This window comes from Gracilinanus agilis, chromosome 1, assembly GCF_016433145.1.
Source record: "Gracilinanus agilis isolate LMUSP501 chromosome 1, AgileGrace, whole genome shotgun sequence".
Lineage (NCBI taxonomy): Eukaryota > Metazoa > Chordata > Mammalia > Didelphimorphia > Didelphidae > Gracilinanus > Gracilinanus agilis.
In genome coordinates, this window is record NC_058130.1 from 537,590,281 (window position 1) to 537,734,459 (window position 144,179).

Below are 144,179 nucleotides of genomic sequence, written 5' to 3' on the forward strand. Positions count from 1 at the left end.
AACCTTGACATATTTTGCTTAGTGAAGAAACTTACTTTACAAACCAATATTTTATCTAGGAGAATCAAAATTCTCCATATAGTGTTATTATTTCTTTGAAAGGTAGGTATGATTCAAAATCTATATTATATAAATGTTAGGGCAATTAACAGATATAGGGATACTAAGGTTTATATTTTAAATGAAGCCTTATTAGGTTTCAATTGAATGGTCAATTCCAGATAAAAATATTAGAATGGAAAAAAGGTCAAAGATAAGAAATTTTGTCATTAAATGGAAAAAAGTATAGGTACTTTTCCAAGTGGCACAATCCATTTAATAAAGTGAGGGGCAACAGAAGAATGTAAGCTCAACTTCATTTTTTATGTCTTCTTAATACCTTTTTTAAAAAAACCAATATTGCCACTTCCTAATAAACCTAATTCCACAGAGCCTTCCCTTCTAATAAAGAAAAAGCTATACAAAAGAAGCCAACACATTGACTGTGTCAGGAAATGTATGTAGCACTTCATATTGATAATCTATCACCTAGAATCATGATTTATGATGCAGGTTGATGAACAGAAATAAAAAAGCTAGATAGAGAAAGAAAAGGTACCAGACATTTCTATAGCAGCCTTTTCTAAGAGCTGGGACCAACACACCAACTCACTCTGGATTCCCAGGAAAAATATCCCCATTTCCTTCTGGTGCTCCAATTTCTATTCTTCATGACATCTTTTTTCCAAAGCCCCTCTAATTGTAGGACTCTGATCTCACTCTGGGCAAAAGGCAAGCCTTCTGAACTCCAGAAGTCCAGAGATATTTAGAATTACCTAGGAGTGTGTATGTCCACCTTTCTCAATCTCACTATCTTAAGAGGCTTGTTTACAGATAAACAAAATGCTTTACCTCCATTCTTATTCATCTGGAGGAGCTTCAATTTTAAGATTAAACCTTTCTCCCTTTAAAATTGGGTCTTGGGGTGTCAAGGAAAGGGGTAAAGGCTAGCATTAAATTTCCACAGGTTGAAGTATATCCCTGGGAGGAAGGGAATCTCCACCTTTACTCAGGGAAAGCCCCTTTCCCCTCCTCCAGTCATAACTCTGTTCTATAGCAATTCAATTAAATTCTTTATATACTATGTTGTACTCTAGAAGTTTAAAGACACAATCTAAACTTTCTGAACTTAGGAAGCTTCCATTCTAATGAAAGTATACATAGTGGAAAAAAAGGAATGATAAGGTGGTGTCAGGGAAAGATAATTGAACTTTTGGAGGAGAAATACCTGGAGGTAGATTGACTAATTAGGAAAATATTATTATAATAGTAACACAAGGTGAGTGGTGATGAGTCAGAATTAAGGCAGAACAATGTCCATAGAGGCAGCTAAGTGAATGAATCCAAATTAAAAAAAATACAAAATTCTCAGTCTGTCATTTAAAGACTCTCTTTCTTTCTAAGGTTGATGGGGGAGGTGGTTCTCAGCATCTTCAGACTTCAGCTTCCTAATTAGGAATTTGGATTTTGGTGAGATTCACTTTCAGATTTGAATTCCTGATCTGGAGGCACTAGGATTAGGATTTAGGGCATATTGGCTAGGTGATATTTTCTACTTCCTTTTTACATTTCTTTTTTGCTATACTTATATTATATTAAAATATTAAGAGCTTAAGTTAATTTTATAAATGGTGACCACAACTCTTTTAATTCTTATATTTAGTTAAATTAATTCTAAATCTTACATTGAAAAATAAATCCTTTCCAGAGAACTAGGTAAGGCAATTCATTCTTGCAAAGAATAATGATTTAATGTGTACATGGATCCATGTTACTGCGTAATTAGAATTTTCTCCCCAGAACTCTCTTTCCCAGCATCCCATTTGCGCATTTACAATAGTAAATAGGTACTAATGTAGGAAAGATATAAGTTTTGTGTGAGCCCTCCTCTTGCTCTCATCTTCCAAGCTGTGGAGAAGAGCTTGGCTGAAAAGTTTACTCATATGGTCATACCTAAGCTTTGTACTTCTATTTTTTATTTCTTCCACTTCAAATGATTACTAATAAATCTTATAAAATATAATACTTTGAGTTATTGATATTAAATTTAAAATTTTTTGGCAACCAGAAGTTTGGAGTTTAGGAACTTTACTCCTATCTTAATTAAAGACAGATTAGCTTTAAAAGCCTCTGTCCCCCTTACTGTTCTTCCTCCTCCTCCCACTGCCTCTGCTGCTGCCTCCCTCACTAACTGTCTGGGGGTCCTTGCCAGCCATTTTCTGTGTGGAGGGTGAGGTATAAATCTCCCTTTCCCTTACATTGCTAATACCTGAGTGCTTGCTGCTGTCTTGGAAGTCTGGGTATTTCTCTTAGGCAACAATTAGCCTCCTAAAATCTTTTACCTGAAGGCACACTTCCACCCTCTTAACTCTACTCACATAGCTGGAGAGAGCAATCAAGGGGAGCAGCAGTCCCCTACCCATGTGAAGGTGGAAGCAAGCAGCTCCCTGGCATTTTACCCCTGGGGGGAGGGGAAGAAAGGTTACTCTTTCAAACCTCTTTAACTTTACTCAGTACATATTAGGGTAATGCCACCTCCAAACAGAAAGTAGAATTGCTTCAAATTTAATGATTTAATTTAAAAGCATGGCCCACTCTATGAAAGAGCAGTGCATTGCCACAGTTTTAGAATGTCTTTTCTTACTACATTTCCTGGGTGTACTTGTCCTTGCTGTTAGCTTGAGTTATCTCAAGATTCAGAAGAGAGATTTATCCTTCTTACTATCTAAGCATGCCCAGCCTCTGCAACACATCCAATATGGGGTTCGTCCACACTCTGCTCAGTGTGGAAATCCCCCTCATTATGGCAGACCCCAGAGGCATGATCAAAGGAATCTAGATGGATGATGATACTCAGGAGGGGAAGGATCCTCAAGGAAACTGGAGGTGTATTTTAAGCCTTTTCAAACTCCATTGCCTTACTGATGTTAACTGTTCAAGATTTTTCCCCTCCCAATAGTGAAGAAGTCTCTGTAATGCAGCTATCAGAATTGGAGAAAAGGACTCTTGGATTCATTGCTCACATATAAAATGAGCACTTTCTATAGACACTGAATAATTGTATCCTGTAATGCAATTTTTTTTTTTTTAATTTTTACTCCTCCTATGATTGGACTAGAGATATAAATCCATAGACAAGTTGGACACTATTTTGACTGACAGATTGTCATGGAATTAGTATTAATGCTTTTTTTGATTTTGAAGAATAAGTTTAAAATAACCATTAGCCCTAATATCAATGCATACCCAAAAGGTTTAGACTATAGAAATATGGCATTAATTGTTAAATATTATGAGACTTTGACTAATAATTATTTCATTTCAGAAGAAGGAATCACAAAAGAGCCACTGTACAGTGCTGAGAATCACAAGGTCAAGGAGACCAAACAATCCTGGTGGCATTGATGCGTTATCTGTGCCAAGACAGAGGACTTGTCAGCACTGACACATGTAGCCATTTTCAATGACACACAGCCACATGCCTGAGGGACATATGAGAAAGAATGCTATCCACATTCAGAGGAAGAACTGTGGAAGTAGAAACACAGAAGAAAAACAACTCCTTGAACACATGGGCTGATGGGGATATTATTAGGGATGTAGACGTGGGGGGGGGAGTTTGGGGAAGAGGGAAAAGAACATGAATTATGTAACCATGGAAAAATATTCTAAAAGAAAAAAAATTAAAAGAAAAAACATAAAATGTAAAGGAAAAAGGTCTAGCAACATTAGATTTTAAACTGTATTATAACCCAGTGGAAGCAACTGTTTGACAACATCATATTCAGGATTTCCCTGTGTCAGATTTCTGACAAAGTACCTCAGTTTAGCTGCCATTTTGGCTCCCCTCTCCCTGAGAGTGAAGGGAGTGATACTTCTCTTTTGCTTCACAATCTAGTCTCTTTTCTCTCTTTTTACTATGGCAATGTTCTGTAGTCTTGGCTGCCAATGGGTAAGTGCTACATTGTTACAATTGTCCTACAGGCTTACAGGACATAAATCACTTTAATTGGGCCTTGATTCAAGGACCTGTTATGGACTTATTCTTCCTTACTCAGAATTTTTACACATGAGACCTTGATATTTTATGTTTCATCCAGAAATTACTTTTTTCTCTTTTATTTTATTTATTTTTAATGTTTTTGATTTTTTTTTGACAATTGATTCATATACCTCATAACTCAGCCATGTATCCTGGGGTGATCCGTGTGTTGGTCAACACCCTCCTAAGGGGGGATTATATTATTGTCATAAAATTCTAGATTTATAAAATTTTTTCTTGTTTGAGAGTAATTTTAGGATAAGAAACTTGCTACCTCTCCAAATCAAGAAAATGAACTGTTTGGAGAAGATACCATAAAAGAAGCCTGCAGAAACCATACACTGCACCAAAAGATCCAGAATGAACTTTGGGATGTAGTGAATTGAACTGAATGTTGTTGAACACATTCATTTTGAATGTAAACTCTTATGCCAAAGGGGATGGTCCCCTAATTGGCTTTTTGTCAATGTGCCTGGCAATCATTGGTTTTGTTCTCTTTCTCTTTTATTTCCCTCTTATCCCCAAATTATTGTAATTTCCCCTTAGAAAGTGCAATATTGTATGTACCTTCAGTTAAAGATCTTTAGAGATATAAGTTGGTTATGTGTAATGATTCATTGGGGAAACAAGGCATGTAAATTTGGGAGATTTCTATGTGCTTGTTTCCCAATGGAATCACAGAGGGGATTATGTAATTAGAATTTTCTCCCCAGAACTCTCTTTCCCAGCATCCCATTTGTGTATCTATGTAATATACTAATCTAGGGAAGATATGTTTTGCGTGAGCCCTCCTCCCTCTCTTCTTCCCGGAATTCGGCTGTGGAGGATGTGGAGAGAGCTTGGCAGGAAAGTTTACTCATATGGTCATATCTAAGCTTTGTACTTTTATTTTTTATTTCTTCTACTTCAAGTGATTACTAATAAGTCTTATAAAATATAATACTTTGAGTTATTGATATTAATTTAAATTTAATATTACTCTTCTTATAACTTGCAATCTATAGAAAACAAAATTCAAAATGACTTGTCAAATGCCATTGAGACACTGAGCAAAAATATTTTGAAGAATTTTACCTGAGGGATTTTGCTCTGAGTCCAATTAAAAATACTCAGTCAAAAAGAACAAAACCATTCCACCAGACCCTGAGGAATTCATGGCACCCCAGGAATAAAACCCCCTAAATCATTTGACAAAAGTCTATACAATTATTTTAATTGATTGGGAAAGATCCATGTTAAGGATATCCTTTAAAAAAAATAGCCAAGTCTCAATTATCTGCATATAGGTATATTTATAATGTAATATGATGGTGTAAATTAGCTTTAGAGGATTTAAAATTTTGGAATTGCTTCTGCCATAAAAGCACCTTTTAACCAGAAGTCAAAAGACTTAGAACTGACTAAATCACTAATTCTCCTTTGGACAAACACTTCTTTGGGCAAATCACTTTCTGGGTTTTCATTTCTTTAACTGTGAAATGAGGGAACTGGGCTAGATTCTCTCTCTTATTTCTTCTCATCCTAAAGCTCAATGGTTTACAATAATATTATCAACCCACTGACATGAATTTTTATGGGACCAGAGCTATGATTTCACTGGCATAGAGAACTACTGTAGGAAATTTTTTATACCAATGAAGACAGACTATGATTTTTAAACTCTGGCAGAGAACCATGTTAACCCAGGTGTAGCTAAATGGAATTAGAGGAAATCACAAAACTATGCTGACTATCAAATAAATTAATGCCATTCCATTCTCAACTCTTCGTTGTTTTATGACTGCTCTCTTTTTGTTTTCCTCCTGTGTGACCATCCCTACTCATCTTTCTTTTATAGATTTTCTGTCCTATCATACCTGCAAATTGTGAGAGTTCTCAAAGGTTCTGTCTTCAGCTTTCTTCTTTCTTCTGTCTAAACTCTTATATGTGGGGATTTTATCCTTTGGGTCCAATTCTCTTGAAAAATGATTCCAAGATCTTTGTCCCAAGGCCTAGTCTCTTTTCCAAAGTCTAATTCCATATCATTCTTATTCCACTTACATATCCAATCATTTGTAAAATCTAATAATATTTTGTCTATAGCATATATATGTGAGTGTGTGTATATTTTTTCCACCTAATTTAGGACTCATTTTTTTATCTGAACTATTTTAATAGTCTTCTAACTGGAATCACTGCTTCAAGTTCTGCCTACACCATTCTGTCCTTCACACAGCTGCCAAAGTGATTTATTTAAATAGCTTTGACCATGCCATTCCTCTACTCACTAAACTTCAATAGCTCCCTATTATTTCCAGGATTAAATATAAACCTGTCTCTTTTATTTAAAGTTTTTTACAATCTGCCCTCCCCCCCCCCTTTTTTTTAACACTCCTGGCTTCTTACTCATTATATATCCATTTAACAACAGATTTTCTGAGTTCTTCCAAAGCCTGTGTCTAATTCGCTGGTGTTTCTGCATTTTTGCTTGCTGTTCCTTGGTCCTTCTCTGCTCCATTTGTTCTTGGTTCATTACCTAAATAGAAGCTGTGGATTGTAATTTCTTTTATCTTTTTCTGTCGTTTACTTATATTTTTTCCTTCTTTCCCCTCTGTCATTGGCTGTAATCTTGCTCCTCTGATTATTTGCTGGATCTGTGGGTTTGGGCTTGTCTGTTCTGAAGGAGCTTCTTCTCTGCTCTGCTGATTGACTAGATTAGATTGATGGAGTGTTTTTTTTTAATGTTTATTTAGAATATTTTTCCAATGTTACATGATTCATGATCCAACCTTCCCCCAACCATTTCTTTTCCCTCTCCCAAAGCCAATAAGCAGTTCCACTGGATTATAATACAGTTTAAAATCTAATGCTGCTAGACCTTTTTCCTTTACATTTTTAATTTTTAATTTTTTTCTTTTTTTTCTTTTAATTTTTTCTTTTTCAGAATATTTTTTCCATGGTTACATAATTCATGTTCTTTTCCCTCTTCCCCAAACTCCCCCCCCACGTCTACATCCCTAATAATATCCCCATCAGCCCATGTGTTCAAGCAGTTGTTTTTCTTCTGTGTTTCTACTTCTACAGTTCTTCCTCTGAATGTGGATAGAATTCTTTCTCATATGTCCCTCAGGCATGTGGCTGCGTATCATTAAAAATGGCTACATGTGTCAGTACTGACACGAGTGTCATAGGTTTGCCATTATTGTACTAGATTAATCTGAGAGGATATGCCCTGAGACCAAAACCTCAAGAAGCAGAGGCCCAAGATATGGAGAGTGGTGGCTGGGACCAGGCTGTCCTCCTGTCTGTGCCTCTCCTCTAGCTGCCTCCCTGCTGACTGTGGTCAGCACTGTGAGGCATTCCCTCCAGCCTGGAGCCCTCACCCCAAGATTCCAGCAACCCCAGGACATTCAGCATAGTAGTTGGGGAGGGATCCTGGGACCTTCCTTCTTCCTTTTCCTTAAACCCAAGATTCAGGCTTCTTTGCATACATTCTAAGTTGAATTGAGCAGTAGGGTCCCTCAGCTCTGTCCTGTTGTTAAATTTGGTTTTCTGGCCCCTGGAAACACTTTATTTTTTATTGGTGTGGAAGGGTTTTCACAGAGGACTTGATTTTTGCGGCTTCTAATCTGCCATCTTGACTCTGCCAACAGCTGGCCTTTGGAAAAAACAAAAACAAAAAAACCAAACAAAGGAACAAAAGGCATTGTTTAATTTGCATAATTCACATTTTTAAACATTACTTTCTTAAGTCTGCACACTCAACAAAACAATAGATCAAGTCTGGATTTACAACATTTATTGATTTTTGAGGCACAAATGCTCAAATTCCAAATTTAATAATCAGATCTCAAGAGTTTGCTTGAATTGGCTCTAGCCCACCCCTGATACACTCTGCATTTCAGTCAGATTGATTTACTTGCTGTGCCTTAACATAGACTTTATATTGCCTGTGATACATGACTAGAATTCTTGCTTCTATCATTTAGAATCTTTGGTTTCCTTAAGGGTGAACTCTTCTTTCCTGATCTTCTGTGGTTGCTAGATACTTCTTCTCTAAGGCTACTTTCTATCTACTTCATATGTATCTTGTACATATTTATTTATGCCCATGTTTATCCATTATATACATATACATGTATACATTTATATACTTGTTGTTTTAGTCATTAGATTGTGAACTCCCTGAGGACAGAGACTATTTTTGTTTTTTCTTTGTATCTCCAGCATTTAGCATAATGTCTGGTACTTAGTAAGTGCTTAACAATGAATGTTCATTGGTTGGTTGGTTAGAGAATTGCCTTGAAGAATAAATAGTGATGTAATTATTAATTTGTATGGAATAGTCAGTCAGTCAATATGCATCTAAGTGCCTACTATATACCACATATTGTGTTAAATGCCACAGAAACAAAAAGAGCCACAAGATAATCCCTGCTTTCAAGGAGTTCATGGTCTAATAGAGCAACTCACAATTTAAATTTCTAAAATAAAATATTAATCATTTGGAAATTTTCTATTACTTTGGATCATATACACCTAAGTTCCTATCTATTACTATGAATAATCAAGAATTTATTCCACATAAAAGATGAAATGTATTGTCTACTAAATACACATTGGAATGAGTTTGGGAACATAATTAGACGTGATACCTGCCCCTGTGAAATGGATTAGAGAAAAATCACAGCACTAACATATAGAGGAATGAGGAGGAAAGAATGGGATAGTATATAAAAGAAGGAGAATAAGATTTGGAATGAAAGAACTTGAGTTGGAATCCCAGGTTTACAAATGGGTAACTTTGGTCAATTAATTTAACCTCTCTGGGCCTTGATATCCTCAAAATAAAGAATTCTTTAAAGTCCTTTGTAGCTCTAGATTTATGATACAATGTCTGGTGCAAGGACTTCCCTGAAAAGAGAAAATTTGTGGTGGGTTTTAAAGTATTTTTGCTTTCTTTGTCATTCAGTGGTGTCAGACTCTTTGTGACCCTATTTGAGGTTTTGTTGGCAATGATACTGGAGTGGCTTACCATTTCCATATCTATTTCAGTTTATAGATGCGGAAAAGGAGGCAAATAGGGTTAAATAACTTGTTCATGATCATATAGCTAGCAAGTTTCTAAGAAGGGATTTGAACTGATGAAGTTTTCCTCATTCCCCCCCCCCCCCCTTATTCCCAGTCTAGTGTTTCTACTGCACCACCTAGCTTTAAAGTATGGGTAGGAATTTCAAACATAGAGGGTACAAAATGTAAACAAAGGCCTAGAAATAGAGGTTTTAAATCTGGTGGGAACATAGAGTACTCAGAGTAGAATAAGAATATGAGATAAAACTAGAAAGATAGGCTGAAAACAATAGAGTGGAAGGCTTTGAATACAAGATAAAAAAAAAGTTTTAACTGTACTTAATAGGAAAGTTGGGACTTGCTGATGACTTTTGAGGGGAGTAGTGACATGACCAAATCTATATAGAAACAAGATTCATTTGGTGAGGATATGGAGAAAGGAAGAGGGGTCTTTTGGAGGCAGGAAGATCTATTACTATGGTCTAGAGATGTGGCATCAATGGTAGTAAAGAGGAAAGGGTACATGCAAAAGAGATATAAAAGAAATAGAAGTAATGTATATGCTTTTTAATTGTCGTGTTATTATTATAAAATTGTCAAACATCAACAAATATGAAAATGTCACAGTACTAGGTGAGAAGCTAGCAAGGTACTTAGAGAACTCCAAGTCTCTTACTTAGAGAGCTCCACCCTTTTAACTCAATCCCAAACTTGTGAATCCTATGATTAGAGTTTACACCTTTAGAAACTCAATCAGCCAGGAATCTGAACCCTTTTGATGAGTATTCACCCCTCCAGAAGATGAGAAGTGGTTCTAGACAATCTGGAAATTGTGACTGATCCCTGTGAAGAGGGGCAGAGACAAAAAGTCACCATAAAAACCATGAATCTTTTTGGCTTTAGTCAGTCTTGTAGAGATTGTCTCTTGACTGGAGAGAGTCTTCAAGGGAGCTTCACTGGAGACTGTGGCTTGGATTGTGGGAGCTTGGCTTTAACTTGGACTCTGATTCTTGGACTACTTCTTTGGGTGAGTGAAAGGCTGACTCCTTTCCTATAGACTAGCTTCCATCTTGGAGGAAGCTGAGTGGTTACTCACTACCAGCCTTCCTGGTTGAGAGTTTACAAATCTCTGCCTGGAATAAGAGGATAGATAACCTTTCTAATCCCCTCACATTTCTTTTCTTTATTGTTTCTTCTCTATTTGTACATAAATTTCTGACTCAAGGTATAATTATTGGCAACCACATAATTTCATAAAATTATTGTCTAACCATTAAATTTATTGTTTTTTTTTTTTTTTAATACTTTTTTTTTTTATAACCCTTAACTTCTGTGTATTGACTTATAGGTGGAAGAGTGGTAAGGGTAGGCAATGGGGGTCAAGTGACTTGCCCAGGGTCACACAGCTGGGAAGTGTCTGAGGCCAGATTTGAACCTAGGACCTCCCGTCTCTAGGCCTGGCTCTCCATCCACTGAGCTACCCAGCTGCCCCCTAACCATTAAATTTAACCCTTACATTTCAATTACCAATATCCCACCTCTCCCTCCAGAGCTCATCTTCTATTAAAAATAAACAAAATAATATAAAATAAAAAGCCTTGTTACAAATAAGTAAAACCATGCAAAGTAAATTCACACATTGTCTTTGTCTGAAATTTCATGTCTCATTCTGTACCTCTAGTCCAATTGTTTCCTATTTATTTTGTGTATAGCTTGCTTTGTATGTTTTTGTTTGCTTGTTGTCTTTCTTACTGGAATGTGAGTAGAGACTTTGATATTGTACATAGCCCACTTCTGGATTTTTTTCTAGGCCCTGAAAACACTATTCCCTCTTACTTTTGTTCCTACTGTATTGATAGCTCCTTTTAATTTATTTTTTAAACCCTTACCTTCCATCTTGGAATCAATATTGTGTATTGGTTCTAAGGGAGAAGAGCAGTAGGGGCTAGGCAATAGGGGTTAAGTGACTTGCCTGGGAGAGAGGGGGGCAAATTTGAACCTAGGACCTCCCTTCTCTAGGCCTGGCTCTTAATCCACTGAGCCACCTACCTACCACTCCTCCTTAACCCCCCCCCCCCCCAAGTTCTTTCTTAATATCTTTTTTCAGGGCATGGCCACTAACAATGTCTTATCCTGGGCCCTCTTCCCTTCTTTCCATATTATCTTATTTGGTGATCTCATCATCTCTTATGGGTTGATTTATCATCAGAATGAAGATGATGTCCCAATCCATCCTTTACCTCTCTCCTCAGTTGTAGTCTCAAATCACCATCTGTCTTTTGGGTATCTCAAACTGGAGGCCCCATTGACATCTCAAACTCAACGTGTCTTACACAGAACTTATTATCTTTCTTCTCAAATCATTCCCTCTTCCCAATTTCTTTATTATTTACTTGTTAATGGTATCACTATCCTTCTGATCACCTACACTTGATGTTATCTTTGTTATCTTATGTTTATTTTATCTTCTGTATACCTTATGTTATCTTTGACTCTTTCCTTGATGAAATATTTCTGATTTTTACATGTAAAACTTTTAAGTTTTGAAACTAGTGTTAACAAAGAGAGAAATTCACTTGGTTCCCTTTCCAGTAACCTCAGTATGTTTGACTTGTGTAGTGACACTTTATTGCCAAAGTTCAACAAGCTGTAAGAAGAATTATACTTCAAAAATGATCAATATGGAATATGGACTAAAAAATTATCAATATGGAATATGGATCAATATGGAAGTATGTTTTGCATGTTAATACATATATAACCCAGATTGAATTGCTTGCCAGCTTTGGGCAGGGGGAGGGAGGGAGACAAATTGATCATATAATTTCCAAAAATTTAGGTGGAAATTTGTTATTACATGTAATTGGTAAAATAAAACATTTTTATAATTAAAAAAGGAGAAGAATTATACTTTTGGAGATTTTCAAACATGGACTAGAAAGTTATTTTTCAGAAAACTTCCCTTAAAAGTTCATTCCAGTGGTCACTGAGGTAGCTAAAGCCAGTGTTGTGGAACATTTAGACAATATAGATCAGTTTGGGTTAAAAGGACCAAGGAGAGATAACTTCCTCCTTTAAAAAAAAAAAAGAAGTTTTTGTTTCTTTTTATTTGATCTCTTTTTTGAAACCCCGTTAAAACTAGCTTTCCTATGAACTTCCATTGAGGTGAGGATGGTGGTGGGTTTCTTTACCTACTCATCTATTCTTCAATTTTCCATTGGCAGCATCAGCAACTTCATGCTCATGGTAGTAAAAACAAGTACTTGTCTGGGAGAGGCTAAGAAAGGATTACAAGTCCTTGACTGCTTCTTCTATTTTGTGTTTATTTTCCTGAGTTAAGGTCAAACAGTAATTCTGTGAAATGCATATTTCTAGTCCTATTAATAACCTCCTGAGTTTGAGAAGATAGAAGGTTATTGCCCAGCCAGAAGTGATTTCCACACCACCTTTTTGGAGAAGAGCACCACCACCAGGAATATTGTGCAACTGAAAGAACTGAAGAATTTGGAAGTATAAATTTGAAGTGAATGTGAAATACCTGATTAGAAGTCCTTCAGTTATCTTTACCTTCCTAGGAGATTATAATGGCAATGATGAGTTAATTTTCTTTTTAACATCTGTAAATGTGTGTGTATGAGTCCAGCACTAAGCACAAATACCTGGCACATAGTAGGTACTTAATAAATGTTTTTTAATGCAACTATTGACTTTTGCATTTTAAATATTTCTTTTTGGTAAAGGAAATAAATTACTTATATCTGATATATATATTTCTAAACCTTAATATCTTTTTTATATATGTCCTTCTATATTAAATTTTTTAATTTGTTACAGGGCTAGGCAGTGGGGGTTAAGTGACTTGCCCAGGGTCACACAGCTAGGAAGTGTCTGAAGCCAGATTTGAACCTAGGACCTCCTGTCTCTAGGCCTGGCTCTCAATCCACTAAGCCATCCAGCTGCCCTCATATCTGATATATTTTATGTTCATTGGGATCTTTGTTAATAATCTTTATAGAGGAGACCCTGGACAGGAAGTATAATACCCGAACTTTAGGAGTTTTCATGGAGCTCCAGGGTGGAGACATAATGAACCAGAAAGTACAAGAAAAACTTGATTCATTCCCTTTCTCTGGGATCAAACTTCCCAGGGTTTGAATAAAATCCACCTGAGCTCTTGGTGGGAGAGGGAAATTTCTGGGCTGTACTTGAATTGTGAAATCCACCTGCTAGCATCCCAGTCTTTCCAAATCAGGTTTGATTTAGGTTGTTTGCTTTGCAGATCCTTTCTCTTTTGTTCATTTTACTCATGCTCCCTTGTTCTCCCTGTGAAATCTCAATCTATTGTTTAGGTCTAAGACAGTGATGGCAAACCTATGGCAAGAGTGTCAAAGATGACATGCAAAGTGCTCTCTGTGGACACTTGGCCATCCTCCTTCCCCTCCCCCCCACCAGTTTGTTACTAGAAAGTCAGAGGGACTTGGGAGGAAGTGTTCCTTTCCCCCTCTCCACAGTACCTGACAACATTTTTTCATATCTCCCACCCCTCTGACCAGCAGCCCAATGCCAGTGCTTCCACCCTTCCGTGTGTGTGTGTGTGTGTGTGTGTGTGCAGGGGAGGGGGAGGGGCAGGGGGTGTCCAGCACACCATCTCTAAAAGATTCAGCATCACTGGTCTAGGAGATGTATAAAAGAATCTCCAGCTTTCATGAAAGAATTCAAAGTAAAGGTGCTGTCCTGGTCATGTTAGAAAGGAGGAAGTAGTAATTGCAAAGAACCAAGAACAGGTCATGTCAAAAGAACATAATTTCCTTTTTTGACAAGATTATTAAACTGATAGATGAGGGGAATGCTGTAAATATGAGTTTACCTTCTTTTTAACAAAGCCTTAATATCTCATGCTTTCTTGTGGAGGGAATGGAAAGATGTCAACCATGATAATACCATTAGATGAATTTAGAATTGGTTGTATGATTGGACTCAAAGAGTAGTTGGCAAATTGTTCAGTATCAATGTGAAAGTCTTAAGTTGAGTATTTTCCCAGGCATATGTTTTTGGCTCTGTACTATTTTATCTTTGTCATGTTAATCAAATTTGCAGATGAAACAAAACTGGCAAGGACTATTAACAGACTGGTTGACAGAGTCAGAATCTTCAAACTCTTGATCTGGTTCTACTACCTGTTGTTTTGATGATTAGCTTAGGATACAGCAGGCACTTAAATGCTAAGAGGCTGATTTGCTAGAGAGACAACCCCAAAGTTGCTAATACTCAAGAACTTCCCTTTGCAAAAGAACTCTCAGGGAACTTAGCATTTTTCAGGAAAATGGGTCCCAAACGTTTCAGTTGGAGAGATATCACTGAGAATTGTGTTCAGAAATTCGTCAATGCTAGATTTGTATTTCAAGAGTAATTGCCTCTCTTTGTGATGTTCCTTTCCAGCAATTCTGGTTCAGGTTCTAAGGAAGGTCAGTAATACTGTGGAAAACCCTTTGTTTTCAAGTTAGGAGTCCTGGAACAATGATTTATTAATCGTGTGTCTTTGGGAAAGTCATTTAATCATTATTGAGTACCAGTTACCATATATTTTAAATTAGAACATAATTTTGTCATCAGGTGCTATAAGTGCATCATAAACCTTAAAGCACTATAGAAATTTGAACTTAATGTTTTAAGGGTTAACAATCAAGAAGTTAAACGTTTATCAGTCAACTAGCAGCTATTAAGGACTCATGTGGCAGTCACAACTGGGGTTACAGAAAAAGGCAAATAAAGGATCTGGAAGGAGCTTACATTCTAATGGGAAAGTCAACATGCAAACAACTATGTATATACAAGATATATATACAGATAAGATGCAAGATTTATGAATGATCTTGGGATAATATTACATAGATTTGAGTTGTAAGTGAACATTTATAGAAAAGGGCATTCCATCTGTAAAAGTGGTCCTCCAAATGTTAATGTTTTCTCCCCCTTTTTTCCCTTTGTCAGACAAAGTCTTGCAGGTTCCTGCATACAACCGAAGAAAATGATTTGCTGGTTAGGCTAGGATTTTCCGAAGAGATAAACCGCTAAATTCAACCCTGTCCAGCCATTTCCAGAGAAGTTCGGAACTAACTTTCCTCTTCCGATTAAGTGATTTGGACTTTAAGAGGAGCCAGTGTCGTGTGACCTTATTTGAAACATGAAGGTCTAAACTAGGAAAGGTTCCAGGTTTCTCTTCCAAAAAGCTAGAGCATCGAGCTATTGCAGTGGTTCTTGGAGAAATGTCTCCTGCTGCTTGGGGCCATTGTATGCTTGTGTTTTCTCTGCCTGTGAGACTCCCTGCTCCCTCCCCAGGTCCAGCTTTGTGTGTGTCCATGTAGAAGAAATACAGTCCAACAGAAAGAGCTCTGAGGTCGGGACACATTTTCTAAGTTTCTCTATTTACTTCGGACAGTTAATCCGCTTTCATCTCTTCCCCATCTTTTCTCCCTTCTCTCGGTTTAGCAGATGCTCTTGGAGTTTGTAGAAACTCCCATCGCGCGCTCGCCCGCCCCTGGTGCTTTTCTCCGTCCTGCCCGGTAGAGTAGTGAGCCTGGGACACTACTTCCAAACGGGGGTGGGGAGTGGGGGAACTGGTGAAGAAGAGGAATGAGTTCTCATCCCTTCAGAAGAAGACAACTCAAGGGATGCTCCAGAGGACTAGAAAGAGAGTAGCGCCCGGTGGAAGGGGCGGGTCCGTTTCGGCCTCTCGCATTTCCTGTGACTCTGGCAGCAGCGACCTCCCCCCCCCCCTTCCCCTCCGGCTGGAAGCAGGAGGCCCGACCATTTCCTGAATCGCTGGAGCGTAGGGAGGGCAACAGCGGGACTGTACCATTATGACAAGGTGTGAGGGGGGAAGCGCTGGAGAACTAAGGAACTTCGGATCATTCTCAATGACGACGAGATTACGAATCGCTGCCCTAGCTCCAACTAGGGATTTGGCCTGGGTCGGGGATTGTCTAAAGAGAGGTCTCTTGGTGGGCAGCACTTTCCGGCCGCGCGCCCGCCTCTACGCGGTTCCCCCCTCTCCGTGTCTCGCGGTGGTTCTACCCGAGAGGCAGGCTTCTCTACCCCAGTTTGCTGTTCATCCCGGAGCGCCCGGGACTTGCTGGATCTCGGGGACGGAAGCGAGAGTCCGATATGTCGGTGGCGTTCGCAGCTCCGAGGCAGCGGGGCAAGGGAGAGATCACCCCTGCGGCAATTCAGAAGGTGAAGCAGAGCTTGGGGGAGCTGGACTGTGTTTATGTGGGGGAAGGGAATGAAGAGCACCCTTCCCCCCCTGCGGGGGCGGGCCTGACTGGGAAGCGATTCTGTCTGTATGTGCGCGCGCGTGGGGGAGAAGCGGTGCCACGGGCTGTGGCCTAGTGAGTGCTGGAGTGGGGAGACAACGCCGGTTTCTCCGACGGACTTTCCTCGCGCTCACTTTTCCCACAAGCACAAAAGCTCCGTAAAGCACCGCCTGATTTCTCTGGGGATGGGGCGGCGGCTGGTTTGAGAGAACCATTGGGAGGATTGGGGGGAGCGGCGGGCATGCGCTCCCCCGAGCTCTAGGAAAACTCGAGGAGGAGGGGTAAAGAGGGGGACGGACGCGGACAAGTCTCTCGGGAGTTCGTGGCCTTCGCGCCCCCCACATGTCGCTTCTGGAGTTACTTTTGTGACGCCCCGCCCCCTCCTCGCCGCGCAGGCTCTGTGCGGAGCGGGCGCACGGGTGGGGGCGGGGAGCGGCTGCGCGGCGCTCGCCTCCCCTTGGCGCTCTCCGCCCCGGGGTCCCGGAGTCCCCGGGATGACTGGAAGAGGGGAGGCGTCTGGGAGGGTTGCGAGGCGGGGGAGGGACCGAGATGGGGGCTGGGTGGTAATGGGTGGAGAGAAAGCGAGAAAGCCCTTGGGATGATTTTAATCTCCATCCTCTTCCCTCCTCTCCCACTGGACTCCGATCTTTGCCTGCGGTGGGATGATTTTTGCCTGCGGTGGGATGCGGTACAGTCGGGGACACTAAGGTTCCCCTTCCTATTGTCCATTCGCCTTTAACTGGCCTCGAAGAGAGCAGCTCTGGCAGTCCCAGCATTTTCAGTTTGAGGGAATTGGAGTTTTGGAACTTTTAAAAACTTAGTTGTTAAGCGATTTTTGTTGCTTGTCAGACATTTGGGGTTTTTTAATTAAAAAAAAATTTAACTTTGAAAAAAAGGCATCTCGAGATATCCCTGTATCACAACACCAGGGCAGAATTGATCTCCCAATAAATAATGTTAATATTGCTGTTAACTGTCTTTTTTCCCCTTTTTTTTATGTCAAATTAATGTTCTCAGATAGCTTTAAGGTTTGTCTGGGTGTTTGCTTTCTGAACTTAATGTCGGGACTGTGTTTTGATGATGTAATTTTTTATTTTGTAACATTAGGGGGATTTCCAGCCTCTAAGACTTTAAGTATAAAGAGTAAGTATTTGGAATGGGAGAATCTGGATGTGAATTCTGCCTTGGCCATTTACTTTCTTTGTGATCTAGGTCAGATAATTTCATTTTTTGGGACTTAAGGTTCCTCATCTCTTTAAAAAAAACAAAAAAAAATGAGCTAAATTTCTAAAGTACTTTCTAAACACATTTACATGGGTTTTAATATGTATTTCTTGGTTCTCATAAAAACCCTGTAGGCTCTATTTTTATTTTTACCAATAGTTTAGTAAACTGGGTCTTAGAGAAGTTAAGATGAAGGTCACACAGCCAGTAAATGTTAAGACATAGTGATTTTTCTTAACATGATACTAGAACTAGTTTAACTCTTCCTCAGGATCTTCCTTTTCCTCTTGTTACTATCTTTTCCTCTTCTACTCTTCTGCCCCTCAAGATTCATAGGATTTTGAGTTGATCAGATTATTAAACACTTATTACGAAGCCAGGGATTGGGCTAAATAGAAAACTGCCAAAAGAGGTAAAAAGAGTCCTTGCATTCAAGGAGTTCACAGTCTGTTGGGAGAGACAACATGCAAACAAACAACTATATCTACAAATCACCTACAGGATAAGGCGGAAATAATCATAGAAGGAAGGCACTAGAATTAAGGGGAAATCAGAAAAAACTTCTTGTAAAAGGTAGGATTTTAGTACAAACCTAGAAGGAATTTTAGAAAGCTTATCTAGTTCAACCACCTTCACTTCATTTAAAAAAAACATGTTCATTGGATCATAGAGCTTAGAGTACTCACTTGTTCAACATTTTAGTTTTTAAGATGAAGTATCTGAGATACTGAAAGATAAATTGCCTTAATCATATTCACCCAGGTAGGAAAGACAGAGCTTGGAGATAACTGAAGCTGTGGGAAATTAGCTTGACCATGGTTATGAAGATTTTGTATTATGTAAATGGAGTAATTGAGCCTTGAGAAATGATAGTAGACTTTATTTCTATTGACTATAAAATTTAAACTTTTATATTACAAATAGTAAAATAAGGTAGCTGTGCTTCTTTCTTTCTTTTCTTTTTTTTTTTTTTAATTTTTTAAACCCTTAACTTCTGTGTATTGGCTCCTAGGTGGAAGAATGGTAAGGGTGGGCAATGGGGGTCAAGTGACTTGCCCAGGGTCACACAGCTGGGAAGTGTTGGAGGTGGGACTTGAACCTAGGACCTCCTGTCTCTAGGCCTGACTCTCAATCCACTGAGCTACCCAGCTGCCCGGTGCTTATTTCTTAAAGGCCTATTCTTGGTGATAGAAGCACTAAATTGGATTCAAGACCTGCCTCTGACAAATAATAGTGACAAATAAGTAACTTTGGGGAAAGTCACTTAACCTTTCAGTTTCACTAGGCAGCTAAGTCCATAAATTATAGATCTATACTTCAGATTTACTTCCACCATTCAATAAAAATAATACGATGAAGGTTGTTAGCTTCTAGAGAGGATCACCAAGGTGTTCTCAGTCTCTGTCATTAGAATCTTTAAAAATAACAGCTACATCTTCAAGAGATTATATAGGTATGCCTTTTTTTTTAAAGCTTTAGATTATTTTAGATTATTCCATGAGGTTTCTTAAAACCTTAATACCAATTCTTTAACATGTATTGAGCAGCCTTCTGTTGGCAATGAGCTACAGTCTAATAGAGCTAAATGTTAAACCTTTGCTACTATCTTGACTACGCTTCTATCAGGCTGTCATGAGGTCAACCCAGGACCCTGAACCCAAGAGCCCCAGGAACAGTAGTGTTACCCAGAACACCCTCCTAACTCCCATAGACATCATCATTGAAAGCAACCGTCCCTGTGGAAAAGGGGCCAACCTTCAGTTTTAGTACCAACTATGACAGTATCTTAGGACAGTATCCCAAGATCTTAGGAAATGGAATTGCTCCTCAGTCAGTTCATTCTAATAAACATTAAATGCCTACTATGTGCCAGGTATAGTGCTAAGCACTGGAGATACAAGTAATAAAAAGAAAAACAGCCCCTGTCCTCAAGGAGCTTACAGTCTAGGGCAGGGGTAGGTGGGTAGGGGAGAGACAATACTCAAAAGGAAGTAAGAAAATAGGGTAAGAGGAGACCAGGATTTCCCAGTGCTAGGGCAGACTTGTTCCATGGAGTTAAAATTAGGAACAGTTGAAAATGCAGAATGGAGTGAGAAAGTTCAGTTTCTGCTCTCTATAAAGGAAGGCTTTGGGAGAAGTTTGGTTCTCCTTCAGCCTCCAGTATTAGAGAGGAGGCAGAGGGAGGTAGAGGCCATTAAGGCTAGAGTTAATGTGATGATGAGATTAGAGGTGATGAACTTAACTTGGGAAGGGCATCTTCTGTGGAGTTTGAAGCCAGCTGGAGCAGCAGATGCAGAGTAGAGTGAGCTCATCACCAGCTCTGCTTCTTGTCTTGCCCAACACCCATTTTTGAGGGGAGTAGTTTTCTTGTGGAGAAGTGGCTCATTTTTGACACTGCCACCAATAATGACCAGTTGCTGTCAATGGGAGCAATTAGGCAGCAAGTTGGGGCAGTTGATAAAGCACTGATCAGAAAATCAGAAAAGCCTGAATTCAAATTGAACTTTAGACACCAGCTATGTGACCCTGACAAGCCATGTAACCTTCGTCTGCCTCAGTTTCCTCTTCTGTAAAAATTGAGATAATAGCACATACTACCCAGGGTTGTTTTGAGTATCAAGTGAGATATTTGCAAATTTTAAAAACACAATATAAGTGATACCTGTTATTAATGGTCTTGCTTTGAGCCTAGTTCCTGTGGTCATCTGGCAAGGAAACAGCTACTGTGTGGTGATTGGGCTAGCTATGCTGCTGATCAACTGCCACCTATAGCTATGGAAGCCTAGCTGAAGGAGCAAGGCATACTAAAGGAGAGACCTGAAGCAGTATGTGCTGGGCAAGTCAAACTAGTCATTCCACTAACCTCATACACTATCACCTCCCTTCAGACTTTGATGGAGATTGCTCTAAGCCTGGGGGTTGGCAACCTTTTTGGCCGTGAGAGCCATAAATGCCACATTTTTTAAAATGTAATTTCGTGAGAGCTGTACAGTACTCACAGTGTGCGTTCCTGTAACAGCACCTGAAAAAAAAATTGACTTTATGGCTCCTGCAGAAAGAACCATATCTGGCCCTCAAAAGAGCCAGATATGGCTCCAGAGTCATGCCCTGCTGACCCCTGCTCTAGACTCTGAATTTAAGAGTCCTGGAAATAGCAGTGCCCCAAGACCACCAACCTAACCCCCAGGCTATCATTGAGGGGAGGAATAATCCCTGAGAAGGTAGGGACCTTTCCCTCACTACCAACACTGATCAATAAAATACTGTTGGACAGGTAAGCTCAAGAGTGAATGTTTCCATCTCGGATTCCATTATCCTGGAAATCTGACATCTGTGGAGTTGAGACCTGGTAATTGTTTCTATGGCAACCTCCTCAACAATTATAAGCTACTGAAAACCCAGAAAAAAAAGTTCTCAACCCCAGTGGCTTTGGCTTCAGCAAATGGTTCAGCATCAGAAAAAAATATTAGTGGAAATTGCGTTAAAAAAGACATAGTGCTGACTCCTTTGTTCCTGCACACTTAAGAACCACAGGGTTTTTCAATTGGACTTGAAACTGGAACCTCCTATGTCTTGTTTTTACATGATCTTGAGAACAGGGATGGTCTGTGATTTTGTATTTATATCTCCAGTGCTTGTACAAAGGCACTTAAATGTTTTTTTCTTTCATTTCTTAAGACATGTACTTAAATTTTAGAGCATGATAAGGATATGGGAAAGTGTTCAGTGTGTTAAAAGAATAAGAGAAAATTGAGTGATGAGCTAAGTTGATCAGGATAGGCAGTTTTTTAGTTGAACTTTGAACCTTGATAGGGCAGGATTTCATAGATGTAGTTTGTTGGAAACAGTATTTTGGGCATAAGTATTGTGTGCTGTGGAGAGGTGGGATAAAATTGTTGGGAAAGTTTGTTTTGGATTTAGTGATTATCTGAAGAGGAATAGTGAGAACTAAGGATGGAAAGCCTTAAGTGATATCTATATTATAGAGAACTTCAAATGCCAGATAAGGAATTTGGACTTTTATTTAGTAAGTAATGGAGAATTTGAATTTTTTGGTCAAAATAGTGATTGGAACTGAATTATTGGGGAAAATTCTAATACTATTTTCAGTAACCCTTGGCAATCCACCTTTGATTGAGTAGATAAATCTTATGGAGTTGCCCAATGATTGACTGAGGTCACACTTCAAGTCCTCATTTACCACTTTGCCTGACTTCCTCTATATATTTACTATACTTACTATATTGCATTTACTATGATAATGACAATTTATATTTTTTCTCCTAGTAAGAAATATAAATGAGAATAAAATGTCACAGTTAATGATTTATTTAATGTTATAAAATTCACAAAGTGCTTTAGTGAACAAGTATCTTGTTTGAGACTCACAAGAATCCCCTGAGGCAGGTACTAACTCTTGAGGAGGAAAATAAGGATAGGAGAGTTTTAAGGGACAGGGCCATCCATAGTAGTCCTACAGGTAGTAAATAGAGTTCCATCCTAAGTATTTCTTATTCCCATCCCTAGCAATCTATTTATATAGACAAGCTGCCTCTCATAATAGTAATTTTGATACTCTTTAAGAAATCAATACCTTTTAACATACCTGTAAATTTCCACTTATTCTCATAGCAATATATCATTAGTAACTTGCCTGGAGCCACTCAGAGAGATAGGGTCTTTATCAGGGTCCCATCAAGATCAATACAGATGGCAAAGCCCTGTGCTGATTCTTGTGGCCTGAAAATTTACCTAGTCTGACCCCTCTCTGTGATTCCCTTCTGATCAACACTTTTTATTATTGAAAGTATTATTATCTAGATTTTTAGGATAGCTTCAAGTCCTATAGAAAGCCCCTAAGTACCCTATAGTATTTAATGAGTTAATAGTCCTTTCCCTCAGCAGAAAATAGCTGCTTGTATCTTTTTCTTTCTGCTCCAAACATCTCAAGGACGTTGCATGGCAGGTCCCACGCCAAGCTGTACCCTACAATCTTAAAGGCTCATTTAACATACCTTTTGAAGTATGGGAAGCTTTTACTAAAATAAAACTTTAGACCAGTGATTCCCAAAGTGGGCGCCACTGCCCCCTGGTGGGTGCTGCAGCGATCTAGGGGGGAGCAGTGATGGCCACAGGTGCATTTCTTTCGTATTAATTGCTATTAAAATAAAAAAAAATTAATTTCCAGGGTGTGCTAAGTAATATTTTTTCTAGAAAGGGGGTGGTAGGCCAAAAAAGTTTGGGAACCACTGCTTTAGATAAAGTAAGGCTCATTCTTTAACCTTGAGCACTGTCTCGTCCAAGCACATGAGAAAAAATTTGTGTTATATGCCAACTGTAATGCAATTCTTATAACTTTGAGTTCTATACATCTTTGATTTAAAATGTACTTTGTAGAAAAAAATGCTCTTGGAAAAAATGTATAGAATAAAGTATAAGCTTGGGGGATATTGGAACAGTCATGAGCTAACTTGTTAGACTGACGGTTCCCAGTTTCTGCTTTGTTCTTTCTCACTTAAACCGTACACCTTTCCAGACCCCTGGAGCTGCTGGCTGGCTTCCAGCAGTAATTAAATCATGAAGTTGAATATAACTTTTTATGTTTAAAAGTAAATCATGTTTTAAAATGTTTTAAAACCAGGAATGCTTTGAATAGTTGTAACTTACGTGAGATGATATAGTATTGAATTTTGTGTTCAACTGTTTTTGTGTTTGTTTTATTTATAGTTTCTTGGTTTATAGTTTATTGTTTTATTGTCAAGTCTATAATTACTGATGGGCATTCAAGAATTAAACATTACTGAAAAATGTAAATTTAAAAGAATTAAGAGGAAAAATGTAAATTAAAAAAATTAATTTAGATCTAATAGAGGAAACAGTGATAACTTAAACTTAACTACTTTTCTTTCCCAAATAAAAGAAGACTCTACCAGGGGCAACCCCACTCCTCCAAGTTAACTAAATAGATGATTATATCATGTGTTTTAGAAATCTTTGATAGCAATTAGATGTAGTGGAAAAGGCTGTGGTCTTGGAGTCAGGAAGATTTTTGGTTCAAATGCCTCCTTTGACAATTGCTACCTTGGAGACCCCATGACCAAGTCATTCAGCTACTCTGATTTTTATCTGTAAAGTGGGTAAAATAATACCTGTAGTCTCCACTTCATTGGGTGGTTTTGTGGCTTTGCTTTTGATCTGGATCTGTGATTACATTGGTATAGAGAACTCTCATTGAAGAAATTGTTTCTACCAATGCACATCTGAAACTGTTTTTTGCATGTTACACACTTAAGAGTTGGTTCACCAAGAGAGTAAATGGCTTGCTCAGATAGAGACAGAGCTCTGTTTAAAGGCTTTGGAATTCCCTTTCACCTTTAGTTCACCAGGATTAATGATAAAGATCTAGTGAGATTTTACATGTGAAATGCTTATAGAAACTTTGAAAGTACTGACCTAAAAAAATGTCAACCAGTATTATAAGAGATGTGGTATGAGATATACTGAATAGAGAGCTAGACTTGAGTTAGGAAGTGCTGGGTTTAAGTCTGGCCTTTGGGATGCTATGACTCTGGGCAAATCACTTTTATTCCTCAGTGTCCTTGATAACTATCATTGTAAGTTATAGAGAAGGTACCTATCTTCATTGGTAGAGCAAGTTCCTTTCAGGAAGAACTTTCTATACCTATGAAATTCAAGACCATTCCAAAACAATTTTTATTTGTATTAAAAAAATCCATTTCCATAGGGGGATATTTTCATTTAAAAACTCAAAATATATAATTTTATGTAGAAAGAGACATAGGTAATTAATTTTTAAAAAGCTACATAAACTGTTGAATTTTAAGATGTTGCTGTTTCTTCCTTTACTTTTGATTATGATGCTTTTATGATAATGTGCAATAGCTATTTTGGGATTTTATCATGGGGTCCTCAGTCAGTCTTTAAAAAAAAAGTAGCATTTATCAATATTGCAGGTTTTTGAGCTTATGATGTTTTTATACAATGCTTTAAGTTTGACAAACTTTTTCAAATTTTATTTCAGATGTTGGATGAAAATAACCATCTTATTCAATGTATAATGGATTATCAGAATAAAGGAAAGACTACAGAATGCTCTCAGTAAGATTGATCTGAAACTTTTTTTTGGTATTGATTTTTTTCATTTTTATAAAAAGTGAAATGTACTGTTTGATGGGCTTAAATATTTTTTAGGACTTCCTACTCTGCTATACAAAAAAATGACACAGCAAATAACATCATTCATAGAAAAACTAGATCTCTTTGTTGGGAAATTGTTACATCCCAAACTATTGCTGAAGAAATATGGGTAATTTATAAAATAATTACATATTAGACTGAAGGACATTTATATGGATCAAACTATCTAGATACCTTTAAGGTGATGATTTAAATATCTTCTCTAAATTTGTATAATAACTGAATATCTGCAAGGAAGAATATAAATGGAATTGAAATGTTTAAAGGGAATATTGAATACTTGTTCTCCCTGTTTATCAGGACAGATATATGCTTCAGGAACTGCTTGTTGGTGTACCATAACAAGCCAGGTGTTCCTAACATATCTGGCTTCTTCTGCCCTTGGACTTCTCTTGTTTTTCTTATCTCTTCTGGATTTTCTTTTGCTTTCTTATAGTAAGATATTTTTTTTTACAACACTAGTTGGCCTGTTCTATCAAGTAGTGTGGTCCATTGGAAAGAAACAGTTTTATTGGATTTGAAGTCAGAGAAAATGGGTTTGAATCCCAGCTATTCCTGCCTTTGTGATTTTGCTAGATTTTGTGAAAACACTAGAATAAGTGATCTCTTAAGGTCCTTTCTAATTCTAAATTTATGATCCCGTAATTCCCAAACTCAACAATTTGATTATTGGGTCCTTGTACCTTCAATCCATAAGCTATTCAAGTCTGTTTTAGCCAATTTAGGAATTTATTTTATAGAGTGAGTAAGTTTAGAAAACAATGATCTAGAAAAATTAAGTGGCATTTGTTACCTGTAATCTGTCTTCAAAACCAGGCTTTAGATAGAAGAAAGGTTTTGTGTTTGTGAAGGGACACTATTGTAGAGGAGATAGATGACTTAGAAATAAGGTAGGAAAGAATCACAGGGCTGAAGCTAACTTTCTGTTTTCACATAATGAAATGACCTTACTACTTATCAAGTCTAACCCTTCTCCCTGTTCAAGTAATCCCATTCCATCTTTTCTTCTCTAATAGATTGCTCTCTTTGTCATCCCCACACTTTTCACTTTTATTTTTAGGCTCTCTTTCTTTACTGGTTCATTTCCAAACATGCCTATGTCTCCCCATCCTGAAAAAACTCTCACTTGACTGTTCTATAATTGTTACTAATTATCCTATATTTCGTTTTCCTTTTGTAACTAAAGTTCTCAAGAAGGCTGACTACAATGGTTGCCTCCACTTTCTTTCTCTTTTCTTAATCCAGTCTGGTTTTCACCCGTATCATTCCATTGAAACGGTTCTCTCCAAAATTACTAATGATCTCTCTCTTAGGGGGCAGTTAGATGGTTAGAGTACCAGGCCTGGAGTCAGGAAGATCATCTTCATAAGTTCAAATCTGGCCTTAGACACTTAATAGCTGTGTGACCCTGGGCAAGTCACTTGACTGCCTCATTTTCCTCATCTGTAAAGTGAGCTGGAGATGGAAATGGCAAACCACACCATTATCTTTGCTAAGAAGATCCCAAATGGCATCACAAAGAGTTGAACAGGACTCAAAAATGATTAAATGGTGACAACAAACAACTTAGTTACCAAATCCAATGTCCTTTTTCCAATTTTCATTCTCCTTGACCTCTGCAGCTTTTTGTTACTATTGATCACTTTCCAACCCTTTACTCTCTTCGTCTTGGCTTTCAGGACAGACTTCTTACCTGTCTGACCACTCCTCTTTCTCCTTTTTGGGATCCCCCTCCAGACCACATTTTCTAACCGTCTGTCCCCCATGGTTTTGTCCTATTCACTCTTATCTATACTATTTCACTTCCATTCTCATCAGCTCTCTTGGATTTAATTATTATCTTTATATTGATGATGCTTAAATCTATCTTTCTTGCCCCAGTCTCTCTGCTGACCTCCAGTCTTGCATCTCTAGCTGCCTCTCAGACATCTTGAACTGGATATCCAGTAGACATCTTGCACTTAATGTGTCTAAAACAGAACTTAATATTGTTCCATCAAGCCCTGTCTCCCCCTCTTATCTTCTGTATTGTTTTTCTTTTGTTTTCAAAGAGGACCAGTGACCTCATGGAGTGATATCTTGACTTGTGCATGAATTGGATTTAAGAGAGGCAGAGTTGCACAAAGTTGTCAGCCTCATTCTCTGGTCCAGTCATCCAAGTTCAGTGATGAAGTTAAAATCAGGATGACTGGTGATGATGGCCTGGGATACAGTGGATGACCTTGGCATCTTTTGATGTCTGATCAGGTTTTAAGGGTTCCACAGTGCTGTCTTTGTGGACTTCTTTTCCACCTGTTCTACCAGGAGAAATCTTTGCATACTTGGAGTAGAAACCCCTAACTCTCCCATGAAGTTTGTAGTCTATTTTTCGTTACCTTAAACCTGATTTAACCTGAGGTGGTTTACTGTGGTGTGGCCACTGTGCATGTATGGCTTCTTGGAGCCACAGGTTAGAGGTGAGCCAGATGGTCACCACAGGTGGATAAGCAGCTCTGAGGAGGGTTTGGCAAGCCTTCACACCATAGGTCTGTGTTGGACAAACCTGTGGCACATGGGCTGGAGGGGTTGCTCTCCTCCCCCTCTTCATGTGAGCCTGAGGACATTTCTCTCATCTGCCCAGCAGCCCAATGGGAGAGCTTTCTCCCTTCCCTGTCTGAGGTAAGGTGGAGGTGGGGTGGCATGAGGGTTGCAGTTTGGGCACTTGGTCTCTAAAAGGTTCACCATCTCTGCCATAGGTGCTTGTCCTTCTTGAACATCTATATATTCCCAACACCTTTCCCTATTATGATAGAGGGCAACACCATCCTAGTCCTTCAGGCTTCAAACTTAGGATTCATCCTGGACTTCCCACTATCTCTAATCTCCCCATACCCAAGCTATTGCCAGGACCTGTTGATTTCACCTTTGTAACCTCTCAAATACACCCTTTTTAGCCCCCACTCTAGTGCAGATCCTCATCACCTCACCCCTTGTTTAGTGTAGTAGCCTGCTGGTGGAGCTACCTGACTCAAGTCTCTTCCCACTCTAATCCATCTTCTATTTAACCATTAATGTTCCCAAGATACAGGTTTCATTATGTTATGTCCCCTCTCCCCACCCTACCAATTCCAGTATCTCCCTTTGCTTCCAGATCAACAAAATGCTCTGTTTGACATTCAAAACCCTTTATAACTTAGCTCCCTCCTACCTTTCCAGTCTCCTGCTATTCCCTGAAGTGGTTCTCTTCAATTTAGAGTCATTGTTCTCCCGGTTATCCTATGAACAAGAATTTTCTCTGACCCCAATACCTGAGAGGCTTTTCTTCCTCACCTCTTGACAACTGACCTCTGTGGCTTCCCTTATCCCAACTAAAATCCCACCTACTACAAGAAGACTTTACTAACTCCTAATTCCAATGTCTTCCCTCTGGTAATTCACTCCTATTTATCCTGTTTATTGTTTGATTTGTATCAAACTTAGCACAATGCCTGGCACATAGTAGATACTTAAAAATGTTTGTTTAATTGATTGGCATACTTTCTTAGTTTTGGGAGAGGTAAAGAATATGAAGAGAGAAAAATCAAGAAATGAAAAACATCATCAAACTGTTAAGTCTATATAAATTTCCCAGACTGCAATCCAAACTTTTGGTAATGTACAAAATGGCAGATTTTTTTTTGTTGCTCTCCTTTTTGAGAAGAGCATTGGACTATGAGTTAATTTCTTTTCTTAGTACTGCTATACTACTTAAATGCCCTTAGCCAAGTCTTTTTCTATTTAGGCCTCAGCTTTCTTAATCTTCAAAATAGATAGGTTGGGGTTGATAATCTTTAAGGTCCCTTCTAGGTCAAATATACTATGATTTTGTGAGCATCCTGACTCAGGAAAAATCCTGATGGAAGACTGCTGTGTAGAAGGTTTTCACATTACAGAAATTGGTATTCACATTTAGGGTTTTCACATTACAGAAATTGGTATTGGAAATTGTTACCAAACACTTCTAATATTTCTTCCCCCAGAAACTATTGTATCTTATGTTTGGCTGTGGATGTATGAAGACTTCCCTTGTTTGCTGTAACTCTTAAATATGGTGGCAACATAAAATTATTTCTAAGCAGTCAGCCATGTGTTGACATGTTTCTACTTTGAAGAATTTCCTCTGCTCTTCTACATCTCTGCCCATATCTACCTGAGAGGGCAGTGTTGTTATTACTGTGATAGATATATTTGGTCTTCTATATCTACCTATATTCAGCAGTTGCCAGTTTCAGGAAACTACAGGTTTTAGAAACCACAGCATATCTTGTTTTTTAATAGGACTGTTGTGAAATTTGAAATATTCTCATTGCAAACTTTATTTCAATGTAAATTTTAAAAAAATCATTAGAAAAGTTGTCAGATGCATACTTGTATTGCTTTATAAAACCTATAGCATATTTCCCACAACTCAGAGATGTAGGTTTATTTTTAAAATGAAAGCAGCTCTTTAATAGTTTTAAATTAATTTTGTAGCTACATTAGAAAACTGAGTGATAATTACTTATCCAAGTCAGTTGAAGTAGTAGATTTTTATGAAATCTTTGGGATATGAGTTGTTTCTAGTACAATAAGTTAATGTTTTACTTTTTTAAAACAAGAAGCTCGGGCTCTATTATTTACTTTCAATAGATGCATATAATTATTTTTAACAAAGTAGGTATATAGATTTTTAAATTCTCAATTTGATCTTCAGTCTTAATTCAGGAGATCTCTAATTCCTATCCCATTTGATTCTTGTCCTTGCTCTCCCAATAAATTGTGAAGAGGAGGGTGGGAAGCCTACTCATTGTGTTGGAGATGTTTCTTGATTTAATCTGACGCTGCAAGACTGCCAGGGATACTTGTGTAGCACTATGGCCCTTACTCCATCAAATGCCCCCAACCCATCTTCCTGCCACATAATCCCTTGAAGGCACCTTCTGTTATTCTTCTTAGTACCTTCTGATTATATCTAGTAACCAGCTTCCAGTCATCATACACCCTTTCATTGTCCTCTTTGTGATACTTATCTTTAGTTTGCTTCCAAGTGTCAAGCTTGTTGCCTGAGTGCCTAGGGAACCAGATTAAAATGTAATTGGGAAATGTTTAACAAAATAAATATAGAGTAAAGTGTAGATAATATTAATCTGTGGTTTTCTAAATCTGTATGTACCCAGCAGGGATTCTTTACTTGAGTTTTATAGTACTTCTGAGGCATTACAGGTGAGTATCACATACACAGGACAGTGAAAAGCTCATTTTTAGAAGTTAACAGTAGATGCAAATTTTATTAAAAAAAAATTAAATAGACTTTGTGTTAGTGCTATGTGAGAAACTTAAAATATTAGTTAATGGATTTTTAATTCCTCCTTCACCTTCCTGCCTGATTGACATGAGGCAGGGAAAAAAAACCATGATTTTTTCAATTCCCAGTGATTTCTTAATTTAGAATGAATTCTTTCACATTCATGCAGTATTCAAGTACAGTTTTAAAAACTATTACTTCATTAGTGATTTAATATTTCAAAAATTCTCAACAATACACATTTTGGTTTAAAATTTTTTAGTTATATCATTTTTTATACACTTTCATTTCTGAATATACCCCTCTTCCCCAATTTGCAAGTCATTTCATAACAAAGAATAGAAAAAGGAGAAAAAACATCGGCAAAACTAACCAGCATATCACTTGAATCAGGTGATATATATGTATACACACAAAAAAACACACACATGCTGTGTTAGCATGTGCTGTTTTACACTTGGAATCCTCTTCCTGTATAAAGGAGGAGGTTCATTTTTTCATTTCTTCTTTTCCTTCATTTCTTGTCCTAAGTCAAAATAATTTTAATTTCATTGTTAAATTTTGCTTTTTTGTTGTGTCCTTGTTTTATATATTTTAATCATTCCACATTTTGTTTTTCTGGCTCTGCTTTAGTTTTATTAGTTAATGCATCTCAGAAGTGTAAGGAATTAAAATTAAGGGTTTGACTAAAATATATGAAAATTATAAATAGTATGGTGGTCACTGATTTAAAATATTATAGCTCATGTCAAAATAACTTTAAGTAGTTTTTATTTACAAAATAGGTCGAGAGAGTGAAAGTTGAGAAATACAAAAAGAGGATAGAGAAGATAAGAAGATATTTAGCCTATCACACTAAATATTGCTCTGGTGTTCGACTCAGCCTGGCATGACTTGTTAACCCTTGACCTCGACCGGAATTAATCTCTTTCCAGAAGTCAGGAAAGGAAAGCCAGCTATTCGCTCACCCAAGTTCCCTACAAGAGGTAGTTCGAGCTGAAGGCAACCTCTAACCCCAGAAACTCAGGGCTTTTATATTGACTTCTTGTCCCTTCCCCTCTTTACAGGGGCCAATCACAGCTTTCAAATTGTCTAGCACTGCCCAGGGGGGCAGTGTCTTGCCATCTACTTCTCATTCTCTGGAGGTATAAATCTTATCAAAAGGTTTCACAATTTCCTGACTGATTGAGTTGTTACCCACTTTAGCAAATGACTTGGCAAACACTCTTACTTAGTAACTGGTGAGGTACTAAATAGGGGTACTTAAGTTATTGTTAACCAAGTATTAACTCAAAATAGACAAAGAGAATAAAGAATTACCTTTTACAGAAGTCTAAATAATCATCATTTTTTTATAATGCTGTAATATTCAATTCACGTGCCACTTTAAAAAAATTTTTAGATTTTCCTAATATATAGGTAACTACTTTTCTTCCCTTTCTTTTCTTTTCTTTCATTTTTTTAAAACAGAAGAATGTCATGGTTAGGCTTGTGCCTAAAGAAAATTATTTTGGCAGTTGTGTAAAGAATATAGTAAAGTGGAGGAGGAATAGGAAAGCACTTGATACTAATAGGAAGCTATTTTTTTTTTAAACCCCTACCTTCCATCTTAGAGTCAGTACTGTGTATTGGCTCCAAGGCAGAAGAGTGGTAAGGGTAGGCAATGGGGGTCAAGTGACTTGCCTAGGGTCACACAGCAGCTGGGAAGTGTCTGAGGCCGGATTTGAACCTAGGACCTCCTGTCTCTAGGCCTGACTCTCACTCCACTGAGCTACCCAGCTGCCCCATGGTGCTTGACTTTTAATAAAGTTAATTGCTCTCAGCATATGAAGAGTGTTATGAGTACAGTTGCTTGGGCTCTGGCATCAAAAGACTTGGGTTCATATACTGCTTCTGATGGTTACTTCTGTGACCATCAGCATCATCAGTCAGCTCCATTTTTCTCATCCATAAAATTGAGTGAATTAGACTAGATTGTTTCTGTGGTTTCTTAAAACTCTGGACTTATGATTCCACAATTTTTTTTCCTTCTCCTGTTTGTCCATATAATAGTATTTTACAATCCAATACTATTATCTAATATTCTATATGAAGAAGAACACAAGGTTGTAAATTAGTTGTGGTGTAACTTTTTATATAATAACCAGTATAGAAGAGGGGAAATATATTTTTTCTTTAGGAGAGAAGAAAGGACATGAATGTAGTGAAACAGACCCCTGAAAGGAACAAGTTGTGACAGAATTTAGATTCACTTTTCCACTCCTGTTTTTGGAAAGCATTTTTTTAGTGCAACTTTTATATTGGGAAGCATACTGAAACTGAATTTAAAGGATTTGTTTTGACTTATTAGGAATTTTTTTTCAGTAGGCATTTTAGTTTGCTTAGTAATGAATTCTTAATTTGAAGTATACCTAAGTTGGGCTAGCCCTGGATTCACTTTCATATCTTTTGTGAGGGACTAACCAAATGTATACTATCAATGACCTAAATGAAAATGTAGGGATAATGATTGTAGTGAGCTTTAAAATTTTTTTAATACTTTTTAGTATACATAAGTTTTATCTTTTTATGTTGATACTATATGTCTACTGGAATAAGAATAGACCAAGAGTGATTCCAATTTATTGTGTCTGCTAAGACCCAATGGATTTGCTGATTACAAGGGCCTAAATAGATCTTTGTTGTTTCTTCATTCTTAAGAAGAGATTATACAGTTTTTCTACTTTCTTGCATTGTAGCAAAACCTTGAGTTTATATTTATATTTCAGACTCCTTTGTGATCTGAAAATGATAGGGTAAAATGATACTTAACTTTCACTGTAGTCCTTTTCTAGGTTCCTATGGAAATCAGTCATTGCAGTGAAATAGGCATAGATAAGATATTTTTCAGATTTTGCATAAAAGTTTGAAAAAACCATTTGGGGATTCCATAGCTTTTTTTTGATATTCTTAATTAATGACTTTCATCTAGAATTCTAGACTTGATTAAAATACATTGTTCAAATACCTAAGTAAATGGAAAAGAATTTCAGTTTTTAATTTTGGTATTTGGTTTATTTTTTAATAGGTATCAACAGATGTTACATACAAATTTGGTTTACCTTGCTACGATAGCAGACTCCAATCAAAATATGCAGTCTCTTTTACCAGCAGTAAGTACCTTCCCTGGTTTAAATTAGGCCCTATTCATAAATGGTTTTGTTTTCCTTCTAAAAAATAAATTATAAATGAATCAGCATATTAAATGGATTTATCTTTCCATCTAAATTGGAAATCTTATTTTGGTTAGTGGCCAGATTTAGTGGATAAATAGGTAATCCATTTGAATATTTCCTTTTTCTTTATCATTTCCCAACCTCCTTTTTTCTTCTATTTAACATTTAACATATAACATTTCTTTAACTGGGAAACTCTTGAATTTTGCATATCTTTAGTTGAAAAACTACTGTGAACTTTTAAGAATTGAACAGTTCTCATTCAAATTTCTATAGAGATCTATTTGACAGATAAATTAACTCAAAGAGGTTAAAGGAGGGTTGATACTGTAACACTTTAATTAAACTCTAATCAGAGAAAACTGAAACTTAGAAACAATAATTGTTTTTGCTATCTTTGAAGAATTACTGGAATTTTGTAGGTTTGGATCAATCTAAGCCTGCTTTTAAAAAGCATTTTTTTTGTAATGCTTTGCAGAATGTTGTTCTGATATTTTAAAAACCTGCTCATATGGTAGATTATAGACCATTTTTCTTCCTCATTGGCGACTTTATTCATTTGTGTTATAAGTGTTGGTCTTGGAAGTCAGGAAGATTTGAGTTTGAATCCTGCCTCAAATACTTACTGGCTGTAAGACTGGGCAAATCTCTTAATCTCTGGCAGACTCAAGTTTACTTTTCTGTAAAATGTAGGGGTAGCTGGGTGGCTTAGTAGATTGAGAGCCAGGCCTAGAGTTGGGAGGTCCTAGGTTCAAATTTGGCCTCTTGACACTTTTTAGCTGTGTGACCCTTGGCAAGTCACTTAACCCACTTTGCCTAGCCATTACAATTCTTCTTAGAACCAATACACAGTATTGATCCTAAGGCAGGTAAAAAAAAAATGTAAAGTGCTTTGCAAACCTTTAAAATGTTTATTGTTGTCCAGCCATTTTTTAGTTGTGTCCAACTTTTCATGGTCATATTTGAGATTTTCTTGGCAAAGATTCTAGAGTGGTTTGCCATTTCCTTCCTAGCTCATTTTAATAGATAAGAATACTGAGGCACCCAAAGAGCCCAATTTTTGGGACAAAAATCCACTCTTTGAAAAAAACTGTTGGGAAATTTGGAAAACAATATGAGAGAGATTAGGCTTAGATAAGCATCTCACACCCTACACCAAGGTAAATTCAGAATGGGTGAATGACTTGAATATAAAGAGGGAAACTATAAATAAGTTAAGAACACAGAATAGTATACTTGTCAGATCTCTGGGAAAGGAAAGATTTTAAAAGAAAGATTTTAAAACCAAGCAAGAGTTAGAGAAAATTACAAAATGTAAAATAAATTATTTTGATTATATAAAACTAAAAAGCTTTTGTACAAATCAAAACAATGTAGCCAAGATCAGAAGGGAAACAACAAACTGGGAAAAAATCTTTATAACAAAAAACTCTGACAGGGGTCTAAATACTCAAATATATAAGGAGTTAAATCAATTGTATAAAAAAATCAAGCTATTCACCAATTGATAAATGGGCAAGAGACATGAATAGGCAATTTTCAGGTAAAGAAATCAAAAGCACATGAGAAAGTGTTCTAAATCTCTAATAATTAGAGAAATGCAAATCAAAACAACTCTGAGGTATCACCTCATACCTGACAGAATGGCTAAAATGAAAGAAGGGGAGAGTAATGAATGTTGGAGGGGATGTGGCAAAATTGGGACATTAATGCATTGCTGGTGGAGCTGTGAACTGATCTAACCATTCTGGATGGCAATTTGGATCTATGCTCAAAGGGCTATAAAAGAATGCCTGCCCTTTGATCCAGCCATACCATTGTTGGGATTGTACCCCAAAGAGATCATAGATAAACAGACTTGCAGGAAAATATTTAAAGCTGTGCTTTTTGTGGTGGCAAAAAACTGGAAAAGTATGCCCTTCAATTGGGGAATGGCTGAACAAATTGTGGTATATGCTGGTGATGGAATACTATTGTGCTCAAAGGAATAATGAACTGGAGGAATTCCATGTGAATTGGAAAGACCTCCAGGAATTGATGCAGAGTGAAAGGAGCAGAGCCAGAAGAGCACTGTACACAGAGACTGATATACTGTGGTAAAATAGAATGTAATGGACTTCTGTACTAGCAACAGTGCAATGACCCAGGACAATTCTGAGGGATTTATGGAAAAGAACGCTACCCACATTCAGAGGAAGGACTGCAGGAGAGGAAACAGAAGAAAATCAACTGCTTGAATACATGGGTTGATGAGGACATGATTGGATATCGAAAGTACCACACCAATGCAACTATCAACAATTTGGAAATGGGTCTTGATTAATGACACATGTTAAAACCAGTGGAAATGCATATCAGCCAGGGGAGGGGGAAGGTCGGGTGGTGAAGGGGAAAGTAAGAACATAAATCATGTAACAATGTTAACTTTTCTAAAATATAAATATTAATAAATGTTTAAAAAAAAAAGAATACTGAGGCAAACAAGGCAAAGTGACGTGCCCAGTCACACAACTGAGAAGTGTCTGAGGCAGAATTTGAACTCTTGTAAGAGGAGTCTTCCTGAATCCAGGTCTGATACTCTGTCCAATGTTAATCTTATTTTATTACTGTGTAATTGGAATTTTGTATCTTTGAACTACATTACCCAGCATCTCTTTCCTCTTTCGTCCCCACAGTTGCACGCTTCTTCCTTCGGGCTCTTCCTTGCTCCCTCGACCCCCAATCTGGGGTCCTCCTCTTTGCTCAGGCTATCACTATCCTTTTCTTCAAGTTATTGTTAATAAATTCTTATAAAAATATAATGCTTGAAGTATTTGGATGTTAATTTGTAATCTTACATTATTGTGGGGTACTTCTCTAAAAAAATTTAATTAATTAATTACATTAAAATATTTTTCCACGGTTCCATGATTCATATTTTTTCCCCTTCCCCCTCCTGGTGCTGACAAGCAATTCACTGGGTTTTACATGTGTCATTGTTCCAAACCTATTTCCATATTATTAATTTACAATAGAGTGATCATTTAAAGTCAACATCTCCCATTATATCCCCATTGAACCATGTGTTCAATCATATGTTTTTCTTCCGGGTTTCTACTCCCACAGTTCTTTCTCTGGATGTGGATAGTGTTCTTTCTCTTGAGTCCCTCAGAATTGTTCTGGGTCATTGCATTGCTGCTAGTACAGAAGTCCCTTACATTTGATTGTGCCACAGTGTATCAGTCTCTGTGTAAAATGTTCTCCTGGTTCTGCTCCTTTCGCTCTGCATCAATTCCTGGAGGTCTTTCCAGTTCACATTTACACCCTACTTTATTAATTTATCTATAACACATGGAATTCCTCCAGTTCATTATAACTTTCAGTACAAGAGTATTCCATCACCATCAGATATCACAATTTGTTCAGCCATTCCCAATTGATGGACATCTCCCCCCCCCCCCCTTTTCCAAATTTTTGCCATGGGGTGCTCTTTCTAATGGCAATATGTAAGACACATCATTATCTTTTCATCCTGAGAGACTCTTGTCCATTTCCTTCAATAAATTCTCTTTCTTTTGTTAGAGGTGATATAAGGGAGAGTCTATCCTGAGGGACCTTTTTAGTTATCTTTAACATTTCCTGGCTACTAGGGCAACATATAGGCTATCCATCTGCCACCTATTTCTTGTTATTGCTTTATGACTGGCCAATGGCTCCTGTATGGTGATGACTGCTAAATCATTTGTCATCCTGATGGTAGTTTTTTGATGCTTGAATTCTTTAATTCTAGCTGCTTACAGTATTTTTTTTTTGACCTGCAAGCTCTGCATTTTGGCTTTAATGTTCATGAAAGTTTCCATTTTAGTATCTTATAGGAGATGACTAATGAATTCTTTCTTTTTCCCCTTCGACCTCTGATTCGAGAAAATCTGGGCAGTTTTTTTTTTTTTAAGTTTCTTGAAATATGATATTTAGGCCCTTTTTTGCTTATTGTATTTAGGTAGTCCAAAGATTCTTAAATTTTTTTCCTTCATCTGTTTTTCAGGTTGTTTTTGCTATGAGATAGGTTATTTTTTTTTTCAGGTTTCTGACTTTGTTTTAATATATCTTGTTGCCCTATGGAGTCACTGGCTTCTGTAAGATCCATTCTAATTTTAGGGAGTTTGTTGCTTTGGCTGAGGTTGGAACCTCTTGTACCAAGCTGTCAATTTCTTTTCCAATTTTTTTCTTCCATAACCTTTTTTTTTCCTCTCAAATGCTTTCGTTTCATTTATAACAAATATTTTACATTCTTTTTTAAAAATTCTTCATCTCTTTCAGGAATTGAATTGAGTGTACTGGATCTGTTTTCTTTTGCGGCTTGTAGATATTTGGAGTAATTTTTTTCTTTTGGATTTGTGTTTCCTATATCGCTGTCAGTTATAGCTTTTTATGGTTGTATTCTTTTGTGTTTGCTCATTCTTACAATTTTTCTCCTTACTTTATAGACTTGCTTTTATGGCTATACTCTGCACACTTCTGGAGAGAAGATCCAGAATGGTCCTGTTGTTGTTTTCTTTGGATGTTGAGTATAGTATTATTCTAGCCTCTCTGGGATATCTTCTACATCTCAGTTTGGGGACCTGTAAACAGATCCCCCAAAGTGGTCTGATCCAGGGCAAGGTCTGATTGCTGCCCTTCTTTTTTTACCTCTGCATATTCTTGACCTGGTTTCGAGTCTGAGCAAGAATAGGGGATACTGGACTCAGACTCTTTCAGCCACCTGGAAAGCTCTGCTGGTTCAGAGTAATGGTCTTTAGGCTCCCTTCTGCTTTGGGATGCTTGCCTTGGTCATTCCTCTGTAGACTTCACACTATTAGAAGCTGAAATGAAGACCTGTTTTGCTCCTGGAGTCTGTCTTCTACTCACTTCTGAACTTGTTTCTTTCTAGGCACCCTACCCGGTGTCTTGGATGGCTCCTTACTTCAGTGCCACCTGAGGGTGCACATCTCCTTTATTCTCTCTTGGTCTGTGACCTGGAAATAGGCACTGGATGACAAGGCAGTTGGAACTTACTACTACACTCTACTTGATGTGGCACAGCCTCTGCAATTCATTTCTATAGACTGCATTTTTAGGATAATGTAATTTTAAATTTACTTAAAAAATTCTTACATTATTCTAGGAACTATAATTATTATTGTGGGCAGACTGCTGTTTTGGGGTCATTCCTTTCAGGTTTTTGTGTCTTGATTGTTGCTGGTTTTATAACAATCCATTATTTTTTGTTTATTCTTTTTTAGTGTTGAGGCCTCTGCTGTGAGGGTCCTTTTAGTTGCTTTCCCCTCTTTCCTGGGATCACATTGTGAGTTAGGGTTCTTTCTTTTGACCTGAGATCACTAAAGTTCTATTCTTGTGTTGGAGCTGCTTTCCTTAGAGATAAGAGAGAAAAAAGGCCTTTTCTATAATTTTTCATTATAGACTCTTCTATGGTAGGAGGACTTGGTTAGGATCTTTTCCTTGGGCCATGGAGGGTAGGAAGAAATTTTTTTTTTTTTTTTTGTTTCTCTGTTGAGTCCTTTTTCTCTTGCAGTGACCTTCCCCCTCTTTTTTCCTTTTTGCTCAGAGGCTTTTAAACATTTTTTTTTCTTTCCGTGGGGGAAATCATTCACTTTGATCTCTGGATTTCTTTCTGCTCAGGATATTTTCATGAGAGTTTCTCTCCTTCCCAAGGCTTTCACTTTCATCTTTATCCCTGGGGGATTTCTTTTCTTGGCTCTTTTTTTCTTTCTGGAAGCCTTTCACTTATACTTTTACTTTTGCCCCTACAAGTCTGACTCTTTAACTGCCAGTAGCCCTAGGAGTTGGGCCTAGACCACTTGTCTTGAGTTGTGTGGTTTAGTGGTGTGGGGATATTGAGTGGATATAGTTTCTTTTTCCATAGCCATCTTAATGTCTGATCATTTCCAGTTCTAATTGTTAGAAATTTTTTTCCAAATATTGGGTTTAACTAAATTTGCCTCTTTGAAACTGTCAAACATTCTTCTTTGTTTTGCCTTCTGTGACTAAAGAGAAAAAGTCTAATCCCTTCTCTAATTCCTGCAGATAGCCCTTTAAATGCTTGGAGACAAGTATTATATCCTTTGAATGTTCTCTTCTTCAAGCTAAAAATTTCATTTTCATATTTTATACGGCATGGATGTAAGGCCTTTCATTGTCCTGGTTGTTTTCTGACACTGTACTTATTGTCCTGTTTAAATTGTGGTTTGATGAACTGAATATAGATAATGTCCTAGGATGGTAGAGTATGCCGGGGACCATTACCTCCTTATTCATGGAATCTGTTTCTCTTGTATGTAGGCTAAGATCACATCCTTTTTGGTTGTTACAACACACTATGATTTTGTGAGTTAACTAAAATCTCCATATCTTTTCCAAATAATCTGCTGCCTAATGTAAGGAGGTAATAAGGGGGTTTTGGTTGGGTGAACATTAAAAAATTTGGTCCCCAGGGAATTGAATAATTGTCAATCCCCAATTAAAGAATAACCTCAAGTCAAAATGACTTTTATGGAAGTTTATTTACAAATGAGAAGAGGAAGATAAAATAATAAAATAGAGAGAGGATAGGATAGGATAAGTAATCTAACACACTAAGTAATTTGATTTGGCCTCCTTGTTCAACCCAGCCAGATCTAATTAATCCTCAGTTAGAGGATACTCAACCTTGAGCCCAAGACTGGAGGGCCGGAGATGAATGAAGCAGAAGCTTCAGTCACAGAGTCTCTTTTAAAAAAGCAGTTTCTTTAGAGAAGTCCTGGAAGATTTAGTCTTTACACTGACCACGTGTAATTCCAAGGGAGAGATTAACCGCAGTCTCACTTAGTCCAAGGTCTCAGCCAGCAGTTGGAGCTCCTCCAGGTCATAGTCACTTACCACAAGAAGAAGTGAACAACCAAGAGCCAAAAGGGGCTGAGCCCCTTAAGTTCTTTCAATTTATCCAGACCGTTTCTTTCATCACTTCCTGTGCCTCCCTTCCAATTTAGGAGTCTGTCCTGACAGCTTTTCCTAGGACTGCCTTGGGGGCAGTCAGTCAATTCTGATTCATCACCCATTCTTTCCCACTGGGGTCATAGACTTCCCCACTTGAGAGTTAAGTGGAGTTGTTTACACTTTTGTTGATTAGATTTGAGAATAGGCAAGGTGTGATAATCTCATTATCATACTAGCTATTCTTATTGATTGGGTAAATATGTGTGCCCACATATAAAACTTTACATTTATCCCTGTTGAATTTTATTTTATTAGATTCATACCAGTGATATGGTCTGTCAAGATCTTTTTGTATCCTGACTCTATTATATTAGCTTTCCCACTTAGTTTGTTTCAGATGCAAATTTGATGATCATACTAGCTACTCCTTTTTCCTAATCTTTGATAAAAAAATGGTAAACCACCCTGATTTCATCTTGTATAGAAAAACACATTTTAAAGAATGAGATAGGGTCCTTCTCATAGGACAGGCAATCCATCTTTCACCCTGGGCTCTTAAGAAGTTAGTAAATATTTGTTGATTGGTAGGTATGGTAGGAAGATAAGGGAATAGGAGACTTTGTTCTTGTTCTTAAAAACCTTACATTTAGTTAGGGATACAAGATGTAAATATGTGAAAGACATATGGCATTGATAGGAGATGTTTTAGGCTATGTAAAACTAATTGCTAAATGAATAATAAAGATGACAGGCATAGAAATTAAGAGAGTGATTAGGTCATACCAGGCTTGTGATATCAGAGGTAATTTTATGGAGAAGTTTGGGTTTTATTGGTAGTCTGGAAGGCTACACAATAGTTTGATAGTCATGGAGAGCATTCCAGATGAAATGTGAAAACAGTATTGTAGTAAAATAGGATGTCCACATGTCACTGTTATATAGGTTCTAGAATTATATATATTATCTAGAAACTAGATAATATCAGAATGACCTGCATAACTTTATTTTTAACCCCATCATAGGTGACCTTTTAAATTTTATCCAAAGACTTATTGGGGGATATTTTAGCCGTAAGCAATAAATATTTTTCTGTTGTTGATCAAGTCATTAAATATTTCTTAAGCTCCTGTTGATGGATGGAAGGAAACTTAGAGGTCATCTAATCCAACCCCCTCATTTTACAGATGAGGAAACTGAGACCCAGAGAGTCAAGGAAGAAGGAAGAGTGAAAGAAAATATCAAGTTTTCACATATGGGAAGTTGGGTAAATAATGTGCCATTGACAGAAAAATGTGACTTCAGAAGAAAGAGCAGGTTTGGAGTAAAGGACAGTAAAGTTCAGTTTTGAGGGCAACCAGGAGTACTAAGCTTATAGTAAGAAAGACCTCAGTTCAAATCCTGATTCAGATACTTAGTAGCTGTGTGACCCCAGGCAAGTCACTTCACCTCTGTTTGTCTCAGTTTCCTCAACTATAAAATGGGAATAGTAATAGCATCTGCCTTATAGGGTTGTTGTGAAGATGAAATATTATAAAGCATTTGGCAGTGTCTGGCACATAGTAGGCATTATACAAATGCCTATTATCCTTCAAGTTAGTAGCTGGCAAATTTGTGCTTGTTCCTGCATCTTTGGATTCAAATTAAATTATTCAATCCACTGTGCTACCCTGTTTCCCCAGAAGAAATAATTGAATTGGAACTGATCTGGAAAGAAAAGTTAATTTGGGCATGGGAGTGAATTTATAAGGTTTATAGACAACTTCATATTACACACTTTAGGGAAAATGCAATGATAGATGATAATATAATTATGGGACTTGATGAAGAGTCACAGTTGTTTCCTAGGCTAAATTTATTAAAACATTTTTATTTTGGGTGAGTATCAGTTATGTCCTGTATGATACTGTCCTTCAGAGAAGGTCTGCTTAATACACTAAAGGCCTTCCTTTAGGCATTTTAACATTTGTAGGGAGTCAGTGTAACCCTCAGGATGTCTCTCTGTCATCACTTGCTCTCACTATGTAAACAGCTTTACCTCTCTCTTTCTCTCCAGCATGATCTCTCATGGATCACTTCTTGTACCAAATAAATCATCATAGAAGGCTTCAGGTTACTTTAGCCTCCCATGGGTTCCCCACAGTTTACATTCTTTGGAGATTATAGTTCCTGATTTGTAGCCATATTGGTAATATTTACAAAATACTTTAAAGTTTTTAAAGTGCTCTATACATATCTCATTTGATATGATGAGTATGTGAGTCAGAGTCTTCAGATATCATTTCTTTCATAAATGAAGAAATTAAGGCTTAGGGTGATTAAGTGGCATTTCTTTGCCTCCAGAACCTTGTCAGAGGCAAGGTTTGACTCCTCATTCCTGACTTCCAAGTCTAATATTCTATCCTTCATACTCTCTGCTTTTTCTCATAGTCTCCATAAAGTTCAACAGGAGAATATTGCACTTTATGGTTCTGGTTTATTTTTTATCTGTAGTGTTTATTAAAGATAGACTTGAATCGTAGGACCACTCATCTAGCTCATGTCATTGTTGGACAATACACATTTGATATAAATTCTGATGTGTATTTATTCTTTTTACATTTACCCTGTATCTATACTTGTCCTTGTGTTAGAATGAAAGCTTTTTAAAGCAAGTTGGAATTATTTCACTCATATTTGTATTCCAGTGCTAAAATGTTTGTTGATTGACTAAAATGAACTAATGTAGAGAATAGTAAATGGAAAGAAGAAAACAGGATGCCTGACTGGAACAGAATGCTAGCAATTATAGTGACTAAGCTTGGCCTACTAAGAACACCAACAGGCTACCTCTTCCCTATCTTTACTGAGGAGGAAACCATGGGCATGGAATATTACATATACTTTCAGACATGGTGATGCGTTCTTGGTTTTGCTTCACTGCTTTTTTTCTTCTTTCTCTTTTAGAACTTTGTTGTAATGAATGGCTTGTTGTATAGGGGAAGAATATATTCAGAAATGAAGGTACTATACAAACAAAAAGATAATGACAACAGGAAGATTTTTTGAAAGTGACAAAAAATAAAAAAAGTAACAGATGGTACTAATTACCAAAAAATATGCCTTAAGCATTAGCCACTACCAACCTATATTACATGCCTATTTTTTCATCTCTATAAAATGTTTAAAACCAATTACACACATGAAAGGTAGGATATCCTTGAAAGTATGAGAAGGAAACAACAGTAAGCCTTGGATATCTGACATCTGTCAGTCTGTTTCTAAGGCAACTCTTTCGAAGTTTCATTGTATTGTATCCTACTCATTGTATTTGTCAGATTAGGAATAATGTTGCACTGTCCCATAGAACATTTCAGGTCCTTCCCGCCCCCCCCCCCCCCATCTGGCCCACTGACCATAATTTGCCAATCACTGGTTTAGAGAATATAAAGATTTACAAATTAAAAAATAAATTTGACCTAGTAAAGCAAAACACCTTAAAAGCTCTCTTCCAACATGGTGTTTCCCATTTACGGGATAAGCCTATTAATAGTTTTTGATAGATACAACTACAGAGTTAATTTGATCAATTCTTTGAGTCCCTGTCAAGTGAGGAATAAGCAAACTTGTGTTTTTCATTATTCTTGTGGATAATATTTCACAGGATATTCCTGTGAAAAAAGCAAATGAAAAAGGATTAGCTATGATTGATATAGTCCTGTAGATGCTCTAATTTTCAGGTGATGCTATACAGATTCTACCCAGTCCCCACTTACTATATATTTTTCAACAAGATCACGACTGCTCAAAAAGATATCTCCAACAGTACACATGATATGGAAAGATGAGGCAGGGGGAAACACAATTAAGGAGGCTTTTACAATAAACCAAGTGAGAAGTTACTAGGGTCTAAACTTAAGACATGTGTGAATTGAGGAGTTGAATGCCAGAGATGGAGAGATGAAAATGGCAAATTTGGCAGCTATTTAGATATGTGGGGTAAAGGAGAATGAAGAATTTAGGATAATACTGAGGTTATAAATCAGGTAGACTGAAAGAATTGGTGATGCTTTCAATATAAATAGGGAAGCATGGGAGATGAGTTTGTTTTTGGGAAAAAATAATAAGTTGTTTTGGACTTCTTCAGTTTGAGATGACTATATAGATTTGGGAGAAATTGGCAGAAAAAGGGAAGAGAGTAAGAGAGGGCCTAGGATAGAGGAACACTGAAAAGGACATAATGAACCAGCATAGGCAACCAGGATAGCAATTAGGAATAGAATCAGGAGAGTAGTGTCACAATTTCAGAGAGGAAAGACTATCAAAGAGGAGAGGATAGTCAGAAGTGCGTCAAATGCAGTAGATAGATTTAGAAGAATTAAGACTGAGAAAAGACATCAAATTTGGCAAAATCATGACATACAGCATAGGACCATTTTTATGTATCTTTGTATCATTTAAAAGTAGTATTAAATCATCTTCTACAGATTCTACAGATTCTTTATCATTTAGTCCAGAGTAATAAATAGCTTTATGGTATTATATGTGGTGATTATTAAGACTATTTTGGGAGGCAGCATTATATATATATATATATATAGAGAGAGAGAGACAGACAGAGACAGAGACAGAGACAGAGACTCAATTCCTGAGAGTCCCAAGAACTTAGATAACTCTTGAAACTTCTGACCTTGCGACTCTGGTCTAGTTCCTTAAATCTCTTAGTGCTTCAGGCAATTTCTTTTTTTTTAACCCTTACCTTCCCTCTTAGAATCAATACTGGTCATTGGTTCTAAGGCAGAAGAGTGGTAAGGACTAGGCAATGGGGGTTAAGCGACTTGCCCAGGGTCACACAGCTAGGAAATGTCTTGAGGTCAAATTTGAACTGAGGACCTCCAGTCTCTGGGCCTGACTCTCAAACCATTGAGCCACCCAGCCACTTCCCAGGCAATTCTTTAAGGTTATAAATTACAAAACAATTCTAGGCCTGCCTTGTTAGAGGGAAATTCCTTACTGGAAGTTTTCTACAGAAATGAAATTATAGTTTTAGTACAAAGAGAAGTTAATTAAGATGAAAAATAAACACATCTATTTTATATTAGGAATTACTATAGATAATATGTGACCAAGAGCCATTCCTTAATAGGTAAGTGATCAAAGCATTTGATGATATGTAGATAAAGCTTTTATTAAACATATCTTATATGTCTAGCATTGTGCTAAGTGGGGCAGTCTACATACTAGCAAGGGTGACGAGAATGAATCCCTGCTCTCAGAGATTTTAGTGAGAGGGAGATGACATATAAAGGAGTGTTGTAAAGTAGAGGGGCACATGGCATGGAAGTGGATGGAAAGTATAGTGTGCACAATTGGTCACCTATAAAACCTTATGGAGGGAGAATTCAAAGTTGGAGGAGATAAATTTATATTAATGGATTAAAAAGGAGACAGGTTGGTGTGTAGATGAAAAAGCTAAGAGTTACAAACTTTTAACCATCTGAAACATTTCCAAATCACTCATAAGAGAAATGCAAATAAAAACAACTGAGGTTTCACCACACCCAGCAAAAAGTGCAAGAATGGCAAAAGATGAAAATAGTCAATGTTGGAGTGGCTTCAAGGAAACAGGTACTCTTACATACAGTTGGTAGATCTGAATTAATCTAACCATTCTGGAAAGCAATTTAGTGGAGTAATTTTAAGATATTTGAAATGTCCATTGTTATTCTTGAGACCCCACATTACTTAGGATCTCAGGGAAGTCTGAGACAGATTAGTCTGTCATGTACCAAAATTTTCATAGCAGTACTTTTTGTGATAGCTGAGAGTTGAAAACAAAGGTACCTATCAATTGTGGATTGGCTAAACAAATCATGGCACATGAAAGTAATAAAATATTAATTACTATGCCCTAACAAACCAGTGAGAATTCAGAGCAGATTTTTATGAACTTACAGAGTAAAGTAGGCAGAACCAGAAAAAAAGTATACAACAGTGACCATAAAAAAGGAAATAACTTTAAAGGAAAGAACAATAAAATGGAATTAAATCCTTTATAATTATAATGACCCAAGTTTGGCATAGAAAAAGAGATGAGAATACATGTCTCCCTGAATTGATTGCAGAAATACAGAATTATGATTGTGGAATATGCATATGTTGTAAATCATTAGTCAATAGCTGATGTTTTGAAAAGTGTTTCAAAAGAAGAAAAACTATTGAGTTAAAAGTAATATTTTCTCAATGTATTTAGTTTCAAAAAGTTTTGTTTATGCTTTTTTATATTATACTTATTCTCTCTGCCCCCACTAAAATTTCCTTATATCAAAGAAGGTAAACAAAACAAACCCATGAAACTCTTATCTGTTTTGTTCAGCATTACACTCTGGTAGTTCTCCCCCCCCCCTCCTTTCCTACCTCCCTCTAAGAGGAATTGAGTAGATTTCAACATTTCTTTTTTGTGATCAAGATCAGTTATAATTATTGCAAGTTCAGCTGCCTTTCAATGTTGTATTCATTAGCTTTGTCTATATTACTCTCCTGGTTATAATTATGTCACTGCCAGCATGGATCACGTCATTGTATTGTTGTTCAGGTATTCAGTCCTGTCCAACTAGCTCTTCATGATCTCATGGACCATTGCATGCTAAGCCCTTCTGTCTGCTGAACTCTGTCCAAGCTCATGTTCTTTATGTTAAGATTCCTGACCTGAGGGACTCATCTTCCAATATCATATCTTTTAACATTTTAATACTATACATGAGGTTTTCTTGGCAAAGATATTGGCGTAGTTTGCCATTTCCTTCTCCAGTGGATCACCTTTTATTGGGACTTTACACTATGACCTGTCTGTCTTGGTTAATTCTGCATGGCATAGCTCATGGCTTCATGGAGCTTACATAAGACCCTCTTTTATAAGGCATATAGTGATTCTATAAATGATTCTCTTAAGTGATCCATCAGAACAGTTGCGACTTATTACAGAATACTATCCACTTCCAGAGAATGAAATGTTGGAATCAATGCCAATGAAAGCATACACTTTTTCACTTGTTTATTTGGATTTATGTTTGGGGGTTTTGGTTTTATATGATTATTCACATGCAAAAATGGAACAATATGGAAATATGTTTTGCATGATAATATATTTATAACTCACATCAAATTGCTTGCCAGCTCTGGGGGGGAAAGGGAAGGGAGGAAGGGAGAGAGACAAGTCCAATCATATAACTTTGGAAAACTAATGTGGAAATTTGTTATATGTAATTGATTAAAAAAAATAAGTCAGTGATCCAGGTAGGGGACCTTATTGTATACCAGGTCTAACTGAACGGCTTTTCCTGTCATTTCTTAAGTATCATTTTTGTCTTCATAAACACATTTATAAATTGTCTTTTGAGTATGAGAAGCCTGTTTTTAAAATCTTTGCAAATCTTTTCCCTTTTTCTTTTGTTTGTTGTACTTTGGTTATCATCCTTAAATACTTTTGGTATGACTTTGCTTAGTTGACTCTTTGGCTAATTGTTCTTCAAATTGAAGTTTTACCTTCCATTGCTTAGGTGGTAATTGATTGTGATCTTCCACCAACCTAAATGTTATAAATTAGTCTATATTCTTAACTAGTGTTAACCGTTTGACTACTATCTTAGTATTATACAGGTAAATCAAGCACTTGCAGATTGCAGACTAAGGTACTTTTCAAAACTTTTGATCTTGTTTTACCAATTGATTTATATAATTTAAGCTTCTTTTAAAATGATTAGTAATTGATATTGACCTAGTTTTTCTATTACTTATTTCCCTTTATCAATTTGTTTTTAGACTTTGTCAGGATTGAGTTGTTTCAATGGAATGCCATTTTCTCTTTGTTATTTTGTAACTAGTTTATACTAATTTTGATCTTTGCTTGAAGAAGTTGATGGTCCGACTGTACACAGATGAAAGATACAAGGATGGCTTCCATGTCAGTAACAAATCTTTTACTGAATGTTAAAATATAATGTTTCATTTTTTGATGTCATTTGGTACTCACTATGTCTATTGCTTACTATTTTTCTTAAAAGAGGTATTCATGATGTAGAAGTGTGAAGCTTTTGTGTAAGTCAAAAATTATCTATCATTTCTTATTCTTGACCCAGGTTTTTTGATACATTTTTTTCTCAATATTCACTTATTCCCACCTTTACATTGAAGTAACTAAATATCAAATTATATGTTACCAGGTATCCCTTCTACATCTTGGGGGTTAGAGGGGAGGAACTCCTATTATATGGAAAATTTGCATGAAGTCTTTTGGCCCCCTTTTGTACCAGAGAAGTCTAGATTTTTCTTTTTCTTTTATGGGGTATTTATAGTACCTTATTGTAAAATTTGGTTTAAGTATTTGGTCATAGGCTACATATTTTCTTTTTTGTGTCATCTGGCCTTTCTGTGTTGTCTTCAACTTTTGGAGAACTCCTCCAAAATTCCATTTAATTTCTTATACCAATTTTCGATATATCAAAACCATAGTGGGGAAGTTGCAATGTGAAAGGTGTGCCTGTAATTTAATTTGGAGGATCTTACTGATTTCTTTGTAGAATTTGCTATCCCTTCATCCTCTGCAATTAATCTTTGTTTCAGTTAATGAGCCGGATATGGTTCAGTTGTTTTCCAGAATGGTTGCACCAATTTATAGCTACATATTGGTGTTCCTGTTTTCCCACAGCCCTGTTAACATTTGTGACTTTTCCTTTTTGGTCTTCTTGCCAGTCTTTTGGGTGTGAGGTAGACCCTTAAAAGTTATTTCAATATGCATTTCCCAAATATTAGTAATTTGGAATGTTTTTTGATATGACTCTTCAATATTTATTGCAGCTCTTTTTGTGGTAGTAAAGTATTGGAAATTGAGGAGTTGTCCATAAACTGGGGAATGGTCGAACAAATTGTTGTATATGATTGAGATGGAATACTGCTGTGCTATCAGAAATGACAAGCAGAATGATTTTGGAAAAAATCTGGAGACTTATATGAATTGATGGAACGAGAAGTGAGCAGAACTAAAAGAATATTGTGCAAAATAATAGCAATATTTTTTGATGAACTGTGAATGACCTAGTTATTTTCAGCAATGCAGTTAGTGATCTCAGATAATCCTAGAGCTATGATGGTGTAAGGATTAAAAATGGTTTGACTAAATTTCTGAGTTGAAAAAAATTGTGGTCGCCATTTATAAAATTAACTTTTAAGTCACAAGGATGTTAGTTACAGCAAGGTAGGGATAGTAAAGAGGGAAATGTAGGAAAGAGATAGAAAATATTGTCTAGCCTACCACCCTAGAGCTCCTATCTGAAGAAATTCAGCTCTCTCCCTGACAAAGGCTCCCTCAGGTCCCAATCTCCAACCAGGAGTCACGGTAGTCTCTTCAGCAAGAGTCTTAGCAGCATGCAATCAATCTCTAACATAGAAGTCCAAGGCAGAAGAATTCCTCCAATGCAGAAGATCCTCTAATGCAGAAGTAGTCCAATGCAGACACCAACACAGAAGTCCTCCTTCAGCAAGAGCCACCAAGGCAACAGAAAGAATGAAAAATGCCCTCATCAGGCTTTTCTTTTTTAAACATTTTTTTATTTTGAATATTTTCCCATAATTACATGTTTCATGTTCTTTCCCTCTCCCCCAAACCCTCCCTAACCCCACTTAGCCGACACACAATTCCACTGGGAATAATGTATCATTGATTAAGACCTAATTCCATATTATTCATAGTTGGACTAGAGTTATCATTTAGTGTCTACATCCCCAATAATATTCCCATCAGCCCATGTTTTCAAGCAGTTGTTTTTCTTCTGTATTTCTCCTTCCACAGTTCTTCCTCTGAATGTGGCTAGTTTTCTTTCTCCTAAGTCCCTCAGCCTTGCTCTGGATCCTTGCATTGCTGCTAGTAGAGAAGTCTGTTATGTTCGATGGTACCACAGTGTATCAGTCTCTGTGTACAATGTTCTCCTGGATCTGCTCCTTTCACTCTCAGTAGGCTTTTATAAGCAGTTTTCTCTACATCACTTCCTGTCTCTGCTTTCTTCTTCCTTTCACTATGGGCTGGTCTATTACATCTCTGGAACCAATCAAAGTCTCTAAATTTGCCTAGCACTGCCCACCAGTGCTGAAGTCTTTTAGGACTAAATGTTAATCACTAAGTAAGTGTGAATTTTCTTTGTTAAGTTGGGGTACTTCAATTTCCTGGTTGATTAAGTTAAATGGGTGGAGCACTCCAAGTACTTGATTGATTAGGTTAAGATAAAAAAAAAATTCCCTTTCTCAATGTCGAAACCTATGGCATTTGTGCCAAAGATGGACATGTGTGGAGCAGCTCCCTTCTTCCTTCTCCCTCCTACCTCTCTGCCCTTACTCCCTCCCTTGAGCAGAGTGCTCAGGCCCCTCCCTTCCTTTTTTCCCTCTCCTGTCTGGGACTAGGGGATGCAGGGGGAGGGAGGGATCTCCTCTCCCAACACAGGGTCTGGCCCCTCCCCCTAAAAGATCTCCTCTTTTTGTTCCTTCAACTGCCAGTTTTGGGGGAGACCCTACCCCCACCGCTCAATAGATAGCCCCACTCCCAGCACCACCTGTTGAGTCTTGGTACTTATACCTTTGTTATGCAAATATAAGCAGCCTAAAGGATTGGGGCTGAATTTGAATCAGACTCAGACTATTTAATGGCTCTCCTTATGTATTCCAATCAGTTACTTATATATAGTATCTTGGAAATGAACACTTTATCACAGAGATTTGTTGCAAAGATTTTTTTCCCTCAGTTATTTTCCTTCCAGTTAAACTGCTGTGGTTTTGTTTGTGCAAAAAATTTCAAATTTTATGTAATTAGAATTTTCTTTGTTTTTTATTTCTTGTTTGGTCAGTCTTCTCTTTGGTTAGTTCTCTTACCTATAATTGCAAAAGGCGTTACCTTTGTTTCTCTAATTTTTATTTGTTGTGACTTTCAATTTGTAATTCTTATATCCATTTGGACCTTGATCTGGTATATGATGTGAGATGTTAATCCAACTTTAATTTTTAGCAGTCTTCAATTTTCTCAAATAGTATACTTAACCTATTGTTTTGTTGTTGTTGCTGTTGAGTCATTTCAGTCTTCTCCTATTCCTCAGGACCCCATTTGGAATTTTCTTGGAAAAGATTCTGGATTGGTTTGCTATTTGTTTTTCCAGCTCATTTTGTAGATGAGAAAACTGAGGCAAACAGGAGTAATTGATTTGCCCAGGATCACACAGCTAGGAAGTGTCTGAGGCTGAATTTGAATTCTGTTCTAGATCTGGTACTCTTATCTACCCCTAACCACCTAGCTGCCCAGACTTACTTCAGTAATTGAGGTTTTCTAAATTTGCATTCTAAATCTGTTCCACTGATTGACTTTTCTATTTTTTAACTAGTGCCAAATAGTTTTTCATGACTATTGCTTTACAATATAATTAAAAATCTGGTACTGTTAGATCCATTCGTCCTTCAGATGAATTTTGTTATTATCCTTTCTGGTTCTAAAAGTAGTTTTTGGTAGCTTTATTGGAATGGTACTGAGTAAATTGGTATTGCCATTTTAAATTTATATTGACATATTTCAAGATGAGCAGTTGATATTTTCCTAATTATTTTTGTCTGCCTTTCTTTAAAGAACATTTTTTAGTTGTAGTCACATAATTTGTATGTACCTTGATAGATAGACTCTCAAATGTTATATATTCCAGAATTATTTTGAATGGAATTTCTCTTTCTGAATTTTGTTGGTAATATTTAGAAACACTGACTATTGATGTGGATTTACTTGATCTGTTAATTTTGCTGAAGTTAAGTTTAATCTAATTTGGTTATCTGGGATTCTCCTATGTAGATTATCATATCATCTGCCGCAAAATGATAGTTTTGTTTCCTCTTATCATTCCTTTCTCTCATAAGAAGGATAAAAACTAGCCGAATTGACAAAAAGCCAATTTGGGGCAGTCCCCTATTGGCATAAGAGTGTACATTCAAAACAAATGCATTCAACTCATTCAACTCCCCATAGTTCAATCAACAGCACCCCAAAGTTCAAATTTGGATCTTCATGATCCAGTGAAGGCTCTTCAGGCATCTGCATGGTGCCTTCACCAAACAGGTTCATTGTCTGGATTCTGGGGAGATGGCAAAATCCTTATAATGAAATTACTCTCAAAAGAATTTAAACTTTACATTTAGATTATAAAACATACATTTCCTTCTAAGCATTATACATTTCCCCCTGAAATTACTCCTAAAAGAGTTAAATATATGTGTATATATATTTTTACATTATCGATTTTTTTTTTTAAACTTAACACATCCCCTGAGGAAAATTCTAAATAACACATTTCTCAGCTAAGGATGCATGGCTGAGTCATGGGGTTGAATGGAATCAATTGGCAAAAGAAATTAAAAAAATTAAAATTCAAATAAAAGAAGGAAAAATAAACTTATAACAGGCCCAATTAAAGTGATTTAAGCAGTTTACAAATACCCATTCAGGGCCAGGACTACAGAAAATTGCCATTCTCTCTATATATAAGAGAAATAAGGGGAATGTCTCTCTCTGGTCTGATTTTTCTGCACCTTCTTAGGGAATGAGCCATAATTTGTAACAATTAAAAATGATAAAGGCTGATATTATGAGGAAAAATAATATTTTAATTTCCATGGCCATGATGATAAAAATATATACGACCACGCCTGACTATTTTTAAAAATGCTGCCTGTCCTTATCTCCTCCCATCTTCCCTAAGTAGGCAAAGAGGTCATCTCAAGGCCAACCTCCGAATTTAAGCTGCACTATATGTTGGGGATGTCACCACGCCCAAAACCGGAAACCCATTGGATCATGGAAAATGTAGTTTCAAGGTCCCCCATATGTCCACAGGAAGTTTGTAAAACACTTTTAAATGGGACCTCCAGAATTCCAAATAACACACATAGGACGTGTCTATTCATTGAACATTGGACAGCCGGTTCACTTTTAGGCTACTGACAAATTTATAGATGTCTTGATTTATAGATGGCTTAAAAACTAACTTAGTACCCTCTGTTCCCTTTTTTACCATTCTTAGTGTAGAAGAGAGTGGGTCCAAATGGGTCTGCCATGGAAAAAATATTTATAACCTAAAGTTTACAGTATTATAAGACATGACAAGGACTTTGATCCTTAGTTTCCTCTAGTAAGCTAAGAGGTCTCTCACTATATGCTATTTCTTATCAGTGTCTGTAGAACAAAATGAAGAAGGAAAAAAAGGGTAAGCACAGTTCAGAGTATAGATTTTTCACAGTTGGATTTGAAAGCCAGGGAGGAGGGTATTTCATTTTTTTTAAAAGAATGAAAATGTAAATGCCTAATTATTTGTTGTTTGTAGGGTCAATTTCATTTTTTTTCCTTTGGTTAGCCTTGCAGAAGCACTATGGTGTAAGTAATGCTCAAATATAGGAAAATGAAGCTGAGTACTTGTTTACTCCAGTGAAGACTAGTTTAAAGATGAGGTCCCCTCAATTTAGAGAGTTCAGCTACTGGGAATTTCCCCCACTTTCCCCTAGGAGTGAGGACAATTTTTTCCCTTTTTTAATCGTCATCATGGTTAAAATTAATCACCAAGTGGTCAGCCTACTGATAATATGCCTCTCTATACTTTGCTCTTTAGAAAGCAGACTCAAGACTAACTATATTGAGTTTCCAGGATGGTAGATCTTGCCAGAGCTTATGTTCTCTGGCACAGCCTTTGAGAATCAGAGGAGTAACTTCTGTGCTATAAAGATATATCCAAGTAGGCCTTTGTGTGTCAGTTTATAACATCAAGTATTTCTAGGTAATCTTTCATTCAGTACTGACCAGGCTCATTTCTACCATGTTCCCAAGATCAGACATGTTCAGGATACTAGGGACATGGCTACATATTGTGATAATGAAATTAAATCTGCTCTTTCCCCCTCCTTAATCTAATCACCAAAGGTGAGAACATCCCCACTTAATTCACAAGTTGGGAGGTCTGTGACTCACTTGTGCAAGAGTGAGTGACAATCAAAATTTACTGACTGCCCCCTGGGCAGTCCTAAGAAAAGTATCTGTTGTGACTGGACACATAAACTAAGAGGAAGGCACAGGAGGTGATACAAAAGAAGCCCCTTTAAAAGAGAATGACAACTTCCAGTGAGTTCAATTCAGTCAGTTCAGCTCTCTTCCACCTGGAACTGGACCTGAAGAAGCTCTGACTAGGATTGTGAACTTGGTGAGACTGTTCTTAAATCTTTCCCTTAGAACTACATGTGGGGAGTGAAGAAGGCTGACTACCTTAGCCTCCCTGGAGGACTAGCCTTCTGGAGACTCCCTTGATTGGGAGAAGCCCTCTTGGCTAAACCCCTTATTAATTGACTTAGGCATGTGGGCCGCAGGCCATAGTTTGCCCATCACTGGTCTGGTCCTTTAAGCTAGATTTCTTACTCTATCCTCTTATCATCTCTTTACTTCCACTCTTATATTTTGTTAATAAGTTCCTAGTATTATTTTAGAATTGATAATTATTCAATTCTTGGTGACCACACCTTTAAATATTAATTTCCAACCAAAAAACTTTTTCCCTTTTACAATATATAATACTCGTTAAATTTTTGTTGAATGAATAATTTGTCATTGAAATAAGATAAAACAAAAAAAGATGTGAAAATTGTGAAAACTTGAGTTATTGTATTATACTATGTATAGTATTAAATATTATAATTATAATAACTCAATTTTATAAAACATGAGTCATTTAAAAATTAAAAAATACCCAAGAGACTTAGATTTATATGTTTCTGGTTCTTGGTTCAGGCTCAGGTTTAGAAGTTCATCTAATGACATTTTCAGTGTTATTCCATAAGAACATAAACAGAATGAAATAAGAATTTTCCTATTCTTATATCTTACATTGTTTTTGGGTCCCTGAAGTGTGATTTTCTCTGATGCCATACTTCTGTCTTTGCTAGATGTCCTCCAGAGCCCTCAGTTGGCAATTTTTATATCCCCATGGGCAGTCTCCAGTATAAATGATAAAATATTCATCCGTTGAGTCTATGGCATCACTAGTAGGGAGTATGTTAAGGTGTCTTACTGAACAGTAAGTTTAATATTTCCTTTGGGGACTTGAGAATTAAGAGAGATGTGACAAAAGAGGTACAGTGGGGATGTAAGTGTGAGGGAACATAGGTAGGTGGATGAAGATGTGGTGGTGTGTATAATATGTAGAGGGAATTCTCTTGATTTTGCTAAATTATTTTTGTAGTAAATGTGAGGAAGAAAGAATACTTATTTTTATATTATGGAAAATTTCTAAACTTCCCCCCAGTATTAGGGAATTTTTTTATTGTCGTCATTTAAAGTATATTTTTAGTTTTTGGCTTTTTTTTTGGTTAATAGCAGGATATTAATAAACATGTTGATTTCATTGGTATAGGGAACTCCTGTGTGAGAAAACTTCTGCCAGTTTAAGTCAGCACCTTATCTGCAATCTAAACCATGCTGCAATATTGGAAGACAATAATTAATAATAGCAAACATTTATGTTATGCTTACTATGTCCCAGATACTGTGCTATAATGATTATCCTATCTGATCTTCACAGGCATCCTGGGAGGTAAATGTTATAATTAACACCATTTTACAGATTAGAAAACTCAAATTGACAAGTTTTTTTTTTTAATGTTAGGAAAGATTTATTTATTTTTCATTTTATTTTATTTTTTCCAGTTTCTTTAATTTTTATTTTGGATATTTTCCCATAGTTACATGTTTCATGTTCTTTCCCTCTCCCCCAAACTCCCCTAACCCCCCACCCCCTTAGCTGACACAATTTCACTGGGTTTTACATGTATCATTGATTAAGACCTAATTTCATATTATTTATAGTTGGACTAGAATTATCATTTAGTGTCTCCATCCCCAATAATGTCCCCATCAGCCCATGTGTTCAAGTAGTTGTTTTTCTTCTGTTTCTCCTCCCACAGTTCTTCCTCTGAAATGTGCTAGTGTACCACTAAATAAGTAAATTAATTTGGGTAGGGTGGTCATTTTTATTATGTTGGCTTGTCCTACCCATGAGCACTCAATGTTTTTCCAGTTGTTTAGATCTAGTTTTAATTGTGTGGAAAGGGTTTCGTAATTGTGTTCGTATAATTCCTGTGTTTCTCAAACTGACAGAAGTTAAGTGATTTTTCTTAGGGTTGTACAGCTAATAAGTTCTGAGGCTAGATTTGAACTCATCTTCCTGACTTCTGGCCCAGTGCTCATCTGCACTGAACTACCTATAATGCTCAGTAGAGTTTCTAATGCCTTTGAACACTGAATTTTAAAGTTCTTAACTATTGTTACTAATGTGGTAGTGAATATCTTGTTTAATTAGATTTTTAGTGACTGTGATTATTTTTGTTCTCTTTTAATCTGGTTAAGTTAAGATTTTGTAACAGGATGTGGTTATAAAACAAAGGTATGAGAGAGGTCAGTTTTTTTTTATTCAGGGCTTCTTATTCATTAAAAAAACCTTAATCATTTTATGACTACATACAAGAGAAAAACAACTCAATTTAGTTATTTTTATTACCATGTAACATGGCTAAAAGTTGGAGAGTGAGGGGATGGATGTCCCTTGATTGAGGTGATGGTTGAACAAATTGTGGTATATGATGGTGATGGAATACTATTTTGCTGTAAGGAATGATGAATCTATGGATTTCTATAAGAACTGGAAGGACCTACACGAACTGATGTGGAACCAAGAGAACATTATACACTGTAGCTGAAACATTGTGGGATGATCAAATGTAATAAATAGATTTTGCTACTGATAGTAGTGCAATTATCTAGGACAGTCCCTAGGGACTTAAGAGAAAGAATGCTATCCACATCTAGAGAAAGAACTGTGGGAGTAGAAATGCAGAAGTAAAACATGATATCACTTGTTTATATGGGCATAGGTTTTAGGGTTTTGGTTTTAAAAGATTACTTTTACAAAAATGGCTAATATGGAAATAGGTTTTGAGTGATAATACATGTAAAACCCAGTGGAATTGCTTGTCAGCTCTGGGGGTTGGGGTTTGGAGGGACGAGGGTAGGGAGAAGGACATACATCATGTGACCATGGAAAAATATTTAAAAATTTATATTTAAAAAAGAATAAGCATGTAGATTAAGTAATGAAAAAGACTTACATATCTATAAGATATCTACATGTCTTGTCTTGAACTTCAAAATAATCTTGTAGCATTTTCTGTTGATATTATTGTTCTCTTATAAACAAGGAAACAGGCTCAGTTTAAAAAAATTTTTTTTAATTGGAGAACAAATATACAACTTGGAATTAATTTGAGGCAAATTGGCCATAAGCGCATTTTAAAAAATTAAGTGACCAAATCAGATTTTAAAAGCAGATCACAATAGAAGGACATTTTCTGGTAGAGGACCCACAGTAGAGAAAAAATGTACAACTACTTGGAAGATACATCTATTTTGCAATAATATAACTTTAAGTACATATTTTTTACTATCCACAGACCACAAAGAATTCTAACTCCAAACTTCAAGAACATGCTGATAATTTCTGTAGAAAAGAAATTTTTTTAAAAAGAGCATATTCCATATTTTCAATTACTTGCCTAGTTCCCTTGAAGTTTAGATGTTCATAAGGGCTTAGATGTATCTAGAATAAGCCACATGAAACTTATTACTCAATCAGTTTTCCTAAATAAAATTTCAGGAAAATGACAGTAAATAAAATGAAGAAAAACAGTAATAAAGTCATTATTTTTATGCATACTTTTTTTTTTAATGGTGAGATGGATTTTCTTTTTCTTTTTTCCTTTTTGGGAAATTTTATTTAATTAATTAATTTAGAGTATTTTCTGTGGTTACAAGATTTGTGTTCTTTCCCTCCCCTCCTCCCTACCACCTCCCATACATAACTGATGCACAATTCCACTGGGTTTTACATATGTCATTGATCAAGACCTATTTCCATATTATTGATATTTGCACTAGGGTGATCATTTAGAGTCTACATCCCCAATCATATCTCCATCTACCTATGTGATCAAGCAGTTGTTTTTATTCTGTGTTTCTGGTCCCATACAGTTCTTTCTCTATATGTGGATAGCTTTCTTTCACATAATGACCCTCAGAATTGTCCTGGATCATAGCATTGCTGCTAGTAGAGAAGTCCATTACATTCGATTTTACCATAGTGTATCCGTCTCTGTGTACAATGTTCTCCTGGTTCTGCTCCTTTCACTGCATCAATTCCTGGAGGTCATTCCAGTTCACATAAATATTTTTGTCCAAGTCTTTTTCCCTATGATCTCTTTGGGGTATAAACCCAGCAGTGGTATGGCTGGATCAAAGGGCAGACAGTCTTTTAATGCCCTTTGGACATAGTTCCAAATTGCCATCCAGAATGGTTGGATCAATTCATAGCTCCACCAGCAATGCATTAATTTCCCAATTTTGCCACATCCCCTTTATGCATACCTTTTTGATGGAGATATGTGTGGAGAAAAGCTTTTTATAATAAGTTATGTTGTCATCATTTGTATAAATTCTGCAATTTACTCAATTATTATTGGTAATTTCTTCAAAAAATAAGAATGATTTTTGGGAAATGATAATGAGTTCATTTTTAAGATGTCTCTAAGACATCTAGTTCAACAAGTCCAATAGGTAGTTGGAGATGTGAGCCTGCAGGTGAGGAAAAAAGCTAGGAATAGATAAATAGACCTGAGACTCATTTGAGATGACAATTGAATCCATAGGGATTGATGAGACTCCATTAAGGGATAAGCAGAAGAACCAGGAGAGCAGTTTCATGAAAACCTAGACAGAAGTGAATATCAGGGGAAGAACATGATTGACAGTGTCAACTGATGTTGAGTGGTCACAAAAGATGAGAGATTGAGAAAAGCCAATTAGATTTAATAGAGATCATTTGTAACTTTGGAAAAATCTGTTTCAATTGAATGACAAAATTGGAAACTATATATAATGAGTTGAGAGGAAAGGAAGTAGATATACATTTTAGCCACAGAGGACAATTGCTAATGAGTATGCATGGATCACTTGAAGTTTTTTAGGGATATGAGAGACAGGGGAATGTATGCAAACATTAGACACGGAGAGCTTGAAAATTAGTGAGAGTGGAAGTAAAAGCTGGGACAATCTGCTAGGCAGGATGGAACAAGTTCAGTTGTTCATGTAGAGGGTTTTGCCTTTATAAGGAGAAGGGACCACCTTTTCTTATGAGACAAAGTTTAAGGAGATGAGGAGAGGATAAGAGGGAGCTCTTATTTATATCCCTCAATCATATGGCAGTCATGAGGCAAGCTTCTTAGTTGAGAGTAGGGGTAAGGGAAGCCAGAGGGAGTTTGAGGAGACCTGAAAAGTTTAGAAAAGCCACTCTGGAGAGTGGGATAGTGAATCAATTAGGAAAATGTAAAATAATTGCTTTCTTTTTGTGAGAGCCCAGTTGAGTTTATGTAACAAATTTGTAGTAGTCCCAGTCAGCATAGTTTCATAATTTTTCTTCAGCTTTGAAGCAGCAAAAACTATTTTGGACTATGAGAAATTGGGAAGAGTTCATGGAAGAGGTGAATTTTGGTGCAGCCTACAAAAGGGGGAATATCATAATTCTGGGAGACAAAAATGAAGAGGAGAAAAAGACTTGTGTTCTGTGGGTTAATTTAAATGTCAAATTGTTGTTATGCCCTGCTGATTGAACAGTGTTATCACTGCCTTGTAAGATGCTAATTATCTGATTGCCTACTGTTCACTGCTCTTGAATTGCATTTTATTCTTATACCTACCTTATGGGTCCCTCAGAATGGGGTAGGCTAGTCAAATCATCCCTACTGAGGCCAGATTATTCTTGGGATGTGAGATTGCTGATCATAATAGTACTATTGGGCTGAATGAAAGAAAAGCAAAGAATCAAATCCAAACTGAGTCTTAAGGCAGTGTACCCTTACCCAGTGTCAATATTCTATTTATTACAGCTGGTCACAAATGTGTACCTCCAGTGCTTTTTAAAATGATGATAATCATAATGATAAAGACAGCAAGACCTCAGGTAAAATCTATCTAGAAATATAAGAGATACCTATAAATATAGCTTAAGTAAAATTTACATGAAGTGATTTTGATGTTTGTGTGATTCAGTTTAAATGAAAACCAATGTGTTGTGTATTTTTGAAATCTAAGAAATGCTTTCTGTAAACTTTCTCATTATTTTTATTTCTCTCTAGTTAACATTTTTTTTAGTAGTTTTTCCCCTGAAGAATTTGTTTATCTAGTTAGGAGTTTTGAAAGCATGTTAGTTCAGTTATATAATGGGATTTTACTAAGGCAAAGTTTTATTTTTATAATAGCTATATAGCCTTCACGTAGCTTTTTGCTTTTATAAGGTGCTGGACTCAGTTATAGTTAACTCACTATATTCTAATAACCCTAACAGGTATAGGCACTATTATTTCCTTTTATAGATGAAGAAATTGTGGCTTAAGAGATATTTGCCCAGAGTCACACAGCCAAGTGGGATTTGAACTCAGGCTTTCCTTACTCCAATTTCAGTTCCCTTTCACACTAGCAATTTAACTACAAACAAAATTCACTTAAAATATCTGGAGGATTAAATGATTATAGCTAAACTCATTAGAGAAAGGGTTTTGAAGGTCAGTTACTGATTTTCTGGCCCTTTTTGCAGTGTAGTTCTGATGTCTGAACTTTCTCTGAGACACTTTGCATTAGATAGGGAAATTAAAAATGTAAAACCATAAGTTTTCCTGCTCTCTTTTAGACTGGGGGAATATTGGGTGATGGTGAGAAGGCGTTTGGAATAGAATTTCTTGTATATAGACTCATAGCATTTAGACCTGGCAGGGACATTAGAGATCATCTATCCAATTCTCTTGAGGAAAGCAGGACCTAGAATGATGTGAAAAAATTTTCCAAAAGTAACATAACTATTAAATAAATAGAGTAAGGATTTGAATCCCTAGTCTTTTGCTTGATATTCTATGATCTTTCATTGTATGACATACCATTAATGACAAAATAATTTCCAGATATTCACCATTAAAGAATTTATGAAGAACAAGTTTTAGATAAATTGTTAAGCCTATACTTAAAGAATTAAAAAAATTGGTTATGCTTTGTTCTTGTCCTTAAGTGTAGTACCCAGATCAGGTACTAGAAGCAGTGACAGAAATGATGTTTTTTATTTAGCTCAATACCTTGCAGCTAACTGGTATGCAAGAAATGTTTGCTGTTGTGTGATTTTCTGGGTTCTGGTAGTGAACCCTGTGCAAGAATCCTTTTATTCTATCAAAATGAGCCTACAATTTTTAGTATAAATCAGTGAAAAATAATGGTTATTATCATGAATCTTTATGGAAGAAGTTATATACATTTTGTTTCATATTTTAAAGAATGCCTGTATTTGCTTTGTGACACTAAAATTCTTTAATGTGTTATTTTGGTGCCTCCTTGTGGAGATTTGTATTATTGATAATACAAATGAATCACAGAAGTTCAAGATGACTTTACTTTGAGAATAATGCTTTGTAAAAAAGTAATTTATAAAATTCTCAGGTGCTCTAGAAGGTCAATATTTAGTTTTATGCTGAGTTGTTTAAATTAGACTATTCTAAATTAGCAAATAAAATAGAATTATTTTATGATCCAAAGTCATTATGATTAGTAACTTTATAAATATCTTCTTTGTGAATCTATATTAGGTGATTTGCCTCTAGTTAAATTTGCATGTGTTTTCATCCAAAATATTAATTTGAAGTAAATAAGTATGGTAAAATATGCAAAATTTATTTGCTATTTTGAATTCCTTTTTGGCTTTGTGGTTATGATATGAAAGTAGCAGTATCTTTATTCAGTCCTCAGTTCTACTGTTAAGAAGAATATTTTGGTTTGGTAAGAGTTGCTGTACCCTCCCACACATTGTGTTAGCAATTATAAGGGCTTTTAAGTTGGTAATACTGGAGAGCCTAATGAATACAATGCATGTTACTTTAGGGAAACTAAAAAATAACAATATTGTCATCAGCACAAGAGGATGAAAGTTAAACTTTTTACCATTTTTCTCAGGAACAGAGAAATCCCCTTTAGCTACAATTTTAGAATCTCACTCCTTTTCCATCTTCCTGTCTTATTCTCATAGGATCATAGATTTAGAGCTGGAAAGGACCTTAGAGGTCATTGAGTCCAACCCCATCATTTTACAGATGAGGAAACTGAGGCCCAGAGAAGGGAAATGAATTGCCGAAGGTCACACAGGTAGTAAGTAGCAGATATGGGATTCAACCTGAGGTCTTCCAACTTCCAAGTCCAGCGCTCTTGTCAACTGTACCATGCTTTTCTGATTTAGTTCATTGTTTTTACTTTTTCTTCATAAACCATCCTATTCTGCTTAAATAGCCTTCTGTGAGTTGCAGAGCTCAGGTATTAGAATGCAGATTTAGAGCCATAATATGAAAGAAGAATCTCCGAAGATACAACGTGTGGGGCAACAGCTAGCAGTGAATTCAAAATAACCCCAAGAGCCATGCTTGAGGGATAGAGAGAAAAAGTATTCCAGTTAAGTTGGTGGGTAAGAGAACAATGAGGAATTCTGCTTTTGCGTTTTTCATTTTTTTATGTGGTACCAGGACATCAAAGTGTGTTTATGGTTTTTGTAGTTGATGATGGAAGAAAAGTGAATTAGATGGAGAAATTTGGGAAGCTCATGACAACATTGACAAATAAAACTTTGATAGTAATTGAGATTTATTTATTTTTTATTTTTTTTAAACCCTTAACTTCTGTGTATTGTCTTATAGGTGGAAGATTGGTAAGGGTAGGCAATGGGGGTCAAGTGACTTGCCCAGGGTCACACAGCTGGGAAGTGTCTGAGGCCGGATTTGAACCTAGGACCTCCTGTCTCTAGGCCTGGCTCTCAATCCACTGAGCTACCCAGCTGCCCCCAGTAATTGAGATTTAGAAAGGAAGTTTTGAGATGAAAGAGTAAGTAGCCTAAATAGCCACAGTGGGAGAATACTCACAAAGGAACTACAGGTTAGGAATTGGAAGCAGCAGAAACAGAAAGCATTTTAGAAATTTGAAAAAAAAAGGAAGAAAAGAAGCAACTATTAAGTTAAACCTTTTAAGGGGGAGGTGGGAGCAAGAGCTTTCAAAAGGCAGCAGAGGTTAGGGTCAGAAATTCAGGGTTTGGTTTTTTGGAATCAAAGAGTTCATCAGTTGCAGAGAGAAGGAAATAAATAAATAATTAAAAGTAGGGAATGTACTAGTACTTATTCTGATGGTTTCAGTTTTTTTTTTTAAAATGAAGATACTACTAAAGAAAAAAGATTTGGGGTAAGGAGTTTTAAGTTTAGTTGAAATTTTGACTATTAAAGATTTTGAGAGCATGTTATGGAGCAAGAATCATTTTTGTCTGGCATAATCAATAAGGTTTCATTGTAGTAAATTTTAAAGAGATAGAATCAGAATAATGTTTAGTCTTTCTACAAATGAATTCAAAAATGTACATACATAAAAGCAAAGATAATTCTCGAGGTTACCAAGGACTGGAAGTGAATATAGTGGTATGATGATTCCCTACATGTTTCTGCCAATCTAAAGGGTAGATTGGAGAGTGAGTACTCATTAGATTTCTATTCTGAAATATCTCCCAAGATTGAAGCCAGGTGTTGCAGATCACCTCGTGTGTTTGTTCTTTTTCTTTATGTCCCTTTTAGAACTCTCAAGGTTAGTCAGTTATTTTCCTCACAATTTCATTAGGAAATTTGCCAAAGGCATCCTTTCGAGGCAGCTGTCTCTGGACCCTTGGAGGCTATCAGTAATGTGTTTCTAGTCCATGAGGTATTCAACAAAAAGTGTTGGGTTAAGCTAGGTCCTTGGTGCTTAAAGAAAAAAAAAATCCTCCTTCCCCATTCCTATATACCATATATCCTTTGTAATGTAAAAAGCATCAACTTTTTAATTTTAAGGCCCTTCATATTTTATTTTTTTCATTCTTTTCAGATTTAAGTCCATTATTAGTTATAGGTATAATGTATTGATATTAATGACAGAAATGAGGACCAACCCTTACATTTGTTTTATTTTACCCAGTTTTATATCCAAGAAATAACAGATAGCTGGAGGTTTTATAGATAGGGGAAGTCTCTTGCTAGGGAACCTTTAAATTTTTGGTCATTTTCATCATTACTTTAAATTTTAACACGCTAAATAAACCTTAATTATGGTCTTCTTTTTGGTTATAAGATGCTCTCATGCTGTGTGCATGTTAATTTATCCATTATGTAAGGTTGATGGAAATATTAAATGTGTCACTGAAATTAATATTGTGATATGTTAAATGTATTAGAAGAAATATGAAATTAATTTATCCTTTTCTTTATACCTCACTTAACAATATAGACAACTGTTAGACCATATGTACATATAATATATTAGACTAACTGCTTCTCTTGTTTCCCTAAACTGTCTTCTTTCAGCCACCCACACAGAATATGCCTATGGGTCCGGGAGGGATGAATCAGAGTGGCCCTCCCCCACCTCCACGTTCTCACAACATGTCTTCAGATGGAATGGTAGGTGGGGGTCCTCCTGCACCACACATGCAGAACCAGATGAACGGCCAGATGCCTGGTAAGTTTTTCTCTTCTAAGACATTAACACCAGAGTTGCTTAGCAACTGAAACGACATGGGGGCTCAAGGGATACTAGATTGTTGATGACAAAACTGCTTTGAATGCCCCGGAGTACAAGCTCTCTTAGAGTTTGTTAGCTACAGAGCTACGTGACCTGTATTCAGTGTTTATCAGGCTGCCCTTGGGCTTTGATGTAGCTGACACACAGCATTCCTCTGATGAACAGAACTGGCTAAATTTAGTCTGTCTGAAACCATGCAATATAGCTGGCTTTAGAAGCTTTTTGGAAAAGTATTGGCCCAGGGTTTATCTGTTCATAAATAGATCTTACAAAAGTATGCATTTTATAATGGCTTACTTTTAAGTTTATATAAAAAATAATAGTGATAGAAGAAACAGGAAAAAGAATTAAAAGTCAATTTGTTGCCAACTTCATATTTTTTATTGATGCTATTAGCAATATTTGAGTTTAAATTTTCATTGAAAGATTTTGCTTATCAATGGTGATATTTATTAAAGAATAAGATTTATTAAAAAGAGTATTTGAAAAGTAAAATATCAAAAAACATTGAAAAATAAGATGAGAAAAAGTTTTTGTATAATGAACTAGAACTCCCTAGTGTCCTTATTCCCTTGTTACAAGTGCAGTACCTTTGGAAGTTGTCTTTAATTCTCAGGCTATTAGATGACATTTACTTACTATTAAATTACTTAGACATATTTTTTAAATTAATGATCTTCAACCTTTTAGTTTTTGAGTGTCAGTTGCTTCTGTGGCTAATTAGGTCAATGGGTCCCAATAGTGGAAGAGAAGGTGAAAGCAGAAGGAGGGATCACATTATGTTCTACCCAGTGTTCCTTTAACCAACCTAAACTAAGTTTGGATTAAAAATGATGCTTAGAATCAGGACAGCCTGGTAATCTGGCATTGGCACTACAGAGGCATACTGCTTTGGCAGCTAAGTTCTAGCTTATCTGCCCACTCACTGACCCAGACTCAAACGGCCCTCACAAATCATTTTGTCTGCCTTCTGCATGTGATTGATGAAGAGACTAAGATTCTAGTAGTGGGGGAGGTGATTGGCTCAAGGTGGCACAACAATATACTTGGGATGAGGACCTAGTTTGCCTCACTTGATCTAGTGCTTTTTTCATTATGCAGAACCATTTTCTATATTTGTTTTTAGATGGGAAATACTACAAATGCATCTGTAATTAGACATTTGGATGTAGGTTTTGGAAATGAAAATCATTTTCCCTCTTCTCAGTATGTCAAAGCTACTATTGATATGGTCTTTGATGGAATCTTTTGTTAGGCTATTTGGAATAGTTTAGGAAGTTAGAGTCTGTCTAGAAGTTGCCAACACACACTGAATAATACTCAGATGACAGGAAAAGGGGGAGGAAAGAAAAAACAAGGAACTTTGAAACTAGCTTATCATCAACTTAAATAAGAGGTGAGTTAACCTACTTTTGACTTTTAAGTTCTAACCTATTAAAGGTAGAAAATTGTCTTTTAGTAAACTTTATTGTCACATTCCTAATTCCCAATCTGAGCTTATGTTTTAAGATTATATTATTTCATAGTACTATATAATGAACACATCTGAAGATCTTTTTGGAGGGACTGTTTATTTACTGGAGCTGTTCATTTTTCTTCAAAGGGCCAAACCATATGCCTATGCAGGGACCTGGACCCAATCAGCTTAATATGACAAACAGTTCCATGAACATGCCCTCAAGTAATCATGGTTCTATGGGAGGTTATAACCATTCAGTGCCATCCTCACAGAGTATGCCAGTACAGAATCAGATGACCATGAGTCAAGGACAGCCTATGGGAAACTATGGCCCTAGACCAAATATGAACATGCAACCAAATCAAGGTAAACAAATTTTGTTGTTATTTTGTTTAGGTCAAAAAGAGTTACTGCTTAATCTTTTTAAAACTTAAATTTCTTTTTATTTTTCCATCTTATACATAAATGAATACAAGATTGAAATAAGTGGCAACAGTTGCTGTTAATCACAAAAACATAGAATTGAATTTGAGATCAACTTGCCTTTTATCCTTTGAAATTGTAATTGTTTTTCTTTTTTATACTGTTTACTTTTTGCTTGTAGGTGATGCTAGTTGACATTTCACCTGGGACCCTCTCTTTCTAATTAATTATTTAAAAAAACACAACATTATACAATCTAACACATTTTATTTACTTCACAGAGAGGCAATTTAGATGATAATTTTCTTAAAGAAGTTTTTGTTTTTCATTAATTATCTTGGCAATTGGAACCATTTAAAAAAGGCCTTCTTTATTAGAGCTTTAAAAAATCATTAATTGGTATCGATGATTCATCTGTCTACTCATTATCTTTCGGTGTCATAGGAATAAAATAATATGTATTTTATTTAGAATATGTAATTTAGAGTATGTCATATTCTCTCGGATCTTTTTAGATGAGGTAGTGTGATATCACTAAAATTAACTGTCAACTTCAGGGAATGAAGGTACCCAATTTCTTTTTTTAAAGTATTCATGTGAATAATATCTGTAAACCAGCAAGTGGCGCTCTGTCCTGCTAATTGTCTATTTGGCATATTGCCATTCCGAAGATGCCTTCATTAAGGAAAAGAATGGAATATAAAAGCATAATATAAAAATAAAATTTTCACATTTAATGTTTTCAAAATTTTATTTAAAAAACAATTGCCAAAGTATATTAACGCAAGGAAATTTTAAAGTTTATTTAACATTATAGTTAAATTTATTAATGTGAATGATATAATTTTTAAATGAAAAATGCTAAAAAGAAAAGAAGCTCACTCAGAATTTAGCTTTACGAAACTGGCACTTATTCCACATTTTTCCAAATTTATCTAGTGCCCATGATGGAATGTTTTCTTTTTCTTATTAGGTCATTTAAAGGTTCAAAGCAACAGCAAGATCCAGTCAGTGCTAGATCAGAAGGGAGTTGAGCCAGCTCAGATGTTTCTACACACAGTTTGATTACCCGCAGTGAGAACAAGAAAATTGATAATGATTCTGACAACAACTACAGTAATGATGGCACACTTCTTAGAAAACCTATAGTTAAGAAAAGGTAGGGTGTGTGCACACAAGTGGTTGTTGTAGCATGGTTTGATATGACTCATCATAAGACTTTATAAAACAAAATAATGCATGTAGCAATGTGCATGTAGTCAATATTTTTTGAAGAAGTCGAGGCATTACAGTGATTGCTCTATTCACTGTCATATATCATGCTTATGTATTTTTTCCTTCAGCTATAGCTTTTTAAATCATTTACTACTTTATTCTCTCAACTTCAGAAATTCCTTGTTAGAAAACATACTGTGAAGAAAAATGGCAGCATGTAGGTATGCTCAAGATGGTAAAGGATTTTTGAAATAAAGATAGCATGAAATTGAGGAAATTTTGCTTAAAATATGGCAGTCTTTATGTCCTTGAATTCTGTGGAAAGACAACTGTTCCTCTTTTTTGTATGTTCAGTTTTCATTTATTAGTTATGTTTTTGTCCATATTGTAGATTTTTCAAATAAATTAAATAGCTAAAAAATAACTTAAATAATTCAGTTATAGAATACAGATAGAGTTTTACTTTCTGTAACAATTTCACAAAAATGCCTTAAATGAAAGTGTTAATTTGAATCAGTGGTACTACAGAAATGCCACTACAGAAAGAACAAATTGTATACTATTGATTAAAATTATGTGTTTGGAATTTTATGTACTGGTTTTCATGTTAAAAGACCTCTTCAAATTTTGGCTTTGCTGCTTGAAAGTGGATTAGCTTGGGAAATTCACTTAACCTTGATGTCTCAGTTTCCTTATTTTCAAATAATAGAGTTGGATAAGATGTTCTTTAAGGTACATTCCAGCCTGAAGTCATGAGACTCTTTAAGTTGTCCATTTCCAAATAAGGCAGCAAAGAGATTTCCTATACTGAAATAAAGCAAAGTTTTAACCATATTAAAATTTAATTATTAAAAAAACCAGAGTTAAAATAAAGGAACAAGAAGTTACAGTTGAATTCATTGGTAAATAGATCCCCCTGTCTTGAAGGAAAGGCAGAGAATCCTAAACTACTACTACCTAACAGTGATTCCTAATATTTTTAATTTCTCCTGATTTTTAAAAAATAGAACTTAGAATTGGAAAGATCCTTAGAGAACATAATTTCTAACCCTTACATTTTACAAATGAGGAAACTAGAGCTCATATAGGTCATGTGTTTTGTCTGTATTTATAGTGTAATTATGGTAGAACTGAGAGCAGAACCAGAGACTAGCATTTCTGTTTTATATAAATCAAAAATAGAATGTAGAAACTTCCTGATAGTTCTGTGATCTCAAGTGGTTCTCATTGTATCAGTGGAAAGGAGGAAAATAATAAAGGACTAGCATATTTAAGTTAGTATTATTTTTTCATGCCTATTTCCATATTATTCATTTTTGCTAAAGAGTGATTTTTTTAAAAAGCCTAAACCCCAAATCACATACCCATATATATACATATATGTGATAAGCAATGTCATATGTTTTGCTTTTGCATTTCTACTTCCATAGTTTTTTCTCTCAATGTGGATAGCATTCTTTTATGTAAGTCCTTCAGGAGTGTACTGGCTTATTGCATTGCTACTAGTAGCAAGGCCCATTACATTGGATTTTTCCACAATGTTTTACTTTCTGTGTACAATGTCCTTCTGGTTCTGCTCATTTCACTCTATATCAGTTTATTGAGGTTCTCCCAGTTCATATGGAATCCCTATAGCATAATAGTATTCTGTCACCATAATATACTGCAATTTGTTCAGCCATTCCCCAATTGAGGAACACCCCCTCCTTTTCCAATTTTTAGCCACCACAAATAGTGCAGCTGTGAATATTTTTGTACAAGTATTTTCCCTCATTATCTCTTTGGAGTCCAAGCCCAGCAGTGGTTCAAAGGGTATGCATTATTTTAAAGCTCTTTGTGTATAATTCCAAATTGCCTTCCAGAATGGCTGGATTAATTCACAACTCCACCAGCAAAAGCATTAGTGTCGGGGCAGCTGGGTAGCTCAGTGGAGTGAGAGTCAGGCCTAGAGACAGGAGGTCCTAGGTTCAAACCCAGCCTCAGCCACTTCCCAGCTGTGTGACCCTGGGCAAGTCACTTGACCCCCATTGCCCACCCTTACCAATCTTCCACCTATGAGACAATACACCGAAGTACAAGGGTTTAAAAAAAAAGTTAAAAAAAAAAAAGCATTAGTGTCCCAATTTTGCCACAACTCCTCCAATATTTATTATTTTCCTTTACTGTCATATTGGCCAATCTGCTAGGTGTGAGGTTTTGATTTGCATTTCTCTAATTATGAGAGATTTAGAACACTTTTTCATGTGCTTATTGATAGTTTTGATTTGTTTATCTGAAAACTGCCTGTTCCTGTCCTTTGACCATTTGTTAATTGGGGAATGGCTTGGGTTTTTTTTTGTACAATTGACTTAGCTCCTCATAAAATTAAGAAATTAGACCTTTGTCAGAGGTTTTTGTTGTAAAATTTTTTCCCCAATTTGTTACTTCCCTCCTAATTTGGTTGCATTGGTTTTGTTTGTATAGAAACTTTTTAATTTAATGTAATCAGAATTATTCATTTTATATTTTGTAGTGTTCTCTATTTCCTGTGTGGTCTTAAAGTCCATCTTTTCCCATAGATCTGACAAGTATACTATTCTATGTTCACCTACTTATGATTTCCCTCTTTATATTTAAGTCACTCACTCTGAGTTAATCTTGGTATAGGGTGTACGATGTTGCTGTGAATCTAATTTCTCCCAAACTTGTTTCCAGTTCTCCCAGCAGCTTTTGTCAAATAGTGGGTTCTTGTCCTAAAAGCCTGGATCTTTGGGTTTATTGAACACTATCTTGCTACTGTCATTTACCCCAAGTTCTATCGATCCACTGTTCTGTCTCTAAGCAAGTACTATAATGGAGTTTTGATGATCACTGCTTTATAGTATAGTTTGAGATTTGGTAAAGCTAGGCCTTCACATTTTTTTTTCATTATTTCCCTTGATATTCTTGATCTTTTGTTTTTCCAGATCAACTTCCTAATAATTTTTTCTAATTGTATAAAAAAGTATTTTGGTAGTTTGGTAGGTATAGCACTGAATAAATAAATTAATTTAGGTAGGATTGTCATTTTTATTATATTAGCTCATCCTACTCATGAGCAATCAATGTTTAGATTTTTTTAGATCTATTTTATTTATCCATTTGTTTAGATCTAGTTTTATTTGTGTGAAGTGTTTTGTGGTTATGTTCATATAATTCCTGAATTTGCCTTGGCAAGTAGATTCCCAGGTATTTTATCTTGTCTATAGTAATTTTAAATGGAGTTTCTCTTTCTAACTCTTACTGCTGGGTTTTGTTGGAAACACATAGGGATTTTGATGATTTATATGTGTTTATTTTGTACCCTTCAACTTTGCTAAAGTTATTGATTGTTTCTACTGGTTTTTTTTTGTTGTTGATTTTCTTGGATTCTCTAGGTATACCATCATGTCATCTGCAAAGAGTGATAGTTTAGTTTTCTCATTGCCTACTTGATCCCTTCAATTTCTTTTTCTCCTCTAATTGCTACTGCTAGCATTTCTAGTACAAAATTAAATAATAGAGGTGATAATGAGCATCCCTGCTTCACTCCTGATCTCATTGGGAAGGCATCTAATTTATCCCCATTGCAGATGATGCTTGCTGATGATTTTAAATAAATACTGTTTATTATTTTGAGGAAAGGCCCTTCTATTCTTATACTTTCTAGTGTTTTCAATAGGAATGGGTGTTGTATTTTGTCAAAGGCCTTTTCTGCATCTGTTGAGATAATCATGTGATTTCTATTGGTCAGTTATGTGGGTGATTTTCCTAATATTAAACCATCTTTGCATTCCTGGTATAAATCCTACCTGGTCATAGTGAACAATCCTTGTGATAACTTGTAGCTTTTAGCTAATATTTTTGCATATATGTTCATTAAGGTTATTGGTCTATAGTTTTCCTTCTCTGTTTTTGGTAAGCTTGGAAATCAGTACCATATTTGTATCAAAAAGAATTTGGTAAGACCCTTTTTTTGACTATTTTGTCAAATAGTTTGTAGAGTATTGGGATTAATTTATCTTTAAGTGTTTGATAGAATTCACTTGTGAATCCATCTGACCCTGGTGATTTTTTTCTTAGGGAGTTTTAAGTTAGTATTATTGAAAGGGCTACAACTTACTAATTGAAGGAAAATACTTTTCTCCATCTTATTAAATAATGACAAGTTCATAATAATCAACCACAGAGAGTAGAAAAAATTTTAAGTTGACATAGGTGAATTTTTAACCTCAGGTGATGTGTGGATTTAGGTGGGGAAAGAATTACATTTTTGTTTCAAAGTCATTACTTTCCTTTGTCTTCTTGTGTGTTTTGTTTTCTGTATTTACAAACATGATACTGAATATAGGTCCCTGGGCCTCACCAGGCTGCCCTGCTGGCCTATGGCACAAACAAGGTAAAGAGTCCTCATCTAGAGTAATACTCTTATTTTACTCAAGAGGAAACAGACCCAAAAAGGTTAAGTAACTTGCCCAAGGTCATGTAAGTAGCTAAAGAATGAAAAGAACATTCTTGGAGGGGCAGAAGCATGATATAGTGAAAAGAGGATTGGACTGAGTGGGAGATCTGGATCCATTGATGTATTCTTAACATTTCATTGACTTGTGTGATCATGGGCAAGTTACTTAATTCCTCTGAGCCTAATTATGCTTACACCACCTACTTCACAGGATTATTGTGAGGACAGTAATTTGTGAACATTAAAATGCTATATAAGAGTGATAAAGTAAATTTCAACTAAAGGAATCGTGGTAAAAATTTTAGTATTTAGAGATGAAAATTCTTTAAGAAAAATCATCATAAGAAATTAAGGTCCCTTTATCAGGTCACTACTACAGTTTGTATTTACAGATTTACATTTGTTTCATCATTAGTTGATAATTGGTTGAGCTTTCAGTGGTATTGACACAGCATGTTATTTTGTCTTGAATTTTTGTTGTTACATTGGAAGCTTTTTGAGTTTTAGGAGATTTTGTTAATGATAGTGCAGATTAGAATTCTAGCAACATAAATCTCTAGAAGGCGACTAGATGCTTAAGGAGAAAAGAAGTTTTAGATAATTTTGAACTCCTAGCATGATGTTGCTTTTTAAACATGGAAATTAGCCCAACATAGCTAATTTTGTCCCATTCTAATATGGAGTTATTTTCATTTGTGATTAGACATTTGTCCATTGATTAGCATTTAGATCACTACCAGGCAGGGTCTGGGTTCAAAACAGAATTGATCTATCTGGTAAGATGGGTAAGGTTACTAGGAAAGGAAAAGTGACACTAGAGAACTCACTAGAAAGACAGAGACTTAAAAAAAACCTCATGCCTTTTTATTGAATATTTTGCTGTTTGGAGAGTCCTCATAAAAGGGGGAGGTATTTATGTCTGAAAGCCCTTATGATGTACAGTAAAGTGTATTGATTGGAAGAAACCTTAATTTTGATGAGACTGAAAACTGAAATGAGAGGAAGGAGATTCTCTAGAGATGATGGTAAGAATTATACCAGATATTGAAATAAATCTAATAGAATGCTCTATTAAAGGAATACATAGATAGGATCTTAAGATTTAGGGGCTAAAAACATCTTTAAGATAATATAACCTAATGTCCTTATTTTACAGATGAGGAAACTGAGGATAGCTTTCCCAAGCTCACTCAAGTGACAAGTAGCAGAGCCAGAATTTGAATCCAGGTCCTCAAATGTAAAAATTTCTTGCCTGACATATAACAAGTATCATTTGTATTTTATGCCATTCTAAATAATCTTTCCTGTAAGGAAATTCTTTTACCTCTTCCTCCTTCTCACTACTGTCAATTATATATGTAATTGAGTACTTCTAGCCAGCTAGTGCTCTTGGGCAGTTGGATAGTGGGCTAGAAATATTTGTGATTGCTTCATTTCTGGCTGATTATTACTATTACAATGCTGTGTCTAGTTGATATTTTCTCTTTTAAGGACTTTAAGTCTCAAGGCTTTAAGAACTTTCAGTCTTTCTACTCCCCTGATTTCTTTACCTCACGTGTACATTCCTCTTCTTTCTCAACCATGAATTCACCTCAGGATTTACTGAAATCAAGATCATTAGGCATTAGTCTCTTTTATTTCTTTGACTCCAACTCCTCTTTCTTCTGGATCTTTTAATATTTCCTTGTCCTATCTTCCATTTTTCCTTCAGATATATATACTAGTTTCTCCTTTTTTTTTTTTTTTTTTTTAAATTTTTGCTTGTTTACTATTTGTTTTCTTCCTTTCCTGAATAAACTCATAGTTAGTGGTCTGAGCTTGGTGTTTTTCATATCCTTACTCATCCATTTAATCACCTACTTTTTCATGAGATAGTGTAACAATTTAACATAGTAGCTCTTTCTTCCTCTTGATAAACACTTGACTAAAACTTTCTTGAAAATCTTTCTCATTTAATTTCTTCGATACTTCTTAGTTCTCTTTCCTTTTGTTTCTAACTTCGTTTCTTTTTTTCCCTTAATTTTTCTTTTTTTCTCAGTTTGATCATTCCTCAACATTCTGTCCTCTGATCACTAAACTCTAACACTATCCCTTCTCCCCCTCCCTTTCTTTTCTCCTTCCCTCTTCTTTTTGTCTTCTCTTCTTCTCTCCTCCTTCCCTTTTTTAGAAGTCCATCTAATTCTGTGTTTTTTTAGCTTTCACATTAATGTTAAATTTGTGCCAAGTATTACCTAAACTTTAGCACACCTTTTCATTTTCTCAAAAACTAGATTTTTATTGATATAAATTTATATCATCTACTTTTCCCACTGTATCCTTCCCCTAGCCTCGCCAAGAAAGCCATTCTTAATAATAAAGAATAAAGGAACTTTGGCAAAGTTTCCCATCCTGGAAAATAATTTGGAACTCTCAAAAAAAGTGGTCAAACCTTTTATACTCATTGACCCAGAGATTCCTATATTAGGAAATGAAGAATTCAGAGAAACATGAGAGAATATGTATTTATTGATGCAGAGAGAAATTAATTTTCAGGATCAGGAACACAATTGACACAACTACTTTACTAAATAACATATATGAAAAAAGAACATTAATAAGAAGTTTACTTTGAGTCATTATAATGACAATATTGGTTCTTGAGAACATATGAAAAATACTTTTCTTGTCTTAGTAGAGACATGAGGCTTTGGAAATCAGGGTATTAAATATACTACTAGATGCAATATCTAATTAAATATACTACTAGATCCTTGTTTCTGCTTAATAAATTTTCTTTGTTACAAAGATAGGAGTAGATAGGGGGAGTTAAGAAGGAGACTCAACCTGGAAATGCTTGTCACATATAACAAAAGGCATTAGTAAAAATTAGTTTTAAAAGAATTAGCCACATTACTGAATTCCTTATATTTAACTATTTTTCTTCTATTATTTCTAAGTTATCCTTGATTATTAACATAGAATTTTGAAATTTCTATTGTAAATATTTTATACACACCATACTTATATTATGAATGTGTGTTCAATAGGAGTATTCCTCTGGTGTTACATAGTATTACTACTCTACACCATTACAACTTTTGACCACATCCTCTTATGAATTTAATACCAGGGGCCCACTCAATTTACTGAAGTCCTATGCTAAATTACTTCAGTGTAATTTATTGTTTGTGATAATTGACAGTTGTCTCATACCACTATGCCTTTCTGATGTCATTTGGGTAATCCTCAACTTTAGATTTTTTGAGGCAGTACTAATATACTATAGCATTTGGTAACTCAAAACCATTATGATTATCATCAGACAAATTTCCTTATTAGAAATAAGAGCCTTTCTTTTAGGGAAAAACTTGGTATCAACTTGATATTCAGAGCAGTTGGGAAGGGAGGATACTAGCAGCTGAAGACAATAGGAGAGGTTTTGTATAAATGTTGGGAATAGAATTGCATCTTTTTTTAAAATACAAAAAGGGGATTATTCTATATTAAGTTCCATTTCAATTTAAAAATAATATAATAAATTCTACATGTTTTGAAAGTCTCCTACTTGGGCTTCTTTTTGAATGTCTCTTCTCTTACATTTTATAAGTTAGAACAGTTTTATTGGCATTAGTATTGCTAAACTCTTTCTTCCCCTATTCTTCCTCCCCTATTAATAGAGAGATAGAAAGGAGAAAAGAACCTCTATTTTTTTTTTTTTTAAATCATAGTCAAGCAAATTGAAACCATACAGTGGTCATCAAAAAATGTCGTTTCCTCGTTTTGGTTGTGTCCAACTCTGACTGCATTTGGAGTTTTCTTGGTAAAGATACAGGAATGGTTGCTATTTTCTTCTCCACCTCATTTTACAGATGAGGGAACTGAGACAAAGTAGGGTTAAGTGACTTGCCCAGCATCACATAGATAGTGTCTGAGACTAGATTTGAGCTCAGGTTTTCCTGACTCCAATCTGAGTGCTTTATCCACTATTGCTACACACACACACACACACACACACACACACACACACACACACACCTGTCTCTCTCACTTGTCTCTAAGTAGGCAGGTAACCTGCATTATCATTGGTCCTCAGGAGACATGGTTGGTCAGTCATTGCTTTGATTGAAGTTAAGACTTTCAAAGTTGTGTGTCTTTTTAATATGGTTTTTGTATAAATTGTTCTACTTGCTGAGCTGTCAGTTTATACTATCTAGGATTCTCTGAAATGTATCTTTCCTTATTCATTATGGTTATATTTCATTACATTCATTTGCTACAATTTCTTTTGTTATCTCCTGTTGTCTAAAAAGCAGTCTAAGGGGGCAGCTGGGTAGCTCAGTGGATCGAGAGCCAGGCGTAGAGATGGGAAGTCTTTGGTTCAAATTTGGCCTCAGACACTTCCCAACTGTGTGACCCTGGGCAAGTCACTTAACCCCTATTGCCTAGCCCTTACCATTCTTCTGCCTTGGAGCCAATATAGAATATTGACTCTAAGACAGAAGGTAAGGTTTTTTAAAAAATAAAAAGCAATCTAAGATTCTAGTTCCTTTCTTCCCCCTCTCTTTTAATTCTCCTTCAGAATCAAGAAGTTTGTTTTACTTTTGACTTCCCAGTTTTATTCTGCCTTCTAACCTTGCCCTCCACTCCCACTCCAGTTGTTTCCATGGTCAGTTTGATGTATTTCTGCATCAATATGTTGGGTATGTTTGTGTTCAAGAACTCTGTGATTGTTTCAGGTAAGAATGAGGTTCATTTGATGCCTCCTCTTCTCACCTTTTCCTCTTTGTATACTTTTCTCATATACCCCAGTAACAAGATCAACCTCTTCCATTCCCCTTTGTGTTACTGTATTCCTTTTTCCCCACTTCATATTCCTCAGAATAAAACCAGTTTATACTGAGGACCCATGTTTTTTTTTATTTAACTCTCTTAGTATCTCTTGATGAACCTTAATATTTTGAAGGGACATGTACTATTCTCCATTTGAATGTTAGTACTATATCATATCACTCAAAAATTTTTTACCTTCCTAGGTTTCTCTGTACTTGTGTTTCTGTTTCAAAGTTTCTACTTTGCTCTGGTCTTCCATCAGAAGTATTTGAAATTCTTCTGTTCCCTTAAAGGGGATTCCTTCATACTATGCCATGTAAGATAGATTATTTTTGGCTGAAAGCCTTTATCTTTGGACTTTCTAAGTATTATATTGCAAAATCTTTCATTTGTATTAGAAGCATTTTTTCATTTGATATGAGAGTACTGGATTTTGGTTATGATAGTCCTTGGATTTTCCTTATGGGGTTTCTTTCAGGATATAATTATTTGATTCTGTTTGTCTTTGCCTTTTCCATTACTTCTAGTGAATTTAGGCAGTTTTGTTTTATGATTTCTTATATTTTATAGCCATTTAAAAAAAATAATGGTTTTCAAAGAATAAAATGATTCTTAAATAATCTCTTTTACGTCTTTTTCAGGTCAGTTGTTATTGATAGCTGATCTTTTTTTTCTCCCTCCACTCTTGATTTTATTCTACTATTTCTTGTTGCTTCATAAATTAATTGATTTCTCTTTGCTCTATTCTAATTTCTCAAGTACCTACTTCTTGGGTTAGATTTTTGCCACTTTCTTTTTTGTTCCAAACTATTCTCCTCAACAGCTTTTATTTCATCATTTATCTTTTGCTTTATTTCTTGTAGGTGATCATGTCGTCCTTGTGCAAAATACGTTTTTTTCCTTTGAGTTTGCAGTTGTTTTGGAGTGCTCTTTTTTGAGGGATTTACTAGGTATAATTTTTGATACCATAATTGTGTTTTTACTGGTTTGCTTACCTCTCAACCTTTAGTTCCTAAATTAAGTTTATACCCTAATTCAGATGTACCTCTTGGGTATGCTTTAGGGTGGAATGGTCAGCCTTGCTACATTGCCTGGGTTCCTTTACTGGCATCTGTTGCCCAAGGGTAGGTCTTTAAGGTTCAGAGCAGTGGATTCCATATTCTGTCTCTTAGTCATGCTGCTATACTACCCCATGTTGGCACTGTCTTGGATGGGGGTGGGGGTGGGGGGACGACGACTCTTTTCCTATTGTCTCTGGGCTTCAGACTGACTTTTTATGCCTTTTTGAGATGGAAGAATTCACTTACTCTTTAGTTCCTCATTCAATTTCTTGATTATTATTAGGTTTATTTTAAACTTAAGGGATTTGTTGGAGTATGTATGTGGGAGCTAGGCAGTCATTTGTTGTTCAGGAATCTTATCTTGTCAGGAATATACCAGATAGACACATTTACTCCAGTTGTGCACTGTTAACTTAATTTAGCTTTGTAATAGTAAGATGGTCAGCCTAAGCAGGTCCACATAGTTAAATGAATAAAGAATGCATATGATATCCTTTTTAGGAGGCAGTCTATTATATCATTCCACTTATATATCTATCTTGGGCATATAATGCCAATGAATGATGAACCTAATCCTGAGTCGAATCAGGAATAAAAGATTGGACTAGATTGCGTTTGGGAAATTGTGTAGCACTTTCAGTAATCCTAAAACTGCTTCTTAATTTGAGAGACCCATGTTTCCCTGGTCATACTTTATGGTTGCAAGTCATGAAATACTATGTTCTAAGGAAAATAACTATTTTAGGTAATCCCAAGAGAAGACTCATGGGTGGGTCTAAGGAGATTGTCACCCATTGCCAGTTAGATCTAATACTTAGGAAATGGAGTAAAAATATCAAGGAGGTCAGTTATAACTGGAAAAGGAACTGAGTCATGTGGTGAGCTGAAAGCATAAGGTAGAAAGAAAACTTCAATATTTATTTCACTGAAGGTGTCCATAAAGTATGTTGTTTTTAAACAAAACTTTCAGTATGTTGGGCATGTGTATTTTATGGAAGAACATTGATTAGAATCATATAAATGGAAAAGTTTTAGATGTGGGACAGTTTGAATCAAAAAGGGAGTGAGGAAGACCACCAATATCATAAGCTAGTAGATTAAAGTATATCAAAACAACTATAACCTTAAATTTAGGAACCTCAATGAAAAATTTCAGAGAGCATTCCCATCTCTATTCTCTTTGCTTTTTAATTGTAGATTTCCAGTTATTCTCTGTAATGCAGTGTTAGAATTTTTAACCTGAAGTAGTTGTCCTCAAAATACATTTGAGCTCCATAGCAGTATACCTAGATATCTTCACCCTTAAAGTAAAAGGTAGGATTGGGGAATCATATTATGATAACTTTAAAATGTGATTTTTTATGCTTTTATGTTTATTCAGTTTCTATTGACTTAAAAATTCTTGAGTTTTATTTTTACTTCGTTTCAGGTGTTCTAGGAAAACAGAAGAGATTAGGGTATAATCAACAGTATGATATTATCACAGAATCAAATAAAGGTTAGGAGCTTTGCTTGGGATAGATGATTGGAGAAGAGTAAATGTCCCAATTTTCAAAAAAAAGAGAGAATAGATTCTTCAGGCTAAAAGGTTGATGAACTTGACTTTGATTCCTGGGAAAATTCTAGACTAGATCTTTAAAGAGGTGGTTGGCTAATATGTAGATATGGAAAGTGAGGTTATACAACACTCCCATGGCTTAATTTCATTTTCTTTTTTGACAGGATGATTCAATGGGTAGTTAAAGAGAACGTTGTGATTATAGTTTAACTAGATTTTAGCAAAGCTTTGTATAATATTGCTATCTTGTTTTAATGGAGAAGAGATTGAGAGGCGAATTGATGATAATCAAAAAAAGTAGATTCAGACTTGGTTAAAAGACCATAATTTATATCAGTATGGATGGAGGTCTCCAGTGGAGTCATACAAGGATTTATTCTTGAGCCTGTACTCTAACATTTTTATCAGTGTTTTAGATAAAGGAAAAGATGGTATGCTCATCACATTTGGAAATAATATAGAGCTAGAAATTATAACTAACACATAGATAAGAGTATCTAAAAGGATATTAACAGGCCATAGTATTGAGTTGAATATAATTAGGCGAAATTAAGTGGATATAAATGTAAAAGTATTCAATGTGCATATAATAATTTAAATTCACAAGTACAAGATAGAGGGAGACATGATTAGATAGCAGTTCTGAAAAATATCTGGGGATTTTAGTGGATTGAGATCTCAGTATGATGTGGCAGGCAAAAATAATATGTGATCTTTAAGAAGAGCATAACTTTGAGGAATTGGGTGGTGATACATTGTACTCTTGTCCTCATTATACCCCATCTGGAATATTGTGTTCAGTGGTTTAAGAACTACAATGACCAGCGGGGATAGTATTCAAAGAAGGGTAACCAAGATGGTGAAGGACCTTGAGTATATGTTATATAAGGATGGATTGAAGGAATTAGGTATGTTTAGTTTGGAAAAATCAGGAGGCATAAGAAAGCTGTCTTCAAGTGTTTGAAAGGCTGTCATGTGAAGAGAGGCATTAGACTTGATTGTTTGACCCCAGAGGACAAAACCATTAATAAATTGGTAGAAGTTGCAAAGAGACAAGTTTAGTCTTTAAAAAAAATTTATTTTTAAACCTTTACCTTCTGTCTTAATCAATACTGTGTATTGGTTCTAAGGCAGAAGAGCACTAAGAGCTAGGCAATTGGGGTTTAGTGACTTGCCCAGGATAATAGTTAGGAAGTGTTTGAGGTTACATTTGAACCTAGAACCTCCCATCTCTAGGCCTGGCTTTCAATCCACTAAACCAACTAGCTGCCCCCAATTTTAGTCTTAATATCAGGAAAAATTACTAAGAATTAGAGTTGTGTAAAAGTGGAATGATCTACCTTATGGTAGGTTGGTCCTTCTTGAATGACTTATATATGGCTAATATGTTTCTGGAATTGAATTTAATCTCAAGGGTGAAAATGTTAAATCTATTGAATATTGAATCATTTCTTTTTTTTCCTCAATTATACATGTATCATGCAAAACATTTCCATATTGTTCATTCTTGTAAGAGAATATTCATATAAAACCCAAACTCCAAAGGAAAAACACAAATAAACTAAAGTGAAAAGTAGTATGCTTTGATCTACATTCTGACTCCCATCAGTTCTTTCTCTGGAGGAGTATAGCATTCTTTGTCATAAAATCCTTCAGAATGGTTCTGGATCACTGTATTGCTAAGCGTAGTCTATCAGGGTGGATCACCCCACAGTGTTGCTGTTACTGTGTACAATGTCCTCCTGTTTCTGCTTATTTCACTCTGCATCAGTTCATGTAGGTCTTTCCAGCTTTTTCTGAAATCCTGTTCATCATTTACAGCACAATAGTATTCTATCACTATCATCTACTACAATTTGTTTAATCATTCATTCCCCATTTGATGAACATCCTCTGAATTTCTAATTCTTTCCACCACAAAAAGAGCAGCTCTAAATATTTTTGTATAAGTATGTCCTTACCCCCTTTTTTTGATCTCTTTGAGATACAGCTCTAGGTGTGGCATTATTGGATTAAAGGGTATGCTTTGCTTTATAGCCCTTTGGGCATAGTTCCAAATTGTCTTCCAGAATGGTTAGATCAGATCACAACTCTATCAACAATACATTAATGTCCCAATTTTGCTATACCCCCTCCAAAACTTAGCACTTTTATTTACTATCATATTGACCAATTTGATGGGTGTGAGGTTGTACCTCAGTTTTAATTTGCATTTCTTTAATCAAGAAAAATATAGTGTTTTTTCACATGATTATTGATAGCTTTGATTTCTTCATCTGAAAACTGCTTTCATATCCTTTGACCCTTTGTCAATTGACCTGTATTCTTATACATCTTAGTTCTCTATATTGAGAAATGAGGTCTTTATCAGAGAAATTTGCTATAAAATTTTTTTCCCAGTTTGTTTCCATTTTAATCTTGTTTACATTGGTTTCATTTGTACAAATTTAACATTTAATTTAACATAGTCAAAGTTATTCATTTTACATCTTTACATGTAATGTTCTTTATCTCTTTCTTGGTCATAATGAATTTGTTAATTTCCAAGATCCCTGTCAGTTTTAGAATTCCATTATTCTAGACATATTGGCTATCCCTGTTGATGTGACTTGTCCTTTGGACAAATGGATTGGTGATGGGTCTTTGTTTTTGTTTTGGGTTGTGGTTTTGTTGGGTATGAAAAACTCCAGATGTAGAAACTTCTTTCAGCAATTTGAACCAGCAACTTCCATATAAGTTGTGTTCTTAGAAAGTCGTCTTTGTCACTGAGGAGTTAACTAACTTGCTTGTGGCCATGTAACTAATGGCAGCACTTGAAATTTTGTTTTTCCTTATTTGCCTTTCTATCCTATCACAACACAGATGTTCTTAATAGTAGGTCTTAGGTCAAGTATTTGTTTTCATTAAAATATTTTAGAAAATGTATTTACTGTAAATCCATATTACCATTTTTGAAGATCACTCACAGAATTTTTCAGATACATTAAAACATAAATCTTAAGCTTATGCTGTTTTTTTAAAGAACAGTTTTCATTTACTTTACTACTTTGATTTCACTTGAAAAATTGCTGAAAAACATAGTATAAAATTTGCAAAATGTTATAAATTCATTCCTTTTGAGCATTTGAACAGCCTTGTGAGATAGATATCTCAATTATTATTGTTCCAATTTTATAGCTAAAAAGTTGTTAGGACGTACAATGGATAAAGCATCAGACCTGGAGTTAGGAAGGCAAGATTCTTAACTTCTGGCTGCTTCAGTTTTTTCATCTCTGAAATGAAGATAATAATAGCACATACCTTTTGGTTATTGTGAAAATAAAATGAGATAATATTTGTAATGCACTTTGCAAATCTTTCAAGTGCTATATAAATGTTGACTGATGAAGAATAAGAAGATACTCATACTCAAAAGATATTAAGTAACTTGATTATGGTCATATGGCTTACAGGGTTCAACAGGTTTTTAGTACTACTCTTCCAAGTCCAACTATGCCATATTACATCTCTTGCCAGATCATGCATTCATCTTTTATGGGAGGAGCAGTATCCTAACTCCTGCCCCTGTGCAAGTTAGGCTAGTTTCTCCTTAAGAAGTAGGCCCTCTAGACTTGATTGGCTCAAGGGACTAAAACTTAGGCTGTTGACATCACTTCCTCTTGTTTGGCTGATGCATCTTGGTGAGCAAGCACCTCAGGCAAGATAATTTGCATAATTGAATCAATTAGATATGTTCTTTTTGCCTATCCCTGTTGAATATTATTCTTCTGCTTTGGCTAAATAAATCTTTTGTTTACTGCTGAATGATCCATGAATGTCAATATCTCACTATCTAATTGAAATGAAAAACATTTTCAATAATATTTAAAAATCATTTTAGAATATCTTACATTGATTATAATGTAGAAAAATGTAACGGAATAGTGAGGTATAAAACAACACATAGGAATTAGTAAGGCATAACTAGCATGTATAGTGCTTGTCCTTTGTATTACTCATTCACATATATATTCTGAACATCTGAATATGAAGGTAGAGGCATCTTTTATATTTTTATATGAACCCTGAGTGTCTTGACATAAAAAAGTTTGATTTGTAAGGATCATGAACAGTAGCTTTTGAGTATACCACAACTGTTCTCTTTGCAATCTTCTTTTTATTCTATAAAATTTGCATTTTTTACTTAATATGAATAGCATTTTTTTTTCTAATATTGTCTCAAGGGACAGCATTCATACATTGCTACTGCAGCATACTTCATTACCATACCAAAAATACCATAGTATATACACAGTCTAAAATAGTCAAAATTGAATAGTTATAATTTGGGTTTTTTTTTTTTCTTATATGGATAAGGCTTCAAAGAAAGAGATCAAAAGTCTCCAGCTTTAGGAGTGCTGTCCTCCTCCATTCTCTCTGCAGTTCCTGGCTTGATCCTGAAAGATATTGAGGGGGGAGATTCTGAGGGAGGGAGAGCAGAAGGGAATAAAAGAGGGGTAGTAATTGAGCTCATTGGGATTGGAACTGCTGACAGTCCCAAAAGATAAAGGATAAGATACAGGGACTTTTTCACCAAGAGACTTAGTCTAAAATTACTTTTCTCCTTTAGAACAAAGCTTAGAATATATTTTTTCCTTTTTAATATTTCTCCTAGATGTCATATTTTTGCTTTGCTTCTATTTTGTTTTTAATTTTGATCACTTTCAATTTTAAAAACTATTTTGTGGGTACTTGTTTTTAAAAGAGGAGTTTTTTAGATATTGTTTATACTAATTTGGGGAAAGGCAATACAAAGTAATACTTTTTGCCCATTTATTGAAATGTATAATTAAGTGTAATTAGTATTATGGTTTACCGAAATCCAAAGATCTGTATCTAGAACTTAATTTTACTTCTTATACGTCTCATCACCTTGAAGTTTTGGTTTATTTTTTCATTGTTTCTGAACCTCTTTCCCTTTTTTTTAAAAGATGTACAGTGTCTTTTTATATCACGCTGTTCATTTACCATCTCATGCATATGCAGTGGATATCTAATTTGTTTCCCCCTCCCCTTTTTTTGGTGCCCTTTTGATGGATGAGAAGTGATAAATCCTAGAGTACTTATAATCTGCATTTCTTTTATTAATGATTTTAGAGCATTCTTTGCATATAGTTGTTAGTAGTTTGCATTTTTAAGGGATTCATTTATTCACAAATTATGAATGAAAGGTATTAGTAGGTGACCAAATAGAATTTCTTTTACAAGAGATTCTACAATAATAGTTTGCTGGCATTTAAGTAGAACTTGAAGGTCTGCAAAGCACTCTAAAAATATTATCTTAGTTTATCTTCACAACAACCCTTGGAGATAGGTGCTACTATTATCCTCATTTTACCACTTAGGAATCTGAGATGGACTTAAATGATTTAATGCCTGAGATGTTATACAGTAAATATCTGAGATTGCATTTGAACCAGTGTTTTATCTACACTGCCACCATGCTCTTTATAATGGACAATATGTTTTACTATTCCTCTGTTGACTAAAAGATGAAGAGAATATAAGATCCCATTATGCTTTGTTAAAAGCATTTGATCAGATAAAGCAAATTGCCACCTCAAATAGATCTCTTCCACCAAGATGTTTCCTACCTTTATATTAAAAAAAACTTAAGATTACTTGAAACATGACATAATCCACTTCCGTGATCCTTTAAATCATATATCAGGTGAAGCAAAAAACAGGAAAATGTATGCTTATAATAGTTTATCACTTTACTACTGTTTATTTTGTTGGAGGAGAAACATTGAAGAGTTGGAGATAAGGAAATATTTTTTATGTATAGTGAGGCTCTTCAGATGGTCCTGTTGGTGAATGACATAGTTAGTTATATCATGTCCTGGTATATTATAAAGCTTCCTATAAGAGATCTGCAACTGTTTAAATGTTTGACCTGACCATCCACACCAAAAAAGACCAAGGGATGAAAAGCATTATCCATTCAAATGCATTCCATCATCTAGATTTATAGCACTTGTCCTTAGAGTGCATGTCTGACAAAGACAATATAAATAGATAATGAATTGAACCTAAAATTGAATTAGGAAGATAATAGTGGTTTGGACTACTTTCAGGAAATTGCAAAGCTCCAAATTTCTCCCAAAATGAAGGTCTATATATTAAATAGCAAATTTCTACCAATGTTGCTGTATATCTGCAAAACTTGAAATATTGTATTTATTTCTGTTTCTGAATTGAAATAAATAATACACAGAAGGTAATGGGGGAACTCCATGATTGATGTGCCTATAATTTAAATCCTAGGAAGAACTCGAGAATAGGAATCCTTTGGAAATATGTGTTGCAAAGGACAGATGTGGTAGTACTTATGAAGTGAAGGAGGGAGGAGGGAGAGAGGGACAAACAGAGGACCTTATCTGTGTCCTTGTTATGTCTGTAAAATTTATTAAAAAAAAAAAAAAAGTGGAATTCTGTGTGCTGAACTTGGTAGTGTTGAACTTGGTGGGAAGATGTTGATAAGAATCATACCAGATGGACAGTCTCAATGAGTAGTTCACATACCCATTTAGAAGAATAAAGCCCATCTGGTTGTGAATTCTTTCCCCAATCATTCCTATGCAAGATAATCCTTTTCTCTACTTAAAAAAAATTATGTGATTCAAAAAAAGTTTTTAAATAATTTATTTATTTGAAAGTAAATATATTATATGCTGGTGTTAATCTTGTTTCACCAAACTCCTTTGCAATATTCTCAGTAATTTTTGTTGTACCAGGAAATACTTGCTTAGCTAGTTTGTTTTATTCCAGAAAGGCAGCTTGACAGAGTGGGTAGAGAATTAATCTGGAAGCTATGCTCAAGTCTTGCGACTTGGGCAAGTCACTGAACTTTTTGCTTTGGGCAACTATTGAGATTATAAATTGCTGACAAGACATTGGTAAAGGCACTTTCCTCACTTATAAATTTATGAAAAATTCTGGGTCTATTTCCTGTCCCCTGTTGATTTATTTTTCTATTCTTTAGCCAGAACTGTTAAAAAATTTGATGATTACTGCTTTAATTTGAAATTGAGTTCTCCTGTAGCCCCTTCATTTCTATTTTCTTCATTATTTTCCTTGGAAGTTTTGATTAAAAAAAAGAAAATTTTGATCAGTAGTTTCTTCAAATGAAGGTCAGGATTTAAAAACAACAAAACATTCGTTTGAACGTGGTATATTGGATGTGCTGTTAAAGACTGCTCTTCATAAGCCAAATTTTGTCCTTCCTCACATTTCAGACTGTGAATTATCCTATAAGATCTTATCACCGTTTGTCATGAATACAATGAGAGGTGGGATAATTTTGTCTCTGCTTCTTGAAAGGAATCTCTTAATACTGAAAATCTTGTGAGACAACATGATGGTTAAGACAATTGTGGGTAACTAGTTATTTTTGACTAGAATTCCTTTTCTCTTGTTCCTTTGTGGTTTTTCTTAGTACTTTATGGAAATGCTGATAACTTCTGTGGATTTATTTTTCCGTTATTTTACTGAAGCAATTATTTATATTACATATTGCACCTATAATGTGCATATATATAACATATAATTGGATTCTTTACTGATTTTCATAGTTTTGTAGGCATATACCATCGTGCCCTTTGCAAAAAAGGAATAATTTTGCATTCTTTTTGCTGATGTTTGCTTAATTTCTAGTTTTGCAGCTGTGCCTAAACTTTCTAGTATTATGTCAAACATCACCTTGCCTGTCCTTTTCTGGATTGTTAACGTAAATGAGTTTTGTATCTTGTTGAAGACTTTTTCATCTTTTGATGAAATCATATTGTTTTTATTATGTCATTAAAATGTAATTTATAGTGAGACACAATGTGTCATAGTGGTTAGAGAATGGACGTCAGAGTCAGGGAGACTTGAGTTTAAGTCTTGCCTTTGACACATAATTAATTGGCCATGTGACTTAACTTTTCAGAGCCTCATACATTTTTCTAAGATTAAAAATTGCAAAATAATTAATAGCTTTTATTGATAAAGGAAATTTCCTCATTGTAAATTCTCTATAGCAATTAGGTCACAGATCCAGGACTAAAAAGCCATAAAATAGCTTATGCTAATTTCCCCCCCCCCCCCCCCCCAGTAGTTAGCCATTCATGTATGCCTGGTATAAGTTGATTATTATGAATAAAATTTGGATATGTTATCTTCTCTTTTGCTAAAATTTTTATTCATTAATGATATTGCTTTATAGTTTTCTTTACTTTGTTTTATCTCTTCTCTTTTGGACATCAGGATCCTTTTTGTCTCAACAGATTTCTGTAATTTTTTCATTCTTTAAACAAGTGAATTTTTAAAAAATGCAGTTACATTTCATGTGTCAGATATTTCCCACATGTTATATATTTCATTTTCATGTCGCTAAATTTGCTATAACACATCTTAGTGTAAGGAGTAGAATCACTTTCTGCTCCATTTTTCCATAGATCAAACCAGTACAAGGTTGTTTATGTGGCTGTTGTTTGCTGATCTGACATAGTAGTTAGAATATTATAAAAGTATGCCAGTAGATTTCTTTTTTTTAAGAGAAAAGAAGAGAAAAGGAGGAGAATGTCGATGATAAAGGGAAGAAGAGATTTTCTTTTTCTAGCTCTTCAGGTAGATTCTGAATTATGGGTTCCCTGCTTCTTTTTTAATAATTTAAATTTTGTTGCTATTTTGTGAAAGTGATTTTTTTTTTTCATATCTGAGGCACACTAATCTCTTAGAAATCTGACCTAAAGATCTGCCCTACTCTTTTGCCTGTCATTTCCTTTTCTTTAACTGCACCCAGGTCAGGAGAGAGACTACTTGAGCGTCTTCCTAGGATGGGAACATAGGCAGTAGGTCTTCAGAAATCATAGAGGGAATAGTATCACTTATTAATATAATCATAATGTTATTATAATTATATCAATAATTTGACTTACTAGGCTTCCCATAGCACTGACGGTCTTCATTTTCTAAATTTAACAATATTGGTAGAAGGGAGCTCATCAATATTTTTTAATGCTACCAGTAAACACACGAAATATTATACTAGTGGTAACTCAGCTGACTTGGTATTGCTTAATCTGGATACAATTGACTGCCAGTTGTGAGGCTTATTTTAACATGACTTAGGTCTTTAAGTTTCATCGTCAGAGTCAGTTAGCCAGTAAACATTTGCCATGTGCCTGCTCTGTGCAAGGCATTGTGCTAGGTGTGAGATGCATATACAATGAATGAAACAAGTTTTGCTCACAAGAAACTTATATTCTAATGAGGAAGACATATATATATCTATCAGTATAGGCAGAATAAATATAAAATAGTTAAAATTTTTGGGAGAGAAGACACCAACAATTAAAAACAATTTTTGATCCCATTAAATTTTTCTCAATTACATGTAAAATTTTTAAAATATATCTAAAAAAGTTTTTGATTTCCAAATTCTCTCCCTGCCTCTTGCCCTTTCCCCCTTTGAAAAGCAACTTGATATTGACATGTGAAGCCAGGCAAAATATATTGCCTTGTCTGTGATGTTGTAAAAGAAAATAAGCAAAAAAAAAAAAAATCTTTTTTTTTTTTTTTTTTTTTAAGTGGGGAATAGTTTGCTTCACCCTTCATTTAGAGTTCATCATTTCTCTGTCTGGAGGTAGGTAGCATTTTCCCTCACAGGTCCTTTGTAATTGTCTTGGATTGTGGTCTTAATCAGAGTAGCAAAATTTTTCATACTTGAGGAACATTACAGTTTTTGCTATTGTGTACAATGTTTTCCTAGTTCTACTCAATTCACTTTGTATCAGTTTATATAAATTTTTCAAGTCTTTTTCAAATCATCTTGCTTGTCATTTTTTATAGCATTTTTCCATATCTCTCCAATATTTATCATTTGCCTTTTGTATCATATTAGTCAATCTGATAAGTATGAAGTGGTATCTCAGAGTTGCTTTATTTTGCATTTCTTTAGTCAGTAGTGATTTATTTTTTCATGATTATTGATAGTTTTAATTTTCTCTTCTAACAAAGTTGCTTTTCCATATCCTTTGACCATTTTTCAACTGGGGATTGGTTCTTTTTATAAATTTGGCTCAGGTCCATATATATTTCATAAATGAGACCCTTAACAAAGAAATTTCATATATTTTTTCCGGTTAACTGTTTTCTTTCTAATTTTGGCTGCATTAGTTTTGTTTCTGCAGAACTTTTTAAATTTCATGTCATCACAAATAACCATTTTACTTCTTGTAATCTTTATTTTGTTTGGTCATAAATTCTTCCTTTATCCATAGATCTGACAGGCGTTTTTTTTCCATTGCTCTATTTATGATATCATGCTTTGTATCTAACTCTTTTTTCCATTTTGATCATATCTTGATATACTATGTGAGATGTTGTTCTGTGCTAGTTTCTGACAAACTGCTTTTCAGATTTTCCTAGCATTTTTATCAGATAGTGAGTTCTTACCCTAAAACTTGGTTCTTTGCATTTATCAAACTATAAATTACTATGATCATTTACTATTGTGTTGTGAACCTAACTTATTCCACTGATCCACTATTTAGCCAGTACCATATTGTTGTGATGATTACCACTTGGTAATATAGTTTGAAATCTGGAACTTCTAGGCCACCTTCCTTAACCTTTTTTTTTATTGATTCCCTTGATATTCTTGACCTTTTGTTCTTCTGTATGAATTTTGTTATTATTTTCTAGCTCTATAAAATAATTCTTTGGTAGTTTAATTGGTATGGCAATGAATAATTAAATTAATTTAAGTGGAATTATCATTTTTATTATATTGGCTCAGCCTACTCATTAGCTATTAATATTTCTCCAGTTATTTATATGTCTGTGTGAAAAGTGTTTTATAATAATGTTCATATAATCCCTGAGTTTGTCTTGGCAGATAGACTTGCAAGAATTTTATATTGATTGCAGTTATTTTAAATGATATTTCTCTTTCTATCCCTTGAAGCTGGGTTTTTTGGTGTTAAAAAGAAATTATGATTATTTATGTGGGTTTATTACATTGTTTCAGCTATTTTTTAGTTCATTCTCTAGAGTTTTCTAAATATACTGTCATATTATCTGCAAAAAGTGATAGTTTTTTTCATTGCTTTTTTTATTCCTTTCTTCCCCTTGTCTTATTGCCATAGTTAGCAATTCTATTATGATAATGAATAATATGCTAAAAGGCATCTTTATTTCCACTCTTTGATTTTATTGGAAAGACTTCAAGTTTATCCTTGTTATAGATAATGCTTGTTGATGGTTCTGGATAGATACTAGTTTTCATTTAAAGTTTCTAATGCATTCTATGCTTTCTGTTTTTTTTTTTTTTTGTTTGTTTGTTTTTTTATAGGAACAGATGTTGCATTTTGTGAAAAGCTTTTTCTGTATCTATTGATATAATTATTCACTTGTTAATCTGCCTGGTCCTAGAGATTTTTTCTTAGGGAGCTCATTGATAGCTTGTTAAATTTTTTTTAAGATAGGCTTATTTAAGTATTTTCTATTTTCTCTTCTGTTAATCTGTAAATATTTATTTCACTTGGAATGTCAGTTTTACTGGCATGGAATTAGGTCAAATAACTCCCAACAATTGCTTTAGTTTCATCTTCACTGGTGGTTCATTTCACCCTTTTCATTTTTGATAGTATCAATTTGGTTCTCCTTCTTTTTAAGAAATCTAATTTCCCAGTGGTTTATCTATTTTATTGGAGTTCCTTTTCTTTCATAAAACCAGGTCCTAGTTTAGTTCAATGGTTTTCTTTCAATTTTATTATTTTTTACATTGATTTTTTTTCAGTATTTCCATTTTGGTGTTTAATTGAGGATTTTTAATTAATTCTTTTACTAATTTTTTTAGTTGCATGCCCAGTTTATTGATCTGGCCTTTTATTGATCTTTGCATTAAGACATATTAATTTTTCCCCCATGTACTGCATGTGAATTCCCCAAGGGGAGGTTGAGCGTGGGGGGGGTGGAGGAAGTATTCCCATTGGGCTGTTGGCCGAGGGTGCAGGTGATAAGAGAAATGTCCTTAGGTGTGGGTGGAGAGGGGAAGAGAGCAGCCCCCTCCAGCTAACTCTGATACTTGTGACATAGGTTTGCCTACACAGCTCTATCCCATTTTCTCTTGCTTATCTTTTATCCCTCCTCAAAAGTGTTTTTTTTCTTTTTTTTTTTTTTTGCTCCTGTTTGCTATTTTCTTTTATCACTGTCCCTTTTATGCCCTTTCCTACCTACTTCTCCATGGGGAGAGGAGGTAGGGGGGAGAGAGAGGGAGATGCCCTTTTGGACCAATTTTCCTGCTCCCATTTTCTTTTCCATTGCAAAAACTCTTCCTTGCACAGCTCTTTCATGTAAGGCAATTTTCCCCATTCTTTCTTAGGGAATCTCTTTTTCTCACCTAACCATTTTTTTTTTTTAAAACCCTTACCTTCTGTCTTGAAGGGTCACACAGCTGAGAAGTGTCTGAGGCCAGATTTGAACCTAGGACCATATACCCATCATATACCCAATTTTTTCCTTTGAAGGATAATATTGTTTTCCTGGATGTTATTTTTGGTTATAATTTCAGTTTTTTTGCCTTATAGAATATCATATTTCACGCCTTCTACTCCTTTAACTTGGTAGTTGCTACAACTTGTGTGATTTTGACTATAGCTCCATGGTATTTGAATGTTATTATTTTGTCTACTTGCAATATTTTCTTCCTTTGCTGTCATTTCTTTTACTAATTTTACATCTCCTTTAATTTTGAAAGGAAATTTTTATCACTTCCAGTAATTCTTGTTGGGCTTGGGCACAGTTCACATTTTTCTTTGTGTCTTTGTAGCTGTTTGACTTCATTGTCTTCTCTGTTTGTGGCTTGATCTTTCCTGTTTTTTATGTTCAGATTCTTTTTGTTGTTGTTGTTTGCTCATTTTTCTACCCTAATTTTTGATTTTTAATTTTATATTAATGTTGAGTTCTCTTCTTGGTGTGGAGGAGGAGGACTACAGGTTTTTTTGTACTCTTGTCATTAGAGCTAGTTCTTATACTTCTAACATGGAGCAATATGGGGAGAAATGTGGTTACTGTTCTTCTGGCCTGCATCTGGTCCTTACCAAGGAATGGCCCCTGATCTCTTGAGATAGTATCTGATACTGGAACTTTAAGATTCCTGATCCTTTTATACCAGAAGTGATAACTGCCTCTTGGGGATTCCACTCCTTGAACAAAAATGCTCTTCCTTGCCCTTGAAACATAGTACATAGTTCAGGGACATCTCCAGAAATGTGGGTATAGGCAGTGGAGTTGTCATTTAGCATCTAGTCCTTTGTCCTTTGTCCTGTGCAATTAAAAGGCTTCTCTTTTTGACAAGTTGCCAGAACCTCTTACTGTATCTGACTTTGGAGTTCATTAAATTCTTGCTGCTTCTATTGCTACCACCTACTCCCATCACTAATGTTTCATAAAAATGAGCTCCAAGTTAGATTCCCCTCATCTTACAGGTCTCTCTTCCTGAACTCCTAAGTTGTTTTGGGCTGGGACAGTGTCTTCTGATTCTGACCTTTTGTTGGCTCTGCCTTTCTAGAATTCTGTTTGAGGCATCATTTAAAAATTATTTGAAGGGGAATGTTGGAAAGGTATAGCTGAGTGCTTTCTCTACTCTGCCATCTTTATTCTGACCCCAGAAGTTGGGCACCAGCAACTGTGAGCATGAGGAAAAACTTCAAGTAAAAGGTAGTGTTTAAGCTATCCTTCAGTGGAAAAGAGAGGATCTACGTAGAAGAGACGAGAAAGGGAGTGCATTCTAGGTGTCATAGCTGATAGTTCAAATCCTGCTTCATTCACTTACTAACTGGATGACCCTGGGCAAGGTCACTTAAGCAAGCTCTATAAACCTCTGTTTTCTTATTGGTGATATGCGGATAGTAATAATAATATCACTTCACAGGGTTGTTGTCAGTCAGTAAACATTAATTGGTTACCACATGTCAGTCTTTGTCCTCGGCACTGGAGATAACAAAAGAAGACCAAAACTGGCCCTTTCCTTCAAACTTATATTGTAATGGTAGAGTTAATATGCAGAAGAATATATATGTGCAAGATATGTAAACAGTGCAAATGGAAGATAATTATCAAGGGAAGGGGAGGGGGTGGACATGGAAAAAGCTCCTTGTATAAAGTGGGGTTTGAATTGAGTGTTGAAGGAAACCAGAGTTGGATTTGAGGAAGACTGACAATCTATAGGCTGTGCAAAGGCACAGAGGAGGCAGGTGTTGAGTGCTGTCCATATAAAAGAAGAAAGATGGCTTGGACCATAGAGAGTGTAGGAAGGGGGATAATGAGGCAGGAAAGATTTATTGGGATTAGATTGTGAAGGATTATCAAAACCAAATTTAGGAGTTTGCGTTTCATTGTAGAGATAACTAAGTAGCCAAAGGAGTTTATTTTCGTGAATGTGAGGGAAAGAAGGTATGGCAGAGGAAAAACTTACATGGTTGAGGAAACTGCTTTGATTACTATTATAAGGATAAAAAATGATAAAGGCTGCTATAATAATATAAATTAGTATTTTAGTTAAAGCCATGCTGATAGATAGTCATTAGACCACGTGCTTGTAAGAATTCAAAATTGCAGCCTAGCCATAATTGTCTCCTGTCTCCTCCCGAGTCTGCTGGCCAAGAGACCACTCCCCCCTAACCCAGGAGATTTAAACTCTTCTCTGCTTGGAGACGTAGGTGTCCCCACGCCCAAAGAACCAGAAACGGAAATCCGTTGGACCACGGGAAATGTAGTTTGATAATTTCCACGTGTCCATAGAAAATATATATACTTTTAGATGGCATTTCCCAAATTTCACTTTTACACTATATGGGATGATGGATTTGAATGTGAGGAAATGAGGCAGTAAGACCAGTTAGATTATTAATGAGCATTCTAGAGCAGTGGTAATAAAGTCTAAACTAGAAAGATGACTATGTGTTTAGAGAAAAAGGGACATATCAGAGATCTGTTTTAGAGGTAGACATGATAAGATTTTGTTGTGCAGTGAGTGAGAACGAGTACTTGAGGATTGTGAACTCAAGGACTAGAAGGAAGATGGTGCCTTTAAAGTAATAGGGAAGAGAGATTTTTATTTTGTCCAAAATTAAATCAAAAAGTGACAGAGATGGGATATGAATCTTGGTTATCTGACTCTAGTTCCCAATTTGTTCAAATACTTATTTGCAGTTTGTAGCTCTGAGGTCTCTAAAACCCCTGCTTCATTTGTTGGGCAAGAAAGATTAGGATTGAGAAGTAATTAGATATGGATTACTTTCAGTTAAGTGATGAAGTGGGAAGCCAGATTGCAGAGATTTCAGGATATATAGGAGAGTAAGTGGAGGCACAGAGAACAGACTATTTTTTTAAGGATTTTAGTTAGGAAGGGGAGGAGAAATAAAAGACAATAGCTAGTGGATACTGATAATCTAGCAAGACTTGGAAATATAAGCAAGTAGAGGAGAAACCAATAGTTAGGGAGTGTTTGAAGATTTGAATGAGGGAAATGTGATGATGAGGAAGACAGGGCCTGGGCAGATGGCATCAAGAGTTCATATAGAGCGATTGGTCTTGACAAGAAGAAAGGGCTATTCATCAGATCCTGGAATAAAGGAGAGGATAATAGGTGATAATATCAAGAGAGCATATATGATGAAGAGAAGGTTAAGAAAGGAAGTTCTCAGAAAACTGTCTCAATTTTGGCACTGTTAAGTATGAGTGGAGGTTTGCAGTTAAAGTGAATGGAGAGATTGGGTACCCTGAGAGGTTTAGAAAAGCTGCTGTGATAGAATCTAGTTCTAGAATCAGGGAAGATTAGAAGAGTTACTATGCTACAGAAAGTTGTCAGTTGAGATTAGATTCATTTTGTCTTATGGTTTTGTGGCCTGTGGCATCTTCTAGTTCTTAAAAGCATGTGAATAGTAGTAGAGGACTCAAATGATATCCAAAGATGGGTCATTGATGGGACAAGGTATTCAAGGGTAGAATAGGATAGTATAGAATTTTAAGTGGTTCAATGAGTGAAGATTTGAAAGCAGAACAGTGGTGATAACTGTTGCTGAATACTACTAAGGAGGTATTGGAGGCACCTGTGAGGATGAAGCCTAGAAGTTGTAAAGCATAGGGAGACATGAAATGACAGAAGATTAGATTGTATTAGAAGATAAAATAATTTCAGAATTCTTAAACATGAGTGGGAAAACTTGTTGATGGTGAGATCCAAGGTATAGTTGGCTCTCCCTAAATGTGGCCATTATAGAAAGAGTTTTTGCAAATGTTTCATGTAATGGGAAAAAAGGTCAATCTATTGTTATGTAGCATGAATTAAAATAAAAAATAACTATGAAAGGAAATTTTTTTTCATTGTTGCTTCTGATTTACTATAATAAAACTTTGGGACATTGACTCATTTTTGTGTAAAATCAGCATGGAACTTGTCTTGGCAGGATTGTGTGGATAAAATAAATAACATACTACAAGAAAAAAGGTATATGAAACCAAGTGTTATTTGTCTATACTTTTTTTTTTTTAAGTCCTTACCTTCTACCTTAGAGGCACTGTTTCTGAGGCAGAAAAGTGATAGGGGCTAAACAATGGGAATTAAGTGATTTACCCAGGGTCATACAGCTAGGAAGTGTCTGAGGCTAGGATCTCTCAACTTTAGATCTGACTCTCTCTCAACTGAGCTACAATCTATCCCCTATATACTTGATTCTTTAAAAAAAAAAAAAAAAAAAGCTGAGTTAAAAAATAACAACCTGGAAAAGAGGGGCAATTTGGGGTAATTATCTTTTTTAGAGTTCCAATATTTGCATATAGCTGAGTTATTAGTAGTGCATATAAAGTTTATTTCAGATTTTGTAAGGTCTAAATTAAGTGATACAAAGGAAGATTAGAACTAAGATTATTATTGGGAACAATTGCTTGACTTTGAGATTTTATGACAGAAATAGATGTTTGTATTTCTGTTTTGTAAGGTTAAAATTCTATATGAAATTGTTATATATTTATATATATTTATGTATTTCTCAGGTCCAATGATGCATCAGCAGCCTCCTTCACAACAGTATAATATGCCACAGGGAGGTGGTCAGCATTATCAAGGACAACAACCCCCAATGGGAATGATGGGTCAAGTTAACCAAGGGAATCATATGATGGGTCAAAGACAGATTCCCCCTTACAGGCCACCTCAGCAAGGTAATGTAGATATTTTCTTGATTATTTCAAATAGTTATAACCGTAAGGGTTTAAATTGTTTTCATTCTTAATTAACTTTTCAACTTAAAACATAATATAAGACAAGAATTGTTGAGCTTTTTTTGTCTCCAGCATTTTTTCTTTCCTAATATATTAATAGAAGAGTCTTTAAGTGGACTTGAACTTTATGGCATACATTTTCTTTGTTTCTTTGTTCTTATTTGAAGAAAAAAGGAACATCTGAAAAGTTTTCACCACAAACACATTAATATTAATGTACAGTGGGGAATTCTAAAAATCTATTTTATTCTAAAATTCTTCACGTGCCAGAAAAAAATAAAACAAATATATGTTCCATCATTTTATAATTATTTTTGTTGTCTTTAAAAAGTTACTTCTTTTTCTTTCCACAAGATTTTGTGCTGTTGATATTGTACATGTGTTCTTTGGATTATCTTTAATGTGCAAGTAGCCAAGTAGAATAGCTACCAAATGTGTTATATGTGTTTGTGTATATCTCTAACATAATAAAAACAATTAAAATGTCTGAAATGCCAAAGAATGGGTTGGGTAATCTACATTTAAGAAATATATCTCAAGATCAGATTAGAAAGAAAGCCTTTGATAACAGAGAGAACAAATTATTTACGTCTTGACTGGTTGTGGTTTTTCAGGCCCACCACAGCAGTACTCAGGCCAGGAAGACTATTATGGGGACCAATACAGTCATGGTGGACAAGGTCCTCCAGAAGGCATGAACCAGCAATATTACCCTGATGGTAATCTCTCCTAATGTTAACTTTCCCATTTTCTATAACTGCCCAATATTAATGTAGACAGCTATTAAAAACCATTTTAATGAGGTGGACAAGTTAGCAATCTGTTTCAGTAACAGATAGCTTTTTAAAATAAAAGTCAGAAATGTTTATAATAATCTAAGACACCAAGGATAATTTATTATAGTTAAATTAGGTTTTGTGTAATACGTACTTCCACATTTGTGCCATTTAGTTTCGTGTTTTGTCATTAGAATCTCAAAAGATAAAAAAGATCCTTTACTACAATCTCAATTGTTAATTTCTACCAAAGCAGTTTTGTTATGGATTTGTTTTATTCCACCATTGTACAAACAGAGAATACGATTTTTGAATAAGTTATTTACAAGTTGTTTCATTTTAGTAAATTTTGTATTCTGATCAGGAACTGTGATGTATTATAAGATTATAGTTGCCATTTGACAAATTCTGCATTTTTAGTGTAGTGACTCATAGAAATTTATGGCACAATTATTTTTGGATTTTGAAGAAGAGGTGAGAATCAGAATTTAGTTATTATTCAGCTTTTTAACGAAGAAGGTAGGTTGTTAGACAATTGTTTATACAGGTGTGCCTTGCTTTAAAGAAAACCCAAGGAGTTTCACAATCCAAATGTTTAAAATAGAAAAATTGAGAAATACTTTTTCACATCAAAAAGATTCTCCCCTTTATAATAGGATTTACTAGAGAGTTCCTCTGAGTAGGAAGCTCCTTTATCATATTTTAATTGAATTTCTTGACTTAGGAAAATTTAGGAGAAAAGAAACTTAAAACAAATAATTGGAAGCTTTCCTAGAATTGAAGGTAAAGCATTAATGCAGTTGTAATGTAAGTAAATGGGAACATTTGTTTCAGTGTATAAAAATTTATTGGGAACATAACCTATTGCATGAAGCGAGGTACACCAGTACTTAATATTGTTGTAGTAATACAATATTTTGGCACGAACTACGTAGGTAAAGTGAAGTACACAGTTGGAAAAGTTATAAAATATATAATGTCATATAGTAGCTTTTTAGTAAATGCATGTTATTATTAGTTTTAATTATTTCCTTTATTGTTGATTGGATAATTCATGTCAAAAAATCTCATTTGTTAATTATGTGTTTTTTTTTTCTTCAACGATCTGACTCATCTTTTTAGTTTCATGTGTGAAGATAAAAGCAGCCTTAAAATTTAATAGCAAAGTTTTATTACATAGTATATTATAGGTCTTTCAATAAATATAAAGTCTTATTATATTATGTGTGTTAGGATGACTAATTGATATAGGTTAGCCATAATAATAGTTTTAATCATATACTTCAAAATTATTTTTAAGTAAATGAAATGCTCAAGTTGAGCACTACAAAAACTTTTTTTGTAAACTCTATTTTAATATTTTATAAGTAAGATTCAGTTCTCTTTCATAGTATAGTTTCTTAAATCTGAGAATTATATTGCTCAGTATTTGACCTGTCTTCTTGTAAAAGATATAGGTTAATTGTACATATGTCAAACCTTAAAAATTACCACAGATAACTCAATTAAAGGATTGTTGGTTAAAAGTGTATATTTGCATAGGTTCACTTTTATATTTATGTGTCTGACATTTACATGGACCATTTATTCTAAGTTCAATAATTTTGTTAAGCAGCATCGGGCATGCTCTATTTCTGAATATTTATGCAAATAACAGCATAGATATTTCTAAAGTAGTGTTTCAGAGCTTTGGAATGCACAGAATAGTGAATATAATAATCATAACTCCCTGCCTTCCTTATTTAGGCATTGTTCCAAAATTGTAGCACAAATTTTAGTTACCTGAAAGGTTACTTTATCTGCACATTACTTGTTAAAGCACAGTTGTGAAGTCAGGAATATTTTTATGTACTACTTTCTAGTCATCTTGCAGGAGAAATAGTTTTTCTTAAAACCATGTAAAGGTAGGGTATGATTTGAGTTATTAAAGTAGAAGTACTTTGAAACTCTGTACAAACTGCAGTAATTAAAAACATAATTTTCTATGTGAAAAATACTCTGAAAAATAATTTAAAGAATTTTAGAAAAAAGGCATATATTTTCAATTCCTAATGCTTTAAATGGGAAAATATAATGTAAAAATTTGTCTCAGTTTCTTTCAGGGGAAAAAAAACTTATGAAGCTCTGTTATATTTTGTATTGTCTTTAGCATATGCTGTGGAATTGGAGATCAGCAGAACAGGTGTTTGACAAAATATGATAATTGCTTCCTTTGTTCATTCTAATTTAATTCAGGTTATTTACATGTGAAAGGCCTAAATGCTTTCATTCTCTTTTTTAATGGAAGATAAAGTTTTTTCTCCTAATGAGGATTATCAGAGGGTTAAGATTGTCCCTTTCTGTGATGTTTCTAAAACTACTGCTTTTTACTTTTAAAAAATCTGCACGTTGACTCAATATGAAATTCAATCATATTGGTAAATATTTGGCTAATGCAATTAAAAATTTTTTATGTATTTCCAGTTAAAATTTTTTTTCATTTTATCTAAAAGTTTAAATATTTTTAGGGTTTTCAACTCATTGGCCATTAACGTTTCTTCCTGTTTCTTGTCGAATTGATGTAGGTCATAATGATTACGGTTATCAGCAACCGTCGTATCCTGAACAAGGCTACGATAGGCCTTATGAGGATTCCTCACAACATTACTACGAAGGAGGTATCTATATACCTTCACACACATATGCACATATATCTCCTCCCCAGGAATGAAATTTCTTGCACAAGGCAACCTATATCCAAATAAAAACTCTTGTAGAGTACTAGTTGCTGACTATCTTGAAAGTTATAGAGACCATACAGCAATCAAAATAATTTTCTTGCAAACACCTAAAATATGTAACCATAATTTGCCATTCTCTAACAACATAAAGTGACTAAAAGATCTTCAGAAAATTTTTTTTTACTCAATGGAAAATTTCTATTTAAAACACCAATCCATCAGTTTGGTTTTTTCTTTTTTCTTTTTTTTTTTTTTCTCTCTCTGTGTGTTTACATTTATATATACATACATACATTTATATATATAATTTCATATATAAATATAGTGCCTTTAGGAAACAGCTTGCTGATCTTGTGTAGCTAGTGTGTGCTCTTGTAGCTGTCTTTAATTTTGTCTTTTTTATTTTATTTAGCATAGTCATGATCTTATGACTGTGATGTTCCAGTATATGTAATGCTCGTATGGCAGAGACGCTGAAAATGCTGCAGTTCAACCTTGCAAAATTGGCTTTAACTGCAGTTTGTTTGGCCGAATCCTTCTGTTTGGTTTGAGTTTTCTTTGTTTTGTTAACTTTTAAAAATCAAGATTGCATTTCATTTTTGTTCTTGTGTTGTTGGCTGTGCATCTTAGAAGGAAAAATAAATTAATTAAATGAATTCCTCAATGGCTCTTTTTCCCTCTTCCAATCATCCTGCAGGGAATTCACAGTATGGTCAGCAGCAAGATGCATATCAAGGACCACCTCCCCAACAGGGTTATCCACCCCAACAGCAACAATATCCAGGTCAGCAACCTTATCCAGGACAGCAGCAGGGTTATGGTAAGTATTTAACTTGTTTTGATTTTTTGGGGGGTGTTGGGAAAAGAGAGAGACTTCGAGTAAGTTATTGATGAATAAATAGATTCCTTACACCATTTTTCAGTCTGAAAATGCCAAATTCTGATAAATTTGTTAAAATTGAACTATGTTAGAAATAGAACTGAGGATTCTGTCAGCCTCTTGAACCTCATAAGTTTTGTGATATACTAATTTACTTTTGTTAATATTCGCTGCTGTTTAAAGCATGGTAGCTACAAATACAAACAATATAATCTTGTCCTCAAGAATCTCTCATGCTCTTCTATTTTAAAGGAACACCTTAGAATTTTTTTAAACAGATTTTTATTGATATCTTTTATTTTTACATCATCTGAATTTCCTCCTTGTATCCTTGCATGCCTTTTTCTCAGAGAGCCATCTTATGACAAATAATTTTTTTTAAAGAAAAAGGAGAAAAAGCACAACCAGCAAAACTGAACATTTCATTGAAAACATCTGAAAATATGTGCAACATTCCACACTTGTGGACCTCTGCAAAGGTGCAAGGGATGATTCTTTTCAATATTTACCTTGTATTATTTTGTAGTGGTTGTTCTTTGCACTTACATTGTAGTTATCTATATATTTTTCTTGGTTCTGGTTATTTCATCATTTTATTATGGACCTTTCATCTTAATGGAAGAAGAGAACTTATAAAAATAGCTGGCAAGCCATGTGGGTTGAAATATTTGCGGTAACATAGTGTGGGGATGGCTGAGAAGTGGCATTAAAGGCCTGGTTCCAATCAAGAAAAGGTATCTCAAAGACTGAGCCCAAAGATCTGGTAAGAGAGAGATGAGCATGAAGATGGAAAGAGCTGTGAATTGTAAGAGAGCATTTACTGAAAGGAAGACATAAAATTCCAGAATTACCAGAGAATTCTTTTGCTGAGCATACTGATGCTGTTAAGTAACATTTCCATTCACTCTCTCCTTTCTTCCAGTGTGAGGAAGAGGCATCCTATTTTTTCATAGGACTGATGAATCCCTCTACTTGTCCCTTATTGCATCCCTTACTATCTCCTCTAGGAGCATCCCTTACTATCTCCTCTAGGACCTTACTCCAACAATTTCCTTACTCTTTATTTATTGATTCTTGTCATGTCCTCCAACCTTAAGCCTTTTCTTGCTCCATTTTAGCCAGTATCCTATTTCTCTTCTTTCTGTTTAATGCCAAATATCTGCTCAAACAATTTTTCCTTAGCCACTCACAATCTTTCTTCTCCCTCCCTATTATCCTGAACCTATTATAAAATCCATTGCCAAGCCAACAGAAATCGGCTTCCTTCTGTCCTCGTTTTTGTGTGAATGGAATGTCTCCCCTCTTACATTTTCCCCAAACCTATTTCTCCTTTGGCTTTGATTCAATTGATCAAGCGTTTAAGAAGCATCTATTCTGTGTCAGGTACTGTGCGAAGTACTGAGGATCTCTCAATTCTGGCCATTCTCTCTGTTTCTGCTTATTCTTACTTGGGTTTACTCTGGCTGTCTCCTAAGCCCTGAATGCTCTCCTTTCTCTGCTCTGACTGTTGACTTTCCTGGCTTCCATTTAATCCCAACTAAAATCTTATGTCCAACAGGAAACTTTTCAGCCTCTCTTTTTTTTCTTACAACTTTTGCTTGTTTATTTTTAATTAAAAAATTTCCCCCCAAGTACATATAGAAACAGTTATTGACAATTGTTTTATGACATTTTGCAATTCAGATCCCCTCCCCCTCCTTCCCCCAAGATAGTAAATAGTGTGGTGGTATAGGTTATACCAATGCTATCATGCAATATATATTTCCATATTCCTTGTGCCATGATAGAAGACATATATACATACAATAAAAAAGCTTATGAAGGAAATAAAGTAAAAGATCACATGCTTTGATCTGCAGTCAGATTCCAACAGTTCTTTTGGCTGTGGTTAGCATTATTTATCATGAATCCTTTGAGGTTATCTTTGAACCTTGTTTTGCAGGTAATAGTTTAGTCTTTCACAATTGATCATTGTACAGTATTTCTGTTTCTGTAGAGTATTGTTCTTGTTCTGCTCACTTTACTTTGTGTCATTTCATATAAACTTTTCCAGGTTTTTCTGAACTCATCCTGTTTGTCATTTCTTTTGGCACAATAGTATTCCATTACAACCAACACCATAGTTTGTTTAGCCATTCCTCAATTGATGGATATTCCTCAGTTTCCAATTCTTTGCCACTACAAAAATAGCTGCTAAAAATATTTTTGTACAAATAGGTCCTTTCCCCCTATCTCTGATCTTTTTGGAATACAAACTCAGAAGTGGTATTGCTGGGTCATCAGCTCAATTCCTCTTAATTCCACTGCCTTCATTCTGTTAATTATTTCATTTATATTATATGTAGCTTGCTTTGTATATATTTGTTGCATATTTTCTCCTCTTTTAGATCCTGAACTCCTTCAGGATAGGGACTGGCTTTTTTTTTTTGTTGTTGTTGTTTACATTTTTAAACCCTTAACTTCTGTGTATTAGCTCCTAGGTAGAAGAGTGGTAAGAGTAGGCAATGGGGGTCAAGTGACTTGCCCTGGGTCACACAGCTGGGAAGTTTCTGAGGCCAGATTTGAACCTAGGACCTCCTGTCTCTAGACCTGACTCTCAATCCACTGAGCTACCCAGCTGCCCCCTAAAACACATATCCTAGGGACTGGCTTTTGTATATATCTCCATGCTTACTACAGTACCTGTACACATAGAAGACACTTCAGAAATGTTTATTAATCAGTTGGTTATATTGTGATATAATACTATCCCTTCTTGTTTTTCTTCCTCCTTCTTTTGCTTCCTTAATAGGATTCTTATTCTCATCCTAATCACTTAAGTTGGTTGTTACTCAAGTTTTTGTCCTTGGCTTTCTTTTTGAACTTTATCTCTTCAGCTCCAACTACCATTTGCAGATTTTACCTCCACTGTCTGCCTCTCTACTGAAATCCAATTCTACATATTCATTTCTATCTGGATGCCTCAGGACATCATAAACTCATTATATCTAAAACTGAGCTTATCATCGTTCCATCTTAAACCTGTTCTTCCTTAGTATGTTGTTGTTGGTGCTACCATTAACCTAGTGTGCCTTGCCATTGAAATTTCTGTCATGATCCTTGATAATTCTGTACTCTTCAATATCTCTGCTGAAAAATCTCGAGTAGGTCCTGCCAGATAGAGTTCAAATACCCAAATGTTAATGGTTCTCCTTGGTTTGCCAGCACTCTTCCTTACAGAGTCTTATTTCTCATTGTCTCTCATTATATGCTCTCTGCTTCAGTCTAAGTGGATTATTCCTTGTCTCTAGAGCACCCTCAATGCTTTCCTCCTATTGTTCCCTTTCTTTGGAATATCCTTCTTCCTGTTCTCTTCTAATTGAACCATATGTCTTCTTTAAAACCTGATTTGTATGTGTTACAAGGTTTCTCCTACTCATTAACATTCTTTTCCTACTTGGAACTCCTAAAGCAAATTATTTTGTATTTTTTAAAAAAAATATTTTATTTTCCCAATTACATATAATAGCAATTTTCAACATATATTTTCTGAAATTGTAAGAGCCAAATTTTTCCCTTCTTCCTTTCCCTCCTCCACTCCTGGCAGTGGTAAGCAATTTGATCTGGCTTATACATGTATTATCATCCAAAACTTAATTCCATTTGGGTCATTGTATTTTGTATTTTTCTAAAGTATGTTGTATTTTCCTATATCATGTTTTCTATCTAGCCTGTAAGTTCTGTGAGCGACTAGATTTCATCTAATCTCTCATCTTCCATCATATAGCACAGTGCTCTGTATAGTTGACATTTAATAAATATTGAATTGAACCTAAAGATATTATTTATTTGATTTTTAGGAATAGTAGAAAACATGTGTTTTTAGAAAAACTGATGTTTTGGTGATAATTAATTGTCATTGTGGAGTCATAAATAATTTGGGAAGTAACCTAAAAGCTCCATAGTCTCCCCTCTACAATATTCTTGACAAGGTGATTGTCTGAATTATTTAAACACTGCCTATGATAGGTAGCTAACTGTCATATGGCAATCCCATTCTATTAGGCAGTTTTGCTAGTTGTTAGAAAATGTTATTCTTTTATAATGTTAACCTTTTGTAATGTACACCTTTTTAGTAGAATAATGAAAGCTCCTTGAGGGCAGAGATGGTTTTCTTTTTTTTGTCTGTGTTCTTAGTACCTTATACAGAGGTTTGAACATGGTAGGCACATGGCAAATGTTTGTTGAATTGAATTAGTGCCGATTTTGTCTTATAACTACTGGGAAAAAGTAATCTTTATTCGAAAGGACAAGTCTTCAGATATTTGAAAATAGTTACCATATGTTTCATGAGTCTTTTTTTCAGTCTTAAGAAATCTGCAAATACTTCTTGGGTGATCCATTGAATCAGTTTGTTTTCCAAGATAGCAATTTGTGTTCTGATGTCACAAACAAGACCTTTTTTTTTTTTAACAGAAAAGGAAAGAGGATTGGGGAAATAGGACCAAATGCACTTCATAGAAAAAGTTTCCCTTTAGTATTCTGGCCTTAAATAACAATATTTAATTCCCGAGGAGGAGGAAAAAATAGTACTTGGCTATATATTACAGAATTTGTAGCAAAGTTCTTACCTCTTTATCGTGGCATATCAGGCAGACATAATTTCAAATTCTCTGATTTCAAAGTCTTCCACATATATAAAGTGCAAATCACTGGATACTGAGTAGGGAATGGCATGATTTTTTACCAGCCTCAGGTTATTTCAGAATATTACTAGTGTAGCAGCCCTGTAGTCTATAAAGTTACAATTTTAGAGACAGTGCAGCTTACCTACTTTGGCTTCACAGTATTCATGTTAAAATTTTTTTGGTCTAGATCCTCTTTTGATTTCATTGGTGTAGGGAACATTGGGTGAAGAAGCTATCTCTGCCAATGTAAAGCTGCAACTTAAAGTCCTATAGTTGTTAGTGGCAGTTAAAAAATATTCCTTTTCTGTTTTTTATTGTGAAGCCTTAGGAATTTTTGTGTTGTATCATATTTTGTCCACATGAGGCTTACTCTTTTACTTCCTTCAAAGGATAACCAGGTTTTAGCTTATTATGTCCTCCTGCACTTGAGTAGTTCTGAGGAAACTTAATATTTCATTAGTTTAATTTTGTTCTGTAGCTATAAATTAGGAATTTATGTAGAGCTTCCTTTGATCCTAACAACAATTATGTGAAGGAGGTGCTATTATCCCAGTTTTCTAGATAACAAAACAGACACAGATAGGTTGGGCTTATATAAATAAAATTTTTTAGCTTCAAATGAAAATAGTGCAAAAATATGTAAAACTATTAATTGAAAGCCCTTTAACATTTTAAAGAAAGAAGCAAATGCGTTGATTTGAATTAAAAATAGTTAATGATCATGAGGGATGATAAGGTAAAATAAAATATTTATATTTAAGTAGTTAAATGCTATCTTGTAAATATTGGGAAACCATAATGGAGAGGTATTTCAACTCCCCCTCCCCAGACCTTAACGGACAATCATTCTTCTAATGGAAAAAATTAAGAGTTTTATGGATTAGACTGATGGAATTTATTTGAGATTAGAATTATTTGAGGAAATTATTTCCTTATTTTTATACTAAGATGGTGATTTATTATTGCCTGCTGATATTTCTCTCTGAAATGTTTTCCAAGGTAGTTGAATGGTTAGCTTTCTTGTGCTAGTCTGTTGTAACATGTAAGTGTCAAAGATTTCTAGCCTTAGCTTTATACAGAATTCTTTATGCCCATAAAGTAGAGTATTCTGTTCAGAAAAACTAGATTGACTAGGGCAGAAAAAAGTACATTACTTCCTTACAATCTTTTTCATGGTCAAATAAAGCATTTAAAATAGTGATACCCAAGCCATGCTCTGAAGACACATTTGGCTCTAACAAATACAGTTTGCTGTTCTTTGAACCTTTTTATTTATTTCTTTTGTTAGAATTTTATGTTGTAGAATATTCTACCAATGTATAGTAGTCATTTGGCTCCTTTGGTTAATAGTATTTGCAGTTATGCCTTTAAAATCATATAACTGTAAGTTCCACTGTTTTACATGTTCATAGATATTTTCAACTTTGTAAACTGATGGTGGTCCATTTCCTTTTCCAGCTTCTGCTTCTTATTTACTCATCCCTATTGATAAAATACTGCCTTCTACAGTGTCTGGCCATCATTATAGTTTTAATTACTTTATAGCCATTTCTTTCAGCTCTCTATTTTGATAAAGCAATTATAAAAGTTTGGGATGTAAGAGACAAGTTGTACTCAAGCAGAATATTTTGAATTTGAAATTGCATGAACAATATTACTATTTTGAAGAGCTATTTCTTGTTACATAAAACTGGAGGAATATAATGAAGACCTGTAAAAAACAAACTAGGAAGAACCAATAATTTTTGTTGTTGTTGTTGTTGTTTTTTTTTTTTTTTTTTTTTTTTTTTAATTTTAAACCCTTAACTTCTGTGTATTGGCTCCTAGGTGGAAGAGTGGTAAGGGCGGACAATGGGGGTCAAGTGACTTGCCCAGGGTCACACAGCTGGGAAGTGGCTGAGGCCGGATTCGAACCTAGGACCTCCCGTCTCTAGGCCTGGCTCCCAATCCACTGAGCTACCCAGCTGCCCAGAACCAATAATTTTTAAAACTATATGTTTGCTGGGATAGAATTTAGCATTTAAGATTTTATTGACTGAATTATATTAGTTGACAAAGTATTCTTTCAGTGGTTGATACCAGAAGAAAATTTTAGAATGACCTGGTGCAAGTCATTTTGTTTGTTTGCCTCAGTTTCAGACATCTATAAAATGAGGATAATAGCATTTGTCTCCCAGGGTTTTTTTGAGGATCAAATATAATAATAATTGCAAAGTGCCTAGCTAGCACAATTTCATACACATAGTAAACATTATATAAATGTTAGCTCTTATCTTCATCATCATCATAATCATCATCTTCACAGATTCAAAATTGGTAAAGTTTGTTTCAAAATGTAAATGTATTATTTTGAATGACCTAGTATTTAATAGCACAATGCAGTCCCCTTAAGTTCTGTTTTAAGAAGTAAGACAAAATGTCAGTGAACCATAACTAGTTTAGAAATATAGGCATGTCCCACACAGTGTTGTCCAGGCCAGTTGATTGTTAAATTTACAGTCCCTGTGGTCATCTTTTCCAGTATCCTCATTTTACAGATGAGGCAATTAAGTAAACTGTCTAAGATCATGTGGGAAATGAAACCAACCAGAATTCTGACCCTAGACTCTGAGCCCAAGTGTAATGTTCTTTCTCTCAGTCTGTGCTACCAATACTAAATGAACCTTTTAGTTCTAAAGAAGTTTTATTGAGATACATTTTATATTTTTAGATTTTAATCCGTACTTTTTGTTAATAATTTTATAGGTCCTTCACAGAGTGGTCCAGGGCCTCAGTATCCCAACTACCCACAGGGACAGGGTCAGCAGTATGGGGGGTACAGACCTACACAGCCTGGACCACCACAACCACCCCAACAGAGGCCTTATGGATATGACCAGGTAAAGTTACCGTGATTGTACTTCAGCTCTTTATTTTGTTTCTCCTTTGATTAAACTGGCTTTTAATTTTGAGGGCTCCATTTCCTCCCACAGTGTTCTTAATTAATGCATTATTAAGTGAATTATTACATAAAAGCCTCACTGAATCATACCTATCCTCTTTAGTCACCATAGCTTGTCATGTCTTCCTATATCTGTTGCATCTAATTTATCTAAATTTTTAGTGCTATTATCCCAGTTTAGCAGTTTATCTTGCATTAAAAACTCTGAAAAAGTTTTCTAGAATCAAGATCTCTTTCAGTACATCTAGCACATTGCTACATCTGCTTAAGACACTATTTTCTTCATTTTACTTTCTTAGAGAGAATATACAGTGAGTGGCTTTCCTTGCCTCTGAACAGAGTTTCCAACCTTTTTTATTTTTATTTTTATTTTATTTTTTATTTTTTTTTGGAAATGGCATTTGCTGCGAGGGGAAGTATTGGCAGAACACAGTATTATTTATAACTCGTCACTCTGCTAACATACCTATTTCACTCCTTCAAACAGATTTTAATAGGGACAGGGAGAATGGCTAGCAATTTCCCACATGAACCTTCTACCTATTAGAAATACTTAGAAATGTCACAGGTATGGGGACTGTGTTGTTAATTATTAGGTCTTGGTATACCTGGTTGATAATTAATGATCTCTTTCAACTAGTTGGAAATTTCTGACCTACAGGATAATAGTCCAAATTACTCAGTGTGATGTATAAACCTTTTAGCATCATCCAGCTTCATTTTTAGCTAAACTTATTGCCCATTTCTTCCCCCAACTGTCTACCACAAGTCCTCTGTTTATAAGAACAATAACAACAGTAAAAACTATATAGCATTTTAAGGTTTTAAAAGTACTTTTTATAATCTCATTTTATATATATTCATTCACCTACCACATTTTTGAACCCTTCATATGCTATTCTTATTCTTTCTTTATAAGATGAATGCTACCATAACTTCTCACAGTTTATCTGAAACATACTCATTTTTCAAGGCTTAGCACAAATTCTATCTCTTCCATGTTGCTTTTCCTAAGAATTGCAGATCATGTTAATCTCATCCTTTTTTGAACTTGAATAGCTGTATGTTACCTAATTGTTTTGTATGTGTAAATCACATCTCCTCAGCAAGGTGGTAAACCCTTTGTAAATGATAGATTTTGTTTCCTCCACAGTACTTAAGAGAAATTAAACCACACAGTTGGTACACATTTAAATTTACTAATTTTAATAGATTTATATTGTACTTGATTAGATATCCTATACAGAATTATATAATCTTTGCAGGGTCAATTGTTACTGACATTTTGCTTTCCCTCTCCCAGCTGTTAACAGCAATAAAGACAAGGAGAGCATGAATAATTGAAATTGACATTAAAGAATAGCATTTTAACTTATAATTAACTGTTTTCCCTCAAATCTACCAAAGATTTCTGAGTAGATAATTTTTGACTGGTTTGAATTTTATCTTTCTATTTCTTTCTTGTACTTTGTGGACAGTATAGGTAAGAAGTGAAATGGTCTCAAGTTACATACAAAAGGATTAGATACAAGAAACTAGATAATCTACATATTGAATAATGAGTTCCTTTATGTAATAGAAAAAGCTTTGGGTTTTGATTCAAAGGACCTGAGTTTAAATCTTAGTTCTGTTACTTCTTGTGTGAATTTAATGTCACCCTCTTTTGCCTCAGTTTCCTCTTCACCTTGTAGATTCTTTTCTTTATTCTCCTATTAACTATTCCATAGGAGGGACACCAGATATTGTGGCCTGTTTTTCTCTAGTCACCAGTCACATAGTATAGAACAAATATCTGTCCAAGAGCCTCTACAGCCAGTTCATCCTCTTTTCCAAGTCATCTGTCTCTTTGTTGTTGCTTCTTAACTGCAAGTCTTTGTAGCAGTACAATGCCACAGACTGTGCAAATTCAATCTCTTTTAATAACAGGACTCTTCCTTACTATACTAACTCTTACCTGTAAGTATAACTAACTCTAACATCAATTAGTTCTGGGAAAAAGTGACAGAAATGAAAGTCTTGCATAGAGCAGAAGATTGGTTTCAGGGTAACTAAATTCAAAGTTTAAAAGCTTTATATTGGACTTTACAGAGACCTAAGAATTTTAGAGGAGTAGACTAGATTGAAATGGTTCTTGGTTGGGGGATTGAACTAGATGCACTAGAGGGAGCCCTTTAACTCCTAAGATCTTGTGGTTTTAAGTCAGACAGAATGGGAATGTATGGGAATTGGTTGACTGAAGGATAAAAAAGAGTTTGGTTTTGCTCTGTAAAGTGGCGTCAGACTCAAAAGAAACAGGGACTCTCTAAATCATATATAGGGATCCTTGTGGGTGACACATTGACTTAGAAAATCACGTTTCTACATTTTAATCTCTTTTGGGCTGTACTCAGGAGTGTTGTGAACCTCATGCATCATTCACCCTCTGCTCTTAAGTTTTTTTGAATTGAAGGGCAACATCATCAGAATAGTGGCTTCAGATTATTGAAGGTAGTAGCATTGAGATTGGGAAGTTCTAGTTACTAGGCTTTTAAATACTCCAAATGAGAATAGAAGAAAATCAAAACGGGTATGGTTACAATGAAAATGGAAAGGGGTGAATAAATGCTGTAAAGGTACATTTGAAATGATTTGGTGACTGATTGACTCTTGAGGAAAGAAAGCAGAAATTTAGCTGTTGGCTAAGGATTTGAACTTGGGTGAGTCGAAGATGATGATTTGGCAGTGTTTGATGGTTTGTGGGACAGCCTTTATCTCTCTCTTCTCCTTTTAGTCTATCAGTCAATAAATACACAAACATTTATTAAGAACTTGTGATGTGTCAGGCACTTTGCTAAGTGCTTTCCTTTGATCATAGGAATTTTTCTTCCTTTCTTTACCCCTACTGCTTCCTCAGCCAACCTCTGAAATCTTTTTGTCTACTTTTCCTTCTTTCACCTGCCCTCACTATTCATCTCTCCTCGGTCGAGGAAAGAGAAGAGTTTGTCCTTAAGGTCACAATAGCCACACGCAAGAATCCAACATTCTTTTTTTTTCTGGATTGCACTTTCCTGTCCCTTTGTGCCCTTTCCCTCCCCTTGTTATATTCCATCAAAACAAGTTGGCTAGTCTGTTTCCTCTGTGTGCCCTGCTCACATTCTTCTTTTAGCTTGTTTGCTTTTTCCTGCCATCCTGAGACTGGTGCTGCTCTTAGTTTTTCCAAGCCTTTCCTGGTAGCCTTCCCTGTCTTAGAATTTTCCCTCTAGGCCAGGGTTCCACACTGCCTAACATTTGTTGTATTCCTTCATGTCCTTCATTCTCTAACTTTTATATACTATATTCATCCTACCTTTTGGGATGATTCCCCATTGTAATGTATAGAAAATGGTCAGCCATTTCTGGATGTGCAAATAGCAGTTTACCATGGTTTAACCCTACTGGTTATTAAGATTCTTTTATCATCCAACTCACTATCTTCTTGTTCACTCTATCATGAATCAGCATGCAAGATAATTTAAAAAAAGTTATTATTAATCAAAGTTACTGTTTTCCTGAGGTCCTTAAGGTCTTTTCTTAGTGAACTTAACCTCTGGATTTTTGTTTTATAATAGGTCTATATTTGCTTCAGTTGTAAAATTCTATTTTCAAATGTCTCCCACATTGTGGATTAAATATAACCTAGCAGTCTTGTAATTCAACTGTAATTTATATGATGTTTCTGGGGGAAATTTTATTCCAAATTTCAAGCACCCAAATTAAAGATAAACTGTTGGAATACAACTGTTGAGGACTGCATATGTTAGTGTTTTTTAATTGAATACTTAAGTGTTCATAGCATGATTAGTATTAGATAAAAAACAGTTAAAAGAGCTGCATAGAACATTTAGATTAACCTAGAAAAATTAAAAAGTTCTAATCTAGCTTTCTCTTTTCTTGAGAAAGGATTTCTATCATTTTCTTTTAAACTAGGGAATATATTGAGAAATATGATTTAAAAATGTTTCCTTTGACAGAGTGACAAGTCTTAATTGGTTAATTTTGAAGGACTTTTTGCTAGATTTTTTTCTTTAAAAATATCCTAGACTGTTTTACCATATGATAAGCTGGTATTACCTATATATTTCTAGTGCTCTAGTAAAGAAAGTAAGCTTCAATATTCCCAATATATAAGAAATTTTCATCTAAGACAAAATATAGAACTTAAATTTTTATAAATATGTTTTAATGTAAAACATAGTAAAATCATGTTTATTTATTGCACATGGTTTCCATTTTATTTTTAAAATCAATAAGGCAGTCACTACTTAATTTTCCTTATTTTTCTAGAAACAGGAAATCTTTTAGGGTTATTGTGAGGCACAATTCTTAAACAAAGTTAGTATTAGATGACATATTCTGCACCTCACAGCATTGATTAAACACATAGTCTCAACATTACTACTTGGCTTAGTTTACTATTTCTTGCATGTCCACAATTATCAAAGTAATTTGCAATTAAATAGACTTTCAAAAGAGATACCATGGTGATTCTGCCCCTTCAAGTATTGTGAAAAAATACTTGATTTTTTAAGGTATAATTACTCATTTTTAATAGGAGAAATCTTTTAAAAATGAACTGTCACTTTTAATTCTTTGTTCCAACAGAGGAAATGGTCAGACCTATTATCTAATTATGTTAAAATTTTATTTTTTAGGGTCAGTATGGAAATTACCAGCAGTGAAAAAATACTTACATTCCAGTAGCCAGTATCTATTAGCAGCCATATTGTCACCTCAGCACTGTGGATACCTCCCTGTGAAGAAAACACTTCATTCCATCTAGTTTCTGGAAAAATCTTGTGGATAAATGACTGTTTTTCATTAAGCAGTCTTTATGGGCTAGTTGTAAAAAGCCTATAGTATCCAAAAAAATACTTTGATTTCACATCTCTACTCTAGATGGCAACATTGGACAGAAAATACAACCTAGCCAATTTACAATGATTTTAGAACTGTGTTTCAAATGGCCTGTTACAGACTGAAAGGTGTGAACAGCTTTGTATGTTTATGAAGGTTAAGGGAATTTAATACTTTTCCACAGCTTCTTTTGTAAGGGGAAGAGGGAAATGCACACTTTTTACAGCAGCAATATTTTGTATATTATGTTTATTTCATATGCAAGGCAGTATACTATGCTATGGGCAGGATCAGAAACCCTCTGTTAATGTGGATCCAGGCATGGTAAATGCTTGATTGGGTTGGTCTCAAAATGGTGTACCATAAAGATAAAGATGAGGGAGAAGACAAAGCACGCCATATGTCTACTGTTCAGATCTTGTGTAGGAAATTTGAATCCCTATTATCTGTAAGATAATCAAGGGCAATGTGATGCTGTTTTTGAGTAAAAAGATTACATTTTTAAAAAGCCACCTTGTTTTGTGAAGAGAAATCTTTTTGTAAAGATCATTTATAATACAGTTTAAAATGTGAGGCAATAACAGAACTACTTTGGTTTGGAGCTGAAAAATCTTTGGTAATAACTTCATGTAAATGAAATGTTAATCCCTTCCTAAGAGCAATAACAAAACAAACAAATAGACCAAAAGTATTAATTTTACCTGCCTTGAAATAAGCAGGGAGATACAATAAATGATGTCAAGGAGAGTTTGATTTAATAATTTTTTTAACCACTAGTGTATAATTGGTTTATAATTATCTAGTATAGGAGACTTTACCCATATCTCAACTTTCTTACTTTGGAGTAATGTCTTTAGAAAGGGGGCATTTTTGTGTTTGTTCCCTTTTTCACATTGGTAAATATGAGACCAAGAAATGTTGAGGAAAATACTTAATGGTGAAATACATATCAGGTTTTGTTGTGAAATACATGAAAGTCTACAAATGTTGCATGTGAGATAGCAGCAGCATCTTGTTCAATACCTAATTGTTATTTGAAAACTCCTGATCCCAATAATTTCAGCTAAATTCAAGGATAATATTGAATTGTGTAGGAATCCATGCATTCATGAGTTTTCAACAATAATTGTGCATGTATAATTTGAAAACACAATTAGCCTAAAAGCAAAACACCATTTTCATCAATTGCCTCTATCTTGGAAGGAGATATTCTTTATTTCTCATTTTTTCTTTTCCACTTCTGACTGAGAACTAAGCATATATGATACCATGGCATTTAAAGGAGATAAAACATACAGTGTATTCAAATGGATGATTTTAAATTCATTTGTTTTAAAAAAGAATTTTTTTCTTTTATTAAGTTGGTTAGTAGAAAATGTACATCAAGGTTTTGAACAGATAAAGCATGAACAGCATTATTGTGATTGAAGTGCTTGTAGGTTCTGTGCCAATTTTCCACCACTGTGTACTTCGTTGCTATTTAAAACTGTATCAACTCTAACGGAAGAATAAATTATTTGTGATTTTAATTTTCTCATTTGTTTCTTTAAATTAGATCTCTCTCACGCTATTGTCTCGCCAGGAGACTTTGCTGTGGGTTTTTTATGTAAGTTGGTCCAGTAAAAGCAAAACTGTATTTGTATTCTAGGACTTTATCAAAATTCTCTTGCCATGCCCAAGTTAATTAGAATTAACTGTTCAGTAATCAGCATGTTGTGTAGGCTGTTTGTTACAAAATTCTTTCTCAGAAAATGAAGTCCATGAGGCTATAATCAAGATGACTGAATTAGATAAATGAGTCGAGGAGACAAAAATGTGCTGAACCCAACCTGGTGTAGATACGTTATCTCATTTGAAATAAGCTCAACTGACATTAAGAAATAATTTGTCTTGCCAACCCATCTTCTGTTGTCTTATTCTCCTTTTAATGGAAACTAAAATTGCAATTTTAATAAGCAGAATTTCCTCTAGGACTTCCTTCCTGGAGACTACTGCATTTGCAAGGTTTAATTGTTTTATAACGGTCCTATTTCGTAAAAGTTTTTAATTGGTGGTGACAAAAATTACCTTATTCCTTTGATACCTTGTTAGAAGAGTAACTTAATCTATAGCTTCCCACCAAATTTGGTATTCCCATCTAGATTATGTATTTTTAAAGTGATATTTTTCATTTTTAAAAAGTTTTCAGTAGCTAAAAACATTTCCATCCTATTAAGATAGAAGTATAAAATAATATAGGCAAAACCTATATTACTGAAGATATAAAGTGAATATAGACACACTTTAAAAATAAAGTACCAAGTTCTTTGAGAATTAAGTTGTTGCATATTTTGTCATGTAGATTTATGGAAGCAGATTGAAACCACTGGATTTTGGCAGTCTGCTGCTGCCCATGTATATTTGCTACTTGAGAAAATGAAGAAGTTTTTGGAAATATGCATGCATAGTAGAGTGATATAATGGAAAGCAGTAAACTAGTAGTCATGAGCCCTATCACACATTCCTTTTACTGAGGAAAATTTACTGAGGAAAAATCTGTAAAATGAGAGGATGGGACTTAATGATTTCTCTAATTTCAGAATGTGAGTACAATGCTTTTGTAAAAGGTAAGAACTAGTGAAAATCAGTATAAATTTGCCATTTGTTTTTTGTATTAATACTTAAAATGCTTAATTAACACTGGATCCTTTTAAAATAATAATTTAAATATTTGAATGGGGAGAGAATTGTGACTACTGTAATTGATTGCATCCTTTTTCTTAACATGATGAATGCCTGCAAGATTTGAAAAAAATTTTTTTTTCCTAATTGGAAATAGTTGAAATTTTTCTAATGAGAGCCTATTGGAGAATGTTGTTAAACTCAGGACAGTTATTTTGCATTCTGTCAATTAAGAATGCAATTATCTTTAAAGATGCCTGAATGATACTACATTGATTTATTATTACTACTACTTCTGGTAAACTTGTTTTGTATAGTTCAACAATTATTTTCAATTGTATTATAGCAACCCTTCTACCCCCCACTGTTTGCATTGCTGTAGTTATGTGTTTTTTTCTTGGTTTTGCTTATTTCACTTTATATCCTTTCATGCAAGTCTTTTTCATTTATTTCATCATATTTGTCATTTCTTACAGTACAATACAGTTCCATTATATACTGCAGTTTGTTTAGTTATTCTGTGAAAGATGAGCATCTAATTTGTTTTCATATTTTGTGGGACCCCCCCCCCCAATTACTTGTATATATTTAGTAGTGGAAACTCTTGATTAAGAAGGTACGGACATTTTAGTTACTCTCTTGGCATCATTACAAATTGCTTTCTAGTATGGTTATACCAATTTATAACTACCAATAATGCATTACTGTGCTTGTTACTCCATAGTTCCTTCAACATTGACTGTTCTCATCTTTTGCCGTCTTTGCCAGTTTTCTGGGAGTTAGGTGAAACTTCAGGGTTGTTTGCTTTGCATTTCTCTTATTAGTGATTTGGTGCATTCATTTTGTTTGTTAATAGTTTGTTATTCATTTGAGAATTCTTTATAAATATTTTTTGGTCTTTAGGTTTTTGGGAAATGGCTATTTCTTTAAAAAATTTTTTTTGTATGTGTTGTGTTTGTGTGTGCATACACACAAAAAGAATTCTGATAGTGGTTCACTATATATGTAATAAATATATATCAGTAGCCTATATGCATGTATGTAGGATATTGAACCGGTATCAGAATTAATATGTATATATAAATTATGTATATGTATATACAATTACAATATGTATTTATTTGTATATATCTACATAAACTGGGAATTTTTAATCAAACTTGTCAATTGAAACTAGGAGGAACATTCTGAGGTAAGTACTCCATCTTGATTCAGATTTTCCTTAGACCTTTATTACTATGAATTCTAAACAAAGTTAGTTTTCTAATTGTATAACTTTCCTGTCTTCCTTACCATACACCTTGTTCCCATTTTAGTTTTTTATGTTTATACATTTGTTGTATCACTTTTTAAAAGATACCTTTCCATGGTACTGCAGTTTGATACTGTTTTTCCTTTGTTTATGCTAACAATACTTGAAAAAAGTGATTAACTTCTCCCTTTTGTTTTTGCTGACACAGTCCTTGTTGAAGTTAAAACATTAAAATTGGTTTGTCATTTGTAATAGAGAAGCCTGGACTGGAAAATAAAGCTCACTACAGTTGTTCTCATTTAAATATGTTATAGTCAAGAATTCATGTTTTCAGTAGGCTGCAAAGTGGTTATCACACCTACACCATGCTCTGTGCCTAATAATGGCAAAAACTGATCTCTTTTAAAACACAACTTTGTATGTGTTTTGTTTGTATTGGGAGTGCCAGTGTTAGCCAGGTCAAGTACTAGTCAGGAATAAAATAGAACAGAATCATAGAATTGGCAACTTAGAGTTCATCTGATCAAGTCTAAACCCTGAGGAGATAAGGAAACTATTAAGAGAGAAACTTATGGGTCTTGTTCAAAACCACAGATTTAGAGCCATTAACTGAGGCCTGAAGAGTTGATGAGGGCTAAGAGTTGACCCTAGGCTTCTTGATTTCTCGTTCCAGAGATTCTTGCTGTTTATACCACAGCTATCTAAAATATTTCACACAAAACTACCTTTAATGACAGCTTTCTTTTTTGAAAGACTCTTGTCTTCGGTCTAAGTGTTGATATTTTGGCTTTCAAGGCAGAACCATAAGGACTAAACAATTGGGGTCAAGTGACTTACCCGGGGTCACACAGCTACGATGTGTCTTGAGTTCTGATTTGAACCTAGGACCTCCTCTCTCCAGGCCTGACTCTTTCTTCACTAAGACACCTAACTATCTATCTCAAGAACAACCCTTTAAAGGAGGAGAAGAGAGTATGCTACAATGAAAAGATTTGGAGTAGGGGGGGGACCCAAGTCCTCCTGTATATCAAATGCTACATACCTGAGTTTGAATTTGTGAGTTAATCCTGCTCGGCCTTGATTTTTCTTTTTTTACAAAGTGATAGAATTGGACTAGATATCCTTTTAAGGTCCCTTCCAGTTTAAATCTATGATCCTATGGATCATATAAAAGACTAATAATTATAAAATGTCTTTGAAGGATTATTTTTTTTTTGGTGACCTAAGATTGAAGAGTACTGGCATGAATTGGGTTTCTTTGTTTTCATACTTTTGTACTGGAGAGAGGAAGATGAAATTCTGAGGCTCTACTTTTTTTTTTTAAATGTACAAAACATTTTTTTGTGAAGTGAGCAGATGAAGAGAGTCCTACTCTGAGCATGTAGATGGTCATCAGGGATGGTCTGAGCACCACATTACTGAAAGATGCTTTGGGGTAGTAGCTATCCCTTATCATGGGCCATTATAGCCATCTGGGAAAAATTGAGTAACTTCACAGGACTCTTGAGGTCAATTGGAGCAAAATACTGTGTACAGTTTTCAAGCGTGTATCTTTTCTTCCCCTGTGAATACAGCTACTCCGGGGAAACATTTCTGTTACTGCTTGGTAGCTTAAGAGCAGAGAAGTGTGTGTTGTGACTTTCCCCTTCTCAGTACTAATATCCTTCTATCCATAGAAATCCTATTTCCTGTTCATTAATTTCAGTATTCCACTCTTCCCCAAGATCTTGCTTCACAGCAAGCTTTCATACTTCAAGCTCTACATGTTAGTGCTCAGTCCTCATTCCCACATAAACACAACCATTTTGAAAACATGAACTGATATTAATTACCCCCTTGGCACCAAAAGTCAGGATTTCCTGATGCGGCACACTAATGTAAAATGCATTAGTGGGAACGCTGGCTCCAAGGGGTTATACTCTCTAAATAAACACAGGAATGTTTTTCTTTATTCACGATTCTTAGGCTATTCTGAAAGACTTTAGCTTTCCACACTTCCAAAAAAGCATCTTGAGTTTTAATAAGTTATAAATGCTTTTTTTTCTTGAGGAATTGAATTCAAGCAGGACAATCAGTGATGCTTAACCCTTTATTAGGTGTTGAAATCTACCTTTGTTTTCTGATTCTCTCCCATTCAAGTTTTTGGATAATTTTGCATGTTTATTTTGTTAATATGAGTTTATATTAAATTAGGAAATTTTATTTGAGGACAAAAATAGTCCTATCATTTCCCATAAGGCTAGGAATTAGGGTTTTTTTGTTTTTTGTTTTTTTTTTTTTTTGGTCAGTTGTAATTTGGATATGCAAAGGAGCATTTAAAAATACATATAGCAGTATACAAAAATTGATATGGTATTTGATCAAGAAATTTTCTGATGTACTCACCTCCTACTTAACAGATCAAAGCTGTCTGATGAAAACTTCCTCAATTTTCTGCTTCCACAACTTAAAACTGTATTTTCTTTAACCTTTCTCTTAAAGGAAACAATTGGCTTCTCTATGATGAAGCAGACTTCTTGAACTTTCCTCTTGCTTTATTTAAAACTTTGCTCCATCAGTTAATTCTTCTCTCTATCTTATCATTTGATCCTTCTCTTTACTAGCTCCAGATCTGATTCTTAGAAATATGCTAGGGCTTACATAATCCTGAGGGGGAGGAAAATGTTTTGGGCTCCCACGTCCAATTTTTTCCTCTTTAAATTGAAAGACTAGTCTAAACTCGAATATCTTTTCCTACTTGCCACCAAACATTTCTCAGATCCTTGAAATATAGCCTCTACCTATAAACATTCTATTGGGTTTTTAAGTGACACTGCTTTCTTAGTTTTCCCATCTGTTTAACCATTCTTTTTCAGTCCCCTGGATCATCAACCATATCCCATCCCCCTATTTGTGGATATATCTTTGGATAATCTTTTAGGTCTGTGTTCTCTTTCTTGGTACCCTCACCAGCACATGTTTGTTATCTCAATGAAGATGATTCCAAGATCATATTTATCTTTCCCTTCTCTTTCCTGTGTACTTAGTAAGGACCTATTACAAGCCAGGCACTGTGTCAAAGACCTAATACACACTTCAAAATTGGTGTTCCATAGGCATCAACAAGCCAACATTACTCATCTCCCCCCTGCTCCAAACTAATCCTTCTTCTGAACTTTCCTGTTTCTATTGAGGTTGCTGCCACCTTTCTAGACACTCAAGTTCAAAACCTTTAGAGTAATCCTATTCCTTATTCTTCCATATTGGGTCCTATATGTTAATTGTATTGCAACTGCCCCTTTCTTTCTACTCACAGGGTCATACCTTTACTTTAGGCCCTCAACTCTTCTGGTCCATTCAAATAGCCTCCTCTTTGGTCTTTCTGCCTTAAAATCTCTTCTCTCCAATCTGTCTCCCACACTATAAAATGGGGATAATAAAACTTAACTTCCAGGGAGATTGTAAGGATCTAGTGAGTTAATATTAGTAAAATACTTAGCATAGTGACTCGTTATATAGCAGGTTAATAAATGCTTATTTTCTCTTTTCACCTTCCTTATTGCTTCTGGAATCAAATGCAAACTCCTCTGTCTGGCACTTTAATGCCCTTTATAACTTGGCTTCAAACTACCTTTCAAATCTTATTCTATATTACTCTCCTTCCCACACCCTTCCATCTTAACTAAATGGCCCTTGCTATTTTTTCACAAAAACATTATATCTTTTTGCCTCCATTTCTTTGCCAAGCTGACTTATATTACACATGGTATGCATTCCCTCATCACCTCCACTTTTGTAGAATCCTTAGTTTTCTTTAAAGCTTAATTCCTATTAACTTTTACATGAAATCTTTCCTAATTTCCCCATTTCACCAGTTGACAATGCCCTCAGATACCTTTTATTTATTTTGGTGTATTTTGGATATGTTTATTTTTGTACAATATTTTCCTCAAATGTAAGCTCCTTGAGGGCCAGGACAGCTCCTTTTTTGTTTCAATATAGCCAAAATCTAGCACTATGCCTGGTTGACACATCATGTGATAATTAATAAATGTTTGTTTATTAATTTGTTTGACCCATACTCCAAAAAATTGGCTAGCATTAAAATCCAATTGTAAAACATTGTACACATACTTAACAATTTGAGTTTTATCTGAGTGCTTATATAAGATATTAACTCACTTTTATATAAAAATAACTGACATCTTTATAGTATTTTTATAGCTCACAAACCTTATGTAATTATCTTACTCCAGCCTTACAACACTATCAGAAAGATCGTGAGATCATTATTTTTCTCAACTTAGAAGGAATCAGACTAAGTGTTTCATAGCTAATAGCGAAAGAACTAAGATTTAGGTCTTTTGACTCTTAATTCAAGTGTTTGCACTATAGCATAGTGCTTTACCAATTCACAGAATCAGAGATTTGAAAGGAACTTCACAGGTCCAATGTTCCTAAATAGGACTCCTTTCCACAACATTTTTTTTAAACCCTTACTTTCTGCCTTAGAATCAATATTGTATATTTGTTCCAAGGCAGAAGAGTGATAAATACTAGGCGATGGGGATCAAGCGACTTGCCTAGGGACACACAGATAGGAAGTGTCTGAGGCCAGATTTGAACCCAGCCCTCCTGTCTCTATCCACTCCATCCACTGAGCCACCCAACTGCCCCCATCTACAACATTCTTCACAAGGGATTATTTAGTTTTTGCTTGAAGACTTCTAGAAATGGGGAAATTACTGTCTACTGAGGCAGCTTATGTTTTTCAACAGCTTGTTTAGGAAATCTTCAATTCTTTTTAGTGAAAATTTACTTATCACACTACCTCTACCCTTTGTTTCTGCTTTTCCTTTTGGACTAAGTGTAGAGCAGGTCAATCCCACTTCTCCATGGCAGTCCTTGAAGCTTCAAGTAAAGTTGAAATTACTTTACAAATGTTGGCTAGCCATTTAAACTTGATGGCGTCATGGCTTTTGTGCATACTTTTAATACTTTGGGGATACTAGGATCCTATAATAACCTTTAGTCTTAGCTCTGGATCATCTGAAAAGTTTTGACCATAAGTGTCTGGGAACTAACTAGTGTTAATATTTCTGTTCTGGGTTAGATGGTTGGGAGGAAAGAGGCAAGAATGGGAAGGACTCTGGTAGAAATGCCTTTTCCATCTTTTGTGTTCTTAGTACCTACCATAATGCCTTACAAATATTTGGCCCTGTGTAAATTTTCACTAAATGTTTTTTTTAATCTCATAAATTCTAATTTAGTTTTATGGTTGGCTTGATGTAAATGCTTAATAAATTCTTGTTGGTGGATTGATTGCTTTGGGCTGATTTTGTATAAAGTTCAGTGACTTTGATCATCCATATAGGTTTTTATCTATAGAACTAGGTCAGCATTGTAAAGTGTTTTTCGTGGAGACTATATTTTGATGAAGGGGCCTTTCAGAATTAAAAACAAGCCCTGTTTATATCTGTTGTAAGCTAGGTCTGACTGTAGGCCATTCTAGTGTTTCATGTTTGGGATTAGAATGAAACCTGACACCTTAACTATCACAGTTCACAAAATGATGTTTTTTAGCCATAGCATGGAAAGTATATTCAGCAAGGACATAGCACTGATTTAGTTGGGCATAGTTCCCCTGCCTCCCATTCTGGGATCTGATCAGAAGCCTGAGGGGGAAATTCCTGACTAATTTAGCCTCATGTAGCTTTTGTACTTGGGCTGCCAGAAGCAAATTCAGTGGTTTAATCCTTAATTGCCTAATCTGACTAAGTGTCCTATGTTAGTTAAAAATCACCTGGGGTTCTATTTGGAAGGATTGAACCTCGATATGGTGTTTGACAAACTTCTGTGGACCTGTGGGGGTCCTTAAAACTACATTTCCCATGGTCCAACGGGTTTCATGGGTTTCCTGTTTTGGATGACGTATTCAAGGTGATGGACTGTTTTAAGGAGGGGGAAGTGACTTGGAACTTCCTCTTTAGCTACCTGAGCTCGAGGAGAGAGGAAAGGTAAATGGCTTGAGGGTGAGGTTGGAATATGTTTCTTACTGGCTCAGTTTATCTCTATCAGCATGGCTTTTATTAAAATACTATTCTTCCTTTTAATCTCTCATCATTTTTAATCATAACAGTCAAGAATGGTTTGATACCTTTTAAGGAAAAAAACTACCCTAGCTTGCTTCTAGTATAGCATTATGCTATTGTTCCAACTTCAACAATTCAAGTTTTGTTTTTTTTAAAGACTCAGGCATGCCAGGTAGGGAAGGTAAAATGGATATTGGGTCTAGTAACCAACTTTGTTTAGTGCTACTTTAGATGAGAAATGATCTTGGTTTATGAAATGCCATGATACTTACTTTATATGAACTTCCATTTAATTGTTATTGGATGACAACTCAAAAGAAACTTATTTTTAGTCTTGAGTTCTCCCCAGGAAAATGTCAGAAGTTCCAGAGGATTAAGTTAGTTTAGAAATCCTGATATTTCCTCCTTATCAGTGACTTCTCAGAGTCCTTGAGACACACTGAAATTTGTGGAGATTAAATTAAACAAGAATGTGGAGTGGTGATTTGGCATAATTGTCAAAATGTTACTTGTGGGCCTAGTAATACTAGGTCTTAAACTATTATAGAAAGTAGTTATTGAACAGTTAGGTAAGCTTATTAAGAGCTAGGGTACAAAGTATGTGCATAGTGTTTGATAAACCTCAAGGACCCCAACTACTTAATAAGAAAGTACTGGGAAAATTGAAAAGTAGTGTGACAAAAATAAAAATTAGGTCCACATCTGAAACCATGTACCGCAATAAGCTCTAAATAGATATAACAGTCCACATCATAGTTGAAAGGAATAGGAAGGAGTTACCTTTTGCCACCACGGATAGGAGTGGAGTTCTTGATTAAAAAAAAAAATGATAGGATCAATTTTGGGCAGTTTTAATTATATATGAAAAATGTTTGGGTTAAAAAAATCTAGGCAAATAGCAGAAGGAAGATGGGAGAAAAGATTTTTGCAGAAAGTTTCTCTGTAAAAAGTCTGATATCCAAGATATATAGAGAAATGGCTCAAATATATGAGAATAAGAGCCATTCCTCAATAAATAAATAATCAAAAGCTATGAACAATTGTTTCTCAGGGAAAGAAATTTAAACTACTAGCAACCATGTGGAAAAATGTTTCAGATCATTAATAAAAGAAATATATATTAATGCAATTTTTAGAGACTCCATCTCACCTCTATTTGTCAAAAATGAATAAACAGTTGTTGGAGGACTTATAGAAGAATATACACACACACACACACACAAACACACACTAATGCACTATTGGTGGAACTATGAATTGATTCAAAATAATTTGGCACTAAGCCCTTAAAGCCATTAAAACCCTTTGACCCAATAACAACTACTAAGCCAAAAGTCTCAAAGAAAGAAGGAAAGGACTCACCTGTAAAAAAAATATTTATAGCAGCATTTTTCTGTGGTAACAAAGAACTGGAAACCAAGGGAGCGTCCATCAATTGGGGAATGGTCAAACAAATCAAGGTCTAAAACAGTGATTCCCAAAGTGGGTGCCACCGTCCCCTGGTGGGTGCGCAGTGATCCAGGGGGGTGGTGATGGCCGCAGGTGCATTTATCTTTCCTATTAATTGCTATTAAAATTAAAAAAAACATTAATTTCCAGGGGGCTAAGTAATATTTTTTCTGGAAAGGGGGTGGTAGGCCAAAAAAGTTTGGGAACCACTGGTCTAAAACTATAATAAATTATTGCACTCTAACAAGTGACTGAAGATATAGATTTGGAAAAACCTGAGAAGACCTGTTTGAACTTTTGCAGAGTGAAATGAATAGAAGAGAATGTAACAATTATGATGATAGTTATGAATAATTATAGTTATTACAACTATAACATTGTAAAGAACAACTGTGAAAAACAAGACTTTTGATTAACTATGATTCCACAAAATTGATGAAACAAGGTATCTACCTCCTGAAATAAAGATGATGGAACAGAATTAAAAAAATAAAGCATTTATTTTTGGACATAGCCAATATATTAATGTGTTTTTATTGAATATGCCCATTCGTTACTGGGGAATAGTATTAGAAAAAGTGGTTAGGGATGATAGTGCTAAAAATAATAAAAAAAGGAGAAAAAGTGTTATTGAAACATTTTTAAAAAGTACACAAAGGAGAAGAGAAGGAAATTCAAAGCGAGACACAGACAAGCATGATAGTTTTGAATCAACTGTCAGATTTATTATATACTTTAAAAAGCCCTACATAATAGCTATCTAATTTGTGATTTCATATATGGGAAGTTCAAATCACAACTGTAAAAATTACTAAGGCATATATGAGACTTCACTTGCAACACCAAACTGATCATAGCTGTTAACCCAATGATTTAATTGCTAGGGCTTTATCCTAAGAATAATTTATCTTTATTTTATTTTATTTTTTAGAAAAAATTTTTCTTCATATGTCCTCAATCAAGACCTATTTCCATATTATTGATAGTTGTATGAGGGTGGTTGTTTAGAGTTTACTTCCCAAATCATGTCCGCATCAACCCATGTGTTCAAGCAGTTTTTTTTTTTTTTCTGTGTTTCCACTCCTGTAATTCTTCCTCTGAATGTGAGTAGCGTTCTTTTCCATAAATCCCTCATAATTGTCCTGGGTCATTGCATTGCTGCTAGTACAGAAGTCCATTACATTCTATTTTACCACAGTGTATTGGTCTCTGTGTACAATGTTCTTCTGGCTCTGCTCCTTTCGCTCTGCATCAATTCCTGGAGGTCATTCCAGTTCACATGGAATTCCTCCAGTTTATTATCCTAAGAATAATTAAAAAAATATTGTATCTGTGAAAAAAGAATGTTCATAACTTTCCTGTAATTAGTAAAATATTGAAAATAGCCCAATGTCTAAATACCGAGGATTGGCTGAAAAATTATGGTTTTCCTATAATAATGTTAGCACATTAATAGATCACTTTAAAGTTTGCACATGTTATCTCATTTGATCTTTACAACAACCTTTTTTATAGTTATAGCTGAGAAAAGTTAAATAGACTTGCCCCAGGGTCAACAACCAGGAAAGACCTGGGGTAGGATTTGAACTCAGGTGTTCATGACTCCAAGGCTACCTCTGTCCACTGTTAATTCCATAAAATGAAGCAGAGAAACACAATACTTGTATGAAGAATTAGTATAATTTTGTTAACCAGACTACTTATATTCATTGAAAATAAGAGAGATGAGAAAAACAAAGCTAAACATGCTAGATTTTAAAAAGACCCAGAAGAGAAACAAAACAAAAAGATAGTTCTGTATCATTTTAAACATTTGTTCCCCCACTACATTCATGGAGCTGGAATCAAAAGTGACCTTAGAGGCTACTTCATTTTTTAATTAACCCTTTCTTTTTACCATTGGGGAAACTGAGGCTTACTTATTTGCACAAGAAGGTGAAGTGAGCTTTAGGCATGGTGTTCCAGAGAGTGTTATTCCTTAGTACCATACTGCTCTCTCTGTTAGGTTCTACCTTTTAAAATGTTTGTTAGGGGATTCATGCAAGATATTTTACCTCTTATTTTGTGTGCTTATTTTATTTTTATTGATGGTTAAGCATACAATAAAATGCATCTTAAAGATTTTCTAAATTTCACATCCTATTTACTAGACTATAAGTTTCTTGGGAGAGAAACTAGTCATTTTTCTAACTTGATGCAGTCTATGAAGAACTTTGCAATCATCACACATCATAAAGAGAAACAGGTTGGTAATAGAGGAAAGAAGACCAGACTTGGATTTATTTCTTAGCTATGATGCTAGATGTGTAATTATAGGCAAGGTGTTCTATAAAATTGGGATAATCATGTTTACCCTGTTTACTTCCCGGGATTGTTGTAGGGAAAGTTCCAAGTAATAGTTATTATCCTTTAAATGGAAATTATTATTGTTATAATCCCTCAAGATAGAGAGATAAAGCTTTTATTAAGTGCTGGCTACATGCCAGGCACTGTGCTAGGTCCCGAGGATACAAAGACAAGCAAGCAGGACAGTCCCCTTGCTTAAGGAGCTTTATGCTTGAGTGGAGGAAGATAACACAAAGTGGAGCTAGAAAGAGGAGTTTCCTATAGTTGTTGCATGGTGAGAGCTCCACTATAAGAGCCAGGGGATCCAGGGTCAGAGTCTAAGGTTCTGGTGGGGGTAAGGGAGTGAGAGGATCGAAAACAAAGAAAACCCTCACCTTATAAGTCTTATCATCAATACTGTGTTGGTTCCAAGGCAGAAGAGTGTTGAAGGCTGAGCCATTGGGGTCAAATGATTTGCCCAGGGTTACACAGCTAGGAAGTGTTTGAAGCCACTTTTGAATCCTGGACCGCCCGTCTCTACACCTGGCTTTAATCCACTGAGCCATGCTCCTGAGAGGATCTATTTTAATATGAATCCTTTCTAATTTTTAAGCTTTTAAGTTGAAGCTCAGATCTGCCCAAATCTCTCTCCTCTTTCCTTTGTTGCTAAGAAATCCTAGAAACATTTTTCACATGCCCTACCGTGGAACCTCTTCTGTCTCAGAGCAATAGAAAAGTGAAATTATGGATCTTTCCTATCTGATAAATAAGAACCAGTTTTGGCCAAGTGGGTTCCTGGGAAGCAGGACAGCATCCCTGAGCCCCACATTGCAGTGGATGGACAAGATCATTAACCAGGCAGAACCTGGGCTCTTCATCTAGGCATGAGTATTCTAGGATTGAGCATATGATTTTCCATCCTCATCAAGAGATCATGAAGGGATGAGAGGATGTTGGCCTACTTCCTCATTAGCTGTTCACCAATTAGAGATGTCTTGGGCTGCCTTGTGCAAGAGCTGAATAATGAGCTTCTAGAATTGTATTTAATGATTCAAGATGCTGTATATCTTGGATCACTGAGAGATATCACTGGCCAATTAATTTATGGGTTATTGCTAGCCTGATCAATAAATTGGTTTTCTTAGCCAGAACTCAAATCTCAGAATTTTTTATCATCACACAGGAGGTGAGGATTGAGATGAGGGGGGAGGTGGCAAAGTGGGCACTTGTCAGTGGGCCTCACCTTGTTAAGTTCTGTGTTGAATGAATGAATTTTATAAAGGATGCCACCAAAGTAACCAGTTTTCACATGTTCAAATACAGAGAGCTCTGAGCCTACCTTAGTATTGCTGTTTAATATGTATTTTTAAACTATAAATTCATTTGGAGACCCTGTGGGAAAAAAAACTAGATTTCCTCAGCAAATATTCTTGACTTGTCACATACTTTTGAACTTTTTATAGCTTTACATTTTGTAAATTTTTTTACTCAATAGCTCGCCACACAATTCTGTCAAGGGTCACAGGTATTATTATTATTATTATTATTATTAATAATTATTATTTTAAAACCCTTACCTTCTGCCTTACTAGCAATTCTCAGACAGAAGAGTGGCAAAGGTTAGGCAAATGGGGTTAAGTGACTTGCTCAGGGTCACATGGGAGGAAATTTGAGACCAGATTTGAACACAAATTCTCCTAACTCCAGGCCTGACACTGAGAGGTATTATTATTAACCCCGTTTTACAAAGGAGGAAACTGAGGCCCAGATTAAATAACTTGTCAGTGGTGATGGCTGCGAAGTAGATGAGGAAGGATTGAAAGCTATGTTTCTTTTGACTTGGAGCATTTTTTCTTTTCCACCATGCCACAGTTCTTTCAGATTTCTGGTTAAGTGCAGAGAGATTCGCTAAGCCAAGTCATTCTAGTACATCTTATTGTGTTGAACCTCCTGATCTTTTTTCCTCCAAAACTTTTTCCCCCAAGCATTTTTGATACGTACCTTTAAAACAAAACATAGTTTCTTCTGAAAACACTTGGTGTTGTTAAGTTTTTACATTGATTTTTTATTTTAGCATCCACACTTCTAATGTCTTCTACTTTATCCATTTGTTCTTTATTTTGAACAAGAATCTCATAGTCAAATCACTGACCTAACAAAAACCTGACCTCAGCTCTCTGATACATTGGAGAAAACAAGTTGGCAATCTCAGTCTTGTTCTTCTTGAATTCCCATTTACTCATAAGCAAAGTCTGTCTGCCCCTTTAAATTCTATGCCAGGGTCACCATCAGGGGAAAAGGATACTGAAGCTCTTAAAATGTCTCCTCTTGCATGCAGTTTTCAGAATTCTCTCTATGTCAGGCAGGTCTGAAAGGTTAAAAATAACTGTGCCTCCAGAGACTTCTCCTTGGGCTGTATTCTTCCTTGGGATCCTATAAGCTTTTTCCACCCAAACTGGGTCATCATCCTTGCCTAATTTTAAAATCTCCAGGATCCAATGCTCTACAAAAATCAATGAGATCTTTCCCACTAGATAATCCCAGCAGCCACACATTATATTCTCTGGCCTGATTCTGCATGAGTTTGATTTTATATACTCTATTGTAATAATTTATTAACTTGATAAAATCTGCTGACTCCTCCTGGAAAATATTCTGTTTTTAGTTTATATTTCCTGCAGCTTTCTTTCAGCAGCCTTTATTATTATGGGTATTTACATGAGAATAGGGTCTTTGTTTTTTAGAGTTCATCTGTGCCTGCTGTTTATTGTCCCCCCGAAGTCATAGCCCTCTGTTTGTGACATACTTAGCACTTATATAGTGCCTTTCATCTTCAGATCGCTAGACAAACTCTGAATAATTAATCTTCACATCCTTTTTTGTCAGCCAGTTAGGTGAGTAAAATTTGTCCCATTCTACAGTAGAGTAACTGAGAAAACTAGGGTTAATAGCTATATATTAATACTATTAGTTCAAAAGTAGCATAGTCAGAGACAATAGCTCCTACTTCCTTGATAAGTCAAACCCCCCCACCCCCTTTTCATGTATCTTAGTGGGTTATTTCTAAATAGTGGGAATGGGGACATGTTTACAGAGTTATTGTAATAGAAGAATGCTGTTTCTGTGTGTAAAAAGTGCTAAGTTTCCAAAAGAATCCCATTTTCCTTTTCTCCTTCCCCAGTCTTGGGAGTTGCTGGTTAATTGGTACAGAAGAACTAGAAAATGCCATTATGCTGAAATTGTTTTCCAAAGGCTTAAGATCAAGATTTGGTTCTGATTCATAATTACATTTTGACCATTTCCAAACAGATAATTGGATCAATCATTTGCAGGTCAACAGCTAAGCAACTTGCTAGAGAAGTGGACCCAATTCACAGCCAATCCATCCTATGTAATGACCAGAATAACTAGATAGGTTCTGATTATTTTCATCATTAGACCTGGATAGCATAAAGGATTTGGTTACTGATTTTTTGCTTAGGGATCGATTGCAGTGATGGTTGAAAATAATCCAGCAGTTCCTAACAGTAAATTCTTAACAGTAAATCCAATTGTACCCCCCCCAAAGGCAGAGCCATAGTATACTTGGAGATCAATCTGTCCATCAATCAAACATCTTTAAGTGTAAAGCACTGTGTTACATATAAGACTTCAATCTCTGTTCTGATTTATCCTGCAAGTATTTGAGATACGAATGAATAAAAATCTGGACTCCAAGGCACTAACTGCATTCTGGACCTGATTTAACTTCTTTTTGATTTCTTAAATGGTTGTAAAACTTAGAAGGACAATTAGGACCATTTAAAAGAACCATGAAGAAAGGTTAGTACCTTCTCCAATTTGGATTCCACTAACATTCTCCTGGCCCTTTCTGCTTTCAATAGCATTAGGAACTGAAACAGCCTTGACAGTCTGGCGACGGTTTTTGACGTAGTCATATTATGGCCCCTAAAGGAACCTGGGCTTGGATGGATTGTTGCGTCTCACAATAAGCCTGTTGGCGGACAAAATGAAATGAAACAAAGCTGGAAATGGTTCTATTATTGGGAGCTTACTCCAAACAAATCCAGGATCTTGGTTCTTCTGAATGTTACAGCTTTTGTCACTTTCCTCTGATAGAGTCTTCTAAACCTCTAAATTCCAATTTTCAGAAAGATCAGACTGGTCTTAGGAAGAGATCAGGAGCTCTGTTTGAGTGTCATCTGTAAAAGGGGGAAAAAGTACATGAATGGGATACAAATAGAGTGAGAGGATGTCATTTCATATTTACCCAAGAATTAATTCTACTACTTTTCACTTACCTTTAGCAGTCTGGAAATAATATATCTATTGACTATTTTTGTTAGAGCAGATGTAAAAATAATCAATCTGGCTGAATGGACTTGGCCTCTCTTGGCTAAATGTTAGATTTTAAAATATTTTCCCCAAATATAGTCCAGTCTTCTGAATTATACTAGTAGTAGGCCAAAATATTGTCAGTCATGAAATACCATATTTATTCATATTTTCCCTCATGTATTCTTCCAGTCTTTCCCTAGTAGTTCAGATAATTTAATAAGAGGTTTCTTTCTTTTACATAATCTCTAATTCTCAGGTTCTTTTCCCACCTTGGTATTGTCTACCTAGAATGACTACTGTAGTTTGCAAAAGTAGTTAAGACTTTTTCTAAAGTCTTTCTAAAGGTTTGTTAAAAACAGTTGAGGCATGAGGAAAACTTCAGTTCCACTCACCAACTATCAAGCTCACTGTTACAGGTCAAATTATGCTCTGAATTCAGTATCTTTTGTTCCCTGTGTGTACCCTATCAGCCATGGCAGGTGGAGTCCCCTGTAATTTTAATGTTAAACACTAAAAAAAATTTTAAAAGGAATAAGGTATTAAAATCAAATTTTGTTCAGGCTTGTCTGATTCTTGGTGATCCCATTTGGGGTTTTCTTGGCAAAGATACTGGAGTGGTTTGCCACTTCCTTCTCCAGCTCTTTCACATATGAGGAACTGAGGCAAACAGGATTAAGTGACTTGCCTAGGGTCACACAGTATCTGAGATTGAACTTGAATTCAGATCTTCCTGACTCCAAGGCCCAGCCCTCTTTCCACTGTAGCACCTAGTTGCCCCAAAAGTCAAGATACTACTTCTTAACTGGAGTCTACCAGCTGTTATGTCTTGTATTGGTTCCAAAGCAGAAGAGCAGTAATGGTCCAGTGATGGGCAAACTACAGCCCGCGGGCCAGATGCGGCTCCCTGAAATGTTCTATCCAGCTGTGGGACATTATTCCTAATCTGACGAATACAGTGAGTAGGATACAATACAGTGAAATTCTGAAAGAGTTGCCTTAGAAACAGACTGACAGATGAGCATTTCCTTTCCTTTGGCCCCCTCTTTAAAAAGTTTGCCCATCACTGGTTTAGGCAATAGGGGTTAAGTGATTCAGCCAGGGTCACATAGCTATGAAGTGCCCAAAACCACATTTGAACCCATAATTTTCTGTTTCCAGGACTGGCTCTCAATCCACTGAGCCACCCAACTACCTCTACAATCCAATAAATATTATATTTAGTTTACAGTTTCCCAGATAATTCCCTTTTTCTGTTCTTCTTTGTAATAAAAATAATAGTAATAATGGCACTTATATAGCATTTTAAGATTTTTCCAAACATTTTATTTTACAAATATCTCATCTGAGCCATTGTAAAAGGAAATAATTAAGTTTATTGTTTTAAAAGTTCATAATAGTAAAAAAAAGATTTAAAAATGCTGTATATAAATATAATTGAATAAAAGCTAATTCAATGTTGAAGAAAGCACTCTATTCATTTGACTATTCTTCCTCTCTAACAGGTGAGTGGGTAGTGCGTACCAGGTATGGAGGACAACCTGTGCAGAGGCACTAAGGTGGGAGATAGAATACTCAGTCTGGGGAATAGCAAGTAGGCCAATTTGGCTGGAACAGAGAGCGGGAGAAGGGAAGTAATGTGAAATAAGTGTTTAAGTAGGTGGGGAGGGAGACTATAAGAGGTTTTAAATGCCATCATCATCATTGTTACCCTCTTCAAAGTAATATTGGTTCGACATTTGTACATGTCAACCTTTAAAATCTTTCTCAAGGTATATAGTCAGTGAAATTGTATATAATTTGCCTCTGCTATTTGGTGAAATAATTGAATATTATTGCCTTGATTGTTATAAAAAATCCCCCATCTCTACCCCACTCCCAGTTAATGTTCCCAGAACAGAGGCTGACATAATCTAAGAACTGCCAGAAGCAATTCTCTATTAGAGTTTTCCTCTGATACATTCTTGTGTCTTGAAGATGACTTTGGATTCTTGGAAACCAAGTTCTGTTTGGTTCTGTCAAGCTAGAAAGGTTATCAGGATGGATCCAGTATTGGACTGTATGTCAGACATCCAAGAAGCAGCTGTGCTCAGTTTGGAGGGCATCCTCAGACAATTGGCCACCAGGCAATGAACTTCTTTGGTCCTAGCATCTCCCAAAGACCATCTACTAAAGCCTAGTGGGGTTGTCATCTCTCCTGAGGCTATGAGGAACTGTGTGAGTGAAGTATCAATGGACAGAGGGACCATTCTGGGTTGATCAATGGCTTTGCCTTTTCCTAAGACTATCTCACTCTCATTCCTATTCTCCATCTGAGATTTTGTTCAGAACTATATTTTGGGCAACATCATATGGTCTTAGTTCTAGAACTGGAAGGGACCTTTGGTGATCAAGGGCAACCCCCTAGTTTTGTTGATCAATCAATAGCAGGTAGCTAGGTGGCTCAGGGGATTGAGAGTCAAGCCTGGAAATGGGGGGGGGCCCTGGTTTCATATCTGACCCAGGGCAAGTCACTTAACCCCCATTGCCTAGTCTTTACCACTTTTCTGCCTTGAAATTTATATACAGTGTTTTGATTCTAAGATGGAAGGTAAGGGTTAAAAAAAATCAATCAATAAACATTTATTAAGCGCCTTCTATGTGCTGGGTGCTTAAAACAGAAGGAAAAAACAGACACCCTGCCTTCAAGGAGCTTACAATCTAATGAAGGAATGACCCAGGGAATTTTAATAATTTGCTCAAAATCACACAGTCGTCGGAGTGTTAGATTTGAACCTAGGTCCTGTGCTTTTGCTTGTTTAGAATATATATGGTGCTTCTTTTTAAAAAAATAAACCTTTGTATTTGTTCCAATTCAGAAGAATGGTAAGAGCTAGGCAATGAGGCTTAAATGACTTGCCTAGGGTCACACAACTAGGAAGTGTGTGATGCCAGATCTGAACCCAGGACCTCCTGCCACTGGACCTAGCTCTCAATCCTTGGAGCCACCCAGCTGTCCCATGTATGACACTTGAAATGTTTTACTTGATCCTTCAAAGCCACTTAACATTTGAAAATCCTTCTATGGGATAAGTAACACTATGGGTCTTCTAGGTTTCACAAGGAAATGCCTTTGCATTAAATTCTCTTCCAATTTATTCATCTCAGATCACTGAAAATTTCCCAAATGTCTGGGCTGTAATCGTTATTATTTATATTTATCCAACTTGTTTTCAGGAGAGTCACCTGTAAGTATCAAAGAAAAGTTAGTGATAATACAATGAAAAACTATATAGCAGGTGAGTATATAGAAGATCTTGAAAATCAGCTAGACCTCCATGAAATTATGAAGAGTGAAATGAGCAGCACTGAGAACATTATAGATAGAGACAGAAATATTATTTGAAGAATAACTTCTATATGTCCACCTCCAGAGAAAGAACTGATAAATGGAAACAAGCAAGACATGGCTTAATATATACCTGTATCTTTTTGTCCAAAGATGCCTTCTTTAGTGCTGGGAGGGCAGGGAGAAAAGGAGATACCTGAGAATCTCCTCATTTTACATATGAGGAAACTGTAAGCTTATGTGACTTGCTGTGACTGCATCACTAGGTCACATGCAGATCTTGCCTACCTGGAGACAAGTAGCAGGTGGAGACATGGTCCTTGGGCCATGTTCAGAGAAAAGGGGCTCTTCATATTCTATGTGCAATTATGTGTATATGCCTATTTTCTCCCTAGTAATAATAATGCCTATCATTTGCATAGTACTTAAAGGTTTGCTAAACACCTTTGCAAATATTATTGAGGTAGGTGCTATTCTCCCCATTTTACAGTTGAGGAAACCAAGGCAGACAGGTTAAGTGACTTGTCCAGTATCACATGGCTAATAGAGTTAAACTCTGGTCTTTTGAATCCAGTTGAAGCACGCTAGCTATGGCACTCTAATAATGAGAGAATAACATGAAAGAAGAATTCAGCTTGCTTTGAAAACTTTGAAGTAATTCACTTGAAATTATTCTAGCTGCTGAGGAAGAAAAAGAAAGATGTATGATTTGATAGATCAAACTGGTTATCGACCTATGATGCTGAATAAAATGTGGAAATAAAACGTGAATGACTCAGGATGCATTGTCTTGTTTTGGACTCTACCCAAAGACTGATTTTTTAAATTTAAAATTTAGAAAATTTTTAAAATTTTAATACATTTCCACATAAGTTTTCCAAAGTTATATGATCATATTGCCTCCCACATTTCTTCCCTTCCCCCTCCTGGTGCTGACAAGCATTCCAATCTGGGTTATACATGTTCGAAGACTGATTTGCCCCTGCTTGTTGTCCAAAAGAATTGATCATAAGGGAAGGTCCATGTATGGAGAATGAATGCATGTCTGAACTTGTAGAAAAAATACATTCCTTTTGAGTCACTCTTGTTTTTAACTTCCAGGTTGAGTCCTACAGTCCCTCCCCGATCCTCCTTGGCAGATGTTAAACTGGAAAAGTTTTCTGCCCTGCATCTTTCAGGACTGACTGGGAGAAAAAAAATAGCAATATTCTCTCTGACCAGACACACATAGAGCCCGAATGACCTTGGAAACGCTGGCTTGGGGCAGGCAGGCAGGGAGGATGAGCCTGGGGCACTTAGCTAATCACTAATCCCTCTCTTGGCATGACATATGCTGGGACCACTGGCAAATGTGACTGCAGCCACACCACATGAATATATATCAAGGAGACATGGGAAGGACATACCCTGCCAATTTCCTCTTCCGACTGGGAGGGATCCCAGCAGAGTCCAGAGCTCCCATCCTGGAAGAACACGCCTGGGGATCTTGGGCACCAGCTGGGTAATGTTTCTGCAAGAAAGATCCCGACTGGTTCCTCCTCTTGCTTCTCTCATACTCTATCACTCGGTGTCAGCAGCATCACAAATGGGTTGGTCAATACCAGCAATGATTACATTCCCTCTCCAGTTGAAATATATGGGCTGCAGACAGCCCCTGTGAGAGTGGAAATGTTGAGACACTCTTCCAGTACAAATGGCTATACTGGCTTCCTTCCCTTCCTTCTTCCACAGCTGGACATCGCCTTCCCCACCGTACAAAAACTGCTGATGCCTGTGGATCGAAGCAAGGCGCAGAGCACAGACCAGGTTCGCAGGTCCACGGGCTTATGGGCTCATAGATTTAGAATTGGAAGGTACATTAGAGGCCATCTCATCCAACTATCTCATTCATCATTTTGAGGAAACCGAGACTCATCAAGGTTAATTAAGTTATCCTGGGTCTTAGAGCTAGCCAGTAGGTGTTAGAAGCATGATTGGAACCCAGATTTTCCTGACTCCAGGTCTAATAATTAATTAAACTGAATTAATCTAATTAAATTAATTCAAATTAATGAATTAAAATGAATCATTATTAAACACTTACTACTCATCACACACATATCTAGGCACTGGGGATTCAATTACAAAGAATGAAGCAAACCCTAATCGCAGTGAGCTTACATTCTCTTGATAGAGACGATAAAGAGGCACTTTGGCAAAAGTTATCAGCATCAACTGACTCTGATAGTAGATACAATATTCTATTCTCATAGTCTCCCTCCTCTGCAAAGAAGGGAGGAAGTTGTATTTTCTCCTCTCATCTTAAGAGATCTTTGGTCATTGAACCAACCAAGATCAGTTATGTTTTTTTTAAATTCAAAGTTAATTGACTTATCCTGGATCTTTCAGTGAGCTAGTAAGTGTTAGAGGTATGATTGGAATCCAGGTTTTCCTGACTCCAAGTCTAATAATGAAACCAAATCAATCAAGTTAAATGAATTAAAATTAATCATTATTAAAGACTTGCTAGGTGTCAGATACAATTCTAGGCACTGGGGATTCAATTACAAAGAATGAAGCAAAAAAAAAATCGCAACGAGCTTACATTCTCTCCATAGAGACAATAAATATATAAAAACATACACATGGCATAAATATAAAGTTGAAAATATATATATATACACACAATTATCCATAGTTTTAAATATTACAAGGTAATTTGGGAGGGAGAGCACCAGCACTTGGGGGCATCAGGAAAGGCTTCATGAAGACAATGGTGCCTGAGCTGCATCTTAAAAGAAAGGGCATCTTCTACAAGGAGGTAAGGTGGGAGATGCACTTCCTGGGGGAGCATTCCCTTCTCTCGAGGTTTCTGGGAAGGACATGGTGCTACAAAGCAATTGGATATTCATACACTGGAGAAAGTCCTCCCTTTATTGTGTAAATATAGCATCTTCCTTCTGATCCAAATCAAAGGTAATAGCCCTCTAAAGGGAAGGACCACTGATAATGCTCTTCAGGGGCCACCTGGCACATTTTGGACTGCCCATGTTGTGCTCACATGCATAAAATGGGTGATTTTTGTGTGAATGGCAGATCTGACCTTGGCTCCCGGTCCTGGTAATTTATACCATCATATAAACAACATCTATTTATAAATGTGAAGTCTGGGGTTGGAGAAGAGGAATGGGAAAAATTCAGAAACCAAAATCGACCCCAGGTGGTGGTACATGCTTGTAGTCCCTGGTCCTGGGTAGCTGAGGCCGGTGAATTGCTTCGAGCTGAGAAGTTCTCAATGGCAGTGGGCTAAGCCAATCAGCTGTCCTCACTAAGTCTGGTACCAATATGCGAGCATCCTGGGAGAGGAATTTGGCATGAATTGAAGGGATGGCCTCCAGGATGCTTAAAATGGGGCAAATTGGCCCAGGTCAGAAGTGAAGCAGGTCAGAGAGCTCATGCAAGTCAGTAGTAGGATTAGGGTTGTGGGAATTCGCTTTCAGCCATATAAATTTTCTGGGTGAGATAGGGAGAGTGAGAATGGAAACAAAATAAGACAATGTATGCTCTTTGACTCCTTCCCCTGCTGCCTGCTATGAGGATCTCCTTGACTGTCTCTATAAATTGGGAATCACAAAAAAAGAGATTTTTTTCCTTGAATTTTTACTATCTTCCCCCAATTCTTTACATTTCTTTTTTTTTTTTAACCCTTACCTTCCATTTTGAAGTCAATACTGTGTATTGGCTCCAAGGCAGAAGAGTGGTAAGAGCCAGGCATTGGGGGTTAAGTGACTTGCCCAGGGTCACACAACTGGGAAGTGTCTGAGGCAAGATTTGAACCTAGGACTTCCCATCTCTAGGCCTGGCTCTCAAGCCCCTGAGCTACCCAACTGCCTCCAATTCTTTACATTTCTAAAGATACTATGATCATTTCATGAGCAAACCAAATTTATAGCTTAATAGCTGGAAAAGAACTCGGAGGTCATTTGGCCAAAACACTTCATTTTGTTATTATTTTTTTTAAACCCTTAACTTCTGTGTATTGGCTCCTAGGTGGAAGAGTGGTAAGGGTGGGCAATGGGGGTTAAGTGACTTGCCCAGGGTCACACAGCTGGGAAGTGTCTGAGGCCGGATTTGAACCTAGGACCTCCCATCTCTAGGCCTGACTCTTAATTCTCTGAGCCACCCAGTTGCCCCCATAAAACACTTCATTTTGAAGATGAGGAAATGGCGGGCCAAATAGGTTAAGCTGACTTGCCCAAGGTCATATCTTAAAGGCAGTCAGGTAATACAGTGAGCACTGGGCTTAGAGTCAAGAAAACCTGAATTAAAATCTAGCTTCAGAAACTTATTTATTATACAAATTAGCAACCAAAGAACTAAAAGGGAGAGCTTCTTTTCTTCTTCTCTTCCTTCTCCTCCTCCTCCTCCTCCTCCTCCTCCTCCTCCTCCTCCTCCTCCTCCTCCTCCTCCTCCTCCTCCTCCTCCTCCTCCTCCTCCTCCTCCTCCTCCTCCTCCTCCTCCTCCTCCTCCTCCTCCTCCTCCTCCTCCTCCTCCTCCTCCTCCTCCTCCTCCTCCTCCTCCTCCTCCTCCTCCTCCTCCTCCTCCTCCTCCTCCTCCTCCTCCTCCTCCTCCTCCTCCTCCTCCTCCTCCTCCTCCTCCTCCTCCTCCTCCTCCTCCTCCTCCTCCTCCTCCTCCTCCTCCTCCTCCTCCTCCTCCTCCTCCTCCTCCTCCTCCTCCTCCTCCTCCTCCTCCTCCTCCTCCTCCTCCTCCTCCTCCTCCTCCTCCTCCTCCTCCTCCTCCTCCTCCTCCTCNCTCCTTCTTCTTCTTCTTCTTCTTCTTCTTCTTCTTCTTCTTCTTCTTCTTCTTCTTCTTCTTCTTCTTCTTCTTCATCCTAAACAGCTTACTACCACACCCTCCATCTATGTATATTTCTTATAACTAATATGAAAATAATAAAAAAATTTTAAGAGTTAAAGAAGTCACTGTCTGCCTCTGTTTCCCCAACTGTAAAATGGGAATAATAATAGCGCCAAACTCCCAGGGTTGTTATGAAGGTCAAATAAGGTAATATTTTTAAAGTCTTCAGCACAATGCCTGGCACATAATAGATGTCTAATAAATGTTTATGTCCTTCCAACCTTAATTCATACAGGTAAATAAGTGTCAGAGTAAATTCTGTTCTTCAGATTCCACATCCTGTGTCCTTTCTATTTTACCAGATTTCCTCTGGAAATGAAGCTGTACCATTAAAGAAACAACAACCTTACCTTCTGTCTTAGAATCAATACTAAATATTGGTTATGAGGCAGAAGAACAGTGGGAAGGTGTGTGTGTGTATGTAAAAGTGACTTACTCAGGATCACACAGCCCACAGCTAGGAAGTATCTGAGGCCAAATTTGAACCCAGGACCTCCCATCTCCAGGCCTGACTATCCATTGAGCCACCTAACTATCTTAATGCTATATCACTTTAAGGGATTTGGGCTTAGATGGCCTCTAAGATCCTTTCTGTCTGTGGACTGATAATGCTATCATTCTATAATCTGAATCAAGTGATACCCTAATCTCCAAAGACTTAAAATTGTGGGTAGCCCAAAGGGCAATGGAGATATGAATGACATATTAGATTGTATCATATTACTAGACCATGACTTGCATGCCAGAAGAGTCATAAAAGATATTATCCAGTAAATAAATGATAGGAAGAGGAGGTACCAGGGACTCCCATCGTTTTAAACAAAGAAAAGCCTGCAGTAACATTGGGTAGATCTCTTAGCAGGTTTTCATGGGAGCTAAAGGTGAGTCTATTAGGAGTAAATGGAAGTATAGATGGAGCTTAATCCATACCACTGGAGGTACTACATTGATGAGATTTTAAAAAGCGTATGAATATCTTTTTGCTTTTATATCACCTTCATTTTAAAATAGAGTCCCCCCTCTCCCTTCCTCAGTGAGTCATTCCTTATAACAAAGAATAAAAAAAGAAAGAAGGGGAAAAAGCACTTTGACAAAAGTTGTCAACATTGACTGATTCAGATAGTAGATGGGATGTTCTATTCTCAGTCTCCCACTGCTGCAAAGAAGAGAGGAAGTCGTATTTTCTCCTCTCTTCTAAAGAGATTTTTGGTCACAGACTTGATCAAGATCGGTTATGTTTTTTGTTCTCTCCACTGACTGTTGACTGCTGTCATGGAACATATTTTTTCCTGGTTCTCTTATTCACTCTAGATCTGCTTTCCCATGCTCAAAAGTTTCCACTTCTAGACACAAATGCCACTGACACATTCCTTGGACAACAAATCTTCTGACTTCCTAACTAATAGCAACCTCTCTTTGAGCCTCTTGGTGAGTCACTAAAGTTTTGCACAAATTGGTCAATTGGTTAATAATAATAATAGTAATGGCTAACATTTATCTATCTATCTATCTATCTATCTATCTATCTATCTATCTATCTATCTATCTATCTATCTATCTATCTATATATCAGGCACTGTGCTAAGTGCTTTACAATGATTACTTCATTTGATTCTCACGATAACTCTGGGAGGTAGGTGCATTATTATCTCCATTTTACAGATGAAACTGAGACAAACCAGAGATCATATGACTTGCCCAAGGTCATGCAGCTAGTAACTATTTGGGTCTGGATTTGAACTCAGATTTTCCTGACACCAGCCCTGGTGCTCTACCCACTCCACTATGCTGTACTTCCAGGTACCTTAGAGTTATCTCCAATGATTATCGGCCCATTTGATTCCAGAACAGTAAGATTCCTAGATGTTTTGGCTGATGAATTTTGTCCTAATGTTCCTTATTGCCCAGCTCATGTCTTCTATTACATCTCCCTTTACTTGGGCCAACAAAGGGTCAGGTTCTCCAAGCAGACCCTCATCTTTTCAGAACTTTCTATTGACTTTGTGCAGTCAAAGGTGGTTTTGTCATTAATAGGTGAAGTTCTCTATTTTTTTCTCTAATTTCTCCCCTACAAATATAACTTTGCTTTCCTTATTCTCTCCCCAAATAATGCTAATACCAAAAAAGTGAAACACTTTATCATATACTTGCCCCTTTAAAAATGCACTAAACCTCTGTACTTGTGTGGTTGGATCAAATTCTCTTTCTTCTGCTTTCTATTCTCTGTTCTACATTCTAAGAAAGAAGAAAAGGAAACATGGTGCAGAGTATGTGCCTGGACTTGCTCTGGTTGTCTTGCTTGGACAAATCAGTATCTGGGAAGGGGTGGACATAAACAAATTTTAGACTATGAAGCAATGGGCTTGATCATATAAGACAAACACTAGTTAGACCCTCCAAATCAACTTTTGATCCTAAAGCATGACTGGCATTGGCGCTAGTTACACTAGGTCATAGGATCTTACAAGAGTCACGATTTTGGGAAGGCAACAATGGATCTTATGAGTTCCAAAGGTGGTTCAATTACTAGGAAGACAAAGTACTTTGTGGGAAGGAAGCAGAAGAAACGTGATTTCTTCTCTCTGTTATCTGCGTGAAATAAAACTTTCTAGAAGTGAGGGCAGATCTATAGGGTTCATGCTTTCTTTCTCCCCAGAGGCTGACCAGATAGTGACTTGCTTGAACCTTTGTGACCTTGTTGGGTTAAGACAGACAAGGGATATCAGTATCTCCTCTTCCTTTTGTTCACTGACACATACTATGAGTTGGTGACCCATGTGGCAGAAGCCCATCCATTCATCTCTCCCCTGATGAAAATATCGAATCCCACATTTAAGGGAAAAGGGGTGAATAGAGCCTGAAGAAGTTTAAAAGTAGAATCTCTACTCAAACTTTACAAGCTACTTTTCACTAAGTTTCAATCAGTTCATTTCATCCCTGCTCAAATCCAATTTCTGTATAATGACCTGCTTATTTTTGCTTAATCTGGATCTCATTCCATTCCCCCACAAATCCCCCACCCCTCAACAGCCACCACGTTTGTGTTTGCATGAATAAGACCTCATGGAAAAGTACAAATAAGAAAATTTGAAAATTTAACAAACCCCCAAAGTGTTTGTGAATTGAAATCCTGCTAGAGCTATTTATAAAATGTGCATCTGCATCCAAAAAATATTTACCGTTTGCTCCATGGATTGTCAATTCCAGCGCAGGCCAAACACATTTGGTAGCTCCATGAGACCAAGCTACATGCTTTCAAAATCTTTTGCCCAGCAAAGAAAAAGCACCCTCCCCTCAGCTGAGGGCTCATAAATCTGGCATGAATGGCTCTCCCTCAATCAGGAGACCTTAAGGGTCTTTCAGAAAAGAAGCCATTTTCTGCTTGTATCTTTGTGCTACCTGCTGGCAAGCACATAAATATTAGTGTGAAGGCAGAAATTTCAGAAGAATATTCAGTTTCCAGCCAGGCAGTGAAACTGGTGATGGGTAGGGAGTCAGGAATTGTGCATTGAGGGTTCCCATGACTGAGATAGGAAGGGTTGGGAGAAAAATGAATGAATTAACACAAGGTACTTTGAAATACAAAGCGATATGGAAAGGCC

The 144,179-nt window shown here is 35.7% G+C and overlaps 1 protein-coding gene across 2 annotated transcripts; it reads left to right on the forward strand.

Moving 5' to 3' along the window:
* Window positions 1-16,283: 16,283 nt before the first annotated feature.
* Window positions 16,284-115,789, forward strand: SS18 (SS18 subunit of BAF chromatin remodeling complex). 2 transcript variants are annotated; one of them, XM_044666509.1, is made up of 11 exons: window positions 16,284-16,363; window positions 24,710-24,786; window positions 33,255-33,339; window positions 64,894-65,047; window positions 66,714-66,935; window positions 97,177-97,344; window positions 98,019-98,123; window positions 100,745-100,837; window positions 101,598-101,720; window positions 109,193-109,326; window positions 114,059-115,789. In XM_044666509.1, exons 1-11 carry the CDS (start codon window positions 16,295-16,297, stop codon window positions 114,083-114,085), a joined length of 1,257 nt encoding a protein of 418 aa, XP_044522444.1. In that variant the 5' UTR covers window positions 16,284-16,294; the 3' UTR covers window positions 114,086-115,789. The 2 variants fall into 2 exon arrangements, with proteins under 2 accessions (XP_044522444.1, XP_044522450.1); XM_044666515.1 differs by lacking the exon at window positions 100,745-100,837.
* The last annotated feature ends 28,390 nt before the right edge of the window (window positions 115,790-144,179 follow it).

Excerpts from the sequence above, each read along its gene's own strand:
- SS18 (XM_044666509.1), top strand. The coding sequence starts at position 16,295 with ATGTCGGTGGCGTTCGCAGCTCCGAGGCAGCGGGGCAAGGGAGAGATC. Across the intron at positions 16,364-24,709 it reads CCCCTGCGGCAATTCAGAAG|ATGTTGGATGAAAATAACCA; the intron begins GTGAAGCAGAGC and ends ATTTTATTTCAG. Across the intron at positions 66,936-97,176 it reads GAACATGCAACCAAATCAAG|GTCCAATGATGCATCAGCAG; the intron begins GTAAACAAATTT and ends TGTATTTCTCAG.